The following is a 144,179-nucleotide window of genomic DNA, read 5'->3' as shown; positions in this document are numbered from 1 at the left end:
GGACTCAGAACCAACTGAGACAGGATCTGCAAGAACTCAGCTGCACCAATAGACTTGGTCTGGGGATGGTTGAGCAGCACTGCCCATCTAAATGTTCCTCCCTATTCTTTTCAGTTCCACTATGAAAGTGAAAGAGGAGAGTGAAAAAGTTGCTTAAAGCTCAACATTCAGAAAACGAAGATCATGGCATCTGGTCCCATCACTTCATGGCAAATAGATGGGGAAACAGTGGAAACAGTGACAGACTTTATATTTTTGGGCTCCAAAATCACTGCAGATGGTGACTGCAGCCACGAAATTAAAAGACTCTTACTCCTTGGAAGAAAAGTTATGACCAACTTAGACAGTACATTAAAAAGCAGAGACATTACTTTGTCAAGAAAGGTCCGTCTAATCAAGGCTATGGTTTTTCCAGTAGTCGTGTGGATGTGAGAGTTGGACTATGAAGAAAGCTGAACACCAAAGAACTGATACTTTTGAACTGTGGTGTTGGAGAAGACTCTTGAGAGTCCCTTGGACAGCAAGGAGATCCAACCAGTCCATCCTAAAGGAAATCAGTCCTGAATATTCATTGGAAGGACTGATGCTTATGCTGAAACTCCAATACTTTGGCCACATGATGTGAAGAGCTGACTCTTTGGAAAAGACTCTGATGCTGGGAAAAACTGAAGGTGGGAGGAGAAGGGGACAACAGAGGATGAGATGGTTAGATGGCATCACTGACTCAATGGACATGAGTTTGGGTAAACTCTGGGAGTTGGTGATGGACAGGGAGGCCTGGCATGCTGCAGTCCATGGGGTTGCAAAGAGTCGGATGCAACTGAGTGGCTGACCTGAACTGAACTGAACTTCCTCTTTTTAGTTTCCTTTCTTTCTCTTATTTGGTCTTCCAGCCCTTCTAGCTCCTTCATAATCAATTTCCCATATTAAATTCCCTCTGCTTGAAACCCCAGAGAAAATGATTTTTTTTTTTTAACCAATACAAAGACTCTGCAAGAATCTGTGTTCATGGTTCTGCTGGGGCTGGAAAGGAAATAATTCCTGCTTACAGGTGAAAAGGGCTTCCCAGTTGGTGCTAGTGGTAAAGAATCCGCCTGCTGATGCAGAAGATGCAAGAGATATGGGTTTGATCCCTGGGTTGGGAAGATCCCCTGGAGGAGGAAATGACAACCCACTCCAGTATTCTTGCCTGGAAAATTCCATGGACAGAGGATCCTGGTGGGCTACAGTCCATGAGGCAGCAGAGAGTTGTATGCATCTGAGCATAAATGTGAAAAGCTAAGTTAATGTTGCTCCTTGCTGAAACTGGAAGCAATTCCCTCTACCTCTCTGAGTCTCAGTTTTTACGTTTCTGAAAAGCACATAAAAAGTTCAGGTTGGCATTCCTCATGGGGGTGAATTGTTGCTTACAAACAGACCAGCCTGATGTGACCAGATGCAGTCTCAGTGCTGTGTAGCCAGGGCATCTGGGTGCACTTGGATCTGACATTTTTTCCCATCAATGGATCTTTGTGCATCTGCTCCATCATCCAGCATCCGGCCTTGGATGGGGCTCTTCGCACTCTGAGCTGAAAGCTGCACGCTCCAGACTCACCAGCTCTTAAATATTTTATAGCAGACTGGCTGGAGATTAATATTTTATCACAGACTCCTTGGCACTTAAATATTTAATCACTGATGTGACTGATGAGCAATGAATCAGCATCCGGAAAACTTTTGGCTTCTTGTACCAGTTTTAAAGGATCTTTGGTTCTGGTCTCAGAGGGCAGAGGGACCAGAGGCAAGTCTATTTCTATACCAAGTTTAATATTTTTAAGGGCTCAGAAAATGGCCTCAGTTCCAATCTGAGGCTCTGGATCAGAGAATCTCATCCACAAAGACCATAAGCGAGATGGAAATAACCATAGTTTGAGAAAAATTGTCTAAAGTGATAGCACTTATATCAGTTTAGAAATCCTAAGAAAACACAAGTGCTGTATATGAGGAAGAAATATCTTTAGAGGCACAAGAATGGAGCTGGGGGTAGGAAATTGGAAGCCTTTATCTTTTCAGTGGTGATCTGGAATATTATGTGCAAATTTTCTTTTTCTAAGAAAAATTTTGAATATGAACAGTTGATGCTGAAAGCAGGAAAAAATGAAGTTTGGACGAATTCATGGAACTCCATGTTTAAAAAGTAAAGGTAGTAAAAACTTCTTGAATTGGAACTCAAGGAAACTACTGGTGTCCATATGCTAAAAATGGACACCAGAATGAAAGCTCTTTCTAGAATTTAGCCTTAAGGAATTTTGTTTCTGCCATAGAATTCATCTGGAGGTTCACCCTCTCGTGTGCTTAGAGGAGGGGCACCATTCTATCCCCAGGGGTGACTGTCTAAACTGTCCGTTGAAATTTTATTCCCCTTTCTCGTCACTGCTTCAGTCACGGGTACGAAAAGTAATCCTCGTCAATATGGTATGAGGGGAAATTGGGGCAGCTGGTCAAGGGGCTTCTGCGAAAAATATTGCTCAGTGATTAAAAAAGACACAGAAAGAACAGCAACCTGCCTGCCTTTGCATGCTGTTGTATGATATTGGGGGGCAGAGATCTTGCCATCATGATAAGATAAAGACCAAAGCTAAAGACGAAAGGGAAGAAAAATGAAAGCCCCTGGCCCTAGTACCACTAAGGTGACCAAATCTGGAAGCATTTTATCAACAAGCTTCTTATGATGTGCTTAAGCTGCTTTTATTATTTTACTATATATTGGTGTCTCAAATGGTAAAGAATCTACCTGACCCCGGGTTCAGTCCCTGAGTTAGGAAGATGCCCTGGAGAAGGGAATGCCAACCCACTCCAGTATTCTTGCCTGGAGAATTCCATGGACAGAGGAATCTGGTGGGCTACTCTTGGGGTCCCAGAGTCGAACATAACTGAGCAACTAACACTTCACTTCAGTTCAAGCTGCTTTTAGTTGAGTGTTTTGTTACTCAAAGGCAGAAGCATCCTAATTAATGTACCCTGTGAACAGGGGAGGTAGAGTCAATGTTAGTGAGATAAAGATTAGTGACAAATGAGAGATAATTGAAAAGTAAAGAATAATTAGAAACTTGCCACACTCATTCGACTGGCTAATAATCAAGGCTGATATTACTGACCTTTGATGAAAGTGGAGTCTCAGGATCTCTCCCACATGTCCAGGGTACAAGGAGATCTAACTTGCTCCATCATTCCTGGGAACAAGTTAGCAACATCTGGTAGCATAGAAGATACACATGATCCATCATCTAGCAATTCTCCCCTTTGGTAAATCCTTAGAGGTCCTCTTGTAAAAGTGAAAAGCAAAGGAGAAAAGGAAAGATATTCCCATTTGAATGCAGAGTTCCAAAGAATTGCAAGGAGAGATAAGAAAGCCTTCCTCAGTGATCAATGCAAAGAAATAGAGGAAAACAACAGAATGGGAAAGACTAGAGATCTTTTCAAGAAAATTAGAGATACCAAGGGAACATTTCATGCAAAGATGGGCTCGATAAAGGACAGAAATGGTATGGACCTAACAGAAGCAGAAGATATTAAGAAGAGGTGGCAAGAATACACAGAAGAACTGTACAAAAAAGATCTTCATGACCAAGATAATCACGATAGTGTGATCACTTACCTAGAGCCAGACATCCTAGAATGTGAAGTCAAGTGGGCCTTAGAAAGCATCACTATGAACAAAGCTAGTGGAGGTGATGGAATTCCAGTTGAGCTATTTCAAATCCTGAAAGATGATGCTGTGAAAGTGCTGCACTCAATATGCCAGCAAATTTGGAAAACTCAGCAGTGGCCACAGGACTGGAAAAGGTCAGTTTTCATTCCAATCTCAAAGAAAAGCAATGCTAAAGAATGCTCAAACTACTGCACAATTGCACTCATCTCACACGCTAGTAAAGTAATGTTCAAAATTCTCCAAGCCAGGCTTCAGCAATATGTGAACCGTGATCTTCCTGATGTTCAAGCTGGTTTTAGAAAAGGCAGAGGAGCCAGAGATCAAATTGCCAACATCTGCTAGATCATGGAAAAAGCAAGAGAGTTCCAGAAAAACATCTATTTCTGCCTTATTGACTATGCCAAAGCCTTTGACTGTGTGGATCACAATAAACTGTGGAAAATTCTGAAAGAGATGGGAATACCAGACCATCTGACCTGCCTCTTGAGAAATCTGTATGCAGGTCAGGAAGCAACAGTTAGAACTGGACATGGAACAACAGACTGGTTCCAAATAGGAAAAGGAGTACGTCAAGGCTGTATATTGTCACCCTGCTTATTTAACTTATATGCAGAGTACATCATGAGAAACACTGGGCTGGAAGAAGCATGAGCTGGAATCGAGATTGCCGGGAGAAATATCAGTAAGTTCAGATATGCAGATGACACCACCCTTGTGGAAGAAAGTGAAGAACTAAAGAGCCTCTTGATGAAAGTGCAAGAGGAGAGTGAAAAAGTTGGCTTAAAGCTCAACATTCAGAAAACGAAGATCATGGCATCCGGTCCCATCACTTCATGGGAAACAGATGGGGAAACAGTGGAAACAGTGTCAGACTTTATTTTTGGGGGCTCCAAAATCACTACAGATGGTGACTGCAGCCATGAAATTAAAACACGCTTACTCCTCGGAGGGAAAGTTATGATCAACTTAGACAGCATATTAAAAAGCAGAGATATTACTTTGTCAACAAATGTCCATCTAGTCAAGGCTATGGTTTTTTCAGTAGTCATTTATGGATGTGAGAGTTGGACTATAGAGAAAGCTGAACACAGAAGAATTCATGCTTTTGAACTGTGGTGTTGCAGAAGACTCTTGAGAGTCCCCTGGACTGCAAGGACATCCAACCAGTCCATCCTAAAGGAGATCAGTCCTAGGTGTTCATTGGAAAGACTGATGTTGATGCTGAAACTCCAGTGCTTTGGCCACCTGATGTGAAGAGCTGACTCATTTAAAAAGACCCTGATGCTGGGAAAGATTGAAGGCAGGAAGAGAAGGGGATGACAGAGGATGAGATGGTTGGATGGCATCGCCGACTCAATGGACATGAGTTTGGGTAGGCTCTGGAAGTTGGTGATGGACAGGGAGGCCTGGTGTGCTGTGATTCATGGGGTTGCAAAGAGTTGGACACGACTGAGCGACTAAACTGAACTGAACTAATATTCCATTACCACATCTTCTTTATCCATTCACGTGTTGAAGTCCAGCTCTATGCACTGGCCAGACCTTGCCTAGAGGATGGGTCTGAGAATCGACTTACAAGCTCACTTTCATGGCTGTTGGCAGGAGAATCCAGTCCTTATCATACGAGTCTCTGCTTGCGTCTACTCATCACCTGGCTTTCTTAAGAGCAAGAAATACAGAAACAAGAGAACAACAGAGCCATAGAGCAAGAGGAATGGAAAGCGTAGCATCTTACAACCTAATCTTGGAAGTGAGACCATCACTTTTGCCATAGTCTACTGGCCATGCAGATCAACCTTGACTCAAAGCATAAGATGTGAATATCAGGAGGCAGCACCGGGGGTTGGAACTTTAACTGCAAGCATAAAAATGTAAATTCACTCCAGAAAGATTTGTATCTGGGCATAAGGGACATTAATATTTCTCCCTTCATTCAAGATGCTCTTATTAAGCATGTCATTTGTGCCAGTCACTGTTCTAGGTGCTGAAAATACCATGATGAGCAACACATTCAAGTTCCTGATTTCAGAGATGTTTTACATTTCAGTGAGAAAGATAGAAAATGAACAAATTTTTTAAAAATGGCTTGTTTGCTCCCAATTCAATTCTTTTTACAATAACTCTTGCTGCTGCTACTAAGTTGCTTCAGTTGTGTCTGACTCTGTGCGACCCCATGGATGGCAGCCAGCCAGGCTCCCATCCCTGGGATTCTCCAGGCAAGAACACTGGAGTGGGTTGCCATTTGTTTCTCCAATGCATGAAAGTGAAAAGTGAAAATGAAGTCGCTCAGTCGTGTCTGACCCTCAGCGACTTTCCAGGCAAGAGTACTGGAGTGGGGTGGGACAGTTTTATTACCAGTGTCCCATTTTTGATATGAGGAAGGCAAGTCTCAGGGAGGTGATGCGGTTTTCCTAGAATCACATTTAATAAGACCTGGGGCTGGGGTTTGAACCCAGGTCTTTTTCCTCTTTCTCGAGCCAAAGCAGATCACTTTGGGGTGATCCAGTCTACCATAAGAAGAGGCCCTGGAAGCTGGGCCTGTACTTTAGAACATCTCTTGAAGGCCTACTACAGAACAAGTCCTAATTCCTGCTAGACTGTGAGCTCCTTGAGGACAGGCCTGATGCTGTCTTAGTCCCTGCACCCCCTTGACATCCAGATATTGTAAGAGGAGCTGGCCCCCAGCCCTTAGCACACTCCTTCCTTGGTTCCCTTCTGCCTGTGCCCTCCTCCCCACCATTGGAGTCAATTCCCTTGAGGGAGACTATTCTCTGGAAGCTTTGCTGGGGCTTCCCAGGTGGCGCTAGTGGTAAAGAACCTGCCAGCCAATGCAGGAGACATAAGAGACACAGATTCGATTCCTGGGTTGGGACGATCGCCTGGGGAAGGGCATGGCAACCCACTCCAGTGTTTTTGCCTGGAGAATCCCCATGGACAGAGGAGCCTTGTGGGCTATAGTTCATAGGGTCACACAGAGTTGGACACGACTAAAGCGACTTACCATGCATGTAGCATGCATGCAAGAAACTCTGGACAGAGCCTGGTAGACCCAATGTTGGGCAGCTGTGGAAGCACAGCCTCATTTTCAACAAAGGCACTTAGAGAGAGAAACGTGCTGGTTGATGGTCAGCAAAACTGGGTGCTCAGAACTGATGTGCTTTCACATGTGCTATCTCACTTTTCTCTTTGTGGTCTGAAAGAGAAAAACAAATATTCATGTATAAAAGTGCAGTCTGACAAAACTGCTATAGACAATCTGGTTTACACAGCAAAAGTAGAGACACAGACGTGGAGAGCAAATGTAAGGATACTGAGGGGGAAAGAGGGAAGATGGGATGAATCGGGAGATTGGGACTGACACATACACACTATTGATACTGTGTATAAAACATAGTTAATGAGAGCCTACTGCATAGCACACGGAACTCTACTCAGTGCTCTGTGGTGACATTAATTGGGAAGGAAATTCAAAAAAAGGGGGATATATGCATACATCTAGCTGATGGACTTTGCTGTACAGCAGAAATGAACACAACATTGTAAAGCAACTGTACTCCAATAAAAAATTTTTTTAAATAAATTTAAATCATTCTATCACTTTGAAAACACACAAACAAAAACCAGACTTGAGAAGTAGGCAGGATGTAGCTTACGGACCAGTTTTACAGACGAAGACACTAAGATTCAGAGACGGAAACCACTTTTCCTACTGTCTCACAGCTGCAACTAGAGGGGTGAGGGTTTTTTGACTTTTCCTCTCTGCCCCTCTTCTGTGGCTGTCCCTAGATTATGTTCTGCCAATAAAACTCCACATGGTCTAGAGTAATGCTTTCACATGCAAACCACCTAGGGATCTTACTTGCCAATTCTGATTCTATAGGTCTGGGGTAGTTCCTAAGATTCTGCCATTTCTTTCTTTTCTAAAAATAAATTTTTTTAAACTGAAGTGTAAGTTGATTTGCAATATTTCAGGTATATAGTAAAGTGGCTCAGTTCTGTATGTATATATTATACATATATGTAAAGAAACATATGTAATATATAAATCAATTTTACCTATATTTTCATATTCTTTTCCATTATAGGCTATTACAAGCTATTGAATATAGTTCCCTGTACTATACAATATTTAATATATAGTAGTGTGTATTTGTTGGAGAAGGCAATGGCACCCCACTCCAGTACTCTTGCCTGGAAAATCCCATGGATGGAGGAGCCTGGTAGGCTCCAGTGCATGGGGTCGCTGAGGGTTGGACACGACTGAGCAATTTCACTTTCACTTTTCACTTTCATGCATTGGAGAAGGAAATGGCAACCCACTCCAGTGTTCTTGCCTGGAGAATCCCAGGAACAAGGGAGCCTGGTGGGCTGCCATCTCTGGGGTAGCACAGAGTCAGACACGACTGAAGCGACTTAGCAGCAGCAGCAGCAGCATTGTGTATCTGTTAATCCCAAACTCCTAATTTATCCCTCCCACTCCTTTCCCCTTTGGGAAACAACCATAAACTTGTTTTCTATTTCTATGAGTGTATTTCTCTTTTGTTAATAAGTTCATTTGCATTATTGTTTTAAATTCCACATATAAACAACTATCATATATTTATTTTTCTCCGTCTGCCTTAGTTCATTTAGTATGATAATCTCTACATCCATCCATGTTGCTGCAAATGATATTATTTCATTATTTTTTAAAGTTGAGTAGTATTCCAGTATGTGTGTGTGTATGCATATATATATATACTTATATATACACCATGAGATTCTGCATGTCTAACAGGCTTCTAGGGAATGCCCAGCTGCTCCAGAGAACACACTTTGAGTCATAAGAGCCATTCTGTCCTGTTTCCATATTTCAGAACCCCCAAAGTGAAAGTGAGTGAAAGTGGCTCAATTGCATCCAACTCTTTACGACCCCATGGATTATACAGTCCATGCAATTCTGCAGGCCAGAATACTGGAGTGGGTATCTGTTCCCTTCTCCAGGGGATCTTCCCAACCCAGGAATCGAACTGGGGTCTCCTGCATTGCAGCCGGATTCTTTACCAACTGAGCTATCAGGGAAGCCCTCAGAATCCCAAACACCCTTTAAAACACAGCCTGACGACCCAGGAAGACTCCCTGATGTCTCCTGCTGGAAGTGCTTCTTCTCACTGAACGACTTCTCCGGGGACCTACTCCCTTTGAAGCACCAGTTACAGCTCCTTGCACTAAAGTGACCTGTGCTCTCACAGGCTCCTCTTTGGGCTTGGCTCACATGCAGTTGGACTCACAGTGCCTCTGAATTTATTTATTGCTTTTTCATGGATCTTTTGTCAAGTGTAGGCAGTTATCCGTGGTGAGAAAGTGGGCATTGGGGTGCACTGTTGCCCTGAATATCTTAATTCTCCATTTCTTTTCTGTGGGGACAGTTCATTGGCTGATATAATCTTCCACTAATACTGTTAAGGCCATGATTTTGGTTTTTTGGCTACTCTTAGATTTCAATTGATCAGACAGCTGACAAACAGGTAGTGGGCTGTAAGCGGTCATATAATCTTCATCATTGGCAAATTCTGAGGCAGTTGCAGCTGACTTCTACTTAGGGAAAAATCTCCAAAAATGTAACACTTAGATGTATGTGGAATGACTTCCCTGGCCCAGGCTCTGGTCTGCAGCAGACACAAGCTTCTTGAGGGCAAACACCAGCTGATATTTACATCTAACTCTCCATGATCTAGAACATGTAGACAGATTCAATACATGCTCAAGTACCAGTTGTGCTGGGCCACGTACCTACGTTATAACTAAAAACCCAGGAAAGCATTCTAACACATTCTCAGAGAATCTCAATTTTTTTGAGTCTCACTCTTTTCAAAGTTTAGGATCAGTCGGTCTTCTAGGTAAGGAAGTTGATTTTCCCTTTTTACTGGACAGATGGGCACACAGATGCTCCTGGGAGTTCATTAACCTGCCCTGACATTTGTAGAGTACTGGCTTTGTCATACAGTGGATCTTGGAACACGTCCAAAATATACTTAGACATACTTCTCCAGGAGAAAAGCTTTTACACTTCAGAAACGCACACACACACACACACACACAAGCACACACTCTTAATTTGAGGTTGAATTTTTCTGCCCTAATTAGCTACGTCTTTGAGCTTCAAGAGCTGGTTTTACTGTGGTTATTAACGAGGCCAATCTCTGATCGCTGGCCTTTTTCAAAAGCATTCCAGTCTGCTAAACAGTGGCCTTTCATGATTTACAAGTTTGGACTCTTTGGGGGTTTTCAACAATTAAGGTGCTAACTTTTCGCACTCGCATGGTCTCCAAACTTCTTAATCACAAAACCTTGGACGCGGGTTGCGACTTGGTGCTCCTGTTGGTTGCTATTACATATGGCAGGGTTCGTCATCCAGTCCAACGGGCATCGTTTCCAGAGAGGATGCTGGCAGGAAGACATGGGCACTGCTCATCAGCGTGAAGTCATGGCCCAGAGTGAGTATTATCAGACAGTGGCTCCAAAAGACATAAGAGTAAACAACCCCTGCCTTGAACTTGGCCTGTCACTGTTTTCAAAGTACTTACAAACTTGAAAGCTCACTTGATCGTTACAACAAGGCTGTCTAATGCACGGACCAATGCCATTATTACTGAACAGGCAGAGAGAAGTGAAGTGACATGCCTGAAAACACAGTCAGGGGCAGAACTGGGACTCAAGAGTGCCCTGGTTCCTAGTCTGTAGCTCATTCCAAAAGCTGTGTCAATTCCTTCGGTCTAAAACTGCATCCCTTTCTCGGTGAAAATATAAAACACTGGCTTAGAACATTTTTTTTTTTAAACATAATCAGTGGACTGCATTCTACTTCCACAGGATATTTATAGATGCTTTGGAGAGCCTCTGGTCCCGTTTCATCTACCAATGTCCTGATGCTCAACACCAGTTAAAAAGTTTAAAGACATCTTTTTCTTCACAGAAGAAACTTATTGCTCATTAGTATTAAACAGCAAATGTGTAGACAACATGTTACAGATATATGGAAAATAAAAAGGGGTGACTACATTTCAACAACAGGAATCCCAGACTGTGTAAGGAATGTAGGCTGGGTTATGCTTTATCAAGATAGAGAAACAGCTGGAAGTCCACTCTTATGTGATTTTTATTTATCTGAAATGAAGCAGATGAAGATTACTCTGTTGCTATAAAGTACTGGATTCATTTTAGCTGTATTTATTTATCTATGCTGTTTTTCTACCATGATAATAGTTATCAGTGGCTTTCAAGTTCTCAATACACTTGCATAAGTGTTATTAACTTGCTAAAGAGTGTCATTCCTGGACATGTGAAAGAGGATGTCTGGGCATTTAATGTGAATTCTTCATACCTCCTCAAATTCACCTCCAAAGCATCCTCATATCTACCTGCTTCTCATTGCACTTAGCTGGTCCAAGTCTCCATCATTTCTTGCCCAGGGAATTGAAGACAGCCTGCCCAGGAGTCCACCTGTTCCCACTGTGCTCAGTCCAGCCATTCTCCACATATCAGCCAAAGTCATCTTCCAAGTCACCCTCTTGTTTAACATCTAGCAGTGGCCTCCTGTTACGTTCACAAGAAAACCCAGCCCCTTGCTGGAGCCTGGGAAGTTCCCTGTGATCTAGACTCTGTCCATCTGACATCCTCACCTCCCTCCTCTTGAACCCCTAGCACCGCTCACAGCTCCTGGAGTGTGTCCATCTCATTCCCACTCCAGGCTTGCCCTGGCCTTCCATGAACTGTCCCTAGCTCACTGCTTGGCTGGCTCCTCCTGACCATGCAGACCTCTATGACCTTCTTATAGTGGCCTTCTCTGATCACACTATTGGGAGCAATCCCACATCACACCTTGTTCCAGGCACACTTATCAGATTACCCTGTCTTTTCTTTCTACAGAGCACTTACCCTCTCTTGAAAATACCTTCTTCATTGTCTTTGTCTTCCCACTGGAATGCAGGCACCAAGAAAGCAAGAAAATGGCTTTTTAAATTCACTTTGGGATCACCAGTGCCTAAAAGAGGCTAGCGTAGGGCAGGTATTCAATCAATGTCTGTGACCCAGTGAAACTCGGACAAAGGTAAGAGCAAAGATGGAGCATGTTGTCAAGCCTCTCCTGTCTGTGAGGTCTCTATCCGTGACTTATCTGTGGGGGTCTCTTACACCTTTTTAATCTTTCATCTCCAATAATACTAGGTAATACAGCTCGCTGGGCACAGAGGACTAAACTTAGTCTCAGAGAAACTTACTAACATGTTTAAGGATATGTAGTTATTAACTAACCCATAGGAAGAAATATTGAGGTAAGTGACACTCCAAAGCTCATGGCTCTTCTACTGCACCATACAGCAACATTTGTTTTGTTCTGTTTTTTTTTTTTTCCTTTGTTTTTGGCATGTAGATCTTCTTAGTTGTCCTGGCCAGGTATTGAACCCTAGCCCCCTGTAAAGGAAGCTCAGAGTTTTAACCACTGGACCACTAGGGAAGTCCTCAGCATCATTTCTAATGTACAAGGTAGCCAGGCATCAGGTGCCTCCACCCCTCAGTAGCATGTAGTGGTTCAGATCAGATCAGTTGCTCAGTCGTGTCCGACTCTTTGTGACCCTTGAATTGCAGCACGCCAGGCCTCCCTGTCCATCACCAACTCCCAGAGTTCACTCAGACTCACGTCCATCGAGTCAGTGATGCCATCCAGCCATCTCATCCTCAGTCGTCCCCTTCTCCTCCTGCCCCCAATCCCTCCCAGCATCAGAGTCTTTTCCAATGAGTCAACTCTTTGCATGAGGTGGCCAAAGTACTGGAGTTTCAGCTTTAGCATCATTCCTTCCAAAGAAATCCCAGGGCTGATCTCCTTCAGAATGGAAGAACTGGTTGGATCTCTTTGCAGTCCAAGGGACTCTCAAGAGTCTTCTCCAACACCACAGTTCAAAAGCATCAATTCTTTAGCTCTCAGCCTTCTTCACAGTCCAACTCTCACATCCATACATGACCACAGGAAAAACCATAGCCTTGACTAGACAAACCTTTGTTGGCAAAGTAATGTCTCTGCTTTTGAATATGCTTTCTAGGTTGGTCATAACTTTCCTTCCAAGGAGTAAGTGTCTTTTAATTTCATGGCTGCAATCACCATCTGCAGTGATTTTGGAGCCCAGAAAAATAAAGTCTGATACTGTTTCCACTGTTTCCCCATCTATTTCCCATGAAGTGGTGGGACCGGATGCCATGATCTTCGTTTTCTGAATGTTGAGCTTTAAGCCAACTTTTTCACTCTCCACTTTCACTTTCATCAAGAGGCTTTTGAGTTCCTCTTCACTTTCTGCCATAAGGGTCGTGTCATCTGCATATCTGAGGTTATTGATATTTCTCCCAGCAATCTTGATTCCAGCTTGTGTTTCTTCCAGTCCAGCATTTCTCATGATGTACTCTGCATATAAGTTAAATAAACAGGGTGACAATATACAGCCTTGACTGACGAACTCCTTTTCCTATTTGGAACCAGTCTGTTGTTTTTAGAACTCATTAATAGCGTATGTGTAAAGGGGAAATGTTACTTGTTATTTGTAGGAGGATGGCCAAGGATGCATAATTCATGCAAATAAACCATAAGAATAAGATTTCATAAGAATTCATACCCAGTGTTATAGATTAAATTTTGCTCCTCTCACTGGCCTAGATGTGTTGATGGCCTAGTCCCAGTACCTCGAAATACAACCTTATTTGTAAATAAGGTCATTGCAGATATGATTAGTTAGGATAACACGAGGTCACCCTGGAGTAGGCTAGCTCTATAATCCCATATGACTGGTATCTTTCGAAGAAGAGAGACATTTGGACCTGGAGACACACAGGGAAGACCGCCGTGGGAAGACACAGGCAGAGATGTGAGCGATGCTGCCACAGACCAAGGAACACCTGCGGCTACACCTGGGGCTGGAAGTGGAAACAGCGGATCCTCTCCAAGAGGCTTTGGAGGAAGTTTGGCCCCACCGGGTCATACTTCTAGTCTCCAGAACTCTGAAGCAGTGAGTTTCTGTTGTTTTAAACCATGCAGTTTGCAATAATGTGTTATGGCAGCCCTCAGAAACGAATACACCTGGAAATCAAAGTCCTGGGAGAAATGTCACCACTGGCTGCTCTGATTCTCCTAAGCAACCCAGGTAATTCACATGAAATAAATCAACAAGAGACAAGGGAGACAAGAAAGGAATGGTCCATTGTGTGCCAGTCTTATATCCAGTGTGCTCAAAGAGGAGTCATTCCTGTGCAATATCGCTAGATTTGGAAAACTGTGAAGAATGTAACACGGCTGTCTGTAGCAGCCATACTCACTGGTGCCGGCTCACTGGACTTTGTGCCCAGAATGATTTTACCATCTCCCTTTACTTCCCTGGTGGCTCAGATGGTAAAGCGCCTGCCTACAGTGCGGGAGACCTGGGTTTGATCCCTAGGTCAGGAACATCCTCTGGAGAAGGAAATGGCTACCCACTTCAGTACTCTTGCCTGGAAAATCCCATGGACGGAGGAGCGTAGTAGGCTACAGTCCATGGGGTCGCAAAGAGTCAGATACGACTGAGAGACTTCATTTTTCACTTTTCAGTGTGGCCAAATTGCAGACCTCTATATGTAGTTTTTCTTTCTCTTTAAAAAAAAATGATTTTACTTATTTATTTATCTTTGGCTGTGCTGTGTCTTCACGGTTGCTTGGACTTTTCTCTAGCGGTGAGCGGAGGCTACTCTTGAGTTGCGGTGGCTTTGCCTGGCGGAGAGCAAGAGCTCTTGGGTGTGCGGGCTTCAGGAGTTGCAGTTGCCGGTCTCAAGAGCAGAGGCTCAGCGGTTGAGGAGGGCGGGTGTAGTTGCGGCATGTGAAATCTTCTGGGATCAGGGATCAAATGCATGTCCCCTGCATTGGCAGACTTATTCTTTACCACTGAGCCACCAGGGAAGCCCCCGTAGTTTTCATGTTTGCTATGGTCCACCTCTATACTTGCTTCTCTAGTCGCTCCAGTGTGGCCTTTGCCTCTGTCATGCCTCCAAGTTATCCAAATCACTAAGCCAAAGCCAACACTTTTTCTAATTTTCTTTCAGTCTTTTTTCTATGAATATATACGACCAGGTTTACACAGCATATATACTTTTATATTTATGGAACCATTTCCATATTAATGGACCTATGCAATTTCTATTTTCAATTAATGTATCATTTATCTACTTTTCCCTTATAAGCAGCACTCTGATAAACATCCTTATGCATATAAACATGTCTCTCTTTCAGACTGGGCATATTCTTGGAAAAGGATTTCAAGGAACAAAGGACACGATGAATTTTAAACTTTTTCTGCAAATGTTAGCCATGCTACTGGTGCTTGAATCTAGGCAGCAAAACTGTGGTTTTGGTCAAAATATGGCCGTAACATCTATTTGTTAAATGAAGTGAAACCGACCTTCAGGACAAGACATATATCTTATACTATATCGTGTATAATATATAGAAGACATAACATATGATGTGTATATTTAACCTTTGCCCAACAGTAATAATAGGGCTTCCCAGGTGGCTCAATGATGAAGACTCTATCTGCCAAGCAAGAGATCCAGGTTGGATCCCTGGGTTGGGAAGATCCCCTGGAGAAGGAAATGGCAACCCACTCCAGTATTCTTGCCTGGGAAATCCCATGGACAGAGGAGCCTGGTGGGCTACAGCCTATGGAGTCTCAAAGAGTCAGACACGACTTGGGGACTAAAACCAGCAGTGATAGTGATATTTTGAACACGTTCCCTATAGTTGGAAAGGATCATGTTCATTACCAGATTACATAAACCTGGAATTATTCATTTAGAGACGCACTGGGGTCTTTGGATGATGTAGCTATCCTTTATAATGATGCTAAAATTTTGTTCCTATATCCTTGTCTTTCTTTTCTAATCTTCCTCATCATGCTCATCACTTCCAAACCTCCAAATTCTTTCACTCCACCTCTTTAACTTTTCCTTTTACTCCTTCCTTTTCTTCTGTCTATTGTGATAACAACATGGACTTCTGAGGGCACAGGCTGTATTCTGACTGACACAATGTTTAGGCTATTTTCTCAAAAAAAAAAAAAAAAAAAAAGACAAAAGCAGATCTTTCCTGTAGAACAGATTGGCACTCTGTGGGGCTCTGAATCTGAGACTGAATGAGAACTTTCACTTTTTTGTAGTTTTTCCTTGTTCTCCCCAGCAAGTGGGCCTTGTCATCTTTGTCCCTAGTTCACTCTGATATCGTCCAAGTGGAGCTGAGGGACTGCATGGGTGTGTGCAGAGGAATTATTTTTCTCAGAAAGACTTTTGAAAGCTGTGACCTTCATATTGTACAAAAGTCATCCATTCATCCATTCTTTCAAGAACGTTTTGTATATGTAGGTAATTTGCCAGGATCCAGTCTGGGTGCTGAGACGTGAATAGGAAATACCAGTCATGCCCTCAGGGAGCCTGTAATCTAATGAGAAGCAGAGAGTCTTGTAATGGAGACAAATGGGATAGAAAGCTGCCCAGGGCAGAGGAAATCAGGGTGAGATCTTGGAGGAGGTGGCGTGGGGGTGGAGTCCCAAACGTGAGGGGGATCCCCAGACAAAGAAGAGCAGTTGGGTTCTCTGACATCTGTCATGTGCGCCCCTGGGCTGCGTCAGTTCAAACACAAATTCTCAGCCCCTCATTCAGAAGTCCAGCTCAGGGTCTTTGGAGCATCAGTTCAAACACAAATTCTCAGCCCCTCATTCAGAAATCCAGCTCAGGGTCTTTGGAGCAAAGCTTCAGAGAGTTGCAGAGAAGATTCAAAGGAGCCCTGGACTAGGAGTCCGAGAGCCCTGGGTGACAAGTTCAGCTTTGCTAGCCTCAAACATTTGCTGGAATCTCATAGAGCCTCAGTTTCATCCTCTGTAAAATGGTACCCATAACCATTACCTGGGGGCCTTCCCTGGTGGCTCAGTGGTAAAGAATTCGCCTGCCAATGCAGGAGATGCAGGTTCGATCCCTGGGTCTGGGAGATCCCCTGGAGAAGGAAATGGCAACCCACTCCGGTACTCTTGCCTAGAGAATCCCATAGACAGAGGAGCCTGGTGAGTTACAGTCCATAGGACTGAGAGTCAGACACGATTTGACAACTACACAACAGCGCTTACCTGGAAGTGTGAGGCCTGAGTGGGAGGGCACATACAGGAGGAGCTCAATGTCTCTTTCGTTTTGTGCTCACCCTGGGGCTGATTTTCAAAGCTGCACTTCTGAACACCGCCCAAGGGGTGGGTGGCAACACGTAATCCCGCCCCCTGTGAACTGGTGACCTCCCTGGCTACGGAAGCAGACAGGTCATTTAAAAAATGTAATTTTCGCATTGACATTCTTCATGCTAAGCCCGGGGGCAGGCATGTCCATTCTGCTCGGGGAGAGCTTGGGGGCAGTAACCCAGAAAGAGGCAGGCAGCCCGCACTTTGCCATTCTGCGCCTGGGCTGCTGACAAAAGAATTGTGCAAATGAACCTTTAAATCCGTAAATAGTGCCCCCACAATGCCGGGAAGAATGCAGCGGCGACAAAGGGCAATATTCACAGTTTATCTCAGGGTGATGGATCTGAATGGACGCATGAACACGGGTTTGTTAGAGAAAGCGCGGGCCACAGCCCCCCGCCGGGAACCCAGTGGCCGCAGTCTGCAGTGCAAACAGTCAGTCTAAATCCCGAACAATTAGGGGAAACCAAGCTGCCATTATCTGAACTTCAACTTGTTCTCATGATTGATATGGGAAATGAAAAGTTGTACACGGCTCGGGGAAGGCGCTGTGGGCCCTCACCGCACGCAGGGCCTCGGAGAAGGTGCAGAATGTATATTTCATACCCGCGGCAGGAGTGGCCTGCACGCCGCCCGGGTCAGGGCAGGGACGGGGGCAGCTGAGTGTGGCTGATTGACCTCGTGTGGGATCCAGTCTCTGACTAAATATCCTTCCTTCGTCTGATGTCTCTGAAAATCCCCACTCGGTGACCTCAGGGAGGTGGGTTTGGTACCTGACAGCTGTTTTAAACTTCAAGGGCGGGGCTGTCGCTTCTTTTCCTTTTAGTTTCCAGTTTCTTAGCCTAGAGTGGGAGTTCCACTGTGCTTGTTAAGCCCGAAATGAGCCCAGTACTACGGGAGAGGGACGTGGCCCCAAAGAGGATGAAGCATTTGAACTGGGCCTCCAAGGGTGATGGGATTTGAGAGGCTAATTAGAAGGAGAAAGACCTCATTCCAAGGTGCAGACACAGCTCTAGCAGAGGCTGGGGAGAGGGACTGAGTATGGCTGGTAGCTGGAGAGAGGGATTCTGGGAAAGGGAAGGACGAGGCGAAGCCTGGAAAAGCAGGCCGATCATCAACAGTCTTGAAAGCAAAGGGGGAGTTTGCCTTTTACCCCATAGGCAGTGGGAGTGATGGAATGTTCTGGAGCAAGGGAATGCCACCTGACTGGGAAGAGTCCCTGAGGATGCAGTCCTGCCTGGGGTGCTGCAATGAGGCAGGAGTGGCCTGCAGAAAGCAGATCATCAGGGCTTGCATGCAGGGCGAGAGGTCAAAGGTGACAAAGGTTGTAAGCCTTTGGCTCCTTCTGCTCCAATTCGTTCATTAATGACACCCTTCTTATTGCTTTCCGTCCAAGAGGAGTGTCAAAATTCCACACACTAGCTCAGTGGCCAGGAACTTGTAAAGTCAATCGATCAATTAATTGCACATATGTATATTTTCAGACGGGACACAGAAGTGTCCTTTATTTCATTTTTTAAAATAAAAAGTCAGTTCTTTCCACCCACCCCAAGCTCACGTGGGAACTCTCATCACTTGTATTTCACAGGTAGGAAAACCAAGGCCTAGAGGATTAGATGAACGAGGCGCTCTGGTCTGAGCTGGGATTTGAACCAGGGTCTTTCTGATGAGAAAGCCTTTCCGCTCCCCTTTATGTTAAGCCACCTCTGCTGAGACTGGCCCTGAGGCAGGCATGCAATCACACAGAAAGACCTGCACTCGGGCCACCGGCACAGCGGCTGAAACAGAGGCTTCCAAGAACCGTCTTCAAAGCGGCTAGAGGCATTCAGCAAGGCCTGGCATTCAGGCTGCAAAGATTTCTCCATTGTCTCCACCATCAGAGGTAAGTGACATCTTGAACGCCTCAAGAAGATTAAATAGCCCAGCTCGGTCGGAAAGCTTAAAAAAAAAAAAAAAAAAGAGTGAGAGAGAGGGAGAAGAAAGGGCCCAAGTTGCCTATTATAGAGCTGGTCCTTTTTTGTCGGAGAAAGAGCTTTCAAGGAGCACTATTGGAAGAAGCGGGCCCAGATAGGAAGACAATGACAGGGAACGGGAGAGAACTCCGAGAGGAACCTGGGGCCGGGCGCCTTGAATGCGGATTACTGCGGCTCCGAGCCGGCAAAGAAAAGGGTTCCCCTGGTCAGGATGAAAATGAGGAATTACTTTTTTTCCCCTTCCCCTCTGAGACTCCAGTTCACTGCGCATTGACAATGCATGATGGGGGACACTTGACATGTCCCTCTTCCAGGCCATGTTGGCGCCCCATGTGGGGCCCCCGGGGAACAAGGGCAGTGCAGACCCAAACAAAGCTGATTTTAACCCAATAAACTCACCCCGCATTCTCAGATTGGAACGACCAGCATGGACTGCTGAGTGTCCGTCGCTGGCCCAAACACATGGGATAAATCAGGAGTTTGAGTTTGGGAATGTTTGAACATAGATAACCTTCATCTTTTTACAAGTTTGTTTTTTTTTTTTTTTTTTTAGCTATCCATGGGGAGGAAGACGACGGATGCTAGTGGCACTGTTCGTCACCTGAGAAGAGCCTGTTTCTAAGTAGGTGTTGAAAGTGTGGTCTGTGAAGGAGAAAGAGATCTAATTTTCTCAGTTCCTGGGCACATGATTTGCTTTTGAAATATACACTGTCCTAACCCACCTCCCAATAGCTGCCCTGTATGTTCATTTAGGAAGTGCCATGAGAGAGGTGTAGGGGTGAAAAAAAAGCCAAAAAACACAAACTCGACCGCAAGTTAGGAGATCTGGGTTTGAGTCTGTCACCAACTTGCCAACAGTGTTCTAAGAGTCCCTTGGCTTCACAGAGTTTCAGTTCTCACCTGCAATGGTCTGAGAAGTCTGCTGTTTGGATAAGACAGGTAGTAGTTTTCACAGGGTATCACTCCAGGGCAGGTGGTACCCAGTGGATGCTTTGTAAACACCTGTGTGGGTGGCTAGGGCTGTATCCTGCTTCCTTCTCTGAGAAGAACCAAGTAAGATGGTCATTGCAAGCTTGGTTTTGACTCTGCAAGTACATTTTACAAATGTGAAGCATGATCATTATTTTTCTGTTCTTTCCTTGTGAAAATCAATCATCCAAAAAAACATTTAGTAGTAATAAGCAGTTATAGAGCCAAAGTCCTTGTATGATATTCCGCTTAATTAACCTCAAAATTATTTTCATGTACATAGAGTCACTGATGGCTTTCAAGCCTCAAACTGTGTTAAAAAGAAGCATGTGATGGATGTTGAAGTCAGAAATGTAACAGAAGCCTGAATAATGAACTTGGTGAATCTTCATTCCTTCTAGATCCTACGCCAGTGTCTGGTCATTTGGTACCTCATGTGCGCTGGAGTCATATTAGCCTTTTAAATTTTATTTATTTATTTACTTCTTGGCCACGTTATGCAAGATCTTAGTTCCTTGACTAAGGATTGAACCCAGGCCCCCTGCATTGTAAGGTAGCATCTTAACCACTGGACCACCAGGGGAGTCCCTAGCATTTTATGTCTGGTTGTAAGCTATCTTTACATACTTGGTTTTTGCTTTCTGTGTGTGCATGTGAATTACAAGACTTGGCCTGCCTATCGGAATTTAAGGTCACAATGAAAAGGGAATTTGGTACCTATAGTGGGGAAAGGATGCTTATGTCACCTCGGAATCCTTCCTTCTTGGAATGTGAACACACCAGCATGAAGCATCACACCCTACACCAAGGGCTCCTTGCTAAGAATGTCTTTCCTTCCCAAATGGAGGAGAGGAGCTTCCCTGCTCACTGATGCTTCATTTGGTCTTGCATGCACCTTGGATGAACTCAGGGACAGATATCAGCCTTAAACAGGAAGCCACGACTAGTGGAAAGGGTGGGCTTTGGCATAAGGCACACCTTCCACTGATACCCTGCTACACTCTCTTCAGGCCATGGACCCTCAAATGAGCCATTGAACTGGGGCTGGGGTTTGGTTTCCTAAGAGAATAACACCAATGTACCAGAGTTCCTATGAGGTAAGACGGGTGGGTGTCACTGAAACTCCATGTGGCACTCAGTGTAAGTGAGGGGAGTGTGTGGACCGGGAGAGGCCAGAGGAGGCTGAATCACCTGTTAGGTACAGGGTCTCCTGTGCCATAGATGATGCATCTGTAAAGTGGAAGCTTCTTCACAAACTGCTGTAAGGATTTAGAGGTAATGTGGAAGGATCTCAGCTCACTGAGGGAAGTGGGGAAAAGTGCAATATCCAAGAGAGAGGATTAGCTGGAAGAGTTAGAGCCCTCTCACTTCTGCTCATTTCTCCTGAAGACTTACTCCAGGAAACCATTGTCTGAGAGGTTCTCTCAGTGATGAGGGTGAGGGGAAGCTGAGTATCTGACTTTCTGCCCCAGCTTGCCCTCCCCTGACCTGAACCTTTGCCATCTGGGATCACAGGCAGAATCACTCACTGGAGAAAGATTTTGTGCCCATTCCTGGTAAAGACGTGGTGTGACTGGGCTGTAGGAGTGTTGGGATGTGAACAAGAAGGTCATTACCCTTAACATTTAAAACTGATTCATAAAACAGTACAGAGGTTTCTTTAAACACAGAAAGCAGAGCTTCCATATGATCCAGCAATCCCACTCCTGGGTATCTATCCAGAGAAAAGTCTAATTCAAAAAGATACATGCATTCCAATGTTCATTGCAGCACTGTTCACAATAGCCAAGACATGGAAGCAACCTAAATGTTCATCAACAGATGAATGCATAAAGAAGACGTGGTAGGCATATACAATGCAATATTACTCAACTGTAAAAAAGAATGAATCAATGCCCTTTGCAGCAAGGAGCATGGTCCTAGAGATTATCATACTAAGTGAACTAAGTTAGACGGAGAAAGACAAATATCGTATGATATCGCTCATATGTGGAATCTAAAAAAAAATAAAATGATACAAATGAACTTACTTGCAAAACAGAAACCGACTCACAGACTTAGAAAACAAATTTATAGTTACGAAAGGGGATGTGGGGGGCAATGGATAAATTAGGAATTTGGGATTAACAGATACACACTACTTTATGTGAAATAGATAAATCTTATAATAATCTATAATGAAAAAGAATATATCAGTTCAGTTCAGTCACTCAGTCGTGTCGGACTCTTTGTGACCCCATGAATTGCAGCATGCCATGCCCCCCGTCCATCACCAACTCCCAGAGTTCACTCAGACTCATGTTCATCAGGTCGGTGATGCCATCCAGCCATCTCATCCTCTGTCGTCCCCTTCTCCTCCTGCCCCCAATCCCTCCCAGCATCAGGGTCTTTTCCAATGAGTCAACTCTTCACATGAGGTGGCCAAAGTACTAGAGTTTCAGCTTTAGCATCATTCCTTCCAATGAACACCCAGGACTGATCTCTTTTAGAATGGACTGGTTGGATCTCCTTGTAGTCCAAGGGACTCTCAAGAGTCTTCTCCAACACCACAGTTCAAAAGCATCAATTCTTCGGCACTCAGCGTTTTTCACAGTCCAACTCTCACATTCATACATGACCACTGGAAAACCATAGCCTTGACTAGACGAACCTTTGTTGGCAAAGTAATGTCTCTGCCTTTGAATATGCTATCTAGGTTGGTCATAACTTTCCTTCCAAGGAGTAAGCATCTTTTAATTTCATGGCTGTAATCACCATCAGCAGTGATTTTGGAGCCCCCCAAAATAAAGTCTGACACTGTGTCCACTGTTTCCCCATCTATCTGCCATGAAGTGATGGGCCCAGATGCCATGATCTTAGTTTTCTGAATGTTGAGCTTTAAGCCAACTTTTTCACTCTCCTCTTTCACTTTCATCAAGAGGCTTTTGAGTTCCTCTTCACTTTCTGCCACAAGGGTGGTGTCATCTGCATATCTGAGGTTATTGATATTTCTCCCGGCAATCTTGATTGCAGCTTATGCTTCTTCCAGCTCAGCATTTCTCATGATGTACTCTGCATATAAGTTAAATAAGCAGGGTGACAATATACAGCCTTGACGTACTCCTTTTCCTATTTGGAACCAGTCTGTTGTTCCATGTCCAGTTCTAACTGTTGCTTCCTGACCTGCATATAGGTTTCTCAAGAGGCAGGTCAGGTGGTCTGGTATTCCCATATCTTTCAGAATTTTCCACGTCCGAGGTCAGGGGCGGCGGCCAAGAGGAGCAACCCCACGTCCAAGAAGCGGTGTCTGTGCCGGCACAGGAGGGCCAAGAGGAGCTACTCCACGTTCAAGGTCAGGAGGATCGGCCTTATGGAGATAACCCTCGTCCAAGGTAAGGAGCAGTGGCTGCGCTTTGCTGGAATTGCTGTGAAGAGATACCCCACGACCAAGGTAAGAGAAACCCAAGTAAGACGGTAGGTGTTGCAAAAGGGCATCAGAGGGCAGACACACTGAAACCATAATCACAGAAAACTAGCCAATCTGATCACACAGACCACAGCCTTGTCTAACTCAATGAAACTAAGCCATGCCGTATGGGGGCCACCCAAGACGGACAGGTCATGGTGGAGAGGTCTGACAGAATCAGGTCCACTGGAGAAGGGAATGGCAAACCACTTCAGTATTCTTGCCTTGAGAACCTCATGAACAGTATGAAAAGAATATATATGTATAGCTAAATCACATTTTTGTACACCTGAAACTAACACAGCATTGTAAATCAACTATACTTCAATAAAAAGTAAGTCTCAGCATGGTAGTCATGAGAATTTCCTTCCTTGTGGTGTGGAGCATGCTGCGGCGGTTGCATGTGTGGCTGCTCAGTTGTGTCCAACTCTTTGCCACTGCATGGACTGCAGCCTGCCAGTCTCCTCTCTCCGTGGGATTTTCTCAGCAAGGATACTGGAGTGAGTTGCCCTTTCCTCCTCCGGGGGATCTTCCTGACCCCGGGGTTGAACCCAAGTTCCTGCCTCCTCCTGATCTTCCCTGGTGGCTCAGATGGTAAAGCGTCTGCCTATAATACGGGAGACCTGGGTTCAATCCCTGGGTCGGGAAGATCCCCTGGAGGAGGAAATGGCAAACCACTCTAGTACTCTTGCCTGGAAAATCCCATGGACAGAGGAGCCTGGCGGGCTATAGGCCATGGGGTCACAAAGAGTCGGACATGACTGAGTGACTGACTTCACTCACTCACTCCTGCATCTCCTGCATTGTAGGAGGATGCTTTACTGCTGAGCCACTGGGGAAGCCCAAGTGGTTGTTGGCTTACCCTACACAACACATTGGAGACAAACACTCCCTTCTTCAAATCCCAGTGGCCTGTACTAGCTCAAACTTACTGACTCAATCTGCCCTTGACAACAGGTTTACCAGAGTCCTGCTTTGCTCTATGTCTTTTTTTTTTTTTTAAAGCTTTTTGATTATCTAAAAGTTATGAAAGTGAAAGTCGTTGTCTTGTTGAACTCTTTGGAACCCCGTGGACTGTATATTCCATGGAATTCTCCAGGCCAGAGTACTGGAGTGGGTAGCCAATCCCTTTTCTAGGGGACCTACCCAACCCAGGGATGGAACCCAGGTCTCCCACATCACAAGTAGATGTTTTACCAGCTGAGCCACCAGTAAATTTACAATAGTAAAAAATATTAGTCTTATAATCAGAGGGTATTGAGTACTTGTTATATAGAAATAAATGTTGGGTTTCAAATATTTCCACTGGTGAAACTTCTGTAAAACTTTCATCACAGTTGATATTATGGGAGCACATGTTAAATAGCAAGAAGCAACATTTTGTGTTCAGTTCAATTCAGTTCAGTCGCTTAGTCATGTCTGACTCTTTGCGACCCCATGGACTGCAGCACTCCAACTCCTCCTGTCCATCACCAACTCCCAGAGTTTACTCAAACTTATGTACATTGAGTCGGTGATGCCATCCAACCATCTCATTCTCTGTCGTCTCCTTCTCCTCCCACCTTCAATCTTTCCCAGCATCAGGGTCTTTTCCAATGAGTCAGTTCTTCACAAGAGGTGGCCAAAGGATTGGAGTTTCAGCTTCAGTATCAGTTCTTCCAATGAATATTCAGGACTTATTTCCTTTAGGATGCACTGCTTGGATCTCCTTGCAGTCCAGGGACTCTCAAGAGTCTTCTCCAACACCACAGTTCAAAAGCATCAATTCTTCAGTGCTCAGCTTTCTTTATGTCCAACTCTCACATCCATACATGACCACTGGAAAAACCATAGCTTTGACAAGACAGACTTTTGTTGGCAAAGTAATTTCTGTGCTTTTCAATAGGCTGTCTAGTTTGGTCACAGCTTTTCTTCCAAGGAACAAGTGTCTTTTAATTACATGGCTGCAATCACCATCTGCAGTGATTTTGGAGCCCAAGAAAATAAAGCCCGTCACTGTTTCCATTGTTTCCCCATCTATTTCCCATGAAGTGATGGGACCAGATGCCATGATCTTAGTTTTCTGAATGTTGAGCTTTAAGCCAACTTTTTCACTCTCCTCTTTCACTTTCATCAAGAGGCTCTAGTTCTTCACTTTCTGCCATAAGGGTGGTGTCATCTGTATACCTGAGGTTATCGACATTTCTCCCAGCAATCTTGATTCCAGCTTGTGCTTCATCCAGCCCAGCGTTTCTTATGATGTACTCTGCATATAAGTTAAATAAGCAGGGTGACAATATACAGCCTTAACATACTCCTTTCCCAATTTGGAACCAGTCTGTTGTTCCATGTCTGGTTCTAACTGTTGCTCCTTGACCTGCATACAGATTTCTCAACAGGCAGGTCAGGTGATCTGGTGTTCCCATCTCTTTAAGAATTTCCCACAGTTTGTTATGACTCACACAGTCAAAGGCTTTGGCATAGTCAATAAAGCAGAAGTAGATATTTTTCTGGAACTTTCTTGCTTTTTCGATGATTCAGTGGATGTTGGCAATTTGATTTCTGGTTCCTCTGCCTTTTGTAAATCCCGTTTGAACATCTGGAAGTTCTCAGTTCACGTACTGTTGAAGCCTCACTTGCAGAATTTTGAGCATTACTTTGCTAGTCTGTGAGATGAGTGCAATTGTACGGTAGTTTGAGCATTCGTTGGCATTGCCTTTCTTTGGGATTGGAATGAAAACTGCTCTTTTCCAATCCTGTGACCACTGCTGAGTTTTCTAAATTTGCTGGCATATTGAGTGCAGCACTTTCACTGCATCATCTTTTAGGATTTGAAATAGCTCAACTGGAATTCCATCTGCTCCACTAGCTCTGCTCATAGTGATGCTTCCTAAGGCCCACTTGACTTTTCATTCCAGGATGCCTGGCTCTATCTAGGTGAGTGATCACACCTTTGTGGTTATCTGGGTCATGAAGATCTTTTTTGTATAGTTCTTCTGTGTATTCTTGCCACCTCTTCTTAATATCTTCTGCTTCTGTTAGGTCCAATAAAGGACCATTTCTGTCTTTATTTTGCCCATTTTTGCATGAAATGTTCCCTTGGTATTTCTAATTTTCTTGAAGAGATCTCTTGTCTTTCCCATTCTATTATTTTCCTCTATTTCTTTGCATTGATCACTGAGGAAGGCTTTCTAATCTCTCCTGGCTATTCTTTGCATTCAAATGGGTATATCTTTCCTTTTCTTCTTTGCCTTTAGCTTCTCTTCTTTTCTCAGCTATTTGTAAGGCCTTCTCAGACAACCATTTTGCCTTTTTGCATTTCTTTTTCATGGGGATGGTCTTGATCACTGCCTCTTGTACAATGGCACAAACCTCCATCCATCGTTCTTCAGGCACTCTGTCTATCATATCTAATCCCTTGAATCTATTTGTCACTTCCACCATATAATTGTAAGGGATTTGATTTAGGTCATACCTGAATAGTCTAACAGTTTTCCTTACTTTCTTCAATTTCAGTCTGAATTTGGCAATAAAGAGTTCACGATCTGAGCCTCAGTCAGCTCCTAGTCTTGTTTTTGCTGACTGTATAGAGCATCTCCATCTTTGGCTGCAAAGAATATAATCCATCTGATTTTAGTATCGATCTGGTGATGTCCATGTGCAGAGTCTTCTCTTGTGTTTTTGGAAGAGGGTATTTGCTATGACCAGTGCGTTCTCTTGGCAAAACTCTGTTAGCCTTTGACTTGCTTCATTTTGTACTCCAAGGCCAAGTTTGCCTGTTATTCCAGGTATCTCTTGATTTCCTACTCTTTCATTTCAGTCCCCTTTAATGAAAAAGATATCTTTTTGGGCTGTTAGTCCTAGAAGGTCTTGTAGGTCTTCATAGAACCATTCAACTTCAGCTTCTTCAGCATTAGTGTTTGGGGCATAGACTTGGATTACTGTAATATTGAATGGTTTGCCTTGAAAACGAACAGAGATCATTCTGTTGTTTTTAAGATTGCCTCCAAGTACTGCATTTTGGACTCTTGTTGACTATGATGGTTACTCCATTTCTTCTAAGGGATTCTTGGCCACAGTAATAGATATAATGGTCATCTGAGTTAAAATGAGTTAATTCTGTGTATCTGGATTATTTTATTTAACAGGAACAAAAATATTCTAAATATGCCACTTATGGAATAAAATGGAAATAGATGGAATCATGGAATAAAATGAAAGTAGCTACCTTGTAAGGCTGACATTATAGGCTACACAATCCTCACACATTATACTAACAATTGTAACCTATCATGTTTCCTTTGAGTCATTACATAATCCCTCCATAGAATAATGCTAAAAGAGACATATCAAAAATATTTTGAGACACAAAAATATCTTGCTGCTATTTGAGATCTTCACAGAGATCCAAGTTATGTGGGGAGAAGAACACATCTTGTGGTGGTGGTGAGATGTTCCTTGCTGCCATGGGAGACCAGTACTGGGTCAGGAAGGACCCTTGGTGGGACTCTTGGGGAGCTTCTCTGTGTTGCCAGAATAAGGGGAAGCACAGGGTGTCCTTGTGTGAAGAGCCTCCTCCTGGGACATGACATCAGCATCTGACTTCCGGTGGGAGGATGAAGAGAAGGACCAGAGCCTGGACCAGATGCTTCCCTGTCCTGTGGATCAAAGGGAAGAGAAGACAAGCTCTGTCTTCTCGTGGAGGAGAAGGTATCCCTCTGACTTAGGACAGAGTTGGCCGGACAAGAGGGACCCTGCACATGGAAACAGGTCAATGCTGGGCAAAGGTTTGTGAATGCCTGACTGTCACAGCCGGATGCTTTTCCTTCCTTGGGGATCTGGTTTTTGAGGGGTGGGGTTTCTAGCTGTGTTCTGTGGCCTCTGCCAACTGCCTCATTTGGAACATTAAGGACAGCAGAATGCTTTTCCCCACCTTTACATTCTTCTTCAACCAATTTTTGTGTGGTTTATCCATTTTGTTATGCTATTGAGGTTTCTCTCACTCAGTAGAATTCTCATTCCAATATTGTGAACTTTTCTTTCTTGGGAAATAAGGTGGCTTTGATAATATCCAATTATTCTTCTGAAATTTCTGCAATAATTTTGGCATGAATGTTATAGGCATGTCACTCTTTGCATGCATTGCTGATGTTTCCATCTACACTGCAGAGAGTCTCCTCTATCTTTACAGTGTCGACTCTCTGTGTATCAGACATGGATGAAAAAGTATTTTTATTAACGTGAACCAGGAAGGACTCGCTGTTTCTGTGGTAGCCCTTGTGTGCCTCTTTCTGACTCTGTTGTTTTCTTGTTGCAGTGAAACTTTTTGGTTCAGAGACTTCCCATGTGATCTTTAAGTGTGTCAATTATTCTGACTTCTTTAATTTCTCATTCATTGGGCTACTTCTTCTTGATGAGTTGTTTTTTTTTTAATAACTTTGCTATATAAATCATTTTCTTCCCAGCTCCTTTGATTCATCTTCTTAGAGCACTCCATGAAATACCTCAATTCCAAGTTCTCATCCTCCTCATTAACTGCCACCACCAGCAGTTCCACTGCTCATCTTTAGCAAGTATATCATAATGACCCAGCTAACCACAATGGTGTGATCACTCACCTAGAGCCAGACATCCTGGAGGGCGAAGTCAAGTGGGCCTTAGGAAACATTACTATGAACAAAGCTAATAGAGGTGATGGAATCCCAGCTGAGTTATTTCAAATCATAACTGTGATTTGTTATGATGATGTGTGAAAGTGCTGCACTCAATATGCCAGCAAATTTGGAAAACTCAGCGGTGGTCACAGGATTGGAAAAGGGCAGTTTTCATTCAAATCCCAAAGAAAGGCAGTGCTAAAGAATGCTCAAACTACCACACAATTACACTCATCTCACAGGCTAGCAAAGTAATGCTCAAAATTCTGCAAGCGAGGCTTCAACAGTATGTGAACTGAGAATTTCCGGATGTTCAAGCTGGATTTACAAAAGCCAGAGGAACCAGAGAGCAAAATGCCAACATCCATTGGATCATCAAAAAAGCAAGAGTGTTCCAGAAAAATATCTACTTCTGCTTTATTCACACAGTCAAAAGCCTTTGACTGTGTGAATCACAACAAACTGAGAAATTCTTAAAGAGATGGGAATACCAGACCACCTGACCTGCCTCATGAGAAATCTACATGTAGGTCAAGGAGCAACAGTTAGAACCAGACATGGAACAATAGACTGGTTCCAAATTGGGAAAGGGGTACGTCCCAGCTGTATATTGTTACCCTGCTTGTTTAACTTATATGCAGAGTAATTCCGGAGAAGGCAATGGCACGCCACTCCAGTACTCTTGCCTGGAAAATCCCATGGACGGAGCCTGGTAGGCTGCAGTCCATGGGGTCTGCGAAGAGTCGGACACGACTGAGCGACTTCACTTTCACTTTTCACTTTCATGCATTGGAAAAGGAAATGGCAACACACTCCAGTGTTCTTGCCTGGAGAATCCCAGGGATGGGGGAGCCTGGTGGGCTGCCATCTCTGGGGTCGCACAGAGTTGGACACAACTGAAGTGACTTAGCGGCAGTAGCAGCAGAGTAATTCATGTGAAATGCCAGGCTGGAGAAAGCACAAGCTGGAATCAGAATTGCTGCGAGAAATATCAATAACCTCAGATATGCAGATGATACCACTCTTATGGCAGAAAGTGAAGAAGAACTAAAGAGCCTCTTGATGAAAGTGAAAGAGGAGTGTGAAAAAGCTGGCTCAAAACTCAACATTCAGAAAACTAAGATCATGGCATCTGGTCCCATCACTTCATGGCAAATAGATGGGAAACAATGGAATCAGTGAGAGACTTTTTGGGGGGTGAGCTCCAAAATCACTGCAGATGATGACTTGTCCCTTGGAAGAAAAGCTATGACAAACCTAGACAAATTATTAAAAAGCAGAGACATTCAGTTACGTTCAGTTCAGGAGCTCAGTCATGTCCCACTCTTTGTGACCCCATACACTGCAGCACGGCAGACCTTCATGTCCATCACCAACTCCCAAGTTTACTCAAATTCATGTCCATTGAGTGGGTGATGCTGTCCAACCTCATCCCCTGTCATCCCCTTCTCCTTCCACCTTCAATCTTCCCCAGCATCAGGGTCTTTTCAAATAAGTCAGTTCTTCGCATCAGATGGCCAAAGGATTGGAGTTTCAGCTTCAACATCAGTCCTTCCAATGAATATTCAGGACTGATTTCCCTTAGGATGGACTGGTTGGGTCTCCTTGCAGTCCGAGGGACTCTCAAGAGTCTTTGCCGACACCACACTTCAAAAGCATCAATTCTTCGGCGCTCAGCTTTCTTTATAGTCCAACTCCCACATCCATACATAACTCCTGGAAAAACCATAGCTTTGACTAGATGAACATTTGTTGGCAAAGTAATGTCTCTGCTTCTGAATATGCTGTCTAGGTTGGTCATAATTTTTCTTCCAAGGAGTAAGTGTCTCTTAATTTCATGGCTGCAGTCACCATCGGCAGTGATTTTGGAGCCCCCCAAAGTAAAGTCTACCACTATTTCCAGTGTTTCCCCAGCTACCTGCCATGAAGTGATGGGACTGGATGCCATGATCTTAGTTTTCTAAATGTTGAGCTTTAAGCCAGCTTTTTTCATGCTCCTCTCTCACTTTCATCAAGAAGCTCTTTGGTGGTGTCATATGCATATCTGCAGTTACTGATATTTCTCCCAGCAATCTTGATTCCAGCTTGTGCTTCCTTCAGCCAAGCATTTCTCATGATGTATTCTGCATGTAAGTTAAATAATCAGGGTGACAATATACAGCCTTGACATACTCCTTTTCCTATTTGGAACCAGTCTGTTCCATGTCCAGTTCTAGCTGTTGCTTCCTGACCTGCATACAGGTTTCTCAAGAGGTTTCCCATACAGGTTTCCCATCTCTTTCAAAATTTTCCACAGTTTGTGGTGATCCACACAGTCAAAGGCTTTGGCATAGTCAATAAAGCAGAAATAGGTGTTATTCTGGAACTCTCTTGCTTTTTGGATGATCCAACAGATGTTGGCATTTGATCTTTGGTTCCTCTGCCTTTTTAAAAATCAGCTTGAACATCTGGAAATTCACGGTTCATGTATTGTTCAAGCCTGGCTTGGAGAATTTTGAGCATTACTTTACTAGCCTGTGAGATGAGTGCAACTGTGTGGTAGTTTGAGCATTCTTTGGCATTGCCTTTCTTTGGGATTGGAATGAAAACTGACCTTTTCCAGTCCTGTGGTCACTGCTGTGTTTTCCAAATTTGCTGGCATATTGAATGCAGCACTTTCACAGCATCATCTTTTAGGATTTGAAATAGCTCAACTAGAATTTCATTGTATCCACTAGCTCTGTTCTTAGTGATGCTTCCTAAGGCCCACTTGACTTTGCATTCCAGGATGTCTGGCTCTAGGTGAGTGTTCACACTATTATGATTATCTGGGTCATGAAGATTTTTTTTTTTTTTCTGTGTATTCTTGCCACCTCTTCTTAATGTCTTCTGCTTCTGTTAGGTTCCTACCATTTCTGTCCTTTATCGAGCCCATCTTTGCATGAAATGTTCCCTTGGTATCTCTAATTTTCTTGAAGAGATCTCTAATCTTTCCCATTCTGTTGTTTTCCTCTATTTCTTTGCATTGATCACTGAGGAAGGCTTTCTTATCTCTCTGCCATTCTTTGGAACTCTGCATTTAAATGGGTATATCTTTCTTTTTCTCATTTGCAGAAACATTACTTTGCTAAAAAAGGTCTGTATGGTCAAAGCTTTGGTTTTTCCAGTAGTCATATACAGATGTGAGGGTTCACCATAAAGAAAGCCATGAAAGTGAAAGTAATTCAGTCTTGTCCAACTCTTTGCGACCCCATGGACTGTACAGTCCATGGAATTCTCCAGGGCAGAATACTGGAGTGGGTAGCCTTTCCCTTCTCCAGGGGATCTTCCCAACCCAGGGATCGAACCCAGATCTCATGCAGTACAGGTGGATTGTTTACCAGCTGAGCACCGAAGAATTGATGCTTTTGAACTATGGTGTTGGAGAAGACTCTTGAGAGTACCTTGCACAACAAGGAGATCACATCAGTCAATCCTAAAGGAAATCAGTCCTGAATATTTATTGGAACTATTGATGCTGAAGCTGAAATTCCAATACTTTGGCCACCTGATGGGAAAAATTGACTCACTGGAAAAGACCTTGATGCTGAGAAATATTGAAGGCAGGAGGAGAAGGGGATGACACAGGTGGTTGGATGACAATACCACTCCATGGACTTGAGTTTGAGCAAGCTCTGGGAAATGGTGATGGACAGGGAAGCCTGGTGTGCTGCAGTCCACGGGGTCACAACGAGTCAGACAGGACTGAGTGACTGAACTGAACTGAGCAAGTGTCCACATGGAGGTTCGATCCAATTCTCTTCACAGTTAAGAACTAGCTCCACAGGCAGATGAGGGCTTTCTGAGATTTTATTTCTGTTTAATAAGTGTGTCCATTTTTCCCTTCCATCTTTGAGATCCTTATGGAAGCAACTTTATGTTTCTAGGGAGGTTGAAATTTTCCTGCGAAGCCTGTATCATTGCCCTTGAAGTTATTCTTCATCCTTCTGGTGGGTTTTGAAAGATGTTTTGGTTGCAGCCACTTACTGGATTTGCTTAGTTGGTCTTTTCAGGACTGAGACTTGTTCAGAATGTCGACCATCAGCCAAACTTGCTGTAAACACTGGAATTTATCTTCTTTTCATGCTTTTCTATAAGAATCTATTTTGAGACCAAGTAGTGAATTGTTGTTTGCCAGCTCATTGTTCATGGTGTTCCCATTTGCTATTTCTGACAGTTCATTCTTGGGTCTGACTTCCAAGAGAGTTGATGTAAGGTCTCTGTATTCTCTTCCTATGTGGCTAAACCTCTCAAAAGTAGGGTAGCCAGGAAGGACCTCATGGGGCCAGAGGCCACCAGCCACTGCCTCTGGTTTGCAAAGCCTGATGAATATCCCCAAGATCATGAGATATGATCAGTTACTCTGTGAGTGAAGATGTGCGTTCTCTGTGGACTTCCCTGGTTGTCCAGTGGTTAGGAATCTGCCTGCCAATGCAAGGAAGATGTCTTGCCTCCCCAAAGACAGACACTCCAATTGGTGGTTTGTCTCTCTTTGCAAAATAATTCAAAATTTTAAGCATTAAAATCTTCTCCATGACTTAAAGTTGCCACCACCCCCACCCTCCATTTCAGTGCTAAGCTCCTCTGGCAGTGCTGCCCCTGCCTGGCACAGGGCTCCCAGCATCGGCACCATGCAGAGTATCAAGGCCATTAGGGGACCCTCTGTGGCTCCCATGGTCTCTGCAGTACCGCCTGGGTTGTCAGGACCCTGCTGGCCACCACACATGTCAGACCCCCATAGAAAGCATTTTGCTCAGAACCTCCTCTGTGCCTGGAAACCAGGGCAAACCCCAGTGGAAGCAAGGTGAAACAAAAAACAGTGTCTCTCAGCGAGCTCACATCTTTTTTTTTTTTTTAATTTTTTAAAATTAATTTATTTTTGGCTGCACTGATCCTTCTCTAGTTTCAGCAAGTGGGGGCTATCTTCTTATTGCAGAGCACGGAGTTAGTCATCCCATGGTATATGGGATGGTATGTGGGATCTTCCTGGACCAGGGATTGAACCCGTATCTCCTGCATTGGCAGGCAGATTCCTAACCACTGGACCACCTGGAAAGTCCACAGTGACACCACATCTTGACTCACAAAGAAAATGATCACATTTCTTGACCTTGGGGATATGGACCGGGCTTTGCAGACTAGAAGCAATGACTGATGGGCTCTGGCCACCTGAGGTCCTTCTTGGCTACCCCAAGAGGTTCCACATTGGAAAATTTGCTGGCCCTCAGCACTGGCCACTACTCCTTTTTCTTCCCTTTCTTTTTAAAATGGAAATGACATTCACATAACATAGTGTTTTAACAATTTGAAAGTGAACAATTCAGTGGCATTTCATACACTTACATTGTTGTGCAACTGTTCCCACAGCCTGGGAACCAGCCTTCTTTTGGGGATTAAAATGCAACAAACACCTGTATTTCCAAGGAATCTTTCAAGTACTCCCTGAGTACCTGGTTGTAAGTCAGGTTCGCCCTCCCTGTTATCCACAGCACCTTCCTCAGAACTGCAGAAGCCTTTGAACCTTGAAAATTGCCTTAAAGAACCAAAGTTATTAAAGGGTAAACTTTGGTGGGAGATGAGATAAGAATATGGGCTTCCCTGGGGGCTCAGTGGTAAAGAATCCACCTGCCAATGCAGGAGATACGGGTTTGATCCCTGGGTCAGAAAGTTCCCCTGGAGAAGGAAATGGCAACCCATTTTAGTATTCTTGTCCGGAGAATTCTATAGACAGAGGAGCCTGGCAGACTATAGTCCATGGGGAGGCAAAGAACTGGACACAACTGAGTGACTAAGCGCACAGACAAGATAAGAAAGACAAATCCATCGGTGTTTATGGGGCCTCCGTGAGCACTTGCTATGTACCGGGTCCTGGAGAACATTCGAGGAGCCAAAAGGCATACTCATGGCCTCTGATTTGCTCTCTTCTTGGGAAACAAGATGCTCTAGAAACATTTGTCAAGCCCCAGATGTGGGCTAAGCCCTTTCCTTTGTAATTGGGGTACAAGACCAAAAATAATTGTTAAATGGTTTGGTTTAGCATTTCGGGTACATTTTTTGGAGAATTATTCTTAAGCAATTTCAGACCCAAGAAGTCTGCTGGAAGGAAGATGGTATGGGATCGAGTGATGAGGATGGGTGAAGAGAACTGGCTTCTGCCATGGGGTTGGTGGGTGGTGGAACTGAGCCCCCCTTGGGCTCTTCCACTGTAAGTCTGGGCTCTGATTTTCCACTGGGATTCCAAAGAGGAGGAACCAAGGTATGGAGCATCCTGCTTCCTTTCTTGGGTGTTTCTGGTCCTTCCATACTCTGTTTCTTTTGCTTATAGTCCTCCTCTGCCTTCTTTCCCTAAAGAATTCTTGGAATAAATAACTTCCTTCATGAGTGTTTCTGCAAAGACTTGCAAGCAGCGTAGGGGACCCGTGGGGTCCATAGGGCTGACTGCACAGGAACCTATTTGCTTCCTTCTACTCCTTGTCACTCCTGCTAGCCTTTGAGTTTCCTGGGGCAACTCAGTTACAAGAGCCCAGGGCTGAGTGCAGAGAGGGGCTCTGCAACTGGGGGTGAACCCAGGGTGCCCCCCATTGCTGTAATCATGGTCTGTTAGTGAGAGGTCACTGGACTTGGCTCCCGGGTGTAAGGGTCTGTGATGCCCTTGTTTTCCCACAAGGCTGTCCAGGGCAGGGAAGCCAGGTATGCTTGATCTAGGGGACGGGGTTCATGTTCTGGATGAAGAGGGACCCTTCAGGCTTCACCCCCACACTGCAGCTGGAAAGCAGTGTGAAGAGAGAGTGAAGCCACTGGGTATCTGGGGTGGGATAGAATTCAGGCCAGGGCATACCCACAGGCAGGACGAGCAGGGATGGGAGCTCCCTTTGGGAGGGCTGAGGGAGCAAAGAGAATGATGCTGGGGGCAGTCTCTGGGTGCATTGGGATCTCAAAGCAGAAAGCCCAGTCCAGCTGCAGGAAGCCTTGCGGGGGCTAAGCCACATGGACTGAGTCCTGAGAGTCAGCGGACGTCTGGATGGCTGTCAGCAGGGGAGGTGACGGCAGCTCAGGTGCCCCCAGGAATCACTGTGTACAAGTTGCTCTGCGCCCACCATGGAGGAATCAAGCAGCAAGGCGTGGTGAGGGAGAGTCACATATTAGGGAGTACCTGAAATCCATGAGCTGGCAGGCCGAGAACATGGAGAGGATGCAGGCTGCCATGGTGACCGGGCTGGGCTTCCCCAGGGGTCTTGTGTATTAAGTTCAGATGTCAGTGGGACACCCTAAAGATCATCTTTTTTTTCTGATATGAACTTGTGTATCAAGTACAAATTTCAAAAATAAAACCAAAATTAGGATCTTGCTGGATTTACTTTCCTAGCCTCTTTTCCCTTCAACCTTACATCATGAGCATTTTCACATCAACAAATCCTTCATGAACATTTCTGTGACCATAGGAGAGTCCATCCAACAGACACATCAAAGTATGTGAACCATTTCCTCATTTTTTGATGTTTAGGTTGGTTTCATTTTTAATCCTAAAAATCAAATGGTAATAAATGCCCTATGCATATGTTTACAATTCACATCTCTAATTATTTCCATAGAATTGATCCTTAGTGAAATTCCTGGATGAAAAGTTATGGACATTTTTAAAGCTCTTGAGACTTGTTAAATTGCTTCCCTAAAATGTCCTGTCTCTTAACCCTCATGGACAACGAGAATGATCATTCAAAAAAAAATTGATGTTTTGAGAGAAAAAAAATGGTTAGCTTCATTCCTGGATTTTCTTTGATATCTGAAGAAAAGAAAAATTCAGATGTTCATTTGTCTTTTGTATTTCTGCTGACATTGTTCATTTCCTTTGCCCAGTTCTATGGGATTATTTTCCTTTGTTACTTAAAAAAAACTTCATGTATTAAGCATGCAAAACTCTTTATAGTTGTTTTAAATATTTTTTCAGTTTTATATATGCTTTTTTTTCCTTTCAGGAATGTTGTATTGATGATTTAACATCTAGATGCTGACACTAATAAGACTTAATGGCTGCAGGTTGGAGGAGTAAGGGAGGCTGGGGACAGATGGCTTGTAGGTTTCTCACTTGACCACTGGGGAGATGCTGGAGATCTCAGATGGTCCAGGGAGCTCAGGAAGACGGAGGGTGTGATGGATTTCATGGACGCCACCTGTGGCATGCCCATCTTGAGATATCAGAGAAGGAGTTGGGGATAAGGTCTGAATCTCATACCTAGGAAAGTTTACTGAAAGAATGAACAGATAACTCAGTTTGGAGCCCAACAGAGTTCTGGGAGGAGACACAGGCTCAGAGTTTGTGATAGGATGGGAATTAGAGCCTCAGGCTCCTGACTCCTAGCCCAGTGCTCCTTGCTGAGCATCAGGTGGATCTGGTAGTCATGGGGTGGGGTTGGGGGGCACTGTTTGAGGTGGTCAAATTGATGAAGTATCAGATTTTTCAACCTGACTGTACTTTTTAAATAAACATCTGATCATCTCGCTCTTTTCCAATCTGTAATTGGCCTCTCCTTTCCCCGTGGGAGATGGACTGTGTTTTGGACACCTCGAGCCAAATTAATCTTGGAGGCGGACACAGGAACCCATCAAATGTTTGTCATAACGGATCTGCTCTCCATTTGCATTCATTAATTTAGTCTTCTCTACAAGTGGCATTAATATTGCATAATTGACTTTTCCATTACAGTGGATTAATTAATAGGAATCAATATGGTAGGGACATTAACAAGGTACTGAGCAATTAAAACCCTCCACAATTAGTTCCCATTGCCTTGCTTTTTTATCATGGAAGGAGAAAAACCAGCACCACCACAGCCAACACACCCCCAAACGCTTCCTGTGCGAGCAGAGCTTCTGTATGTTTTTTTCCTTCTTCTTCTGCTTTGTGACTTGACAAAACTGGATAAAACCATAGCCTTTTATTTTACAGCATGCCCATCACTGGGCGTCACCGGCATAGAAGTGCTTCCTCCTCCAGCTCAGTCGTGCCATAATGGTTTTTCCTTGGGGCTGGGTCGTTTTTAAAGGTATTTGTGATGGAGGATTAGCAGCCTTGTGTGGTGGAGCCAGCAATGTGTCTACGCAGGTTGCCAAGTGAATTTGTCTATTTGTCATCCTGCTGTCCCACCATCTCCCCTTCCTCCAGAGGTGGCTGCTTGCGCTGAAACTGCACTTGGGGAACCCAGGGTGGGAACCCCAGGCATCAGTGACCTTGCAAGTGACACTTTGCAGTTGCTGTGTCACATGGAGGTGCAGAGCCCAGCATGGACTTTCATGCAGAGGGGATCAGAACCTGTGATTAGTTGCTTGCCTGTGTCATTTGATAAAGTCCACCTGCTGTTTCTGCTCCTTGTCCCCTCCCCACTGGTGTTGAACCTCCTGGCAGAGGTACAGAGAGGAAAGGGACCAATCCAAGGTATCTGAGCAATTAGGACAGATCCTTGGGAAGAACTCAGCCTTCTATTGTTTGAAAATGTGTCCAGCCTTGGAAATATGTGAATTATTTACAAATAACTTTTGATATTGATTTCTAACATAATTCCACAGTGATATGAGAAAAGACTCTGAATGATTTCAATACCTTTAGACCACAATTTTTGCGCCTTTTTTTATGTGTCTGGATCTATTCCAGTGTCTCCTGGTTTATAGTCTAGGGGAACTTGAGTAGAATTTGTATCCTGCTGTTGTGTGAAAATTGTATAAATCTTAATTATGTTGAATTGTTTCATAGTGCTTTTCAGGTCTACTGTATCCTTCTACTTCTCTGCCTATTTATTCTATAAATTTCTGAGAGTTTGATATTGAAACTCTAACTAAAAATCTGAATTTATCTACTTAAAAAATAATTGTTGTATATAGTGGGACTATAGGTAACTTTGTCCTGTCTTTTCCAAGTCTCTTGTAAATGTGTTATGGTACCATCGTAATTTGAAAAGTAAAATAATATTTAAAAAAGAAAATAAGTGCCCGGAGGTTCCATTGGCAGCAATGTCCACATAATCCCAATTTTTGGTTGAAGATCAACTTCAGAAAGCAAGACTGATCCAGGCTCACCAATAACTATTATTAATTTTTAAATGCAGTGTGTGTGGTTGAATTTCTGACATGTTGATTGCCTCTATTTGATTATTCTCCATTATTCCAAGCTGTGGGACTGTACTTTGAGGCTCCAAGGCACCTAGATGTGACGAAGGGAGGCCTGGAGGAAGACTTCTTGTGCCCTCAGGCCCACGTATCCGGGCCTGGGCGGCCTTGGCAGGGGCTGCTGGGTGAGGCCGGGCCAGCTGGCTGCTTTGGGGCCTGCCAGCCCCGCTGGGGCCTCCCGTCGTTGCCTGGAAACCACACAACAATGCCTTCTGAGCGGCCCCACGATGATCTTTTTCTGAAGTGGCAGCCCCTTCAATTATTTTATTTCCACTATATTATGTTAATTAAATCAGCAAAAAGAACAGAGCACATGCATGTTCCAAGTGGAGTGGCTGTGAAGGGTTAATCGGAATGGCCCTGGCAGCAGCCTCTGGGTGAACAGACTGGACAGAGCCTTCAGATGGACACTATTCCCACCAGTCTGGTCCCTGGGGTCCATCGGAAGCTCACGGGCTCATCTCTGTCCACGTTGGGGTGTCTGCTTTTTTCAGCTCTCCCGAACTGCAGGCTGCCCCATGGCAGGTACAAGTGCAGGTGGGAGCACCAGGCTGTGGGGTGGGGGGATGTATGTGCAGAAGGGACCTTTCAAAGACTCCTTATAACTTGCAGCCAGACTTTGTAGAAGCCGTCACACCTTGGTAAACTGGCAGGGATGAAAGATCTGGTGGATACATCATGTGAATAGTCTCAGGCAAAGGTTTTGAAAACATAAGAATGCCTTGTTGCCATAAAAATCTTAAACCAAATCCCCATAATACAAATTACAGGTTATAGTGGAGCCACTTTGATAAGCGTCCGAGTTGGGCTGGGGCAGCAGTCCCTTTTCCCATCTTTGATTTGGCTAAAGCTGTTTAAAAGTCAGGGCCTTAGAGACCCTCCACGGAGCCCCAGAATCATGGCTGGTACCTGGGCCATCTGGCATTGGATGTCTAAGGACCACCCAGCTTTCCCATCCACATGTTCCCCTGCCTGCAGAAATCAGTGCTGAATTTGTGACGTTGGAAACAGAGAGTATTTCCCTGCCTCAATTTACTTATTCAAGTAATGAACATAAAAATTCTATGTGGTCTTCCAGGTTCATAATCTTTAAGACCCAGGATGCAGGGGCTAGATCCAGGCTTGTGCCATACACCTGGGAGGACCATGGCCTTTCATTAAGGGGTGATTCTTGAGGGATGTCTTCATGTTTTAGTAAATGCTCAAAGATCATCTCCCCATCTCTTCTTTTTCAGTAGGGGTAGTGAGGCTGCTCTTTCAGGCTTTTATTTGACTCTTGTGCTTCTTTGCATTCTGCAAAGGCTTCCAGTGGGCCTGGGGACCTGTGGCCTGATTCTGTGGGCATGAGACAGAACCTCTCCTCTTGGGCCTGTGGTTTCTTCCTCAGCCAAGCGAATGCCCTGCCACCAACGATCCCTTAGATCCCCCGCAGCTGTGGCATCCTCTCATTTGAATACCATCAACAAAAATAGCCGTGCAACGCCTTCTGTTTAAAAGACGATGGAGCAATTACTCTAAAGTTTATTTCCTGCTCCCTTGCATTTCCAATATTGCAAATCTCCTCTGTTTTAAAATTAAGTCGTAAATGAGATTTGAGTTCCACATCACTTACTTTCTTCTCTCTCTAAGAGAAAGAGTTGAATAACTCGTTCAAAGGAAACATACGCATAACTGAAATTCAAAGGGGGTTGGAGAGATTTTCTTTCTCCTGATCTTGGTCTCTGGGCTGGCCATCTGGTGATGCATCCCTGGGCACTGCTGTGATGGTGTGATTCTCTATCCAACAGTCTTATCACTTCCCTCTTGTTTACAGGATGAAGTTCAAGGTCAGCACCTACACCACCATCATAGATATAATAGAAAATGTTTATAGAGTGGGCTTCCTTGGTGACTCAGTGGTAAAGAACCTGCCTTCTAATGCAAGAGACATAGGTTCAATCTCTGGGTGGGGAAGATCCTCTGGAGACCAACCCATTCCAGTACTCTTGCCTGGGAAATTCTATGGACAGAGGAGCCTGGTGGGCTTCATGAGCCTGTGTCCATGAAGTCACAGAATTGGACACAACTTAGTGACCAAACAGCAGCAACAACAAAGTTACAAAGTACTTACTATGGGCCAAACATTTCATATATATTAAAAAAATTCTTTGAAACACACTGGAGCTGATATACCCACTTTACTGACAGGAAACTGAGGCACAGATAGGTTAAGTGACTCACTCAAGGTTCTACAGCTGGTAAATGATGGATCGTGTATTCTAGCCTGAGCTGTCTGAGTCCAAAGTTCTTTTGTTCTTAATCCCTGAATTTGACTTACATACAACCTCTGGGTCACAAAGGAGAGCCTGAAAGTTCTTCTGATCAAACTTCCTTTGTGATGCTCAAATCTTCATCAAGCCTGTCTGACTCGTGATTGTCCAGCTTGGCTAAGACATTCCTGGTGATGGGGAATTCCTACCCTTCGAGGATGATCGATCATCCAGTCATTTGACAAACACAGATATGCCCCATCTGAGTGCCTGGCTTTGCTCAGTGCTGGGCCATAGAGATGGATACATCATAGTTCCTTCTGCTGAAGGCCTGGCAGACTAGAGTCCAAACTGTGAGGTCCCTGAGCAGCTCTAGTTGCTAGAAAACTCAGTCTTAACTGAACTGGAGAAGATATCCTTATAACAAACATGATCATATGATTATTGGCCAAAGCAAGATGCTATTGAGTGAACAGGGTCTCTTGTAACAATTATGTTACAGACAGTTATAAACTGAGCCTGTTTCTGCAAAACAGGGATGCACACCCTCAAACAACAATCTGTATCCTGGGTGCTAGGTGGCCTCAGAGTCCACATCAGCCCTTCTGACGTTTGGAGACTGATATCTGGCCGACTCTGAGCCTCCTCTTCTCCAGCGCGTGTCCATCCTCATAGGCAGCCTCATCCTGGTAGTTCGCAGCCCTACCCCAGCATCCTTGCTCTCCTCTGAGCATGTCTGGGACTCTGAGTTTGGCTTTCCGGTCCCGCCCTGGTCTGGCCTCACTTCCCTCTGGAGGGGGCCGAGCCCGGGTCTGCAGTGGAGGAGGAATGGAGAAAGTTGAACGTTTACCAGACATGCTTTGGAAACTTGGGATTCAGACAAAAAGTGGAGAAGAGAGGTGAGAATTGTGTCAGGGTAGCTCTGTGGTGGACTGGGGGCAGGGCTTAGAAATCCAAACAAAACAGCTTAGGGAAAAGAGGTAAGAAAGGTATGTTTTACCAGTGTTTCTCAGGCTTAGAAAACTTTGGATAAAATGTATTTAATGTCTTTAAACTTGTCAGCCTGGAGACCAAACATCTCTGTTTCTCAATCAGGCAATCAAGAAATATTTATAAACTGGCATCATTTACAGGGTGCACCTACGATGTGGCCCCTGCTCTCCTGGAATCAGAGTTTAGATGGAGCAGAGTGCTGGGTAACACCTGCCACAGGAGAAGCGGACTCACCCCCAGGGTGGGTGGGAACAGCTTCACAGAGCAGAGCTGAGCAGAATAGTTTTGGGTAGAGAAGGGAAGTGTGGAATTCCAGGCAGAGGGAACAGCATGAGCAACAGACAAGAGGCAAGAGGAACAGAGGAGTGCTGTGTGTTCAGTGGCTCTGTGTGGCTGCTGAGGGTGGGACTGAAAGGGGACGGGCAGGACCAATCGGTGGGTCTTGGACGCTGTTGGGAGCATTTGGATCCGCACTGGGAGAGGCCTGGACATCCGGGTCCGCTCTGCAAGATGGAACACTGGTGGGTGGATTCAGATGTCCCTGCGATGAATTCAAGTGAGCCCCAGAATGAAGCCCGAGCAAGAAAACGCTTTTTAATTGAGGGCCGTGTTTTTCAAACGCGGCTTGGCTGCCAGCTGACTGTGTGCTCTGGCAGAAGACGCAAGTGATACTTAGCTTTCTTCAAGCTCCATTAATCTGCCCATTTCTTTCTGCTTCAAACTCCACTTCAAACACGCAAGAGCTCCTCAAATGCGTAATGATATAAATGATTTATAACCCTTTTGGGAGCCGGCGAGCCTCCTGTCTGCTGGTTGGGGTAGGTTGGGTTGATCCTGTTGACCTTCCACGGCTTGTCAGTGAAAGAGAGTGGCTCCTCTCTCCTCCTTACACGTGCACACATGTGCACACACATGCACAGGTATGAACACACGTGAGTGCACATGCATGTGCATTCGTGAACACATACCCAGCTGCACAGCCCTTGTCCTCAGCCCCTCCTTGGGACCATGTCAGGGCTCCTGGAAGAGCCCAGCAATCCCACATGCAGGCCAGTGCTCCTGGTACCTCCCACAGGGGTGCCTAAGCAACTCCCCCGATCATTGTCATCTCTTCTATCTGATGACATCAACACTGCTATGCCCTGAGCATGACTGTGTGCCTAGTACTTCACCTGCATCATCATTTAAGTTCATAATATATGCAGATCAGAGTGTGTTATCTCCTTTTTTGGCGAGGAGAGACAGACGTATGGTGACATTCAGTGACAGGCACTGATTTACCTTGAGCCAGCAAGTGGTGGGACAAGGATTTGAACCCATTACCATGGGACCTTTTCATTCTACCTCAGGAGCTAGTGGGTGGGTGCTGTCTGTCCACCTCCTCTTGTCCAGACTTGGAGTTGGGATGACGAGGCTGAATCACTGCCCTTGCTTGTAAGAAGAGCTTCTCTGGTGGCTCAGCTGGTAAAGAATCCGCCTGCCATGTGAGACACCTGGGTTCAATCCCCAGGTTGGGAAGATCCCCTGGAGAAGGGAAAGGCTACCCACTCCAGTATTCTGGCCTGGAGAAGTCCATGGACTGTATAGTCCATACAGTCGCAAAGAGTCGGACACGACTGAGCAGCCTGTGAGAAAGGTTGTGGGGTGGATGGATCAAATGTAGAATTTGCTAAGTCCCTTGTTGATCAGCCTTTTTGGGGGGCTTGCTAGAGTGTTGGATTCAGGGGAGGGGGTGGGAGGGAGGATGCAGAGACAAATGATGTGGCCTCAGCTCTCAGAATGTTAATCCAGAGAGAGAATTACAGAGATGACCCAGGCAATGTGGTGAGCTAAGTGAGGATGGCTGTGGGGCTCGGGGTCAAGGCAAAGGGGCTTCCTGGAAGAGGCAGTGACCTTGGAGCAGAGCAGAGAGCTGGGTTCCCTGGCTGGACAAGAAGGGAAAGCGTTTAGTGGAGAGAACATCTGCTCAGAGGCAGAGAGCTCATACAGAGTAGGGGGCCTGGGGATGGAGGGGGCCCTACGAGATTAGGGAGATTAGGGAGGATGTCTTTTCCTCCCTAATTTTTTATTTTTAAAAATTTCATACCACATAACAGTGGCAAGAATATACAATGAAAATTGCATATCTTATAGCTAAATTCAGCAGCTGTTAACATTTTCCCATGTTTATTTCTCAATCTCTCTCTATATACATATATGTATAGTTTTATATGTGAAAGTTGCTCAGTCGTGTCTCTTTGCAACCCCATGGACTGGGGCCTGCCAGGATGCTCTGTCCATAGAATTCTGCAGGCAAGAATATTGGAATGGGTAGCCATTTCCTTCTCCAGGGGATCTTCCCAACCCAGGGATCAAACCCGGGTCTCCCGCATTGCAGATGTTTCTTTACTGTCTGAGCTACCAGAGAAGCTATGTATGTATATGTATATATATATGTATAGATGATGTGTGTGCATGATTTTATATATATACATTTTCTCTTTGCTAACTATTTGAAGATAAGTTGGGAACATAGCACTTTGCCCCTACAACTTATCATCTCTCTATAAAATGACAATAGTCATTTCAATATTGTTAAAAAGATTAATTCAATGCAGTATGTGCAAAGAGCCTGTGATGATGCCTTAAATATAGCAGGTACTCTAACTTAGCTCTTCCATTCCCTTATTGAGAGTATGGGCCTCATGTAAATGGGAAGGGAAATGCTCCCAGGGATGCTGCCGCATGGGAACGTGAGGAACCTCCTCTCCCTGGAGGAGGTGAGAGAAGGAAGAACCTGAGGTCAGAGCTTCCTGGTCACACGATTTGGGAGTCCAGATGTCTGACACGCCTTCCTCTCAGCTCTGTATCCAGTAGACCTCCAAGTTCCCGTGATTCTCCCTTGAAACGTTTTCTGAACCCACCTTGTCTTATCTGGTCCAGCATCGGCAGTAATTGCATCCATCTCTGGTCTCCATGTCCCTCCCCTTAGCTCCTCTGCTGACAAGTAAGTATCAAAACTGCTCACAGGACCATCTGGTGAACAGGTGAGCAGTGTCCCCCTTCATCTCCTTGTTTCCGTCTCCTCATCTTGACTGTGCTCCTCATCTGCATCAGATAGGCTCAGCCAACCGAGGGATGGGAGGTTTCTTGACTGCCCTGATGTTGTTGTTATTTAGTCACTCAGTTGTGTCCTACTCTTGGTGACCCCATGGACTGTAGCCTGCCAGGCTCCTCTGTCCATGGGATTCTCCAGGCAAGAATACTGGAGTGGGTAGCCATTTCCTACTCTACAGGGTCTTCTTGACCCAAGGACCTAACCTTCATCTCCTGCTAGGCAGGAGGATTCTTCACCACTGAGCCACCAGGGAACCCTGGGGGTATACAGTAGGTGTTCAATAAATGCACGGGTGGTTGAGAGAAGTCATGGCTATCTCTTCCTCTGGGACAGAGGCTCTGGTTGCCATGTTGCAGGGCATTCCCTCCCTTCCCAGACCTAAATTTGGGAAGAAGGACCCTGATGAGTGCAGCCCAAGTGAGCCAACTCCGAAGGAGACAGCAAGGGCAGCAAAGCAGCCATGATGGGAGCCACCCTGTGCTCAGCAGGGTTTCCTGCTGCAGTTCTGGGCACGTAGGGACCCAGCACCACCCCACAGGATGGAGTGAGAAGCCGTCAGAAGGACCCAGAGCAGACATCACACACAGCAGGTCCGACAAAGTCCAGACCTCTTTCTCTGGGTAGCTGCAGAGCCTCCATTTCCCCATCCAAGTGCTAAAGCATGGTCAGGACCACAAGGAGCACAGAGCTCGAAAGAGACTCTGCCCCTCGTTAGTCCTGTGACTCTGAGAGAAGTGTCCCTTTCTTGAAACTTCAGTTTCTCTCCTGTGAAATGGGTTTCCTTTGCAGGGTTGTGAGGCTCCACCGAGACTGCCAAAATGGAACATGTGGTGTGGAGCCCAGCTTGCAGGTCCTACTTGATAAATGACAGCTGTGGTTGGTTCCGTCTGTTTTGACTTGAGGTTTTGTTTTTCTGAAATACTGACTATAGGTCAGAATGTAGGAAGTCACATGTGTGGTTCCTGAATCCATGAAGTTGCCCCAGGGACTAGAAAAGACACCTTTAAGCATTATCTTCTTTAAGGGAAGAGAACATCAAGCTTGCCTGTAAGAAAATGCCCACCGTTGATCCTTCAACTTTTAGGAGGAGGTTACCCTGGAGGTTGGAGGATCCACTGGGCGATTCTATGCCAGCCACTCTGAATTCCAGGTGGTCCTTGAATGCTAGCTTTGTGGGCTGTTCACTCTTAAGGCAGAAAGGGTGGAAGGTAATTGGACTCATGCATAGGTGCATACCTGCATGTGTGTGTGTGTATGCGTGTGCTAAAGACAGCCCTCCTTCCCCTCCCCTCTCACTGAAATGAGAAGTACGGGTATTTCTTGGACTTCCGGCTACAAAAAACATCTTTTGATCCTTGGCAAAGAGATTGTTGGAAATGAATGCTTTGGAGTGGTAGGACCAGACTGAGGATATGGGGTCTTCAGGAGAGGCATGGATGACCCCCCAGCTGGCGGTGGTAGATAGTCTCCACATCTGAACCTTGACAGGCATGGTCTCTTGCGTACTGTTCGGTTTTCCACTGAGCAGCTCGCCTGGGTTTGCAGTGGGCCAGCACTTCCCTTGTAACATCTCACTTCATTCCCACACCCCTTGCAGGGTGCGTGCGTGCTCTGTTGCTCAGTCGTGTCCAACTCTACAACCCCATAGGATATAGCTCACTAGGTTCCTCTGTCGGTGGGATTCTCCAGGCAAGAATACTGGAGTGGGTTGCCATTTCCTCCTCCAGAGACCCCTTGTAGGGTAGGTGTTGTCATTCTTCTCACAGAGGGGGAGAGTTTGAGGCTCAGACAGGGAAAGCAACTTGTCCAAGGTCTGAGAGCTCTGAAGCCATGAAGCTACTGTTGCACTCTGTTGGTCTTATGCCAAGTGAAGTTGAAAGTGAAGGTTGCTCAGTCGTGTCTGACTCTCTGTGACCCCATGAACTATACAGTCCATGGAATTCTCCAAGCCAGAATACTGGAGTGGGTCGCCTTTCCCTGCTCCAGGGGATCTTCCCAACACAGGTCTCCCACATTGCAGGCGGATTCTTTACCAGCTGAGCCACCAGGGAAATCCAAGAATACTGGGGTGTGTAGCCTCTCTTTTCTCCAGGAGATCTACCCAACCCAGGAACCGAACTGGGGTCTCCCACATTGCAGGTAGATTCTTTACCAGCTGAGCTACCAGGGGAGCCCTTACTCCAAAATCTGTGCCCATGATAGTACTTCCAGTGGATGTGAATTCTCTCACTCTGAGCTGAGGATACAGTTTCCACAAGCGGGAAACAGACATGCGCTGCCTTTGGCTTGATTGGAGGTTTACACTTCATTTGAGGTTGATCTTCACATTGCAGCCACTGAGAGGATTGAAAATGGCATAGGAAAAAGAAACACAAATTGCTCCAGGACTCCCTCTGAAATCCTTTATGTGTCAGTGAAAACTGTTCATAAACACGTATCATAGTCTCATGAAAATATCTGTGCAGTCAAGAGAAGAGAGGAGAAAGGGCACTGGACTGAGAAATCAGGACACCAGCCTGGGCTCTGGTCAAGAGAACCTGAGCTTATCACGTTTTCTCTCTGAGCCTCAGTTTCGTATTCTGTAAAACAGAGATGATAAATCCTACCTGCTCTGCCTGGAGATGGTGTTGAGAGAATCGAAACAAGTGATGAAAACCAAAGCAATGAGCAAACTCTGAAACTCTGTGAATGTGGAAAGCGTAATTCAGGGACTCTGTGAATTGTGTGTGGGGTTCCCTTTAGCAGGTGGGCAGCTGTCATCTTAGTCTGAAATAATGTTGGCAACATTTAAGACGGGTTTCCTGTAAGACAGGCTTCCCAGGTGGTGCTAGTGGTAAAGAATCTGCCTGGAAATGCAGGAGCTGCAAGAGACTCGAGTGGATCAGGAGGGTCAGGAGGGTCAGGAGGATCCCCTGGAGGAGGAAATGGCAACCCACTCCAGTATTCTTGCTTGGGAAGTCCCACATACGGAGGAGCCTGGTGGGCTACAGTCCATGGAGTCGCAAAGAGTCAGACACGACTGAGAACCACAGTGGCATGTTTAAGGTATTCCGACTTACTTCCTTTAGGGAGGTGAGGGGAACATGACTTTTGTCTGCTGCTTCCTGGGTCCTAACCCTCACCCTCACCCTCACCCCAGCAGGACCCGCAGCCTCAGAGTCCCTGAACCTCACTCCCGACCTCTCAGTTCAGAGACTCTTTTCCTGCAGCCTCAGGACGCTCTGGAGCTCATTCATCTGAATAAAGAAGGTCAGTCTTTGTCCCTTCCAGTCCTCTTTTCCACCAAGCCTGGAGCCCACCTTCCCAGCAGCTGCCGTGGGGGTTGTGATGTGGATGGACTTCCTCCTTCCTGCCTGCTCACCCAAGGCGCCAGGAGCAGCAACCTCGTCCAGAGAGCATTGGTACCCAGTGGATCTGCCAGGGGACCCCTGGTCACTTCTGGGAGGCCTGGATAGAACGAGCCTCCCTATTCTGTCCGCCTTTCTTCCTGGGCTATAAAGAGGAGACAGAGAAGTCACTAGGCGTGGGAATGCTTTATCCTTTTTAAAGGCCAGTGCAAAAATGAACACCATTATTTGTTACCAGCCACTTTATCCTCTTTTAGAAGAACCACCAAAATAACAGCTCAGATTATTAGCAAAATGTCCAATGACAAGTTCTAAACTACAAATGCCCTTGCCAACATATACTACCCTATTGCGTGTGGCAGAAGGGGAGTGGGCTGACTGTCAGAGAAGATCATAAAACTCTTATTAAAGTTCTTTAAGAACCTAAAGCTTGAGTATTTCCTGACATTTCTGTGGCAATGGGTCTCAAAGGCCTAGAAGAGCTCTTTTCGACCTTCTACCTGCCCAGGATTGATATCAATTGTGGGTGAAAAAAGCAGACCCATTTTTCATTAAGAATAATAATTTTGTAGGGCAGTTTCCCTTTACAAGCAGTATTATCAACAATGTTTTCAAAATATTATGATCTTTATCTTGGCGGCACTGAGGGGTAAAAAAATCAGCCTGTCACATGTTCATTGTCTATGCTGGCCAGTCCCCTCTCTGAGACGTGAATTAAATTTGAGCGATGTTCGCTGTATGCCAGGCCTCTGCTCGGCTCAGAGGAAGATATGGAAATAAATCATGACAGTTCCTGCCTGTGGGGAGTTGGCTGTCTAGTAAGGGACACAGGCTGTATCCGGAAACGGTTCTAACAGAATTAAAAAGCACTTTGGGAGCAGTGGCTGGGGTAATAGGGGAGGCGTGGGTGGTTGATTATTTTTAATTAGAAGGTTTGGAAAAGTCTTCCTAGGGGAAGAAACATTTGTGATAGGCCTTACGGAAGGCTAGGATTTCAGTAGGTGGACAGGGGCAGGGTGGGTGTGAAGGACATTTCAGAAGGAGGACAGTGTCCACAAGACAAAGGTTGGGAAAGGCTGGAGCATGTGGGGGGGTCATGGGCCTTCCGTGTGGACTGGAAGGGGTGATGGAACCAGAAGCACTTGCTGGGTCCTGCTTCTTGAAGGGCTTGTGGGTGTGGAATTAACCCACTCACTCATGCCACCTTTATGAGCCAGGTTCTGTCTCATGTGTTAGGGATGCCAAAGCAAAAGAATTCACGGTCCTGTCCTTGGCCTACAGATTGGTTGTGTGAAATTAAAAAAAAGAAAGAATTTTACTAGTTTAACAGGATAAATCTTATGATAGAGATAAGAGCAAAGGAGGAAACAGCTTTTCTGATCTTAGAATAAGGGAAGGCTTTACAAAAAAAAAAGGCTACCTTTACATTAAGTCTTCTTTTTTTCTAAATTTTATGAATAGTAACATTTAACTGGCCATCTAGGTTGCACTCTTTTTCACTGCATCTAATTTTTTAAATAGCATCTTTTCTTAAACTAAATTGTTTAATTTATTTTTTCTGATTTATTATTTTTTAAATTTATTTATCTTAATTAGAGGATAATTACTTTACAATATTGTGATTTTTTTTGTCATACATCAGCATGCATCAACCTCAGGCATACATTAAGTCTTGTAGAAGAATATACGTTCAGCTTCATTTTGCTTGAATTTTTTTTCATCTATGAGTTCTTAACAGAGGGCAATTTTGCCTCTCTAGGGACGTCTGACAACCTCAGAAGACATATTTGGTTGTCATGATCCCAAAAGTGGGTAGCAATTGTCATGATAACATTGTGTAACAAACAGCTCTGAACTCAGTGACTGGCAAACGATGATACAAGTAAGTGTTTGTTCTTTTGTAGGGATGTCTGGGTCAGCCAGTGCCATTCTGCTTCAGGCTAAGGCAAGGCTGGGCTTGGTTCTGAGGCTTCAAGTCAGGTTCAGGTTTATTTCACAAGCATGCTCGTTTTCTTGTACCTAGCAGCCACCCTGCCATAATCATCTCACAGCAAATCACAGGGGTGCAAGAGGTAAACCCAACTGTATGAACACTGAAAGTCTCTGCCTCATGTCTGTTCACATCACATTGGCAAACACAAGGAATCCGATGAAGTCTGGACCAGCGATGCTGGCATGTAAGCCCTGCCCTAAGGTGGAGGGTGGAGAAGGCAATGGCAGCCCACTCTAGTACTTTTGCCTGGAAAATCCCATAGATGGAGGAGCCTGGTGGGCTACAGTCCATGGGGTCGCTAAGAGTCGGACACGACTGAGCGACTTCACTTTCACTTTTCAGTTTCATGCATTGGAGAAGGAAATGGCAACCCACTCCAGTGTTCTTGCCTCAAGAATCCCAGGGACGGGGGAGCCTGGTAGGCTGCTGTCTATGGGGTCGCACAGAGTTGGACACGACTGAAGTGGCTTAGCAGCAGCAGCAGCAAGATGGAGGGAGACAGGAGAATGAAGCAAGGTGGAGGGAGACAGGAGAATGAACCCTTTCTGAACAAGGGGACAGCTGTCTTACTCCTTTTACATTACACCAAGGAAGCAACCCTCCTGCAGAATTCTCAGGTGATCCCCTGTATGTCACATGGGCCAAAGCTGAGTCCGATGTCCAGCCTGGAACAATCCCTGGGAAAGGAGAATAAAGTCACTGTGATAGACTAGACCAATGGTGATTCAGCCCCTGGATCAGGACCCTCTTTCCCTGAACCCTGAATGGAGCTGGACTCCTGGCAGAGTGGTACTGGGGGTGATGATTATTTAGAAGGTAACGTACACTGTTTGCCCCAGCCACTGACTCTGAGCACAGCTAATCACTTTCCTTCTCTGGGCCTTGATCTGGGCCCGAAGGTCTCTATGGGCCTTACATTTTGTGGGAGTATGGACTGCAAGGAGATCAAACCAGTCCATCCTAAAGGAAATCAGTCCTAAATATTCATTGGAAGAACTGATGCTGAAGCTGAAATTCCAATACTTTGGCCACCTCATGTGAAGAACTGACTCGTTGGAAAAGACCCTGATGCTGGTAGAGATTGAAGGTGGGAGAAGAAGGGGACAGCAAAGATGGTTGGATGGCATCACCAACTCAATGAACATGAGTTTGAGTAAACTCCGGGAGTTGGCAATGGACAGGGATGCCTTGCGTGCTGCAGTCCATGGGGTCGCAAAGAGTCGGACACAACTGAGCGACCTGAACTGAACTGAACTGTGCCAGCACTGACTTTCCAGGTATGACTTTCTGAAATACTTTCACCTGCTTGTCCTCATCACACCAGCCAGCCAAGAGCTCTCTGGCTTCAGACACTGGCTGCATAAGGCAACCCCCAGCTCCCCTGCCTGTGAGAGTGTCTTGTGCAAGGAGCCGAGCCCTTGTGCATGTTTTTCCTTCCAGATCTGCCCAGTGGAGGCTGCCCCTTGCAGCCTTGCAGCCTTGCGACCAGCCCTGCAGCCGTCACAGCACGGGTGCCCTCTCAGAGCGCTTTGCCCTGCTGGGGATTTCAGTTCCCAGAAGCAGATGTCCCAGCTTCCCTGAGGCAGAGACTAGGAAAACCAAAGAGCCTTGGATTACTCTACCCTAAACCTGCCTCTTTGGGCTTCAGACTTTTCACTTAGAAATATTCTGGGTGAGGACAGGGACTCTAACACACTTTCCTTTGTAGGAAACTGGATGAGAGGCATCAACCTCCCTGATCAGCCAAGGCTTTCTTTGGGCATCTCTTTACCCTGGGAGGTTGGGGCTTCTCCCATGAATTCCTAGACAGGGTCCGCGTCGGGAGGCAGGAGCCTAGATTCAACGCTTTCTACATTGCTGCGTGACTAGGTGTTGTGGGACCTGAAGCTTTTATAATTTGGGGAGTTTTTTCTTTAAAAGGATAAAAATGATAAATGCTTCATTAGGTAACAGGGCAGTAATGGTTCATTTTCTATATCAACTTGGTTGGGTCCTGGTGCCCACGTATTTGGTCAAGCATGACTCTAGATGTTCCTATGAAGGTTTTTTTTTTTAAATGAGATTAATATTTTAATCATGGATTTTCAATAAAGCAGATTGCCCACCATACAGTGAGTGGGCCTCACTCAAGCAATAGAGGGTCTGAATAGAAAAAAGACTGGCCTCTCTGGAGGAAGAAAGAATTCTGCTGGCAGATGGCCTTCAGTCTCAAATTGCAACCCTCTTCTGGGTCTCCAGCCTGCTGGTCTACCCTGCTGGTTTTGTATTTACCAAGCCTCCACAATCATGTGATTCAATTTCTTGAAATGCATATCTCTGCCCCCACCCTACACACACACACACACACACCCACACACCCACACACATACAGTTGTTTTTCTTTCTCCAGAGAACCTTGCTCCTTTCTGAGTGCTATCTCCTCTACTTTGAGGGCCACAGAAAGGATGTGTGGCTTCAGTGATTTTGAGCTCTAATGAACACCCTGGCCAAGGCCCGAGGGTTGCCTGCCTGTTACTACAATGAGAACATCCCTTCCTCAGAGGCTTGCTGGAGTGGAGTCCTGGAATGGAGTCTGGAGAGCTGGGCCCTACTCTAGGGCTGTTGTTGCCCACCCCTGGCCAGGGGACCCCAGGGCCTCAACAAGGTGCTTGGGCTTTGCAAGGTGGATGGTTTGAGGTTGTTCCAGTAGTAACATCCAGGGCTGGGCTTTGCGGCTGGCTCTGCTGTCCCCATGTTCTTGGTCACTTGACCTTTTGAACTTGGAACTCTTCTTTTTGCAGGGGGGAGTGTAGTGTTGTGCTTAGTTGTTCAGTTGTATCCAACTCTTTGTGACTCCACGGATTGTAGCCCAACAGGCTCCTCTGTCCATGGAGATTCTCCAAGTAAGAATAATGGAATGGGTTGCCAAGCCTTCCTCCAGGGGAATCTTCCCAACCCAGGGATCAAACCCAGGCCTCCTGCATTGCAGGTGGATTTTTTTTACCACCTGAGCTACCAGGGAAGCCCAAGAATACCGGAATGAGTAACCTTTCCCTTCTCCAGGGCAACTTCCTGACCCAGGAATCAAACCAGGGTCTCCTGTATTGTAGGCAGACTCCTTACCAGATGAGCTGGAGTATGGCTTCACCCCCAAATGTCAAACACAGGAAAATGGACACACAAGCAAGGAAGCAAGCAAATTAACAAATGCCCAGTTTAAAGTTTTGTGCAAGGAGAAGGGCTCCCGTGATTTGGTGTATGTGCGTGTGCGAGTGCAGGAGTGGAGTTGGGGAGGAAATGACCTTCGCCTGGCTGGGGTGCCTTATGCAGGGACTCCCGCCTTTGGTCGACCCTCCAGCCAAGCAGCTAGCTCATGGGATCCAGGAGAGGGTCATCGGGCCTTTATCATCAGAGGAAGAATTCCTCCGTCTGGCTGGAGGAGACAGTGCATGAAAAATGGTGGCAAGGGGTCAGGAGGCGAAGGCAAGTGAGAAAACACTTTCATCTATTATCCTGGGGTCAATGGGCTCCCATCAGGGAACCTTGAGGCCGCCATGAATGGCCCATGGCAGGACGTGCCGCATTGTGTAGCTGCCGCCCCGTGGACCTGACAGGGCAGCTCACAGACTCGAGCCCACATCACAGTCCCCTCTCTGGGACAATAGGGCCTCAGAAAGTAGTGGGTGGCTCGCCTCCCAGGAGCCTGCTTCTTCTTATCAAAGGGCTTTCACGGGGAACGCCCGGCCGGCTTGGGAAGGAGGGAGAGCTGTTTGTCCAACCCTGGGGAGGCATTTCAGACTCATTCCAAAGTCCGCGTCATGGCGATTAGGTTGGCCCGGATTGAATTTCATCCGGGCCTGGTGTGGGTTTCTCAGCTGTTGCCGCCTCTTAGAAGGCGCATATTCTTTGAATGGAATAATTTTTGTTTGAAACGCAACACATTCCTGTTTAAATAAGGCCCACCGCTTATGCTGCAAAAGAGACACACATTTCCTTCGAAAGAAGGTGTCATCAGGAGAGCCACCTCAGTCTATCCATCTAGTCTCAGCAGGAGCCGGGCCCGGGAGCTCACTCCTGGTTGGGGGCGAACCCACAGCCTTGCCTTCTTCCTGGCAACTTCGTGTCAAGAACCCATGGCTGGGTGTTTGAAAATATCCACAAATTCGTTGTGAGTCTGCCACTGTGATGCCCTTGATTGAGTTGGGGCTGCTTGCTTTCCATTTTGGTTGACTGGATGGCTTGAACCTGTATATTTGTGGTAACCCCCATTCTCCCTACCACCCAGGCTTGATGATCAGGCCTGGGAAAGAAGTGCCAGTGGCCAGACATAGGACTTTGTGGCCCTGTCATCACATCTGTCATGGAACCCAGGCCCAGGGTCTTCTGAGCCTGTCCAAGACATTCCTCATTGTGTAAGTACAAGGCCCCACTGAAGGCTTCTTCTTCCCTGTACCAGTTTTGCACTGGTGGCTGGATTATTGCTCTTGAGATTCATCTATACACATGTGCCTGATCAGTCGCTAAGTCATATCCAACTCTTTGTGACTCCGTGGACTGTAGCCCACCAGGCTCCTCTGTCCATGAGATTTCCTAGGCAGGAATATTGGAGTGGGTAGCCATTCCCTTCTCCAGGGTATCTTCCTGACCCAGGGATCGAATCTGGATCTCTTGCATTGCAGGCGGATTCTTTATCACTGAGCCCACCTATATGCAGCTACTCTCCAATTTGCTCCCCTGGTGTCTCAGATGGTAAAGAATCTGCCTGCAACACAGGAAATGCGGGTTTGATCCCTAGGTAGGGGAGATCCCTTGGAGAAGGGCATGGCAACCCACTCCGCTCTTGCCTGGAGAATCCCATGGATAGAGGAGCCTGGCTGGCTACAGTCCATGGGGTCACAAAGAGTCAGACACCACTGAGCGACTAACATACATATGCTCCAATTTGGCTAGAAGTACCAAGAAATTGCCTATAGAGGTCATGAACTCAAATGCAGTCAGGGAAGGCAGGCAGCACAAAGATGTGAAGTGGCCCCTAGGACAACAGTGAGGGGAGGAGTCTACTAAAAATGCCCTAAAGGCATTCACATTCACTTTTTTTTTTTTAGCACTTGGATACCAGATAGTTGCTGTGGATGCAATTCAGCAGGAGACAGTGAGTTTGTGAACTTAACCTAAATGGAAAAAGTCAAACAGTTCACCTTCATGTTCAGGATTCTGACCTCTTGCCCGCAATCACCGAGTCCGCATTCTACGAGTTATGCATACCTGCCTGACAGCAGTTGCTTCCTTCCACCTTGATCCTGGTTCTACTTCCTTTTTGCTGGACCATTTCATCACCTGGCTCACCCAATTCAGATCTTATGATGTTCCCTGAGGGCAGGGGATTAATTTTATTAAATCTCCACCTCCCCCTCACCCTGCTCTTCTAAGGATCTACCAGACAGCCTGGCTCATAATGGATGCTCAATGAGCCTCACAATGTGATTGATTTTATTTGGTTGTGTGATTTATGTTTCTCTTCCAGCTGTGTTGTGAACATGATCAGAAGGTTGGACTTGAAAATTTTAGAATAGTTTATCAGGGGATATAGCTCAGGGGTAGAACATTTGACTATAGGATAGTTTCATCAGTTGTTGTTTGAATTGGGCTGTGAATGTGAATTTATCTTGCTTATATCATGACCTTGATACTGTCCTGGTGGCCTGACACTGTTGGTCTGCACAGTTCTTGGCTGACTTCACTGCTTCTCTCATCTGCTGTATCCTTCTGCTGCCACCCAGCTCTAAGCTCCCGGGACAGGCCCTGGGTCTCCTCTCCTGCTCTTTTCCTCACTGTTTCTTACCTAGAGCAGAGTGCCTTTTAGATGCCCAGTGTTTTCTGATTTGTTGATTTGTTATAAGCAGGGAAGTTTGGGTCCATGACAAATTGTAATGGAATATTAATTAGTTTTCGGAAGAAATTCAGATTGTCCTGGGCCTACCAGTTCCTGGGAAGCATCTGAGCCTGGAAGGGGGACTCCTGGGGCACCTCCTTCTGGGGCCTATGTGGGTAGAGACAGCTCAGGGAAAAGTTCTGAGCCTTGCTGGTCTTCTGATCAAATGGATCTAAGGGACTCTCTGGGATTACTCTTTGATGCTTAGAAGGTGGTGCTAGTGGTAAAGAACCCACCTGCCAATGAAGAAGATGTAAGAGATGTGGGTTTGATTCCTGGGTTGGGAAGATCCTCTGGAGGAGGAAATGGTAACCCACTCTAGTATACTTGCCTAGAGAATTCCCATGGACAGAGGAGCCTGGTAGCCTACTGTTCATAGGGTTGCAAACAGTCGGACATGACAGAAGCAACTTAGCACACACAGGGCTTGGAGGACCCTGAGCCTCTGCCCATCAGGGAAAACTCAGTCTTAGAAAGGAGACATGGCTTAATGGTCTACTCATTTATTCAAGAAACAGCTCAGTTCAGTTCAATCAGTCATGTCCAACTCTTTGCAACCCCATGAATTGCAGCACGCCAGGCCTCCCTGTCCATCACCAACTCCCGGAGTTCACTCAGACTCATGTTCATCAGGTTGGTGATGCCATCCAGCCATCTCATCCTCTGTCGTCCCCTCTCCTCCTGCCCCCAATCCCTCCCAGCATCAGAGTCTTTTCCAATGAGTCAACTCTTCGTATGAGGTGGCCAAAGTACTGGAGTTTCAGCTTTAGCATCATTCCTTCCAATGAACACCCAGGGCTGATCTCCTTCAGAATGGACTGGTTGGATCTCCTTGCAGTCCAAGGGACTCTCAAGAGTCTTCTCCAACACCACAGTTCAAAGCATCAATTACTCAGTGCTCAGCTTTCTTCACAGTCCAACTCTCACATCCATACATGACCGCTGGAAAAACCATAGCCTTGACTAGACGAACCTTTGTTGGCAAAGTAATGTCTTTGCTTTTGAATATGCTATCTAGGTTGGTCATAACTTTCCTTCCAAGGAGTAAGCGTCTTTTAATTTCATGGCTGCAGTCACCATCTGTAGTGATTTTGGAGCCCAGAAAAATAAAGTCTGATATTGTTTCCACTGTTTCCCCATCTATTTCCCATGAAGTGATGGGACCGGATGCCATGATCTTCGTTTTCTGAATGTTGAGCTTTAAGCCAACTTTTTCACTCTCCACTTTCACTTTCATCAGGAGGCTTTTGAGTTCCTCTTCACTTTCTGCCATAAGGGTGGTGTCATCTGCATATCTGAGGTTATTGATATTTCTCCCAGCAATCTTGATTCCAGCTTGTGCTTCTTCCAGTCCAGCGTTTCTCATGATGTACTCTGCATATAAGTTAAATAAACAGGGTGACAATATACAGCCTTGACAAACTCCTTTTCCTATTTGGAACCAGTCTGTTGTTCCATGTCCAGTTCTAACTGTTACTTCCTGACCTGCATAAAAATTTCTCAAGAGGCACATCAGGTGGTCTGGTATTCCCATCTCTTTCAGAATTTTCCACATTAAACATGTTAAATAAACGTGTGTGCTTTTCTCCTGTTGGTCTGTCTTTGTCAGTTTAATTTTCAGACCCAGCTAATGACCCTAAGAGTGTCAAAGAAAATTTTCTCTTCCCCTTCAGGGGACAGGGGTGTGTTGATTACAATGGGAGAGATTGGAATAAGAGCAGATTTGGTGATGGAAGAAGAAGCCATAAATACTTTTGGTTTAGGAGCATGTTTCATTTGAGATGCCTACTGGCTATCCAAGGGGAGACGTCAGGTAGGCAGTTAAATATGTATGCTAAAAGCTTAAGAACAGAGCCTGAGCTGGAGAAAGGAAAGAAGACCCTGTAGCAGCGAAGGCAATTTGCTGTTCAATATTCATTTCTCTTATTTCACAGTAATAAGGACTCCACTCAGATTAGAGCTGGCATCCCTCAGGTTCCCTTGTACCTAGGCATGGCTGTTTTGGTCATTGAAACACAATCGCAGAGGATGATCCTTAAAGAGAAGATGGTTCATTGTCTTTACCCTTCCTCTAGCCTCATATTTGAAATCTATCTGTGATGGTTGGGGCTCTAGCAGCCATTTTGGTTTAGGAAGACATGAGGTATATATTTTAGAGGGTAAAGGAGGAAGATGGAGAAAGCCTACATCTTTCATAATTGTTTCATTGTATACCAGCCCTGAGCGCCTATATGTGGATTTTCTTTATATGGGAGAAAAATAAATTATCTTTTTTATTTTTAATTTTATTTTTGAATTAACATACAGTAAATTTGATCTTTGAGGGAGTGTAAAGTTTAAAGAATTTTAACATGTGTTTAGATTTATGTAGCCACCAGCAAATGGGTCCAACATGGTTCCTTCACCCCAAAGAACTCCCTTGTGCTGTCTCATTATAGCCACACCCTCCCTACAGCCTCATCTACTTGGCCATCACCAATCTTTTCTCTGTCACAAAAGTTTTGTCTTTTGAAAATGTCATATGAATGGAATCATATGGTATATAATTTTTTGGAGACTGACTTCTTTTACTCAGGAAAATGCATTTAACATTCATCCATGTGATTGTGTGAATCAATAGTTCATTCCTTTTCATTCCCCAGTAATATTTCATTGCATGACGGCATCACAGTTGAGTTTTCCATTCAAATGCTGAAGGCCATTTGAGTTGTTTTCAGATTTGGTGATTACGAATAGAGGTACCAAAATGCTTATGCAAAGATTTTAATGTCAATTTTTTTTTTCCCTAAAGTGAATATCTAAGAATAGATTTCTGGTTTTACTATATAAAAATAAAGTATACATTTGACTATAAGAAACTGTAAAACTTTCTGGAATATCTGCATTATTTTACATCCTTATTAGCAATGGATGAGAGAGTAATTTGTACCACATCCTTATTGACACTTAATATAGTCAGAATTTTGTATTTTTGCCTTATCAGTATGTGATGATACCTCTTCATGGTTTGAATTTGCGTTTCTTTAATGGCTGATGATATGGATTATCTTTTCAAGTGCCTATTTGCATGAACTCAGAAGGGTCCTGTGCTTTTTGCTTAGTGCTCTCTTGTTGCCATCTTGAAATTCTTCCTATTTGAACAAAGGTCTCACAATTTCGTTAAGCAGTGGGTCCTGAAAAGGATGTGGCCAGCCTTGGCTGTGGTGTGTTTAGACAACAAGCAGCAAAGATAGCAACAGCACGTGACCATCTTTGTATACTACTGGGTTATTTATTTTGATTTGTTGTTGTTTAGTTGCCAAGTCGTTTCCAACTCTTTGCCACTCCATGGACTGCAGCCCTTGATTACATAAAAACAAATACTTACAATGCAGTCAACTCCAGAAATTCACTAGACAAACAGCCCATCCAGAGTTGTGGGCAGCACTCTTATCTTTTATTATCCCTCTCTATTTCTCTGTGTTAGTTACTCAGTTGGGTCTGACTCTTTGTGACACCATGGACAGTAGTAGCCCACTAGTCTCCTCTGTCCGTGGAATTCTCCAGGCAAGAATACTGGAGTGCGTAGCCATTCCCTTCTCTAGATTTCCCGACCCAGGGACTGAACCTGGGTCTCCTGCTTTGCAGGCAAATTCTTTACCATATAAGCCGCCAGGGAAGATCTCTTTGGTTCAATTTTACCTGTTTTACCAACAGAATTGTAACCCCCACCCCCACCCCCTTATTCATAAACACAGCAAATTTTTGTTGGTGGTGGTGGTGGTGAAGCTGAATTCTGTTACTAGAAGCACTTTAAGAAAACGCCATATCATAGAGAATGCTGTTCATTTTACTTATTTATTTTATCGAATAATAATTTTTTATTAGATAATTTATTTTATCAACTAAAGTGTTTTATCAAATAATAAATGATAAAATGAGCTCTATGAATACCTAGAGCTCATTTTCAATATGCAAGAACTGTGGCCCAGAGAAGCTAATGATTTTTTACAAAATCATACTGCTAGTGAGTGAGGCAGATTCTTGTCTGGCTTTAGCATCGTCTTTCTGATGTTGCCTCTTTGGACTTCCGTTTTTCTCTGTTGGATAGCCATGGGTATTTTGGACTCCTTTAATCGTCTTTTGGATATCTCAGAAGGCTCTTATTCCCATTCCTATTGATACTCTGAACATCTCCGCTGCATTGGTTGGCATGACTGTTGCATCAGGAGTTTCAACCCTCTTGGAGGGAAATCTGAAGGAGCCAATATCCCTTCAAGTGATGAGATGCATAATGAAGAAAGTTATTCATGAAAGCGGGAGTCTCTTTTTCCACTTGGAAAAGGAAGCTTTGTACATTCTTCTATTTTGGTTCTTAACTGCCCTCAGAGAGGGAGGACTTGGGCAGAAGAAACAGGGCTGTAGGTATTCTGGGAAACGGAAGCAGGCAGCACTGAGCCATGGATCGGCGCTCCGCCCTGCCCTTCACCCAGATTTCTTCCCTGCTGCCCGGGCTTTTTGGGAAACTGGCTTCCGGAGCCTGACACATGTTTCTTTGTCTGGCCCCAGCTGTTAGAATCTGTCTTCATTCATTAAGCAGGAAGGGAGGTCCCCGAACTGCTTCTGTGGCCTGATGTCGAGGAGCAGACAGTCAGACCTTGGCAACTCCAGATTAGAGATGTCAAAACAAGCCGGGGGGCCTGCCTGAGCTCCTCAAGCCTCAGGCTGAAGCTAGATGCTTCTCCAGTGCGATCTTTAGTCCCTGTGATAGTCTGCACTGTAGATGTCTTTATCCTCATTTTACAGAAAAGGAAACTGAGGCTCAAAAGGTGGTGGGGTGTATCAGAGCTGCATACTCAGGAAAGACAGGATCTAAGCCCTGATTGGGTTCAAGTCAAATTTCTCAGAACCCTTGATGACCGCCATTCATACCGCCAGAAAGCTGCAACCATTTTTCCTGCTCTTGAAAAGTGAAGGGCTAGTCACTAGGAAGAAACTGAGCCATCTTTGGGGAGAACACTGGTTCTCTGAGGCCAGGCTCCCGCCTCTCTGCTGGGAGGAGCCTGCCCACTCAGCCCGGTGTGGAGGGGCTGCCCCGCATTGTCATCGATAATTGTACAGGCCCATTCATCAGCGGGAATCCTATTTCAAACAACCCTCCGACTCTAATGGCACGAAAAGCATGAACTAAGCACAGTTTAATGAATTCTGATCTCACAGGCAGAGGCTGTCTGATCAGGGACAACTGTGCTCACACACGAGGCAGGAAGAATCGCTGCAGCCCGAGAATCAGGGATGCATTCCAATGATGCCTTCGCTGCTTCAAGATGGATCATTTGTTTTTTTCTTTTTCTTTTAGCAAATTCATTGGAGACATCTGTTTCATCTGTGACTCACCCTTGTCTTTCTGGCAAAGACAAGCTTTTTACCTGGAGAGCAGTGAAGCCCTCTGGTCCCATTCAGGACAGAAGGAAATAAGCCATTTTACTTTTTGCCAGATGACAGTATCTCAAATGCTTGTAGGTTTTTATGTGAAATCTTACACATCTTAGCAAATCCACATATGCAGCCCAATCACCCAGTCGTCTCTAAGAAAAAACCAAGAGGAAGATCATTATTTGAATTTCAAGGAAAGAAGGATGAACTGGAAGAACAGCATGCATCTTCATCCTTCAGTTAGAGATCCCACAGTTCTCCATCCTGGGACCGTGTCATTGTCTTGGTGCTGCTGTGCAGGAGAAGTGAGGTTACCACCCAGAAAGGGAGTCAGTGGGATTCAGGGGGTGGAGTCTGCCCAGAACCAGGGTCTTACCAGGAAATGAACAAGGTTTAGGACTTCCCTCCTGGTGCAGAGGCTAAGGCTCCACACTCCCGATGGAGGGGGGCCCAGGTTCCATCACATCTGCCTCAACTAAGACCCAGTCTGCAAAAAAAAAAAAAAAAAAAAAAGAAAAACAACAACAAGGGTCTGCCCATAAATCACCTCCTTTATACCTTGCAACTGCTCTGGAGGCAGATAGTTTGCCCTCAAGCTACCAGGGGCAGTAGGCAGCAGGCACAGGGTCACACAGTGACTGAGAGGCACGGTCAGAGGATGTCCCTACACTCCAAGTGGACTGCTGACGCTGAAGACAAACCTCTTCGTCTCTCCCAGCGCCAGGTACCCCATATGGAAAATGAGAAGGCAGGGATGTGTGAACACTCAATACTGCTTATTAACATATCATACAAGCACAGTGTCTGTTCGTTTGTTTCTGGGAGTGAAAACTGCATGCTTTATTCCCCACAGAAGGGCAGGGAGGAGGGCAGTTGAGAAGGGAGGACCATAGCACCATTCTCCCTCCATCCTTCCATTGCTCATCCACTGCTTCTAGCACTGAGTCTAGAGCTCGGGATTTAGAGATGAGAGTTGTGAGGGGCTCTCAGTCTTCTAGAGAAAACTGACACATCACAGAAACTTCCCCGGTGGTCCAGTTGTTAAGAATCTTGCCAATGCAGGGGACACGGGTTCGATCCCTGGTCTGGGAAGATTCCACTTGCCGAGGGTCAACTAAGCACATGCAGCACAACTACTGAAACTTCTGTCTGGAGCCCACGCTCTTCAACAAGAGAAAGTACTGCAAGGAGAAGCCCACGCACCGCAACTAGAGAGTAGCCCCCTCTCGCCGCAACTAGAGAAAGCCAGGGCAGCAATGAAGACTCATTGCAACCATTAAAAAAAAATTAAAGCCAATAAAAATGGGAGATAAATGATCTGGCAGAAATGTCTACAGGGAGCTATGGGAACAGAGGAGACAAAGCAACTAAGTGAGGCAAAGTCATTTAAATAATTGGGGTCCTCAGTGTCCTTGTCTTTAAAGCTGAGAAATAATACCTTGCACTTGGGCTTCACAAAGTTGCAGGGGGTGAGGAATCTAGTCTTCTAAACCCCTGGCATTGTGTTAGGAACTCAGTGAGTATTTCATGGATCTGAGGATGGCCATAGGGCTTAGTTGCTGGGTTCTTTAAGCCTATTTTTGTCTAAATCTTTCCCCATTCTTTCTCCAACAGTCCAGCCAGCAGGGAGCCTCTGGGAGGCCCTGTGACCTCTACAAAGTGTCCTGCACCAGCCGTTTTCCCTGCTTGGCTCCCCTGGGATACCCGCTAGATTTGGCAGGTGTACTTGGCCTTTTGCCCCAGCAGATGAGAGCTAGGAATGGATAAAAGCTGGAATTTTGGTGTCAGGCAGATTACTGGCTCAAAATCCAGCTCTGTTACTTAGTTAGAAGTTAAACTGGGGAAACTTGCTTAACCTCCCTGAACCTCAGTTTCCTTGTCTGTAAAGAAGAGGTGATGAGAATCCTTCCTGGATGGGGCTGTGGTGAGGACTGAATGAATGGATGCAGGCAAACGGCTGAGCAGGTGCTACCAGGTGAGCTAGCTGAGCAGGTGACATGAGTAGGTGCTGAGGAGGAGCCCCTGCTCCCTGGCCCTCCTCCTCCCTGCTCCTCCCCTTCCCTCTTCTCCCACTGCGCCCTCCTCTCCATTTCCCCCCCTCCTCCTCACTGTTATTATTAAGTGCAAGGCCAAGTGTGTCAGGGTTCTCAGCCTGTACTCACCATGTTCAGTTTTGCATATGCAAAGTGGGGTCCCCCGGGACCATGTTCATAGTCTGGAACTCACATTTGTTCTATCTCTTCAGAGCCCTGAAGAGGTCTTGCAGGAGTCCCAGAGGCATGGTAAAGTGGAAGTTTCAATTCACGCTAGCTGTGTGATCCTGGACAAATTATTTATCCTTTCTGAGCCTAAGTTTCCCCAACAGTAAGATGGGTTGATGACACCTCTCTCACAGATTTGCTGTGAGGAGTAAAGTCGATCATCTGAGTGCGGGGGCTTGGCACATAACGGATAGTCCCTTCATTCTGCCCAGAGGCTTGACGCCTGCTCTGCAGAACACACAGGGTTGTAAGTACAGTTGGTTCTTCATATCTGTGGATTTCACATCCTCAGAGTCAACCAACAGAGGATCAAAATATTCAGGAAAAAAAAAATCTAGAAAGTTCCAAAATCAAAACTTGAAATTGCCCTGAGCTGGCAACAAGTTATATAGCATTGACTGTAGACAGCAGCCAACCAGGCTTCCAAGTCCCTGGGATTCTCCAGGCAAGAACACTGGAGTGGGTTGCCATTTCCTGCTCCAATGCGTGAAAGTGAAAAGTGAAAGTCAAGTCGCTTGATCGTGTCCAACTGTTTGCGACCCCATGGACTGCAGCCCATCAGGCTCCTCCGCCCATGGGATTTTCCAGGCAAGAGTACTGGAGTGGGGTGCCATTGCCTTCTCCGTATATGGTACTTAGGAGAAGGCAATGGCACCCCACTCCAGTACTCTTGCTTGGAAAATCCCATGGGTGGAGGAGCCTGGTAGGCTACAGTCCATGGGGTCGCTAAGAGTTGGATATGACTAAGCGATTTCACTTTGACTTTTCACTTTCATGCATTGGAGAAGGAAATAGCAACCCACTCCAGTGTTCTTGCCTGGAGAATCCCAGGGACAGGGGAGCCTGGTGGGCTGTCGCCTATGGGGTTGCACAGAGTCGGACACAACTGAAGCGACTTAGCAGCAGCAGTAGCAGCATATAGTACTTGCAAATGAGAAAAGAAAAGATATTTTCTGAATGCAGAGTTCCAAAGAATAGCAAGAAGAGATCAGAAAGCCTTCCTCAACGATCAATGCAAAGAAATATAGGAAAACAACAGAATGGGAAAGACTAGAGATCTCTTCAAGAAAATTAGAGATACCAAGGGAACATTTCATGCAAAGATGGGCTTGATAAAGGACAGAAATGGTATGGACCTAACAGAGGCAGAAGATATTAAGAACAGGTGGCAAGAATATGCAGAAGAACTGTACAGAAAAGATCTTCATGACCCAGATAATCACAATGGTGTGATCACTCACCTAGAGCCAGACATCCTGGAATGTGAAGTCAAGTGGGCCTTAGAAAGCATCACTATGAACAAAGCTAGTGGAGGGGATGGAATTCCAGTTGAGCTATTCCAAATCCTGAAAGCTGATGCTGTGAAAGTGCTGCACTCAATATGCCAGCAAATTTGGAAAACTCAGCAGTGGCCACAGGACTGGAAAAGGTCAGTTTTCATTCCAGTCCCAAAGAAAGGCAATGCCAAAGAATGCTCAAACTACCGCACAATTGCATTCATCTCACACGCTAGTAAATAATGCTCAAAATTCTCCAAGCCAGGCTTCAGCAATATGTGAACCATGAACTTCCAGATGTTCAAGCTGGTTTTAGAAAAGGCAGAGGAACCAGAGATCAAATTGCCAACATCTGTTGGATCATAGAAAAAGCAAGAGAGTTCCAGAAAAACATCTATTTCTGCTTTATTGACTATGCCAAAGCCTTTGACTGTGTGGATCACAATCAACTGTGGAAAATTCTGAGAGAGATGGGAATACCAGACCACCTGATCTGCCTCTTGAGAAACCTAAATGTAGTTCAGGAAGCAACAGTTAGAACTGGACATGGAACAATAGACTAGTTCCAAATAGGAAAAGGAGTATGTCAAGGCTGTATATTGTCACCCTGCTTATTTAACTTCTATGCAGAGTACATCATGAGAAACGCTGGGCTGGATGAAGCACAAGCTGGAATCAGATGGTGGGGAGAAATCTCAATAACCTCAGATGTGCAGATGACACCACCCTTATGGCAGGAAATGAAGAGGAACTAAAAAGCCTCTTGATGAAATTGAAAGAGGAGAGTGAAAAAGTTGGCTTAAAACTTAACATTCAGAAAATGAAGATCATGGCATCTGGTCCCATCACTTCATGGGAAATAGATGGGGAAACAGTGGAAACAGTGTCAGACTTTATTTTTTGGGGCTCCAAAATCACTGTAGATGGTGACTGAAGCCATGAAATTAAAAGACGCTTACTCCTTGGAAGGAAAGTTATGACCAACCTAGATTGCATATTAAAAAGCAGACACATTACATTGCCAACAAAGGTCCATCTACTCAAGGCTATGGTTTTTCCAGTAGTCATGTATGGATGTGAGAGTTGGACTGTGAAGAAGGCTGAGCACTGAAGAATTGATGCTTTGAACTGTGGTGTTGGAGAAGACTCTTGAGAGTCCCTTGGACTGCAAGGAGATCCAACCAGTCCATTCTGAAGGAGATCAGCCCTGGGTGTTCACTGGAAGGACTGATGCTGAAGGTGAAACTCCAATACTTTGGCCACCTCATGCGAAGAGTTGACTCACTGGAAAAGACCCTAATGCTGGGAAGGATTGGGGGCAGGAGGAGAAGGGGATGACAGAGGATGAGATGGCTGGATAGCATCACTGACTCAGTGGACATGAGTTTGGGTAAGCTCCCGGAGTTGGTGATGGACAGGGAAGCCTGGTGTGCTGCGATTCGTGGGGTGCACATGTCGGACATGACTGAGCGACTGAACTGAATTGATCTGACTGATATGGTACTTGCATTGTATTAGGTTTTATAAGTAATCTAGAGATGATGTATGGAGAAGGCAATGGCACCCCACTCCAGTACTCTTGCCTGGAAAATCCCATGGGCGGAGGAGCCTGGTAGGCTGTAGTCCATGGCGTCGCTAAGAGTGGGACACGACTGAACGACTTCCCTTTCAGTTTTCACTTTCATGCATTGGAGAAGGAAATGGCAACCCACTCCAGTGTTCTTGCCTGGAGAATCCTAGGGATGGGGGAGCCTGGTGGGCTGCCGTCTATGGGGTCACACAGAGTTGGACACGACTGAAGTGACTTAGCAGCAGCAGCAGCAGAGATGATGTAAAATGCCTGGGAGGATATGTGTAGGTTATATGCAAACACTACACGTTTTATGTAAAAGACTTGAGCATCTTGACACCTTTGGGTGTCTATGTGTGTAGGGCAGTGGTGGTCCTAGAACCACTCTCCCTTGGATACAGAAGGCTGACTGTTTCCTACCGACCAGTGCTCCTGTGTCCTGGGAAGGTCCTCAAGCTTCCAGGGAGAACCTTCTTCCAGGGCAGCTTCCTCTCTGCAGCCCCTCAGATCTTCTGTCTCACCCAGGAGGACCCTGTGGTCTGAAGAACTCAGCTTGTCAAGGGTGATGTAGCTAAACATAGCCGCTAGTTTGCTGGTAGAGGTGGTCTATGGTGTAAGACTGCATCTTTAGAGAATGTCTTCTGAACAAGTCCTTTTATTCTGTAGAGAGCCTGTCTGTTCTATGAGTTGGGTATTTGCTAGTCACAGAGATAAAGTGATAATGTGTGTGTGTTAGTCACGCAGTTGTGTCCGACTCTTTGTGACCCCATGGATTGTAGCCCGCCAGGCTCCTCTGTCCATGGAATTCTTCTGGCAAGAGTACTGGAGTGATAGTAATGGCTAACAAATACTGAAGCTTACCATGTGCCAGGCATGGTATGAAGCATGTCACTGTCTTCAAGAATGGAGAGAATGGGTTCAAGGAGCTTGCAGTCAACTTCAGAGGAGATCTTATTAACTCCATTTTGCAGATGAAGACTTGGAGCTTCCACCATGAAGGGTGAGGGACTAACCAGAAGCCCAGCTGCTCATGTCAGGTGAGGTGGAAACTTGGTCTAGTCTGGCTTTCCTCCAGACTCTGCTCTCTGGTGACATCAAACTGGCTTTCTTAGGTAAAAGAGGGGAAGGGACAGAAGACTCAAACAGTGATGGGTTGAAAAGCTTTACTCCCTGATCTAAGGCACACCTCATGATTTACTTATCATTTGTCATCCTGGATGAAGGCCTTGGATCCATGTTAGAAAGATCTCAGTTTCCTGGGGCCAATGCCAACTCAGTCTGCCATGGTCATGTCTTGTAGGTTTTCACCCTATTTCACACCCTCCCCTGAGATCCACATTCTCCCCATGAGCCAACAACTTCTGGACGTGACCCTCTTCTTCCCTGTGCTGCAGTCGCAGACCAAGTTCTGCTGCTGCTGCTGCTAAGTCGCTTCAGTTGTGTCCGACTCCGTGCAACCCCATAGACGGCAGCCCACCAGGCTTCCCCGTCCCTGGGATTCTCCAGGCAAGAACACTGGAGTGGGTTGCCATTTCCTTCTCCAATGCATGAACGTGAAATTTGAAAGTGAAGTTGCTCAGTCGTGTCCAACCCTTAGTGACCCCATGGACTGCAGCCTACCTCAGGCCCATCCGGCCATGGGATTTTCCAAGCAAGAGTACGCCGCAGTTGCTGACCAAGTTCTAGCTCTGCACAAAAGCCTGCTCCAGTCCCAGCAGACATGTAGCCACTCTTCTCCTAGACAGAAGCCTTGTGGGCACTTGTGGATGGATTTGACCTGGTCACATGAGAGAGAGATGAAGTCCAGCCTTGAGCAGAGGGCAGTTCTCTTGTGAGGTCGGCATGGCTCCTTTCCTGGCCTCTCCTGCCCTGTTCTTCATCAGAAATTTCTTTCACACCTACTCCACCAGCCATGTCCTGCTCCATCCTCTAGGTCACTTCACATGCCCCCTCTCCCTTGGCACACTGAGTCTGGTACAAGACGCTTTTCTCTGTATTGTTACAGGCATGGCCTTGTGCAACCCCTGGGATGGTGTCCTGTGACTGTCTCCTTCATCATATCATGAGGTCTCTGAGGGCAACGTGTCCAGTCTATTCTCTGACCAACGGTGTGGCTAGGACCAGTGATGCTGCAGGAACAAATAAACCCTGCAATCTTAGTGTGTTAGCATAGCCTGGGGGCTACCTCGCTCACAGTAACGTTTAGTGCTGGATGCACAGCTCTCTCTGCTGCCTTCCTTTCAGCATTGCCTGGGGGACTGAGGCTCCTTGCCCGTGGCTGTGCCATCAGGGGCACACGGCTTCCTTCCTTCTCCGTGATCATATGGAATAATGTTAAGGATCAGCCTTGGAGTGGTGAGCGTCCTTCCATCCACTGTGGTCCAAACCCAGCCACGAGTCCCAGCCCTGCTGCAAGGGAGTCTGGGAAATACCTCGGAGCACATCTGACCTCAAGGGGCAGGAAACTCCTCTGATGTGGGCTTAGAGAGGTGGACTTCAGCTCAGTTTCAGGGAGAACTTCCTAACAATCAGACAGTTTGAGATGAAACAAGAAGGCTCCCTGGCTTGAGAGGCTTAGAACTGGTTAGCTGACGGAAATCAACTTGCTTCCCTCACATCTGCCAGAGACTTGAGTTCAGACAAAAATCAGCTTTTTGAAAACAAGGGGCCGGGCCCTGGAAACTCCGTTTAGCCTGTCAGCCCCGGAGAAGCTTGGTGTTCCCAGCTCGCAGCGTCCTTTGTCCTCTGTGAGCTCCCGAAGCCTGGAGAGGTGACTTCTTTATTCTTGGGAACTGCTATTTATAACTTCCAAAGGACCCCTACTTCTTTGGTTCTGTACCGAGGCTCAGAAAAGCAAGTGCACCCTCCCCCAGCAGCCCTCCCCCTACCCCAGGCCTCTCTCCCCCCAGAGCGATCCCGTAAATAAAGGATGAAAGGACCCGTAATTATTACCATTCGACAACACAGGGACTGTCAAAACCAGGAGCCCCACAAAAGCTTTTACATAAATCACAGCTGATACAATGGCTCTTGGCTGAGGGGAGAGAAGCTTAGAGCCTCCGTGCTGCTGAAAGAAGGTTTGTGTTTGGGGGCGGGCTTGCCAGAGTCAGCCGCCCCTTAGGGAAGAGATGGGGGCCCGGGGTCTGAACAGAGGACTCGCCAGTCATCCCTCTTGCCCGCCCGATGGCAGAGGCCACAGAACAAGAGTGAAAAGCTGGAGGCAGACCCCAGATGCGACTGCTCCAGGAGGCTGGATGGTCTAGATATTTGAATGGTGCAGGTCACAACTCCGTTGTCGGCAGCTCACTCTCTGGTCCAGCAGAGCCGTCCGCCCAGGGGACACGCTGGCCTGCAGTGGTGCATTCTAGGGAAGTCTATACTCTGAGAGTCAAGGAGATACCAGCGCTCCAGGGGCCAGAGAGGGCCTGGGAGTGGACTACAATGCTCAGGGAGGGCTTTCTGGTAGGAAAGGTCATTTTCTTTCTTTCTTTCTTTTTTTGATATGGGCCATTGTCAAAGTCTTTACTGAACATGTTACGATATTGCTTCTGCTTTTTGTTTTGTTTTGTTTTGATTTTTGACTCCAAGGCATGTGAGATCTTAGCTCCCTGACCAGGGATTGAACCTGCACCCCCTACATTGGAAGGTTAAGTCTTCACCACTGGATTACCAGGGATGTTCAAAGGAAGTCATTTTCTGATAGGTGAAGGGTGCAGTGATGTAGCTGAATCAGGTGCCCACACAGCAAGGACTGTCCTTCTTGAGGAAGCTCAGAGCTGGAAACCATAGCCACCGGTGAAGCTGTCTGTTCCTGAAACCCAGAGACCTCTTCAGAGGGTGGCGGTTCCAGGGCACTGGGTAAGAGATGCACATCTCTGGACGTAACAATGATTCCTTTTGCATGAGCCATTTGGTGGCACATGAAGAATTTGGGGTCCTTTAACACAGGCTGTTGGCCTTTCTTGTGCCCCATGCCCTGCACTACTCCCAGTGCTTCTTCTTTTGAAGATGAATGACTCTGTCCTTGGGATTTTTAATGTCCAGGGCAGGAAGGAGATGCAGAACATGGGCTCTGACACAGACAGACATTTCCCAAGAGGCCGTATGGCTGAGCCGGGGAGGCTGAGGCTCTAGAACTAAACGTCCTGGGTTCAAATCCCTGCCCTGCTACTCACAGGCTTGGTGATCTTGGGTGACTCATTTAACCTGGGCCTCTAAATCCTGGAGTGGGTTGTCATGTCCATGGCAACGCACTCCAGTGTTCTTGCCTGGAAAATCCGATGAACAGAAAAGTCTGGAGGTCTACAGTCTGTAGGGTCTCAAAGAGCTGGACACTACTGAAGGGAGCATGCATGCATCAGTTACATCAGAATATTAATGGGGAACATGAGAATAAAAAAAGAATCGGAATAAGCCTGGTATCTTGTCCCTGCTGCCCCACCCCAACTCCAGAGGATGGCAGCTTGCTGGGCCCAGGGGGCTGCATAGATTGTGTAGTTCAGGGTGAGTGCTCTGCTGCTCTGGGATCCTTGTGGCCCTGGGGAAGAAGTGAACTTTTGGGACTCTTGTGGTTGCCCCCAACCCTGCCCTGACCTCTCTGGGAGCCCAGGAATCTCACCATTCCTTACTGAGGGTGACTGCTTGCCCACTACAGTTCCCCACAGCATTCTACCTCAGTTGTCCCCCAGGGGATCCTATGTGAAGGGTCCCCTTTAAATGTGTTAAGCCCAGTGGCTTTACCGGGGAGCCATAGCCTGGGATTCAGAGTGAAAGAGCCAAGCGGGGCATATGATGGAGCCCCAGACAACACATCCCTAGACCCCACTAATGATCTGGACAGACAGGAACCCTGGAGGGTCGTGTGTGCGTGCGCGCTCATGTGTGTGTGTGTGTGTGTGTGTGTGCAGTCAGGACTGCAAATTCCTTGTGAAATCAGAGTTGATGGGAGAGGGGTAATGGAGACAGCTGGAGACCACCACGTGGACTTGAGAGGCCTCGGGAAGGAGGGAGAAAAGATTTGTAGGTGCTATCGAGGGCCTGGAAACAAACGCTGCAAGTTGTCACCCCAGTGACATTGCAAATGGTGCTTTCCTTCTGCCTGTGAGGAGGAAACCAGGTTGGAGTTCTGGGAGCTGAGTGGGTCCTGGGGGCTCTTGCCAGAAGGAAGACCTCCACCCCCAGCAGAGGATGTATCCAGGGCAGGGGGCACAGTAATTGTCAAACAGTACTGGTGACTCATTAGTGGATCCTGGTGTCAATTTGGTAGGTCATTTGGTAGATCTGCCTTTCAAAATTCTAGAATAGTGTCCATAGACTAGAAAATAGAGTGCATGTCACATAGTAAGGGCCATATAATTGCCATAAACTGGTATGAATCTAGATCTATAGTGGGATCTGATGTAACATGTACATTTTTTATTGTCTGGTTTTGAAAATGTTTTAAATTTCTGCTGTGGTGTTTCAGTCCCTGAATTAGACTCACCCTTGGCTCAGGCAGAACTGGGTTCAGATAGCTGCTCCCAGCCCCTGGGTGAGTGAGGGTTATGTGAGATAAAACACTTGCAGTGTGACTGGTGTGCAGAGAAGGCTTACTAAGTGCTCATTCCTTGGCCCCTTCCCCCACCCAGACTACTGGGGGAGGAGGGGGTGTCATGGTGGAGCAGAGCAGGCTCCAGTCTCTCTCTTTGCTCTCCTAGTAGTGTGGCCTGCCTCCACCCACATGGCAGCTTCTCGGGGTTCCAGGCTCTGGACTCTATCAGAGGACCTTGTACCCTGATCCCCTGTGGTTAAAATTCTCACCATTGCCACAAGGGGACTGGGGACACAGAGGACTGGGGTGCTATCCATCCTTCCTCCCTCGAGCATCAGACAGCGCCTGGTGCTGAGGCTTGGGGGGGGATAGCAGTAGGGGGGCCTGCGCTTGCAGCACTAGAACAGGACATCTGTCCGTCTGCCTGTGTGGCTGCACTGGTGCGGGGACCACCCTCTGGCTCGCCTGTTCTCTGCTCTTCACGCCACCTGACAGACTCACACAGAAAGCCAGCCTGGCCAGACCTGCCCCCTGAGTTGGTGGCACGGGGGAAGATGAGGGAATTAACTTCTGGCCTGCTGACAGCGGCGCCGCCTGCCAAAGCCGCCCGGGGAATTTGGTTGCTTTCCTCTGCTGACCTGGTAGCAGCCACAAGAGCGGATTAAGCAGGGAAACGTGGGGTGGAGAGCTCTCCTGCTTGGCGCTTGGACCCGATTGTCTCCTTAGAGTGACAGCGGCTGGTGGTGCCAACGCGCACCACTCCCCTGGCATGTCCCCAAAACAGCTCAGCTTCCCGTTCCTGAAAAGAGGGATTTGTTAAAGAACGGCAGCTAAAGAAAGAAGGAGAGGCAGGAGAGGGCGAGGCCGTGGAGTAAAAGTTACGCCGGTTGTGTTAATTACAGGAGCGAGGCTGATGCTGGCTAGGATTGCTGGAGCTTCTCGAACATCCCTGCGGATAATTTCAATTCTGTCCACACTCCTTGAACACACACTGGGTGCAAGGCACTGGGCTTGAGGTTGGTTGGTGGGGTGGAGGGAACAATCATACATGAAAGAGGCCCTCCCTACTTGCTCTCAAGGACAGACAGACAAAAAAACTGAGAGAATAATATCTAATATTCATTGAGCACTTACTAGATGCCAGGTGCTGTTGTAATCTCGTTATACACATCAGCTCATTTAATCACCATAAGATTCCCTTGGGATCAGTAGTATTGTTATGATTTTATCTCCACTTTGAAGGTGGGAACACACAGAACACAGACAGTGGTAGGTCTTAGGTTGTTAACAACTGAGCTCTGGAAAACAAATAAAAATAAAAACTAACACCCATGCGCAGCATTTACCAATTTCCAAGATGCTGGGAAAGATTGAAGGCAGGAAGAGAAGGGGACGACAGGGGATGAGACGGTTGGATGGCCTCACTGACTCAATGGACTTGAGTTTGGGCAAGCTCCAGGAGATGGTGAAGGACAGGGAAACCTGGCATGCTGCAGTCCATGCGGTCACAAAGAACCAGACCTGACCAAGCGACTGAACAATAGTAATGTCCATATGCCTGCCGTGCTCAATTTCAAGCTACCCATGTGACATCATTGTATGCAGAGCTAGGAAGAGCCATGCAGTTGGCCAAGGAGCTGGCTCCCATACACCAGTGGATGTCAAGGAGCTTGTCCAGACTCATGCCATGAGTGGCAGTCGAGATGTGTGCCCAGGTCATCTGGTAATCTGGTGAGCCTCCCCTGTAAATAAATCCCTGCTCAACGCAGCCTGTGATGCCCTAGAGAAGGGGCCCAAAGGGACCCAGTGATCAGAGAGTTGTCCTGGGGGCTGGATGGGAAGAGGTGTGTGATGCGCCTCAGCTACTCTCAATTCCTGCCTCATCAGCTGGCCTCCTGCTCCTCCTCCTGATTCATCCTCCTCCCTTATGAGCAATTGCCCCCAGTCACTTGTGGTTCAAGACACCTTGGGTCAACCACAACAAATTTCGTGATGCAGAACATAAAATTGGAGACATCTTTGGTATTCCAGGCAAAAAAATTTATAACCACTAATGAAGTCCTTAAATTCTCTTCATACATCATTTTCAGTTCATTATCGCAGCACGCTTGTGAGAAATACAATGAAGATTTGCCTCACAGGAGTCAAAAAATTGTTTCCGACTGCCAGTTTCCCTCTTTGGTATTATCTTCCATGCTGGCTGATTTGCCTTCTCGAATCTAGTTATCATCTGCACAGTCTTCTGTTAGAAATCTTCAGGAGATCTCTTTACCAACAGATTGACTCTAGGCTTTCTAGTATGGCATCTAAGATCTGCCAAAATCTTATGCTTGCATCCTTCCAGCCACCATCTATCCATCCATCATCCATCTATCCATTCATCTATCCATCATCCACCCATCCATTTGTTCCATATGTACTCAATAAATATTGAGCACCTACTGTATGTCAAGCAGGCACTCTACCAAGTGAAATATGACCATCTCAAATTCATCTTCTCTTACTATCTATTTATTCATTCATACAGTTAGTTAGCATTGAACATTTATTATATCCTAGATTTTGGAGACACAAAAATATATAAGACACAGACACTACTTTTGAGCTCTGTATGTCTCAGGCAAATCTGATCGCTTGTTCTTGCCAAAATATTTTCCTACCTCTGTGCTTTTGTGCACATTATGGTCCCCATGTGGAAGGCCCTCTCTACATTTCTCAACATTCAACTTTTATTCCATGTACAAGGTCACACTGATGCCTCCTCCGTGAAGCCACCCCTGATCCCTTGTCCCACTCTGCCATGCTGGAATTGATAGAACTTCCTCTGAACTTCCACTGGGATCTTTTGACCTCTCATGAGCCTATTAGTCCTGTCTTAATTTAATACTATTTGTGTGCTTAGTCACTCAGTTGCGTCCGACTCTTTGAGACACCATGGACTGTAGCCCACCAGGCTCATCTGTCCATGGGGATTCTCCAGCCAAGAATGCTGGAGTGGGTTGTCATGCGCTCTTCCAGGGGATCTTCCCAACCCAGGGATCAAGACCAGGTCTTCTGTATTGCAGGCAGATTCTTTACCATTTGCGCCACCAGGAAAACCCAAAAGCTGTTTGTATCCATATCCATTTTCTGTTGCTAGAACGACCTCCTGGAGCCCTGAGACTCAGTGAGTCACACTTCTTTCTCCTCAGGGAGCAGGTGAGCAGAAGTGCCCTGCTGGATGAATGATGGAGGAAAGAATCCAAAAAGGTGAGAAAGGCTGTCTATCTTTGTTGTTAAGTCACTACTTAAGGTATAATGGAACAGCAAAGGCCCTGCCAAGTAGAAAACTACAGAGGCCATTTGGGTTCCTTATAAATTGCAAGATTTTTCTTTTTTTTTCTCTTGAATTTTTTTTTAACAGGTAGCTTTATTAAAATGGAAATCACTCCTGGGAGCGAATTAATAAATTTATACACAGAGCAAGTATTAGAACTTGAAGAGATCTAAAAAATCCTTTAGTTTTAGACCCTAATTTAGGTCTAAATAAATAAGACCCAGAGAGACAAAATAACTTACACAGATTACCCCATGGCTGATCACAGTTAATTCTACAACATATTATAGTAATTGCTTATAAAGTTTTCAACTACTCTGCAAGGTGACTATGGATCAGGCGAAAAGATGATTCTAAACCATTAAAGGAAAGAGAAATTGTGTGGATTGGTAGTCTACTTCTTTAGAAATGTTTTCATTAAGAATAGCAAAAACAAAAGCAAAAAAACAGCTTATATAAGGTAAATTTCAGTTATCTGGAAATTCACCTTTACAGAGGGCCCCATTTTATGACATGGCCATGTAAAATGATGACCATATTTTCTTTTTTTTAATTTTAAAAATATTTCAAACAATTTGACATATAGTTGTTCTGCAATGTTGTGTTAGCTTCTGCTATACAGAGAAGTGATTCAGTTATGCATATGTAATTCTTTCTTTTTTAAAAATATTCTCTTCCATTATGGCTTGTCACAGGATATTGAATAGCGATCCCTGTGCTACACAGCAGGACCTGTATAGGTCCTACTTTACTCATTCCTTGTATTGATATAATAGTTTGCATCTGCTAATCCCAGACTTGGAGAAGGCAATGGCACCCCACTCCAGTACTCTTGCCTGGAAAATCCCATGGATGGAGGAGCCTGATGGGCTGCAGTCCATGGGGTCGCTGGGAGTCTGGCACGACTGAACGACTTCACTTTCACTTTTCACTTTCATGCACTGGAGAAGGAAATGGCAACCCACTCCAGTGTCCTTGCCTGGAGAATCCCAGGGACGGTGGAGCCTAGTGGGCTGCCGTCTCTGGGGTCGCACAGAGTCGGACACGACTGAAGCGACTTAGCAGCAGCAGCAGCAGCAGCAATCCCAAACTGCCAATCTGTCCTCCCCCTCCTTTCTCCCCGGAAGTCTGTTTTCTATGTCTTTGAATCTGTTTGTTTTGCAGATACATTCATTTGTGATGATCATATTTCCTTGTTTGTAGGGCACAGTTCAAGTTTACTCCTTTTGTCCCAACAAAATGATTATTTGTGCTTTCTTTCTCAATGTTGTTCTGGTTTGGACAATAAATGATTCGGTCTTCCTATGCATATATAGCTGAGTAGGTTTTGAGTTGTACCTCTACTACTACAAAAGCCATTTTTAATAAATATTGGGTCCTGAGCAACATGTCACTGACCTGTTAGTGTGAAATCATGGGTATTTCAAGACTGCTTGTGAGAGAAACCTTGAGAAACCCTCAGTGGTGCTGAAACGATGCCTTCTTTCCTCTCAGTGTCTCTCCACTGGGAAGATTTTCTGTTCACAAATTCAATGGCACATTCTTTCAATTCTCAGGAAAATAAAATAAACCTGTAGAAGCAGATTGATTGGTTTTGCCAAAAATAAATCTACAAGTAGTCTTTGGGGTGCGGAGGTAGAGGATGTTACTGGGGTGTCATAGGTCAAATGCAAATCTTCCCAGGTATTTTTGCATAAAAATCCATGTCCAATCTTCCTACCTGAACTTGCCATTAGGTGAATTGCTCTAAAGTATTAAATGAACTGTAGCATTGCCTTTTGGGGAATTGCTAAACTTGCAAAACCTGGACTTTGCCAATTTTGAAAACTCTAATGGTTTGAATTCTCTTTTGCTGTCCTACACCCATCCTTTGGGGTTGATGGAAATAAAATGACTTGAAGGGAGGTGTATGTGAGTAAGTCCTCTCAGGGCTCCTGAGAATGTTCATCAGAGGTACTAAAGACAACAGTGCATCCGTACTTGATCACATCTTTGTAGAGAGTGGTAGTGTGGATTGTGAACGAGGTGTCCTGGAGTGTCAGAGAGATATTGGGGCCCGATTTCATCCATGCCTTGCTCCATGACAGTTGTTTCTGACCTGGGCTCCTGTCTCTAGTCTGTCTCCTGACACTCCACCCTTTTTGCTGCAGCCTGGGAGATCTTTCTGAAACAGAGGCACAGACAGGGCAGAACCTTGCTTCCAATGCCCTGGGGTCTCACTGCCTGCAGAAATTATCTCCAGGTACAATGGTATCTAACCCTCGAAAAGCAGACACTGATGTTTATTTCTTGCTTCACTTTCAAGGATGAGATTTCTATTTGCACTCTGAAATTAAAAAAGAAGCAAAAGCAGGCATCAGAATCCAAGGCCTCAACTCTTCCTACCACCACCAGAGAGTGTTATCAGGCACTTGTAAAACATCACATTGAGCTTCAGAACAAATGCACTTAAGACTCTTGGAACTAACTTTTCTATAAGCAGTTGTTACTTAGTTGCTAAGTCATGTCTGGTTCTTTGCAATCCCACAGACTGCAGCTTGTCAGGCTTCCCTGTCCTTCAGCATCTCCTAGGAGAAGGCAATGGCAACCCACTCCAGTACTCTTGCCTGGAAAATCCCATAGATGGAGGAGCCTGGTAGGCTGCAGTCCATGGGGTCCCACAGAGTCGGACACGACTGAAACAACTTAGCAGCAGCCAGCAGAGTTTGCTCAAATTCGTGTCCATTGAGTCGGTGATGCCATCCAACCATCTCATCCTCTGTCACCACCTTCTTTTCCTGCCCTCAATTTTTCCCAGAGTTTGTAAGTAGAAAGGAAGTGAAGTGAAGTGAAGTCACTCAGTTGTGTCCGACTCTTTGCGACCACATGGACTGTAGCCTACCAGGCTCTTTCGTCCATGGGATTTTCCAGGCAAGAATACTAGAGTGTTGCCATTTCCTTCTCCAGGAGATCTTCCCGACCCAGGGATTGAAGCTGGGTCTCCTGCATTGTGGGCAGACGCTTTACCATCTGAGCCACCAGGGAAGTCTAGAGGAACCTCTTTTTCCTCTAGTTTTCCATTGTCCATCCAGCTACCCATCTATCCATCCATTTACACCTTCTTTCCATGGTTAATTGCTTGCTTGCTTGGTGCCACACACTTGAGCTCTGTGGTAGGACTACTCTGGTGAACAGCACAGCCCCTGACTCTGGGGAACTTATAATCTGGTAAAAAACTGCTCTCATTCTCCCAACATGCTGCCCATTGCCTCTGACCAGGCAGAGTCTTCCACCTAGAATGTCATTCTTCTTGTTCTCTATGAGAAAATTCTTCACCTTTCTTCAGACCTTGCTGAAGCACTTCTTTCTGAAATCATCTACATCTCCCATGAGCAAGGAGGTGGAGTCATACAGATCCACAAAAGATCTTGTGGAGTCAGACAGATGGACAGAGATCTTTTTTTTCTCTTCACTGCCTGTGGGACCTTGAACAAATCACTCAATCTCTCTAGGCCTCAGTTTCCAAAACTATAAAAGGAGACTAATAAAAATGGCTCATTTCATCTCACAGAGTAGCTTATCGTTGTTGTTGTTTAGTTGCTAAGTCATGTTCAACTCTTTGTGACCCCATGGACTGTAGCCCACCTGGTTCTGTGGGATTTCCCAGGCAAGAACACTGGAGTGGGTTGCCATTTCCTCCTCTGGGGGATCTTCTGGACCCAGGGGTCGAATCCACCTCTCATGCATTGGCAGGCAGATTCTTTCCAGCTGAGCCACCAGGGAAGCTTAAGGTTCGAATAAATGTTTAAACACCTTAAGCTACTGATGTTCTGTTGATTCATCCATTTCCTAAGAGCCTACTTTGTGAGCTAGGCTCTGTGTTCTTGCCAGGCACCCAAGTTTAAAGTCAATCCTTCCCACAGGGAGTCATGGAGTGGGTAACAGTCATGGAGCTATTACCAGACATGTGAGACACACAACGGGAGAAGCAGCACAACGTGCCATGAGAACATGGGGAGAGTGGGTTCAAATATGAATACCGTGAGACTCAGGGTAACTAGAGCAGGAATTAACATAGACTCGCTACTCCATAGAAAATAGATAACCATGAAGGACCTACTGCATAACACAGGGACTGCTGCTACAGCTGCTGCTAAGTTCCTTCAGTCGTGTCCGACTCTGTGCGACCCCATAGACGGCAGCCCACCAGGCTCCTCCATCCCTGGGATTCTCCAGGCAAGAACACTGGAGTGGGTTGCCATTTCCTTCTCCAATGCATGAAAGTGAAAAGTCAAAGTGAAGTTGTTCAGTCGTGTCCGACTCTTAGTGACCCCATGGACTGCAGCCCACCAGGCTCCTCCATCCATGGGATTTTCCAGGCAAGAGTATTGGAGTGGGGTGCCATTGCTTTCTCCAACACAGGGACTGTACTCAGTATTTTTAATAGCCTAGAAGGGAAAAGAATTTGAAAAAGAATATCTATCTATCTGAATCACTGTGCTATACACCTGAAACTAACATGACATTGTAGATCAGCTGCACTTCAATAAAATCAAGTAACCGGAGCTATCACGCCTATCATGCTGTGTACTCACCACTTTTCTCAGAGCTTTAAAGGCATTAATTCATTTAGCTCTCACATTTATTGTCTTACTTTGAAGTAGGTGTCTTTATGAGTCCTATTACACAAATAGGGAAAATTTCAGTCCAAGCTGATAGAGTTAATAAACGATAGAGGTAGAATTTAAACCGCTCAGGCCCTTTATAAACAAGGGCCACTGGTGGGAGCAGGAGGGCATGGCATGAGACCAGGGCAGTGAGCCAGAGGCTTGGGGTGACCAGAACAGAGGAAGGTGAAGGAGGGGAGAGATACAGTCCTCAAAGTGAGGGAGTGCAATTTGTGGTGGAGGCTATAGCCCCTAGGAACAACATGGGACAACGACGGGCCTTCTAGGAACTTGAATTTTGCCTCCTTTCTTGTCGGGACACAGCCACGGTCCTGGAAACTGGCCTTGAACAAAGGCTGTCTTCAAACAATGATCGGCGACCAGACTGTGTTTTGGTTTGGCAGATCATCACAGTCCCCGGCGAGGCTTGCCTGTTCTGACCCCACACCTCTGAAGAGTGGGCAGAAAGAAAGCAGCCATTCTTCTAGATGTTTCCTTATCTATTGGACTCTTACATCTACACACAGGATTGCTAAGTGGCTAAGTGACATCTTTGCTTTTCCTTTTTGTTTAGATGACCCTAAAAATTTGAGTATTTGGCTTCATTCAGTCAACAATCAATTCGATTTGCCCTGAGCTGCTCTTTGCAGAAATTCCAAGCTGGGCTAAATCAATGATCTCTTTTCTTGTCTCTCAAATTGACTTGCTTTGGGGAATTTTCCTTTGAAAAGCTTTTATTGACTTTTTCTCCAAGAAGAAGTGACACGTTGGATTCTAAATGAAATGCTCCTTTGGAAGAGCTATAAGGTCCCCACTCTGGGTCCTCAATGACCAAGATCTTGAAAGAGTTTCGAGAAACCTTCCAGCCCAGCAGCTCTGAGATCTGATCTTCCAGCAGAATCTTGCGGGGGCTTCAGAGATGGATAGAACAACAGACAAATAGAACCAATGGACCAGAATCTCTGAAGGAGGGCCTAGGACTCCGTTCATGAAGAACATTCCCAGATGTTTCTGCAGCAGCTTATCTGGGCACCTCTGGAGCTGCTGGTCTACCTGACAGAACAGCCACCAATTGCTGTGTCATTCCAGCTCTGCACACATCTAAGGAAGTACATGGGGCATGAAATCCAGCCTGAGCTCTAGAGCAAGGAGAGCTTTTTCTTTGCATGATTGTCAGCTGGCAAGAGCTTGCTGATGGGCTGTGATCACGCAGAGGGAGTACCTTTTTCTATTTGCATGAAAGCCCCCTGTAGACCAGTGAGGGCACTGCCAATGGACCCCTGATGCCGTAGTTACATTAAGGACCCTCCTGATGGATGGTCATATCAGACTGCTCCTGGGGCAGCCCATTCTACCCCGGGAACCATGTGGTCATCACTTCTGTCCTTTCCTCTGCCTCCCTGTTATCTGCAACTAGGAGTCCTGCTCTGGGCCCCGGGAGCCCCACAGGATATGTCCAGGTCCTCTTCCTCAAGGGAGACTTCAAGGATTTGAAAATAGTCAACATGTTCCCTCCATTCTTGGTTTCTTGTTAAACTAACCTCACATCCTTCAACTATTTCTTGAATAAGCTGGCTTTGTTTTCCCTTCTCTCATTACTGGTAACTTCCATGTGGATGGACACCTCATTTGTTCACTCATCCATCTATTCATTAGTGCACACACAGGGCAGTACCCAATGGTCACTCGATAAATGTTTATTAATTGCCTTCTACACGACCACCTTGTCTCTGGCTTTTGGGGTTGTAGCGGCAAGCAAAATAGGACATCTCTTATGTCATAGGCTTTAAAGTCTAGTAGGGAAGACAAGAAATAGACAAGGAAACCATTGAGTGAGAAAGATCATTTCTATTCCTTGTCAAGGTTTAGGTACCATGCAAGATAACAAGGGGTTCAGAGACCAAAAAAGGTAACTTTCTTCACATTGTTTACAGTCTAGTGGGGAGATTCATTCAATCCCAGAGTTCCCATCTGCCAAGGTCAAGGCTGAAATCGAGGCTTGGAGGAGACTCTGAGGTCATGGGGGTGACAAAGGCCTACAGGAAAGGAGGGGTCCCCTGGGAGATCAGTTCAGATAGAGACGTTTCCTCTTCATTTTAAATACCTCTGGTTCACTATTTTGCTTGTAACGTCATGTTGGATAGATTTGATTTTTTAGAGAAGGCGTTCTTTTAGGACTGGATGAAGTTTTCTATGAGGGGGGAGAAAAAAAGAAAACATGTTGCAATTTGCCTTTAAGTCTGATGTGCCTTGGATCCAAAATGTTTGTGCACTAACTAGTGAGTTACACAGAGATGCAGGCTACTCGGCTCCTTCAGTCTGGTCGGCTTGGCAGGGCCAGCTCTTGGTAACAATGACTTCCTATATACCATCCACAGTATAAAAACTGTAGCCTGTGTTTTGTCTTGCTCTGTGCCCTCTGGGGCCAATTCCAGCGCCAAGCTCCCTTTGAAGTCTCCGTGCCTGGATCAGCTTCACAGGCTCTGAAGTCAGATGAGAAATGGGCCCGTTATTAATGGGGGCAAAGCATTTGCACCCTCTTCATACAGTGTGGGTGGCATTGGGCTTCCATGGGATACCCTGGGGCAGAGAGTCCATGCTCGGGGGCTCTAGCCCTCAGCTTGGCACTGGTTTCTTTTGTGACTGGCTGGCACTGAGTGTCCCTGGACAGGGACTGCCTTCCCTGTGCTTAGCTGCTGAGCGATGAGAAGATACTATGGACTGAGATCAGCTTTGGGAATTGTACATAGGGGAGCACATCATTCATTGTTTAATTGATTCACTCATTCAAACACTGACTCAGCATCCATTCTGTTCCAGATTCTCTGTCCCTTCTCTTCTCAGGGAATGAAGATCAATAAGATGCTAGTGGAGAAGATGGTATGCAAGCCAATCAGTGCAAAGCAGAGTTACGAGCACCCTGGAAAAAATCCGTGTGGGGGAATGGTTGGGAGTGGTGTGAGGGTGGGGCACAATGGAGGAAGCATCAAGTTCCCTGGCTGGGGATGGTTAGAAAGGGTTTCCTAGTGGGGAGGGGGGTACTTCCCTGGTGGTCCAGTGCTTTTTCTTGGGGCTTCCATGTGGCACAAGGGTAAAGAATCCACCTGCCAAGGCAGGAGATGCAAGAGACACAGGTTCGATCCCTGGGTCAAGATCCCCTGGAGTGGGAAATGGCAAACCACTCCAATATTCTCGCTTGAAAAATCTCATGGACAGAGGTGGCTGGTGGGCTACAGTCCATGGGGCCACAAAGAGTCAGACATGACTGAATACACACACACACTTTTTGTTATTTAAGCTGTATCTCCTCTCATCATGAGACAATATTTACTGCTCCAAAATCTGACTGCAAGGGTGGTTCTGACTGGATCTACAGTCTCTGTTTCCTCAACCTGAGACACCATCCTCCGTCCCTCATGTGAGGACCTGGAAGCTTTTCTGACTCAGAGTCCTCAGCCTCCAGAGCCTTGAGGGTGTCCAACTGCCCCCATCCTCCCAGGGCCTTGAGGGAGTCAGAGGCCCTGAGGTTGTGCTGGAGGGACCAGGTCAGGCAAGTCTGAGGGTGTCTTTGGGCTGCCTGTCTGCCTGCTGGGGTGGCCCCACGTCCTTGGGGCTCAGAGATTTGGAAGGTCTATTCCCTCTGGTTGGAGGGAACACTTTCATTCTATGGAGTGCCCCCAGAAAGGTGGCTATGGGGGAAGGACAGTGACCCTTCTTCACACCACTGGGGTGCCTGTGAAGGGGAGGAAACTGATGTCAACCTGCTGCTGCATTGAGGTGTCCGGGGCCCTAATGTTGCTAATCTGATGGGATGCAGACACCACGCAGTGAGGTGGGAACTAGGACCTCTACATTCCAGGTGTGAACAATGACCTCAGTGTTCAGTTCAGTCACTCAGTCGTGTCCGACTCTTTGCGACCCCATGGACTGCAGCACGCCAGGCTTCCCTATCCGTCACCAACTCCCGGAGTTGACCCAAACTCATGTCCATTAAGTTGGTGATGTCATCCAACCATCTTATCCTCTGTTGTCCCCTTCTCCCTCCTTCAATCTTTCCCAGCATCAGGGTCTTTTCAAATGACTCAGTTCTTTGCATCAGGTGGCCAAAGTATTGGAGTTTCAGCTTCAACATCAGTCCTTCCAGTGAATATTCAGGACTGATTTCCTTTAGGATGGACTGGTTGGATCTCCTTGCAGTTCAAGGGACTCTCAACAGTCCTCTCCAACACCACACTTCAAAAGCATCAATTCTTCGATGCGCAGCTTTCTTTATAGTCTAACTCTCACATCCATACATGACCACTGGAAAAACCATAGCCTTTAATAGACAGACCTGTGTTGGCAAAGTAATGTCTCTGCTTTTGAATATGCTATCTAGGTTGGTCATAACTTTCCTTCCAAGGAGTAAGCATCTTTTAATTTCATGGCCGCAGTCACCATCTGCAGTGATTTTGGAGCCTAAGAAAATAAAGTCTACCACTGTTTCCACTGTTCTTAATGTCCTAGGTGTGAACTATGATCTTAATGTTCTAGGTGGGAACCATGGCCTGAGGTGGGAACCAGTTGCTCACAGGTCACAGTTCAAATAGGCAAACTGAGCATCACATCAGCCCCCTCTGAGTTGGGGTGCTGCCCCTCCAGTCCTGCCCCTCCATCCTCACATCTGTGTCTCTGAGTCTCCTTTACTCTCTTCCACCTCAGCCTTCTGGAACCTTCTGTGGCTTATTGGTCATCGCAGCCAAGTGCACTCCTTCCTTCCTCACCACCTTCCCAGCTGGAGGAGTCCCAAAAAAGGCAACAGACTCCCTCAACTCTGTCACCTCTGCCAGAGACACTTTCGTTCCTTCCCTCTCCATCTCTCACCACCCGTGCCCCCATCCCGGAAACCCCCAGTCTGCAGTGTTTGACTCCTGAACGGGGCAGTGTCTTTGGGGCAGAAAAGCAGATTTCTTTTTAAAATTTCTATGTTCTTAATGATCACAGTGAAGACACTGTGTCTGTTCACTCTCTGACACTTCCCCACTGGGGAGAGAAAGGTCAGAAAGTGAACTAAATCCTTATGTTCAGGAATCCCAGAGTCTTTGGAAGGAGGTAAAGAGCTCGGACTGCAGGCCAGGCACTGTTCTCGTGTCAAGCCGGTCTTACACCCTCTCGTTCTTACAGTACTCTTAGTAGGTGAGTACCTTTGTTACTGTCACTTAGCACTCCACTCTCCTGCTTTCTGAGGACACGTGTGATCCTCCTGATGGGTGCCTTGCAGATACACCGGAGCTCAGAGATGGGAGACGTTGATTAGGCTGAAGAGGCTGGGAGAAGTTTGGAGACGGTAACATGCGCTGGCTCTGGAAGCTGGAGAGTTTGGGAAGGTGGCTCTATGGGAGGAGTAGGGAGCCACGAGAAGGTCAGCATCTGGCACCCCAGGCTGGCACACTGGGTGAATGGTAGCATGGACCATGGACTAGGTCAGCAGAGTCCCGCCTGCCTGCCTGGGGGTTTGCACCTTATGAGGAGTGAGGTGTTGGGTAAGTGCAGCTGGTTATCATTATTCATGGCAGCTGTCTTCTCTGAAGTTATTGCAAATGTGGAATTATTATAATATCTTTGAGACCATCGTTTCTTGTAGAAACACAGGAATGGGTCCCTTTGAGCCTCTGGTCACAATATGTTCTTCAGCCAATCAATACAGAATCTTGTTCTTTGCATGTTTCTGTTTAAAGACATCTTGTTTAATAGATGCTACTGTTTCATTAACATAGAACTCACAGCCACCAGTGCTTTACGTAACTCATGCAGGAAGGAGCTCATCTAACACGGGTACTCTCTGGGTAAGACCTATCACAGCTTTCCCTCATCTAGGAACACCAGACAGCGCTCAGGGCTAAGTCTGAGGACTGTTTTAAACAGTGCCATCACCAAGAAAAGCACAAAAACATGAAAAACCTGCCACTAAATAAACTGCGGGCCTTCCCTCGTGGTTCAGTGGTAAAAAAATCTGCCTTCAATGCAGGAGACATCGGTTGGATCACTGGGTCAGAAAGATTCCCTGGAGGAGCGCACGACAACCCACTCCAGTGTTCTTGTCTAGAGAATCTCATGGACAGAGGAGCCTGGTGGGATCCAGTCCATAGGGTCCCAGAATTGGACACAACTGAAGCTACTGGGCCCGTAAATAGATCAAAAAAAGGACCCTTGTTGACAGCATCAGAATACAGCATCGGGTGAACCAAATGTTTTGTTTTGCTGCTCTGTGCGTGTCCACAAGTGACCAGGAAAGTGGTGTAGTGTAAATTTAGTGAGTAAGCAAGTTCACCTTTATGGAATCTGCAAGTGGTGAGGATTGACTATAATCAGCCGGGTTTTAGGACTTCTCCCACAGGAAAACAGAGGTTGCTTCACAGGGGTTCCTTGTGCCCCTACTCTCCAGAGGTACTGGGAGGGAGAGCCTCTGGGAGCCCCCCAGATGCGTGCAGAAGCCACCCCTAATCAGTGCATGGGATTTACAAGCAGCTCACCCTGTGCTCTATCTTTGGATTTCTTCAGCAGCCACAAGAGACAGCCTGGGAAAGGGTTACCCTCACTTGAAAGAATGGACACTGAGGCTCAAGGGGAAGTGAGTGGCCCAAGACCACCCTGCCCCATAGAGGTAAAGTTGGGAAAAAAGAGGCCACACTTCTGACAGCCACGTCAGTCTTCCTTGCGACTCATCTCCATGTCTCAAAGCCTTGGCTAAAGCAATGCCTTAAATGTGAAATGGTTTCTGTTTGCACAGAAAGGGGGACTCAGTCAGAATGAACTTGCAGAAAAGAAAAAGAAAATAGGAGCCCAGCTCTGTGTTCCAAATTCTGATTCGCCACTGCCATGTGTTCCCTCCACGAATGGGCTAAAAGGCACGAGCAGCTCTATTATTGTTCTTGGAGACGGAATTTATTTGTGTCCCATAAATATTCTAACATCGGAGCTGTGGTTACCACTCACTGCTGCTGTTTTAAATCAACGCTGGGTCTGTAGACTTTCACAAGCATTGAATGAAAGTGCTCCTGCGTGTCTTTGTAGAACCCCTTCTTGATGCTCTTACGTTGTGGGAAATATTTCCAAGAATCCCTGACCTCAGCTTCTTGTACTTAAGCACAGGAGTATCAGTCAATGTTTTGCCTGATTCTCATTCAGTTTATAGCCAACCCTTCATGGGTGGGAATGCGGATGGGAGTGGTGAAGTAACGGTGCTTACAGCCTCGTTTTTCTTTCTGGGCAGGAAGGCTGTGGGATTCTGGGTCATCTTGAGGAAATTTCACTGTTCAACTCTCTGGCTTTGTTCCCTCTTCTACAAAAGGGAGTTGGGATAGGATGAAACACCACCCTGCCTTCCTTCCACCACTGTCTTGAGGGTTACAGCTTTGAACCAGGTGTGTGAATACGTTCTATAAGATGCCACGCACAGCACCTCTTTGTTAAACAAAAGTCTAGTTCCTGGGTCTAGCAAAACCAAGGTTATCCTTTTGGAAAATCACAAAAAGAACAACATCACGGCTTAGCCAAAGTAGATTCTATTCTTTGATTAACAAATAAAATTGTGAGCCTGAGTAGATGGCATTGGTTTAGCTTTTCAAGTGTTACCTAGAATTTACTTTTAATTGTGGTCAGTGTGATGTAGGGATGTACATGTGTGGTAGATATGGCTTTATACATAAAATATACACACTGTGCATTTATGTGTGTTCTTTTTGTATGTTGAGGACCAACATGGAATATATACTTTTTTTTTAAATGGCACTTATTTTTAGCCCTGTGTGAATTCTTGATCCAAACTTCCCAATAGGTAGGCATCTCCTGGGAACACACATGGAGTTTTTAGACAAATGTTCCTCCCCATGTATGACTTGGCATGCTCCAAAGAAAAGGCCCATTGTCTCCGAGACGCATAGTGGGGAACCCAAAGGCAGGAAGGTCTTGCCCTAGCTTTTCCAAGGACTCAAACTCTGACCTTATGGAAGGTACTTAATTTCTCCACCCCCAATTCCTCCCTCAGGACTTGTCCGGTGACAGAGGTGTCCATTCATACAGAGGCTTTCACCCTCTCCCAGGAGGGAGGCTAGGCAGTCATACCCAGTATTCGTCCAAGACAATCCATGTACACCATTTAAAGATGCCCATTATCTGCAGAGCTTTGCTGCAGAGATGTTGGAAGGACATACATCAGAGAAAACACACTCCCGCCTGTTTCCAATAACCCGAGGAGGAGGCTTGGTGCCGAAATGCAGGCATTTCCTCCAACGTCCCTCTGCTGCGAATGCTCCCTTTTACAAACCTGGCTAAGAAAACACGGGCAGAGGACTCTGGGAGCTTCATGCCCTCCTGGCCCTGCCATTTATCCAATTTACACTGATCAGACCCACATTGGCAAATGAAAGCCTCCTCTTTCCTTCTGTTTGTATGAGTTACTCACGGGGGCAATTTGAACGGATTGGATTTCCCCTTGGAAATGCTGGTATTTCCATGATTTGAAAAGTCTGGCTCAATTAGAATAATCTTCAGGCACTTCCTCTCCTTTTATGCAGGTAAATCATGGATAATTTAAAAGCAAAAGAACCTTTCGGACCATTGGGCCTGCCTCTTTCATCTCCTCGCCCTGGTAATTGCCCTTCCATTGTGAGACCTCCGTGGTTAGTTGGGAGCCTGATTAAGAGGTGAAGGGTTGGGTTGTGGGGAAGGAGGGTCGAGGGCCACCACACATGGCCTCTCCTTCAAAGACACTTCCTCTGCAGCAGGTATGTTAAACACCAAACCTGAGTCGGGTTACGCTTTCAATTGGTGCCATATGATCCCAAGTGCCCAAACAAAGGCAGGCCATGATTAGAAAGTTCAAGACTGAATGCTTCTGGGGGCAGGGGGTAATCAAGTGCCTGGAGATGGAGAGGGAGACGGCCGGGCAGGCTGACAGTGGTATGTGGCACCCCCAAAAAACGTGTTTGGAACAAGAGAAAATTGTTCTGTTGCCTCGGCTGCCCACGCTTCCATCTGGCACGCGATGAAAGCTTGACTTTGCCCCACTTTCGGCAGTGTTGTGGGGATTGGCTGAATCACAGAGGGGGAAATGCTGTTTTGACTTCCAGCTTTAATTAGGCATGTTTGAATATCCCCTGCCCCATCCACCTTGGAGGAGGGATGTCTTGTTGTGACGGGTGGGGGGCTGTTGAGGGAAGGGAGGGATTCCAGCTGTGCCCAGCTGGGCAGTACTCAGAGCAGCTAGGCGAGACTGCTTATTTTTTGTGGACAGAGAAACCGAGGCATCGGGATCACTCAGTCTGTTGTCTTCCAGCGGTGCCAGCCCTCGGGGTCTTGACCAGCCCTCCTGGGCACCCCAGCTGTCGGCTGTTGTGGAGGTGGCAGAGGTCATCTCCTCCAGCCACAGCTCCAGCTTGGCCCTACCCTTGCCTGCTCAAGGCTCCCCAGCCCGTAGTCACAGGCAAGGGGAGCATCTGACACTCACTGCTGAACTGGAGCTGGGGGTGGGGGTTGTGGGGGAGTCCCGAGGAGCAGGCCACCAGGTGGGAGCGGGCAAGAGTCAGTGCGACAGGCCCCGTGATCTCAGGGCAGCCATGAGGGCCAGCCCGGGGCAGAGATGGGAGTAGCAGATGGCGTCAGGAGCCCCTGTGCTTAGGTTCCAGCTCTGCTGTACCCCCGTTCAGATCCGCTTTGGAGAAGTTTCTCTTTCCCACTCAGATCCCATTTGTTCCCTCTATAATATTTCAGAGGTGGAGCTAGTGATCTCGAGGGATTCCCATAAGCGCTTGAATTCAATCACCTTTGGGTCTGTGCAATTCAATGGAAGGCTTTAGCACGAGTTTCTACGGCGACTCCCCATCAAAAGCCTGCAGGACATCAAGGAGCCTCCCTGGGAAGCTTGGCACAGACATGCTGAGATAGGGATGCTGGGAGCGGGCAGGGAGGGACAGGTAGAGAGCAGAGCCACAGTCAGGCTGGTCCAGACCTCAGGGTCTCCCAAGACTGCCCCTCACTGGTTGGGATGCTGAGGGGGAGGCCTTACAGGGGATGAGCGCATGGCTAGAGAATGGCAGCCATGGGAAATGGAACGCAGTGGAAATAAACTCAATACCTATGTATTGGACAACCTGCTTTTTTTTTTTAAAGCTCCACCACACGGCATGCAGGATCTTAGTCCCCCAGTCAGGGACCGAACTCGTGCCCTCTGCGTTGGGAGCACACAGTCTTAACCCCTGTGCCATCAGGGAAGTTCCGGACAACCTACTAAGTAGCAGTTCCTATTCATAAACGGAGGAAAAGATGTGCTTTCTAATCCTTCTGCTTCATCTCCAAAAAGGCTGAGAATCAGGGGTGATGAGCTGCTCAGGGTTTTCTCTGGGTTCCTTTGCTACCTCATAGCATATCAGCTGCTTCCCTTGTTGTCACCATGGACACATCCGTCTGGAGGACAGGGATTGTGTCTGGTCCCAGCCCCTCCCGTCTGCACCTGTCTGCACAGGCTGAGGAGTTTCTCGTGTAACGTTTATTGAATGGAATGGAAGCTTGCTTCCCCGGCAGGTCCAAGGGGTCCTGTTTTACAGCAGAGCCTGAGAGTGTCGAACACGTGCATCATTGGCTATTTCCAGTGCGACTGTGGACCCGTTTCTTCAGCATCCTGCCTCTTGGGTTCCTCCCTTATGAAGACTGTGTCATCATACTTACCAGAGCCAAGGCAAGTGTTCCTAATGATGGTTCACCTTCTCCGGGCATTTTCTGTTAGGTGCTTTTCTAAGCACTTTAGATGCAGCATTTGATTTACTTATCATCTCAATTCTACCCATTGATTTCTGTGAACTCTCTCTATTCTACGAGTGAGGGATCTGAGACCTGGAGGGGCTACTTGACCTGTCCAAGGCCACACAGCTAGGAAGTAGCAGAGCCAGGAGGCAGCCTCATTGAGCAGTCTTGCATCAGAGCTTGTGCTCACAGCCTCTCTGTGCCCTCACCACCTTGCTGGGGCCTGGCACCTGGTTGATGCTGAAGAGCAAATGCTAGTTCCCCAGCTCTTTATTTCTTTCTGTGGGCCGTGAGGGTCCTGGCCCTGCTGTGAACCTCTGCTGTGAGCCTCCCAGTGGGGAATGTCTGGAGAGGACCATGAGACCACCCACTAGGGAAGGAGACGCCACTTCCTTGTCATCTGTGTCAGGACCCTGGAAAAATCCGCCGGGTCTTGGGAAACAAACATGCTGCCTAGAATGTAGCTCCTTTAGCGTGGGGATGGTCAGAGCCCTGGGCCTCCGGAGACCATCGTCAGCATCCACTCGGTTCCTGCACGTCCCTAATTAGGTAAGAAGAAGATGCAAGCCCCTGGGTGCTCCTTTCTCCAGGAAGCCCTTGAAAAATGCAGGGAGGCAAAAAAGTTCAAGGTTTGAGTATCTGCTGCCCTTGGTTCTGCTCAGGAATTCTTTAGCTGATTACACGGCTCTCGTTTCAACAACACCAGCTTTGTGTCCTGGGCCCTGGGAAGGCTGCTTGCCGGCATATCCAGCACCGCCACGGAGGGTCACCCCACCAGGAAAACACATCTGGAGAGAACTATTTCCACCAGATTGAAAAATACTCCGGGGGCAACTTCTTCTTAAGGAGGTCTTTTCTTTATTCTTTTTCCTTTTTCATACGGGCTAATTGTCACGGCAGGGCCCCTGTATTCCTAGAAATCCCAGGAATGAGTCTGGATTGCAAGCCATTGGGATTGAAACGTGGTGCCTCTCTTCTCTGAGCCCTCATGGCCAGTGGCATCCAAGTTGTGCTCAGATCAGGGGACAAGGTCTCTCAGAGACCCAGATGGCTCTGGTCCGAGGCCCCGGGAGCCCACCAGGGCCCCATCTTGCTGCTGGAAAAACCCCACCATGCACTGAGCCTACCTGTGTTCCTTTGAGCCCTTTCTTCTGGGGGATTTCTTGAGTCCTGAATACTTTTGTGAAACAGATTTAGACCGTTTTTCTGCCCAGATCCAGTCTGTGCAAAATTTTCTCATTTCTCTGATTACTCCCCGTCTCTCTCAGTCTCTGAAAAACCGCATGCTAATGTGGTAAGGAGTCTGGAGCTGAATGTGTGACTTGGTCTGTGGGAGATGCAATCTGATTGGGGAGAGCCAAGACCTAGATGAAAGGAACATGAAATTCAATGTGCTCGGCTTGGGTGCGGTGCACAGGGAGGGCAGATCCAGAGAAGAAGAATGAGGATACACGTTTATCCAGCATTTACTTTTCAACCAGCCACTATGCTCAGCTGGCTTTGCCTGAGTCAGTCCTCACAAGAACCCCAAATAGGCTATCTTTAAGCAGATGAGGACCTGGAAGCTGAGGGTGACAACCAGTCCCTGGTCTCATAATGGTGAGTGATCAACCTGGAATTCCAAGCCAAGCCAATAGGACTTCCTCATGCTCAGTTGCTCAATCATGTCTGACTCTGTGACCCCGTGGACTGTAGCCCACCAGGCTCCCCTGGCCATGGAATTTTCCAGGCAAGAATACCCGAGTAGGTTGCCATTTCCTTCTCTAGGGGAATTTTCCTGACCCAGGGACCGAACCCACATCTCCTTTATCTCCTGCATTGCAGGTGGATTCTTTATGACTTGAGCCATGTAGGTTGTGCCAATCACACACCATCTCTGCTGAGTGCCCCCCAGGGGAGCATGCCACACCAGAACAGGCCACAGGTGCCCGGCTATAGCAGCACAAGATGGAGTGGGGTCACCATGTCAATAGGGGCCCAGGCCACCGTCACTGCAGTGGTCAGGAGGTGAAGTGATTCCTCTGGGGCTTGTTGGAGTTGGGAGGAAAGAGTGTTGGTGAAGGTGTTAGGACTTTTTTGTTTGTTTTTTTTTCTTCTGAAATAGCTCTCCTCTTGTGTCTTCATAGCCAAATTCTCTGTGAGCTTCAGGACCCATGCTACCTCTTCTAGGATGCCTTCTCCAGTTGCTCTCATCTTCAGGGATGTCTCCTTGCCCTGGTTTCCTTTAGTAGGTAGAGTCAGGGCTGAAACTGACATGGGCTTGGGAAGTGCACTTTCTGCCACTAGGGTCTTGAATTTTCAGCCAGATTGCAAATTCCTCGTCAGTAGATGGAGCCTGGAGCTCTCAACCTTTCCTTTTCTAGGGCCTAGAGGACAGCACCAGGTAAAGAGAAATTCTGTGAAAAGAGGAGCAAACCCTAATGCCCAAGGGTGATGTATGGGTGACATACTGGGGCATTTTGGTGACAGAGGAAATGATCAGCATAAAGGAGAAGTACAAAACTACTGTCCTCAGAGTCAAGGAAATAGCTTCAAGGTGGTGCTCTGACCAGTCAGCTCAAATGCAAGGGCACAATCAGGGAAGACAAGGGCTGGCAGCCCTGGTGGATATGATTGTTCAAGGTCATTGATGAGAGCTGCGCCAGGGGGTTGGTGAAGGCACAGGCTTGGCTGCAGCAGAGTCAGGAGTAACTACTCATGAATTATATCTTATTTTGATGCAGTTTGTAGGAGAAGAACAGGAAAATCTGGATGTTTGGGAGAGGAGGATGTATCCTTCAGTACTTATTAGCTGTGTGACCTTGGACCAATTACTTAAAGTCCTTGCACTTTAGCTTCCTTATCTGTAATGTGGAGATAACACCTCCCTTATAGAGTTGGTCTGAGGGGTCAAGGAAATCATGCACGTAAAGCTTGAAAGTTCAGTGTCGCAGGAGAGAACACAGTCAATAGGAGTTGGTCAGGACTGTATTTTTCACGATAGGAGAAACTTCAAAGTATGTGTTTCTGTTTAGTGGCCAAGTTGAGTCTGACTCTCTTGTGACCCCGTAGACTGTATGTAGCCTGTCAGGCTCCTCTGTCCATGGGATTTCCCAGGCAAGAATACTGGAGTGGATTGCTATCTACTCCTCCAGGGGATCTTCACAACCTGGGGACTGGACCCGCATTTCCTGCATTGCAAGTAGCTTCTTTAGCACTGAGCCACCTGGGAAGCCCTCAAAGTGAGTGTAGAGTGATGAAAACAGTCAGGGGAAAGAGAAATCAAAGATACAGAGCCCAGGAACTAAGTGATGGTACCAGGGCCCCAAGGAAGGGATAGAGCAGGGAACACAGGGGCGAGGATGGCCCTGAGCCATGGCACCAGAGGAAACGATGTGACAATGATTAAAGGCGATTCTTATTATTTGTGGTAAACGTGTTCTATAACATCACTGCAGACTGCATCCATGACCAGAAGCACTGCTCCTGGGGGAATACTAGGTTCCTGTGTGCCTCTTCTCACATCTTTGTCCACCGATTAAGACATAACTTTGTTTTCTGTGCTTTTTCTTTAAAGACACCGCATGTAATGCATCTTGTTGATTCACTCATGTTGCGCTCACGGCCATTGGCTCTGTAACGTGAATGAACCTTGCCTAACGCACACCTCCAGGGGGCCCATCACAGCCCCTGCACACTTAGGGACATGAGACAGCACTTCAACACTACAGTTGGGGCCATTTTAAATGGAGAAATCACCAGTGAGAAGCATGAAAATGTGAAAAATGGGACGAAATAGCAAAAACAAACTTATTTATGGTCTGAGAGCTGGAACAAGAAATGAGTGTCAGTGACTTTTGCTGGGAATGTGAGTGTCAGCAGGGGGATTGAGAAGAGGGCTTGGCTTTTCCCCACATTGGGCATGTCCAGGAGTGATCACAAGAGGCCCTGAGAATATTGATTTGGGGGTGCATTTGTGGGTTGCAAATAAATTTCAGTGAGTAGGAAAATCGGCAAATACAGAGCCCTTAAATAGTAAAGGCGGTAATTAAGTTTGTAGCAAAGGGCCTCAAGGAGAAGAAGCTAGGTGTTCTTCTTGAAATAGAAGTTGAAGTCTTATTCTGAGAAGAAGCAGGAGACCCGAGGAGAGCAACCTAGTTGGAAAAATTGCTGAGAAGGATGTGTGTTTGTGTGTGTGTGTGTGTGTGGCTGGGAGGGCAGAGAGACAGGATTGGCGGGTCTAGCTGAGAGTCCAGGGGCGGTGGGAGACCGCCCAGATTTCACTGATTCCTCCAGCACTTCCCTCAGGCACCATTCCTTGAAACTGATTACCTAGAGAAATTCACCAAAAATTGCAAGGCTGAATTTCCTTTTAAAGATTCAGAAGCTTATTTTGGGGGGCTTCCCAGGTACCTTAGTGGTTAAAAAAAAAAAAATCTGCCTGCCAATGCACAGAGATGCAAGAGACACAGTTTCAATCCTTGGGTCAGGAAGATGCCCTGGAGGAGGAAATGGCAACCCACTCCAGTATTCTCACCTGGAAAATTCCATGGACAGAGGAGCCTGGTGATCTCTTTGCCTGCTGCAAAGAATCGAACACAACTGAGCGCACACACTCAAGCAGGCCAAACCTTACCAGTGAATCAGAATTTGTATCTTAACAAGGTCTCCAGGTGGCTTCTGTGTACTTTAAACTTTGAGAAGGGCTGTCCTAAAGGCCGAACCAACTTCTTAAAACATCAAAGTTATGGGAATAGGTTTTCCTTCCTAAAATAAAGGAAATAACTGATCTTGTGAACAGACCTATGAGAGTGAAAGTGAAAGTTGCTCAGTCGTGTCCAACTGTTTGCAACCCCATGGACTATACAGTTCATGGAATTCTCCAGGTCAGAATACTGGAGTGGGTAGTCCTTCCCTTCTCCAGGGGATCTTCCCAACCCAAGGATCAAACCTGGGTCTCCCACATTGCAGGTGGATTCTTTACCAGCTGAGCCACAGCGAAGCCCAAGAATACTGGAGTGGGTAGCCTCTTCCTTCTCCAGGGGATCTTTCCAACCCAGGAATCAAACTGGGGTCTCCTGTATTGCAGGCAGATTCTTTACCAACTGAGCTATCAGGGAAGCTTGAACAGACTTATAGGTAGTAAGTCTAACACAAAATTGCTCATTGCATTAACTCTTAATTGAAAAGTATCTGGACACATTGAAAGGTCAGAAATATGAAGAAGAATCCAACATCCAGTCTATGCACAGATATGGCAAAGAAAAAGGAGGAAAGGAACACCAGAAAAAGCAGAAGGAAAACATACGTTACCTAAGGAAACAAGACTTCAAGTAGGTCTCTAAAGTTTCAAAAACATTATAGAGAACGTTAACTTTATTATCACTTAAAAAGAAAAAAAAAAAAAACCAAAAAGTTCAAAGAAGAAACTTAAAGTTTCAAAGATTGGACGGAAATCAATGCAAGGAGATTAAAAACAAGCTGGCAGAGCTCAAGAAAGAAAACAGAGAGAAAGTTAAACTATTGCAGTGACAAAAGAACATTGGGAGGAATAAAAGTACTGGAGTGAAAAAGACAGTAAGGTGGGATGATCTTTCCCAAATGAGGAGAGAGCTGGCATTTTCAAGATCTGCTTTGATGACCCCAAGTGCTCTGTGATGAAGGATATCATTCCCCAAATCTAGCTCCTAACCAGACGCTTGAGCTAACACTCAAGTGACTTAGGCTTTCAGAAAACTGACCACTGAAAGTGTTGGGGATAATTTATAAACAGAAAGACAAATGGAATGTTTGGGACATTTATTATATACCAGACATTTTTCTTATTTTATCTTCAAAACACAGTGCTGGTGTTTTTAATAAATTAATGAGTGACAAAAAAATTAAAAAGAAAAATATTTATGTTAGTGGAGAAAAAGTTGTAATATAGAGAAAGGAAGGAGGTTTAAATAATCATTTCTCATCACCCAGCAATCACCACTTTGAAAATCTGTTGCATGATTCCAAAATGTCATGAAAAAATGAATATTTTTCCTCAAATGGGATTATATTACACATTCTGTTTTTAACATGCTTTTTTTTCCCCAGTTAATGATATGATGACTCTTCTGTCATTAAAGATTCTATCTCATTTTAATGCTGCAGAGTATTGCATTACATTGCACTGCCTTGATTTACTTGGTCTACTGTGTCCAAGGCCCAAGCTTACTAAGTGCTTAGTAAATATTTGTTGAATGACTTACTTGAAAGAATGCTGAATAGTTAGGTTGTGTTTCTAAATATTTGCTGTTACAAACAGCACTGGAGCAAACATCCTCTTAGTTAAATGATTAACACATCTGTGACTATTTCCTTAAGATCAATCTTCAAGAGTGGAATTGTTTGGTTAAAGAGTATGACCATCGTTCAAAGTTTTGGATCATCTCTAAAAAGGTTATACGAGTTTGCATTCCCACCTGCAATATTGAACAACACACATTTTCTTTTATCTCATCCAATCTTTGGTGTTTTTAAAAAGTCTACTCTAATTTGATAGATACAGAATTTCATTTTGGAATAATTTATAATCCTTTGATACTTAGTGAAGTTGATTTTTTTTCATATGTTTATTGATCATTTATGTATCTTTTTTATGTCTGTTGCCCATTTAAAATTTTGTGGTTGATCATTACTGTTGACTTACAACTATTCTTTATTAAGAATATTAATCTGTGTGCACATAAAAAGTGCAAATTTGATATTTTCTCTTAATTTCTTTATCATTTTTAAAGACTAGACAGTCACTTTGCTCTTCCATTTATGTCTCTATGCTTTGACTTTGTGTTTAGAAAGACTTTCTCCATTTTCAGGGTTATATAGCTCTTTAGTTATGGAGGTTTTACCCAACTTTACAGGTAAGGAAAATGAGATTCATAGAGTCAGACAACTCATGAGTAAGATTTTGTATTTGACTTCAAAACTCCATGTTCTTTCTGCTAAATCAGGCTGCCTCCTTTATCCAACAGTATTCTGAATTACTTGAGTCAGCTTTATTGAGCCGTTGGTCTACATACACGTAGAGGCTGAGAGGTCACACTTTTGGGGGTAGATTCCCAATCAGAGAGACTAAAAGCTAATCCTGGAAAATCACAGCTAATCTCCTCTACTCATCTCTGCCATGTCAGCAGCTCCCCTGTGTAGATCCTGAGTTCTCAGAAGTCAGTACACTTTCCTGTAAGCATGTCCTTGAAAGAACGTGGCTAGCCTCTGATGAGAGTCAGAAATTTCACCTGCTAGTAAATTACTCTGATAACATGGAACCTGCAGAGTGGAAGGACAGCTGCAGCCTTGACCTTCAGATGCTTTGTGTAACGCTGACATGTTCTCCCACTGCCCTCCCAGCCTGCATACCCAAGTACCATGTCAACCTCCAGGTTTGGGGGAGAAGGAGCCACAGTGGTAGGCAATGATTTTCTGCAATGCCTGAGTTCCATAAAGGACATCATTTGGTCTTCATGCTCGTTTGGGCTTGGGCACTAGAGAGGAAATTGAGTAGGGAAGAGAGCAAGGATTTCCCAGGTCTCCCACATTGCAGGCAGATTCTTTACCAGCTGAGCCGCAAGGGAAGTGCAAGAGTACTGGAGTGGGTAGCCTATCCCTTTGCCAGGGGATCTTCCCAACCCACGAATCGAACTGGGGTCTCCCAAATTGCAGGCAGATTCTTTACCAACTGAGCTATCAGGGAAGTCCTGATACAACTTAAAGTCTTTGATATTCGTTTTCCTCTAAAGGTCTCCCAATCATCTGTATGAAATTATATAATAAACTAACAACATGGGCAGCCTTGGAATTTGTTTCTTCCTCTTTTCATAATCTTCTTTTTGAAAAAGTCTGTAACAGCTGTTGTACCTTCAGTATACACTAAATGAATAATAGTCTTCATGTTATTCTGATATATTTTCACCATTTCCCTGAGAAAGTAAAGGGAGGTAACATAGAGAAACCAACAACAGCCTCTCTGAAATATTTCTTGAAACAGAAAATATAACATTTTTTTGCTGGTTTTCTTTTAAAATATAAACCACTATGGTGCCTTTAGCAGAGATTCGGAGAATAAAACCAGATATTTTTGATTGATAAAAATGTAGATTTTTGAGTATTTACTCAACCCCCTGACTTTTGGGGAACAGTGTTAAACTAGGATTCACTGTGTGATTCTTGACTCAGTTACCAGCAGTTGTGGAGGTTTTCTACAGTTAGGAACTACATAAGCTTCTCCCCAAGGCATAGGGACCTCAGTCATATGGGTAGAGGGACAGGCAGGGCCTCAGCTGGGGGAGCTGGTGGAACTGGAGGTCTGAGCAGATGATTCTGATATTTCTAAAAAACCAGTAAAATAAACATCCAGACAACTCAGTGAATCTCCAAACTCCCTTCCTCTCCACCATCTACACCTTGCGCTAAAAAGCAGCACTGCTCTGGGAAACGAAACATGGACTCTCCCCTTTGTCTGTTTCGTGTCTGTGACACCACGTGTCTGGGTTTCTTCCAGTAAGTTTCCACTCATCGGGGGTGTGTACATTATTTTATTTTTAAGCTGGCATTTGTGGAAAGTGACAGAGGTGCCAAGACTCTGGGAAACTCATGGAAAAAACTGTTCAGAACGAGGTGATGTTCTGCTGTGATGGAACAAAAGAAAGAAATCAAAGGATGGTGGGATTCCTGGGGGCCCGGGATTGCCCCTTGCCCTGCCTCAGTCGTAAAGACCACATTTTTGACGTCCAAGCTGCCTCCACTAATAATGTCACTGACTTTCCAGCTAGAATCTTCTCGACTAGGCATTCCCAACTCTGGAGCTGACTTTCCACCAGTATCTGGGCAACCTGGCATGCCTGTCTCTGAAATGGGGACCTTTGCCAACTCTATGTTTGGTTGGGATCTTGCATATGGTGTGCACAGCAAGACCCCGGCAGAGCCTCTGAAGGCCAAGCTGGGCACTCTTGCCTGCTCCAGGCAGAGTTTGGTTTGGAGCAGAGCTGGTTTTCCTCCAAGATGTCTCAATCAGCAGGGCCTCTACGATTTCTTTAAAAAAAAAAAAAAAAAAAAAACAACACGGTCCTCTCACACTGCCTGTATTCGATGGACCAGACATGTGAGTGATTCTTTCATCCTTTCCAGGGAATTTGTGGGGAGCTGAACCAGGACGAGAGGATTTGGAACCTGGGAGGGGTTTCCATTGTCTGGAGTGGCCTATCACCAGTCAAATCCAGTGTGTAGGTTAATAAGGCTTAAACTTTAAAGGAAGGTTGAACATCTGATTGACAAGCTAGTGAATAAGAGTCCAGGGGGAGGTTCTATGCTTGGAAAGTTACCCATGCGGTTGAATTTCAAAGAGCATGAGTTATCAGTTAGGCGAGAACAGACACCTCTGAGAGTTTAACTTACACTGAAATACATACCAAATTATTCTGCTGGATCCCAGTTTCCAGTTGGTCCAATGACTGGCAAATCAATTGCCTCAATTAATTGCTATTTATTGTTCTTGGGTCAAAGAGTAGTCAGAGCTCCATCCTCAAGTCTGAATCATCTGCAGTGATGGCTGACATCATGCTCTGAGGTGGCCCAAATCAGTTTTGCTGGCGCCAAAATGTTGAATGAGTGTGTTGTCTTCCAGAGGACATGTAATGTATCAGTGCCTTCCACCTCGAGTACTGTGGCAATCTAACGTAAGATTATTTGGGACTTTTTTAATTTTAAGAAGTCCAAAATAACACTTACCTTGTAGCTTGACCTGCTGCAATCTTTGGGATTTGCTTTAAAAATGATCAGAAAGTTACCTAGGGGTGGTCCAGCGAGATGGGTGGTCCAGTGAGGCATACTGGGCTCATGTGTATGAAACCCTGGTCCTTGGCTTCTTGGACAGCAACTCCTGGAGGGAAGTTTGGAATCCTCCTGGAGACCCAGGAAAGAGTCCATAGCAACATCATATAGCGATAACTGACCTTTGGGTTAAATAAGTTAAAAATATAAAAGACATGTTTTTAAATTGAAAGAAACTTATCTCATTCTCTAGCACAATTTTAAAAGCGATTTTTCTGTGAAAGTGTTCATCTCTTGGATGCTGACATATATACCTTTACAGAATTCTGCAGCTACTGCTAAGTCGCTTCAGTCGTGTCCGACTCTGTGCGACCCCATAGACGGCAGCCCACTAGGCTCCTTCGTCCCTGGGATTCTCCAGGCAAGAATACTGCAGTGGGTTGCTATTTCCTTCTCCAATGCATGAAAGTGAAAAGTAAAAGTGAAGTCGCTCAGTCGTGCCCGACTCTTAGCAACCCCATGGACTGGAGCCTACCAGGCTCCTCCGTCCATGGGATTTTCCAGGCAAGAGTACTGGAGTGGGGTGCCATTGCAGAACTCTAGCCATGGTAAAAGATGAATTTAGTGTCTTGATTATTTTTGTTAATGTCATACAAGAAATATTTTAAGGTTGTCATAATTACTATTTTTGATGACTGCACAATATTCAAATATATGGATGGCCATCTTCTGTTTGGGCTTCCCTGGTGGCTCAGATGGCAAAAGAATCTGCCAACGATGCAGGAGACCCATGTTCAATCCCTGGGTTGGGAAGATCCCCTGGAGAAGGGAATATATACCCATTTCACTGTTCTTGTCTGGAGAATCTCTTGGACAGAGGAAGCTGGTGGGCTACAGTCCATGAAGTCAAAAAGAGTCGGACATGACTAAGCAGCATCTTTTGTTTGGAGAGCATTTAAATGTAAATAAAGTTTTTACTAAATTCTATCTTTAATAAACCTTTTTAGAAAAGAAAAAGTGACATAAGGACATGATTACTTTGGTGACTTTTGCAACATGCTGTAATATAACTTTCTAAAATGTATAATGTTATCAGAATATGAGTGTGAATAGTCACACTTAATCTTGCCAATATTGAGGATTATCAAATTTTTACAATTATACTGGAAATTCACTAAGAGAGTGAAATCAGGTGCTCTTAACCACACACACCCAAATGGTAAGTATGCCATTTGGAAATAACTAGCTTGACTCTAGTAATCACGTTACAGTGTAATTGTTACACTATTATATTACATATATATATATATATATACACACACACATAAATCACTACATATGTGTGTAAATGTGTAGCTGCATCCGGTTCGGTTCAGTTGCTCAGTCGTGTCTGACTCTTTGCGACCCCATGAATCGCAGCACGCCAGGCCTCCCTGTCCATCACCAACTCCTGGAGTTCACTGAGATTCACATCCATCGAGTCAGTGATGCCATCCAGCCATCTCATCCTCTGTTGTCCCCTTCTCCTCCTGCCCCCAATTCCTCCCAGCATCAGAGTCTTTTCCAATGAGTCAACTCTTAGCATGAGGTGGCCAAAGTACTGCAGTTTCAGCTTTAGCATCATTCCAAAGAAATCCCCGGGCTGATCTCCTTCAGAATGGACTGGTTGGATCTCCTTGCAGTCCAAGGGACTCTTCAAGAGTCTCCTCCAACACCACAGTTCAAAACCATCAATTCTTCGGCGCTCAGCTCTCTTCACAGTCCAACTCTCACATCCATACATGACCACTGGAAAAACCATAGCCTTGACTAGACGGACCTTTGTTGGCAAAGTAATGTCTCTGCTTTTTAATATGCTATCTAGGTTGGTCATAACTTTCCTTCCAAGGAGTAAGTGTCTTTTAATTTCATGGCTGCAGTCACCATCTGCAGTGATTTTGGAGCCCCCAAAAATAAAGTCTGACACTGTTTACCCATCTATTTCCCATGAAGTGATGGGACCGGATACCATGATCTTCGTTTTCTGAATGTTGAGCTTTAAGCCAACTTTTTCACTCTCCAATTTCACTTTCATCAAGAGACTTTTGAGTTCCTCTTCACTTTCTGCCATAAGGGTGGTGTCATCTGCATATCTGAGGTTATTGATATTTCTTCCGGCAATCTGGATTCCAGCTTGTGTTTCTTCCAGTCTAGCGTTTCTCATGATGTACTCTGCATATAAGTTAAATAAGCAGGGTGACAATATACAGCCTTGCCATACTCCTTTTCCTATTTGGAATCAGTCTGTTGTTCCATGTCCGGTTCTAACTGTTGCTTCCTGAGCTGCATACAGACTTCTCAAGAGGCAGGTCAGGTGGTCTGGTATTCCCATCTCTTGAAGAATTTTCCACAGTTGATTGTGATCCACACAGTCAAAGGCTTTGGCATAGTCAATAAAGCAGAAATAGATTTTTTTTGGAACTCTCTTGCTTTTTCCATGATCCAGCGGATGTTGGCAATTTGATCTCTGGTTCCTCTGCCTTTTCTAAAACCAGCTGGAACATCTGGAAGTTCACGGTTCACATATTGCTGAAGCCTGGTTTGGAGAACTTTGAGCATTACTTTACTAGCATGTGAGATGCGTGCAATTGTGTGGTAGTTTGAGCATTCTTTGGCATTGCTTTTCTTTGGGATTGGAATGAAAACTGATCTTTTCCAGTCCTGTGGCCACTGCTGAGTTTTCCAAATTTGCTGGCATATTGAGTGCAGCACTTTCACAGCATCATCTTTCAGGATGTGAAATAGCTCAACTGGAATTCCATCACCTCCACTAGCTTTGTTCGTAGTGATGCTTTCCAAGGCCCACCTGACTTCACACTCCAGGATGTCCAGCTGTAGATGAGTGATCACACCATCGTGATTATCTGGGTTGTGAAGATCTTTTTTGTACAGTTCTTCTGTGTATTCTTGCCACCTCTTCTTAATATCTTCTGCTTCTGTTAGGTCCCTACCATTTCTGTCCTTTATCGAGCCCATCTTTGCATGAAATGTTCCCTTGGTATCTCCAGTTTTCTTGACGAGATCTCTAGTCTTTCCTATTCTGTTGTTTTCCTCTATTTCTTTGCATTGATCATTGAGGAAGGCTTTCTTATCTCTTCTTGCTTGCTGTTCTTTGGAACTCTGCATTCAGATGCTTATCTTTCCTTTTCTCCTTTGCTTTTCGCTTCTTTTCTTTTCTCTTGCTTTAAAAGTGCGTAATTTTATTACAAAGTAAATAAAAATGTTTAAAAAGAAAAAAATTCAGGTAAAAACTCTGGTTATCATTTGCTTTAAAAGATTCTAGCATTAAGACAGAATACGAGAAGTAGAGGCTTAACAGAAGTCAGCAAACCCACCAATGACCTGAACACAGGCATTTGAAGAAACAGATGTTCAGGGATTAAAGAGTAAAGTCAGAAAATTAATAGCTGTTGAATTAAACAGGAAACAATAGTTTCAGATTGAACTGAACTATTGCTGCTCCGGTGGCATTGGGCAAAGTCAACAAGTCACCCCTGGAGAAAAGCAGTACCAGTGTTTGGCTTGATGAGAGGAATTATCAATGCAAGGTACTAGAAGATAGTACATTGACCTGTCATTTATCTATTATCTTTAGGGAACCAGATATGTCATAGAAATGGATCCAGATAACAAAAGTGGAAAAATTTTTGCTGTTCTAAAAATTTTGATGGAAGTCAGCCTAACAATCGACACACATCCTCTCTGCTCCATCACTTCTCAGCTCTGTTACCATGGTGAGTGAAGCTGAGTGCCGGAGAATTGATGCTTTTGAACTGTGGTATTGGAGAGACTCTTGAGAGTCCCTTGGGCAAGGACATCCAACCAGTCCATCCTAAAGGAAATCAGTCCTGAATATTCATTGGAAGGACTCATGCTGAAGCTGAAACTCCAACATTTTGGCCACCTGATGTGAAGAACTGACTCATTTGAAAAGACCCTGATGCTGGGAGAGATTGAAGGTGGGAGGAGAAGGGGACGACAGACAATGAGATGATTGGATGGCATTACCAACGCGATGGACATGAGTTTGAGAAAGCTCTGGGAGTTGGAGATGGACAGGGAAGTCTGGCATGCTGCAGTCCATGGGGTCACAGAGTCGGACACGACCAAGTGACTGAACTGACTGACTACAATACTTTTCTTCTCAGGAAAATAGGACTGAATTGTCTCTACCTCCAAGAGAGGTTTTTTTTTTTTTTTAAATTTTATTTTATTTTTAAACTTTACATAATTGTATTAGTTTTGCCAAATATCAAAATGAATCCGCCGCAGGTATACAAGAGAGGTTTTGAATTGTAAATGAGTTAAGACTTGTAGAACAGAGCCTGGCCATTCACAAGCACTTAATATGTGTTAGATAGCTCACCGCCATCTTCATTATACGCAGCTAGCAGATGGTATTGAACCGAATTTGCCCAGTTCTAAGAGATTTTACTTTGGAGGGAGGAAAAGAGCTTGTGGACCTTCTTGTGTCTTATTTTGTTCATCTGAACTGTGAGAGTTTGGACTTAAGAAACTCAAAGGACCCTTGTAACCTGAACACACCATGTGTGGTATCTGCCTGGCAGTGGTCACACCACCCATTGTTTCACTGGGCCGCTGTGTATTTTCATCTTGGTCGGAATAGGAAAGGAGGTGGGTGGTGTGTGCAGGGCAGTTGTGAGATCTGCCTACCTCCTGCCCTGGCACTTAGGATCCCACAATGTTGTCTCTTTTGCTGGTGTTTCCTCTGCCTCCTTTTTGAATGTTGTCCACCACTTCTTGGTGGTTATGTAGATTTCCTTTTGCCTTGTCTATAAATGGGCTTCCCTGGTGGCTCAGATGGTAAAGAGTCTGCCTGCAGTGCAGAGAACCTGGATTTGATCCCTGGGTTGGGAAGATCCCCTGGAGAAGGAAATGGCAATCCACTCCAGTATTCTTGCCTGGAAAATCCCATGGATGGAAGAGCCTGGCAGGCTACAGTCCATGGGGTCAAAAACAGTTGGACATGACTGAGCGAAACATTATGCAGCATTTAACCTCTGGTCCATCAAAACTTATTACAGACCTGGATATTATTGAGAAATCACATGTAAGCTTGTTAAATGAGATGTATGTGTATACATATATATTGCTTTAGTGGTTTTAGGTTTATGTGCTAGAAAGGGGCAGCTCTCTGGATAACTAGGGTTTGCATCCCTGTAGAATGGTGAGGGATTGAGGATGGGGTGACTTGGTGAGACTCAAGGGTCAGCATCTACAAAGATAGGGCCAACTAGAGATTCATTCATAGCCATGTACAGAGTCAGCATCATATCTATGATCAGCAATCACAAGGAGACTCTCAGATTCTTAAATCTTTGCAAGTCTTCTTATTTGTTACTTTTGTCAGTTAATGTTTGTCCAAAGGATGTTATGAAAACTCTTGCCCTCCTATGTAACATGGAAGGAAGCTGACTCTTAGAGCCACTGAGTTATTTGTCCAATAACTGCTGGAGCTGGAATGCAGACCCAGGTCTGACTGATATTGTGTTAATAATGGGCTTCCCTTGTGGCTCAGCTGGTAAAGAATCTGCCTGCAATGTGGGAGAACTGGGTTCAATCCTTGGGTTGGGAAGATACCCTGGAGTAGGGAAAGGCTAGCCACTCCAGTATTCTGGCCTAGAGAATTCCATGGACTGTATAGTCAGTGGGGTTGCAAAGAGTCAGACACGACTGAGGCACTTTTACTTTCACTATACCAGGCAGCCTTTATCATTCTCCACATGACAAGGATTCCAAACATTTGTTCTAGAGATAGTGAGAAACACAAAGTTGGTGAGATGGCTAAGCTATAGTCATTCTTGGGGATAAATGGTTGTAAATGCAAAGGATTAGAGTGGGAGAGAGTAGCGACTACTCTTATTGAAACAAACAAGTATAAGGCTAGCATCTCAGGGAAGTCACAGTAGAGCCTGATCAACAAGAGTGTTCTGGGGTACCTGCACACTTTAAAGCCCTGAATTGTGAGAACCCCCACTGCTCACGAAATGTTGGGTATAGGAGTCTTGTGACCACTGCACGTCAGGATGCTGAGGGTCCCCTTCTGAACTGGTGGTCTTGCTTCACCTGGGCAACTGGCCAGGAATTTGGATGCTTGATAAGTGATGCTGGTTGTTTACCAGTGGCTTCGTTTCAAAAGGCAGAAAGCTCTATGTTGCTAAGTCGCTTCAGTTGTGTCCGACTCTGTGCGACCCCATAGACGGCAGCCCACCATGCTCCCCCGTCCCTGGGATTCTTCAGGCAAGAACACTGGAGTGGGTTGCCATTTCCTTCTCCAATGCATGAAAGGGAAAAAATAAAGTGAAGTCGCTCAGTCGTGTTCGACTCCTAGCTACCCCATGGACTGCAGCCCACCAGGCCCCTCCATCCATGGGATTTTCCAGGCAAGAGTATTGGAGTGGGGTGCCATTGCCTTCTCCGAGAAAGCTCTATATGCACAAGTAAAATAACAGAATCCAGATTGAGCAGGTTCAGTTGGAAACCCTCACCTGGCATATAGTGCCAAACACCTGATGCCAGGAGGGGCCAAGAAGCTGAGGGGCTTTGCAAGCCCACCAGCTTTCCTTCTCTCCTTCTTTGAGTAACACAGGGTGTCTGCTTTTGTGGGTCTTAAACTAGAGCTGTGGACCAAGAACTTGAGCCCAGTATGTCAGGTTGAAAACAGTAGACCTTCCTCTTCATAACCTGCTTATCTGGAGAGGCAGAAACACAATGGAGTGAAGAGTCTGGGTTTGGGAGTTAGATTTTCCTGTACTGAATTCTGGTTTTGCCCAAGGGCTCATAGGTTAAAGAATAAATAATGAAATGGAATGATGTATGAGATGGTAAAGAATCTGCCTGCAATGCAGAAGACCCAGATTCAATCCCTGGGATGGGAAGATCCCCAGGAGAAGGGAATGGCTACCTACTGCAGTATTCTTGCCTGGAAATTCCATGGACAGAGGAGCCTGACGGGCTAGGAATTCCTGACAGAGGAGTCCCTGGGGTCACAAAGAGTCAGACACGACTGAATGACTAACATTTTCACTTATTTTCACTTCAAAGTACTTAGCACAGGGCCTGGCCCAGGTGAGTGGGCCAGGTGGAATTGCTATTAGTGGAATTGCTAGAATTCCCACACTTTTCCCAATGATCATAATATTTCAGGTGAGTGCGCCAGGGTCTTTGGAATCTTAGGATAATTTCTTATTGATACATAGACTTAGACAGAAAGCCTTTGTCATGGGCCAGATACTGTTCCAGGGTATTAATTCATTGACTCCTCAGCTAGGATGAATCCAAGTCAAGATTCTGTTTCAGGCAGTTGGCTCCAGAGCCAACGCTCTTTACCCAACATGCTTTGCTACCTGACCTTGCTATTGTACTTTTGGGTAAGTTTGGAACAAGAATAACTTAGTGATTGGAAATCTCACTTGGGCAGAGAAAACGTGTGTCTCTAATTTAAAGTTAGCACTGAAAGTGCTGGCCTTTTAAGAGATCGCTTTGCCTGTAAGACTTCAAGTGACACCCATTTGTTCTGAACAATTAACTTTGCAGAGCATGGATAACACAGATTATTTGTAGTAATATAAACAAAAGCAAGAGTTAATTAAATAGCTACTTTAAAGAGCTGTAGTCTTTTAATGGCTTTTAAAAAAGTGACTGCCTTCATTATTTTATTACCACTAATTCAAAAATTTCTAAAGAAAAACATTGAAAGGGAATGATTGCCCTGAGTGTCTGGATATCTATAAACTCACCACTGAACTAACTGTTTAATATCCTTATGCCATATAAACCTCACCACAAACTCATGATTTTGTTATTATTATTCCCATAAGTGAGGACAGGGAGGCTCAGAAATGTTCTATAATTTGACCAAATTCCCAGAGTCAGGGGAAACATGGATCCAGAATTCCATGACTGGAGGTATCCTTTCTACTATACCATGTTCTAATTTGAGCAGATACTGGACTGTTGAGGGGCTTCCCTGGTATCTCAGATAGCAGAGAATCTGCCTGCAATGCAAGAGACCTGTGTTCAAACCCTGGATTGGGAAGGTCCCCTGGGGAAGGGAATGGCTACCAACTCCAGCATTCTAACCTGGAGAATTCCATGGACAGAGGAGACTGGCAGGCAACAGTCCCTGGGTCACAGAGTCTGATAATGACTCAACAACTAACACTTTCACTTTTTAGGGCTGTTGAGAGAAAAACTAATGGATGCTCATAGCCTGAATCCCAACTTTCCCATGTGACACTGAGTCCATGACCAGTCATAAGCCAAAGGCACCAAGAGTATGCCCAAAGGTGGAGTCATTTTCAATCAATTGCAGCTTGGAGTTATCTGAGGTCAGAGCTGACAGGATGATGGACATTCAGGTAAGGGACAGGAATGTATCTGAGCACAAAAGAGATTTGACTTCCACAACCATTAATGGGATCAGACACCAATAATTAGACTGTTGGAATTTGAGACTGGTTCTGAATTATTAATTACCTTGAGTAGGAATCTATTCTTTATTTTCTGCCAGGATGAAGGCCTGTTCTCAGGGCTGGATAGGCCAGAGTCTATGAGCCCACGTGGAATGTAGCTGCATTTGCTGAGCAGAGGATGAGAAAATGTAATGAAGGTTGATTCTGAGAGCAGGATTGGAGGATGAGAGAGGTCAGGGTCATGAATAAACCTTTACAATAAAGGCTTCAGGAGAAGTTAAACTTCTAAAATAAGGCTGCAGAATAGAGCTTTCTATGAAAATAGAAAGTTTCTGTATTCATTAATCCAATATGGTAGCCACTACCTGTGTATGACTATGAAATATTTAATATGTGGTTTGTGTGAATTAACCACCTATTTTACTGAAATTTTGGACTGCATTCAACTCGACTTAATTTTAGTAATTCTAAATTTAAGCTTAAATTGTTATGTGTGGCTAGTCACTACCACGGGCTTCCCCAGGGACTCAGTGGTTAAGAATCCACCTGTGATATAGAAAACACAGGAGACACAGGTTTGATCCCTGGGTCAGGAAGATGCCCTGGAAGAAGGCATGGCAACCCACTTCAGTATTCTTGCCTGGAGAATCCCATGGACTGAGGAGCCTAGCGGGCCACCGTCCATGGGGTCTCAAAGAATCGGATATGATTGAGGCCACTGAGCACACCCTCAGACAGTCACTACCATATTGAATGGCACCTCTCTAAACAGAGATTATCATGTTCCCAGAGAATTTGAAATACTATAAATACCTTTGCTCAGGACCTACTCAAAGCTACAACATGGCAGAAATACCTCTCACAGATCAGCAAAGCACCAATTCAGTCAAGTGGGTTCACTTTATGCTAGATGAGACAATATAAGAAAATATGACAGTGGAAAAGATAGATATTTATCCCAAATAAATTCCATCAAACAGTTTTATTTCAAAGGCCTATCAAATGATTCCATCGGCTCAGTGGGGACCTTTGTTGTTGCTGTTGTTTTGGGTGTGAGGAGGAAACAATTCCTAAGACAGATAAAGATCATGTTTACTCAATTTGGGGGGGTGGGGGGTGGAATTCATCTAAAAAGAATGGTTTGAGTACTATCATCACATTACATGAGAATACTTTGTTACATGCTTAACTCTGAATTGTCAAATTGTCTTGATCTTGAGTTCTGAAAGAAACAGGCAAATGTATGCACATCCACCAGATATTGAAAGTAAATTCTAGCTAGTTCTCTGGTGCTATTCAAGGTGAGTAACTCTGTGTCCAGGTGGCAGGGGGAGGGCTGCCCCAGCCACACTCCTTGTGTGGGATTCAAGGTCACAGCCACTGTCTTGTCAAATGAGCTTCCTGGATGTGGCAGCTGGAGATGACCCAGTGAGAGATGCTGATAGGAGAGGGGGTGGGGAATTTGTTGTCATATAGTCACTAAGCTGTGTCCAACTCTGCAACTCCATGGACGGTAGCCCACCAGGCTTCTGTGTCCCTGGGATTTTCCAGGCAAGGATACTGGCGTGTGTTGCCATTTCCTTTTCTAGATGGGGGGTTAGGGCTTCCCTTTTCCTTCCAAGGAAGTGGGAGCAGGCCTGTTTCCATCATCAGCAACCCAGAACTCCAAAGGCGGGAGACATGGAGGCTGCTATATGGCTTGTAAGCAGGATGTTCCCAATCCTGCCTCTTGCGAAGCTCCCTCTATTCTTGAGGCACTTGTGAGTCCTCCTTGGAAGACAAGGTTTTTCCAACTCTGTAAATGGTGCTTCTCTCCCCTCTTGAGAGACAGAGAGTCAATGACTTAATAGGCCCTATCACATCTTAATTTCTTTTTATGATTTTATATCCTGGGGTAACAGTGGGGAAGGCATGATTTTATTATTATTAATTATTATTGCATTATTACAGTTTTCCAGCCTGGCTCTTTGATGTTTACAAGTTCAGACAACATGTGATTTCCAAGCCAGATTTCATAACCTTAAACTACCTTTCCATTTGGCTCATGTCCATCCTATTCTGCTTTAGATCTTGTTTATGTTTGGCTTAAATGATGATTTGGCTGCACTGTTTATTTTGCCACATGGCTTAAAGGCATCAGGAGGAGACAGCATTTGGGATGCATCAACGCCGAAGCACAGCTACAAAGCTTGGGTGTCAATGCTTGTCAGCACCTGCCGGGTGGCTGAGCCTTTGGTTCTCCATTGAATTCTGCCTCATTTCTACCACTTGCTTTGTAAGGGTGTGAGCTTCCGACCTACAGCCTGGATTGTCTGCTCAAACTAGAGGGTCTCTGTCTGAAGAGGGTATCTGGCCTTGGTGGTCCCAAATATAAGGTCTATGTGTGTGCATGAAATCTCTTGAAATAATACGAAAGAACCATACAGTGTACAGACTGGAGACTCTTGAGAGCCTGGGTAAGGGGTTTACACCTTAGAGTGTAGGTTGTACATGTGTGCATGCTCGGCAGCTCAGTTGTGTCCGACTCTTTGCAACCCCATGGACTGTAACCTACCAGACTCCTCTGTCCATGGAATTTTCCAGGCAAGAAAACGGGAGTGGTTTCCTACTCCAGGGGATCTTCCCGGCTCAGGAATTGAAGCCACATCTCCTACATCTCTTGCCTTGGCAGGTGGATTCTTTACCACTGTGCCACCTCAGAAGCCCCAGTGGTACTTAAAACGTGGTTCCTAGAATAGCAGCATAGAATTACCTGGAAATTGCTATCAATGCAAGTTCCCAGACTCCATCCTAGATCTCAGTTCAGTTCAGTTCAGTCACTCAGTCATGTCCAGCTCTTTGCAACACCATGGACTGCAGCACTCCAGGCCTCCCTGTCCATCACCAACTCCCAGAGCTTACTCAAACTCATGTCCACTGAGTCAGTGATGCCATCCAACCATCTCATCCTCTGTCACCCCTTCTCCTCCCTCCTTCAATCTTTCCCAGCATTAGGGTCTTTTCAAATGAGTCAGTTCTTTGCATCAGGTGGCCAAAGTATTAGAGTTTCAGCTTCAGCATCAGTCCTTCCAATGAATATTCAAGACTGATTTCCTTTAGGATGGACTGGTTGGATCCTAGATCTATTGTATCAGAAACTGGGCACAGGCTCATCAATGTGTGTTTTGAAACTCTTCCAGATGACTCAGATGCATGGTCAAGTTTGAGAACCACTGGTATGGGAATGGAGAACTAACTGAAAAGTGTCAGGCTGTAGAAACACATATTCATAGCTGTGTTTTTAGAACAGGCTAGCCTGGCACGACTGAGCGACTTCACTTTCACTTTTCACTTTCATGCATTGGACAAGGAAATGGCAACCCACTCCAGTGTTCTTGCCTGGAGAATCCCAGGGACGGAGGAGCCTAGTGGGCTGCTGTCTATGGGGTCGCACAGAGTCGGACACGACTGAAGCGACTTAGCAGCAGCAGCAGCAGCAGCCTGAAACAGGAGAGATGTTGGAGCCACTGGAGGACAGTAAACCAAGTTGATTGCAAAATTCCGAGCAGGGGCCTGGTAAGTGAAGGAGCCAGGATGTGGCAATGGAGCTAAAGCGCACTGGACTCATCTGAAAAATGTCAAGGAGGTAGAATTTATAGTGCGTGGTCACCAATTAATCACTGGACATGAGGACAAGAAGTCTGGGATGGCTCCCAGCTTCTGTCTTAGGTGGGTGTTAATGCTACTTCACAAGACAGAAAACAAGGTAAAAGCCTTTTTCCTGGAGCCAAAAAGGAGCCAGAGGACAAACATTCAACATGTAGTTGAATTTGTATGGTTTCAGCCACTTGGCCAGACCTTGAGAGAAAGGATTCTGTTGTTGAAAGGCAGACAATAAAGTATCAACCACAATGTCATGAGCACAACGGGGCATATTGAAACCACATGCCTCCTGGATCTGAATGCATGTTATGATGGCTCTGTCATCACTTCTGTTGGGCACCTGTGTGTTTAGTGGGGAATGAACTGGTTGTGAAAATTCAGCCCGAGACCGAACACAGACAGGAGTGTTCAGTAGCACACCCACATGGGGTACTAGTTTATGTGGATTACAGCACCCTCCCGACATGGTTTCAGATCTCTAACATGGACAACTTTGCTGTTACTAAGGATATGGTTTGGCTATAGTCTGCATGAATGTAGGAAGTGAGCAGCCATGTAAGAGGGATCGTTTGTGTGGTCATGGACTTCAAAGGGCCAGCGCTCATCCCAGTATAGCATTTGATTGCAGAAAGAGACCTCAAGTATCAGTAACAAACCCACTTATTTCATAGATGGGAAAATGAGGATCGGGGGAAAGAAATGACTTGCCCGAGACCAGAGGTCCCACTCAGAGTTGGGGATGCCTTTCTGCATAATCACTTGATGGCAATGCTTTATGTCATCTTGCATCTTACTCAATAATTGTGATAAAGATGACCACATTGAGTGGTTTTATATACCAGCAGGCACAGACCCATCTGTTTCCCATGAACCATCTCATTTAGTTCCCTGGATCAACATTCTACATCAAGGACTGATATTGTGTCCATTTTGTTGCTGTTCAGTTGCTGAGTCACGTCGGACCCTGCAACCCCATGGACTGTAGCCCGCCAGGCTCCTCTGTCCATGGGGATTTCCAGGCAAGACTACTGGAGTGTGTTGTCATTTCCTTCTCCAGGGTATCTTCCAGGACCAGGGATCAAACCTGCAGATTCTTTACCACTGAGCCACCTAGGATGCCCTGTGCCCATTTCAGCAGATGGGAAAACAGAGGCTTAAGAAGACTGAGTTCTCATCCAAGTTAACTATGTCAGAGCTGGATTTTGAAGCCAGATGCATGACTCTAGAACCTGTGGTTTCCACACTGATGCTCTGTTGTTCCTCTTATCTGTGAACCTTTCCTGAGCCCCACCCCCAGAAGAGCTGGCCTCTTCCTGTGTGTTCAAGCGGCTTCCTCTCTTCCCTTTCTAACCTTTGTCTACCTTAGTTGTTATTATCTGTCGTCTCATCTGCTTTCCCATGAAGCTTGGCACTCTCTCCTTGTTGCAACCGTCATGCCTTGCTTACTTACTGTCTCCCAGCTGACTGTAAGCTCCGAGGGGAAAGCCACATCAGCCATCTTGATCACATCCCAGCACCTAGTAAATGCTCAATAAATACATTGTGAGAGAATAAATGTAGAGAGGGGTGAGGGCTTTTCAAGAGCAGGGATAATGTGTCCATCGTCATCTCTATTCCTCCTCCAATGTCTGCCATGCTACTGTCATGCCTCAGGAATCCTGTCAAAGACGTTTGGAAGCACAGATCAAAAGGAGGATTCTCTCAGAACAAAGAACCAGGATGGGTCTCAAGTGGCTTCAGGAGGAGTCTGTACCTCCAGGAACGGAAGAGATAGTGGGCATAGAGAGGAGGGTTTGGAGAATCCCAGGGACAAACTACGCAGACCTCACAAAACTTCCCCGCCTGTGGAGACCGCAGGTCTGAGGAACATTCTAGACGCGGACGAGGGATGAGAGACCGCGGGCTGCTTTTGCTTAGCTTCTAGAGGCCAGCCTCCCATCATGCTCAATCTTCCAGCCCATGGGGGCCACAGCTCCACTCCTCAGGCTGAAGAACCTCCACAGCACCTGCACACAGTAGGCACGCCATACATGTCAAGGGAGCGCGCGCCAGAAACACCGCTAATCTTCCTTAGCTCCTAAGAAGCGCTCACAGCCAACCAGTCACTACAAGCACTTAGTACAGGTAGTGTGTCTACAAGACAGCAGTTGATGTATCTTTACCCTCAGTTTGCTGCGGAGAAAACCAAAGTCCCAGGGGGTAGAATCGCCTGCCTGTGTTGACACAGCATACAGTTGGTAAAACCGGACTCGAATCCGGATTTGTCCACCTCGCCACCACCCTGTGGAACACTCAGGAGTACAGATCCACAGTGCACACAGGCTCATCCCCAGGGAGCCCGTGTTTCTCTGACGACATAACTGGGGCAAGGCTGGGAGTGTCAGGAGCTGGGTGCTGTTTATCGGCTGATTATCACAGCGGGCGCATGGAGCTCGGGTCCACTCATGGTGGTGTGGCAGAAGCAAGGAGTCCATGGATGCTGGTGGGGAGGGACAGGACGCAGTTTCCTCCCTCTCGTGTAGGTGACCTTGTCTCTCCCTCACCTGGTGTCGCTAAAAGGTGGCCTGGAAAGTCCTGCCTCTCTGAAAACGTGTGATCTAGATTAGACAGGCCCTTTGGCGACGTGGAGGGTGTCTCCTTGGGAGACGCGAGAGGCTGGTGGGACTGGGGACCCCAGGTCAGAGGATCTTAGGGCTGGGAGTGACCTCAGCGGGATCCCCCTCCCGCCCTCTCACCTCTCCACAGGGAACTGAGGCTCAGATGCTGTCGGGGGAGCCTTTCTGGAACCAGGAGGAGAAGCCGGGCGGGGCCTGGGCGCCGTCCCCTGGCGGTGGGCTTCACCTACGCCTTGCTGTGTGGTCCCAAGGAAGCCCTTTCAAGGCCTGGGCCTTTTGTCTGTGAAGAGGACATGGATAATGCAGCCTGGCTCCTGGGGGCCCTGAATGTGAGTCAGGGATTGAAAAGAGGCAGGCAGCCCTCCGGTGGGAAGGCGGTGGCGACGTGGCTCCCTGCTGGATCGGAGCTGCAGTGCAAGCCTGGCTGTGCTGACCCTGCCCTCGGGCCACCACACCGTGTTCTCCTTTGCAACTGCGGACTCTTGTGTGTGTGCACGTGCGCGCAGGTATCTGTAGACAGGGAATCATTTCTCTACAAATGGCCTTTGAACAGAGACAGGGAGGCTTGACAATTTTGCCCGTTTCTGTCTGCCCCTCCCCCTCCTCTTTCCGCCGTCCATCTTGTGACCCCACCCTTCCTTGTCTGGAGTCCTCAGGGATGAGCCCATCGTAAGAGCAAGGTCTTCCATCACAGTACTTCGGGCGTTTTCGATCCAAGTTTTGGATACCTACAGGAGAAGACTGCTAGAGGTGCCGTCACAAAGAGAAGAAAGATTTCCATGAGGAGAACGTAGTCCGCACTCTGGACTAGGTGCTGCCCTGGTCACTTGACATTACAACCTTTAATTCTCAGATGTGATTTTGAATGGGCGATTTTTTAAAATTTATTTTTAATTGGAGGATAATTGCTTTATCATGTTGTGTTGGTTTCTGCTGTACAACAGTGTGAATCAGCCATAGGTATATATACCTCCCCTCTCTCTTGAACCTCCCTCCCACCTCCCACTCTGCCCCACGCCTCTAGATTGTCACAGAGCACTGGGTTTGAGCTCCCTGTGTCATACAGCAAATTCTTGAGTGGGAGATATTTTTATGCCTTCTTGTTGATGAAGCTATTAAGGCTCAGAGAGGTTGAGTGAAACATCCACAGTGCACAGCTAGTGAGTGGTGGAGCCCACTTCTTTTGTGATCCTGTCAAGACTCAAACAGGGATGCTGTGAGCGCCACTGAGACAAGCTCCCCCCACCACCCCCGCCGACCCCCTGTCGTCTGCTCTGGGAGGGTGCCATGGTCGTTCCCATGGGGACTGTGTGGTCCTTTCCCCTTGTCGGAGCCTCAGTTCCAAAAGCCTGGCTCCCCTATGGCCAGCCAATCCTTGTGTTTTATTCTCTGATTTCAGATTTGCCAAAGAGCAGGCAGCACATAGTGATAGACTTGTGATTTCCACCTCCTGGTGTGTACGACTGGGCCATCTCAGGGGGCCTCAGTTTCCCCATCGGTGACATGGGATTATTCCAGAATGACCTTTTAGGGTCTTTCCAGCTCTGACTTTATTTCACTTCATTGCATTTCCTCTCTGGACACCCTCCCACCTCTGAAATCCTACCATCTCCGGAGGCGTCATCCCTTCTGGCTGGCCTGTCTTAAGGTGTAGCGCCACCTTCTGGCAATGTGTTAACTCCATTTTTTTTGTTTTCCCTTCCCCTTTGGCCAATGTGGATTCTTGGCTTGGTTCCTCTCTTCTCCCGAAACTAGACTAAACAGCTGATGACTTGTCCAAGTCCCCCTGGGTGTGGGCATCACTCTGCAAAGCTGCAGGCAGAGTCAGGGGTGGATGTGGCTGGACTCAGCCTCCTTGCCTCAGAATGGTGCTGGTCCTTTTCCCAGAGCCGAGATCACATCGGGAGGCTGGGGACCGGCCACTGTGGCTCAGAGACTGGAGGGCTGTGGGTGGCAGCCTCTGAAAGTACCTAATTCCTGAGGGACCTTCAGAAAGCATGGGCATGAACAGATGAGGTCCAGGCCACATTTTACTCTTTTCTCTCCTTCTTTTTGTTATTGTTTTTATTTTTGAGGAAAAGAAGCAGGCTTCAGAAAAATAAACAGGTGGTCAAGTTTCAGAGGCTCTAAGAGTTTTAGCTACTCTGGGGGGCTTTATTAGGGTTGAAAAAAGCAAAAAAAAAAAAAAAAAAAAAAAGAGGACGTGAGAAGGAGTATGTGTTTAGGGTTTTTTTTTCCTCCCTGAGGGAAATACAGGTTTCTCAACATGGCCTTTGTCTCTCTGAGGCCAGTCCCCTGAGTGGATCTCAGGAGCCACCTTCACTCACCTCACCCCCATCGGCGGGGGCGGGGGGGGGTCATACCCAGGACCTCTGGGTCACTTGCAATGAGGACAGGGTTTGGGCTCATTTCTAGCTGTGAGAAATCCACCTGCCTCTAAACCTGCCAGCCTAGGGGTGGCTTTAAATTCCTGGAAGTGCACTTGCATTTAGTATTTATTTGGGGATATTTGCTGAACAAATTCTGGACTGGCAGGGAGGTGACCAGATTCCAGAGTCACCAGGAACTAACTGCTTTATGGGTTCTTAAGCAAGCACTTCCTGTTTGCTGAGTACAGTTTCTTCTGTAAGGAGAGAGTAGGGAGTGAAGATTTTCCAGGGTCCCAAGCTCCATCCCATCCCATTTAGGATCCTTGAATGAATCCTAGGAGTTAAGTGATAGGAGTTTTTTCTAACCCTGCTCTTCCCTATAAGCTAGGTGACTTTCTTACGGTTTATGAGTTCTTTATGAGTTTAGAGAGTGCCATCACAGAGCCTTTGTGCTCAGGTGTGGGGCAGGGAGCAGGGGTGAGTGGGAACCTTAATTCACTCCCTCCAAATAGACTCCCTGCTTTCGGGGCTGGGGGTCATGCGATGCTGGACAGAGCATCCTTGGTGTGGATGAAGTGGGTGCCTGGGCCTCCACCCTTCTGGGGAAACACAGGGCAGGCAGACACGCCCAACAGGATGGATATGATCAGGAGCTGAGTCACTAATGGCCATAATGAAGGCTCAGATCTCAATTAAAATAAAGGAATCATCAACAATTTAAAGAGACATCTAAACAGGATTCCAAATAGCAGGTTATCTTCTTCCAGGCTGGTGGTCTCTGTTTGTTTTGCGCCATGAGGCATGCGTGTGTACCTGCCCAGGCACACATGTGTGCTTCTGTGCTCCATGGGAAGGGCTGCCCTGAACTAGGCCAAAAAGGTGATGCCCAGCTGCCAGGTCCTGGCCCTGTGGGAACTGGCAAGAGACTGTTGGTAAATCACTTGGGATTCTGCGGTGCTCATTGAAAATATCATTAACGCCTTTTGTCAGGAGCCAGAAGCCCATGGTGGAGTCCACAGATGCCTGACTTAGCTTGTCCAGTAGTGAAATTAACATCGTAAAACTCAGTTAACAGAGATGCTACAGGTTTAATTAGTTCCTTAACAATTAGAGAAGAATTATGAGATCTTGGGCATTCCATCTTCAAAAGCAATTTATGTGGATTGATGTCACCGTCTGACTTCTCTCCCGGAATTCTGGGCTTCCAAGGTCGATTCGGGAAATTGCTCCCATTATGCTGCTTCCAGGCAAGTGCATACACCTTCCAAAGGCCTGAAAGGAAGACACTTCCGGGTAGCCTCCTGTTGGACTCCTCCAGACCCTGGGGCTAGATGGACGGGCGTGTAAATTCTGTCTTCAGGGTTCTGAGTCCTCCACTTTGTAGAGTTTGGTCCCTCCTGCTCCTGCTGTCACGATCCAGCGTGACCCCCACCCCCCAATCACCCCTTTACATCTGCAGGCATTGAGAAGATAGGGGTATTGTTGCATCTTATCATTCTATTAACTTCCTGTAGTTTATGTGCCTCTTCTGAGCTGGTATTTGATGCTATCAAAGACAATATAGCCATTAGGCTCTTTGTTTTCAGCTGTTTGATTTAGCAGTGTTTCTACTCCACATTAGGGACAATTCGAGGAGTCTGGGCAATCTCACTCAGGAGGCCCTTTGTGAGCTTGGCCTCTTGGTCTCCTGGTTATCCCCCTCATTATGGAATCTCATTCACAAAGCATCCTCTTGGCAGGACACTATCTAGAGGACTCAGGACTGCTGACTCTGAATCAGGTGTACTTTGTAACATTGCCCCTGTGGTCCTCGGACCAGCAGCTTCAGCATCACCTAGGAGCTTATTCTGGGTGCAGAAACTCAAGCCCCAGCCCAGACCCACTGAATCGGAATCTGCATTTTAATGGGATCTCCAAGCAATTTGGAAGTTCGCATGTGACCAAAAAACACCACTTTATAACACTTGGTGATAATCTCTTCTGTTCAAGAGGGCTCCATCTAGGGACGGACCTAGCTGAGGAGGCCAGGTTCCTCTTTTAAGAACAAGGTTCTTGTACCTGCAGGGGAGGGTTGGGCAGCCTGAGCCCTGGCTATCTCAGATTCTGAGGACCCCGCCCCCAAACCCAACCCTCTCTGATGACGGCACTGTCCTTGAACCTTCCTTGGTGGTCTGATTTCAGCATCTTGCCAGTCCAGCGAAGGCACCATGCCACGCTGACAGATGGCCCAAAGTAGGACAGACAGAAGAAATGTATGTTTATCAAATTTGGGTTGAAAAGACTGTGTTCTCCCAGCATAAGTGATCAAACAGCTGTCGTTCAAGAGCATATGGCCCAGCGGTGAGAGGGCACAGGCGCAGCTAATCCCACTCTTCCAGAGATTAGCTCTGACGAGTAATAAGTGAAGAAAGTGGCAGCTGTTGCCAGAATGCTGCCTGGGAGGAGATGGCAGAGGGACCTGCCTTGTAGTTAATTCCTGAAGCTTCAGAATTCTAGCTTCCAAAGTCATACTGGAATAAAATGATGCTGATAGGAATGATATCAGTGACAGTGATAATAATAAAATCTACCACTTATCAACCACCTGCTATGTCTTAAGTGATATGCAAGGTTGTTTATTTCTGCTATTTTATTTATCCTGTGCCCTGGTCCTTTCAAGGCCTTATTGTCTCCATTTTGCAGTTTAGGCAAATAAGTGTCTGAGATGCAATTGTGGGTCCCCAGATGGTGATGGTCTGTCCAGTCTCTAGGCAGGTCAGATAACACTCTGGCATTCATATGCCCTGTTCTGGCTCCTATGGAGGAGTGTCGTGTGTGTGCTTAGCTGAGTCCGACTCTGTGACACCATGGAATGTAGCCCGCCAGGCTCCTCTATCCATGGGGATTCTCCAGGCAAGAATACTGGAGTGGGTTGCCATTCCCTCCTCCAGGGGATCTTCCCAACCCAGGGATCGAACCCAGGTCTCCCACATTGCAGGTGGATTCTTTACTGTCTGAGCACCAGAAAAGCCTAAGAATACTGGAGTGGGTGGCCTATCCCTTCTCCAGGGGATCTTCCTGACCCAGGACTTGAACCGGGGTCTCCTACATTTCAGGAGGATTCTTTACCAGCTGAGCTACCAGGGAAGACCCCCTCCCCACCCACCGACCACCACCATGGAGGAGAGATGCTGAGAAATAAAGCAGCAGAGGGGCTAATGCCTACAAAGCAGACACAAAGGAGGTGATGCCTGGATACACTGGCCTAAATGAGAAAGGGTCCAGGACTGTGGAGAGAAGGCAGGCGTAGCACAGTGCACATCCCCCCTGGGGCCACAGGAGTCTGTGGGAGATGAGGGGCTAACTAAACTGAGAGTTCAGGAGCACAGTGGCAGACTTGCTGAGCATCTCCTCAAACCAGGTGGCCCTTTAGACACCCAACAGCGAGCCTAGCCAGGGTGTGTGGCCCAGTTCCCCTTGTGAAATAAAATATTTTCTGCTCTCTACTCTACCAGTAAGCAAGTCTTTTCCAAATGCAATTTTCTGAGCCCAGGTGAGGCAAAGCCAGCTATTTGGAAACCAACAGCTACTTCCTCCCTGGAAAGTGGAAAGGAGCTGATGTGAGAGGCGGCCATCCGCCACATTTGCCAGCTCTTATAGTTAATAAATGTGAACAATAAAGAAAGCAGGATTGGCCTCACATCACTAGATGCATATGAAAGAAATGATTTTAGCAAGTCCAGACACTTGCATCCTGCCATACATAGAAGATCGCTAAATCTCTTCATGTGACAGATTTAGTTTTCTCTTAATTAACAGTAATCTTTTCATATTCAGATTATCTGCCCCTTGCTGCAAACTTGTGTTATAGCCTGGCCTCTCCTCTGCCTCCCCCAAGTCAGCTCTCTTGGGGTCACCTGAGACTGTCTCCCAGGCTCGAGTCCTAACATGCCAAGTGAATAAAGGCTAACTCTCAACTTTTAGGTTGCATGTATTTTTCAAGTTGACACTGCAGGTAAAGGGCCCTGGGGCTGAAGGCACTGAGGAGAGATGGGCTGGTTCTGACCAAACCACAGTGTGGCAGCCTTCATTCCAAGTCCAAGACAACTCCAGGTGGCAGGCATTTCAGGGTGGTTCCAAGTCCTTGACTGAGGTTGTTATTTTTAATGACCATGTGAATCTCTTGCTCTGTCCAGGAACAAAGCTGAAGGCTTGAAACATGGTCCTCTTGAGCAACTGGAATAGAGATTCTGGTCTGATCAGAATGAAAGAGAGAGTGCTTAATATGGTATGAGAAATTAAAGTATCTTTAATAGTGTCATGTGTTTAGAAAAAGATCATACAGGTCATTTCTTAGCCCAACTTTTGCAGGGTTTCCCTGCTCTTTGTTCTCAGTAAAAGCCAGCACTTTAGTTCAGTGAATGTCCATGGAGCAGACAACCACGTGCCAGGAATGGGCCTTGCCCCCAGGGAGCTCATAATTGAGAAGGAGAAATATCAATAACCTCAGATATGCAGATGACACCACCCTTATGGCAGAAAGTGAAGAGGAATTCAAAAGCCTCTTGAGGAAAGTGAAAGAAGAGAGTGAAAAAGTTGGCTTAAAGCTCAACATTCAGAAAACGAAGATCATGGCATCTGGTCCCACCACTTCATGGGAAATAGATGGGGAAACAGTGGAAACAGTGTCAGACTTTATTTTTCTGGGCTCCAAAATCACTACAGATGGTGACTATGACCAACCTAGATAGCAATATTCAAAAGCAGAGATATTACTTTGCCAACAAAGGTCCGTCTAGTCAAGGCTATGGTTTTTCCAGTGGTCATGTATGGATGTGAGAGTTGGACTGTGAAGAAGGCTGAGTGCCGAAGAATTGATGCTTTTGAACTGTGGTGTTGGAGAAGACTCTTGAGAGTCCCTTGGACTGCAAGGAGATCCAACCAGTCCATTCTGAAGGAGATCAGCCCTGGGATTTCTTTGGAAGGCATGATGCTAAAGCTGAAACTCCAGTACTTTGGCCACCTCATGCGAACAGTTGACTCATTGGAAAAGACTCTGATGCTGGGAGGGATTGGGGGCAGGAGGAGAAGGGGGTGACAGAGGATGAGATGGCTGGATGGCATCACTGACTCGATGGATGGGAGTCTGAGTGAACTCCGGGAGTTGGTGATGGACAGGGAGGCCTGGCGTGCTGCGATTCATGGGGTCGCAAAGAGTCAGACATGACTGAGCGACTGATCTGATCTGATCTGATCTGAACAGGCAAGAGGTGACCCTTCCTAAGTTTTAAAATTACTGTATGAAAATCCAAAGTTTCATGATATATACTTTCTTGTAACTTTTGGGACCTGTGCTAGGCAGAATAAAGGCTCTCTAAAGATTTACACCTACTAATACCAAATCCTGTGAATATGTTAACTTATACTACCAAAGGGACTTTGCATATGTACTTAAGCTAAAGATCTTCCAATGGAGAGATTATTCTGGATTATCTGAGTTGGCTCAGTGTTACCACAAGGGTCCTTACAAGAAAAACAGGAAGGGAAGATGGTCAAAGTCAGAAAAGGAGATGTAATGGTAGAACAGGAGTCAGAGTGATGTAGGGCCATGAACCACATCATGGAGGAAGCTTCTAGAAGCTGGAAAAGACAAGAAAATAGATTTTTCTCCTGGAGCCTGCACAGGGAACATGGACCTGCCAATACCTTGATTTTTAGTCCAGTGAGACTCATTTCAGACTTCTGACTGCCAAAACCTAAAGTTAATAAATTTCTGTCATGTTAAGCCACAGAGTTTGTATTAATTTGTTACAGCAGCTCAAAGAACCTACTCCAGGGCTCAGTCTGAATCCTGAATATGAGAATGGTGAGAAAATATGTCACCAAGCTAGCTAGGGACCATATCAGCTCCAAACATCATGTGTCACTAAGTGGTACAGCCCCACATGTCATCAAACATGTGGTAACAACTGCAGAGTCACGTCACTGCATTTTGGGGGGAAACTCATATGCTGCAATGATAGTTACAGATTTGGGAGGTTGTGGTGGTCTCAGATCTAGTCCTTGGGAATGTCTGGCTCTGCTGTCCAGGTGAGCACAGGTGCCCTGAGGAACCAAGATGGGTGAGGCAAAGAAGACCACTCCCGCTGGTGGAAAGACCCACCTGTTCAGTTTTGAAATATCACAGCCAGATAACTGTCGGCAAGGACCAAGGCAATCATAGAAACAAGCACACAGAGGCGTGTGTGGTTCTGCATTAGAGAACACGAAGCATGAGGCTTGAACTCTGGAGAGGAAAGCTGCTGTCCAACCGTGGAGGATGTTTTATGCCAGGTGAGGGCCTTCCCAGGTGGTGCTAATAATAAAGAACACACCTGCCAATGCAGGAGACATAAGAGATGCAGGTTTGATCCCTGGGTTGGGAAGATCCCCTGGAGGAGGGCATGGCAACCCAGTTCAGAATTCTTGCCTGGAGAATCCCATGGACGGAGGAACCTAGAGGACCATTGTGATAGGTAAGGACCCTTGTGATAGGTCCATAAGGTCACAAAGAGTCATATACTAAAGAAGCGACTTAGCCTCCATGCACAACAAGCCATCAAAACACTTTAAATAAGGATTAAAATGATCAGTCTGTGCTTTCTAAAGTCATGTGGACTTATCAAAGTTGAATGCGAGGGAACAGAACTGAAGTCTAATTAGAATTCCAGATGAGACAATGAGGGTTTCCCTAGGCAAATGTTATCACTAAGATAGATTCTCCTTTCCCTCGAGACTAGCACATTTCATAGTGTTCCTCCGGTGAACACCTAGTCTGGTGAATGGGCTTCTCCCTCAGACCCTGGCATCTCCAGAATAATGAGGCCCATGCCTTATTCTAGCTCAGGTTCCCGGGGTGGGCCCTGAGATAAACATTCACAAACACTGCTAATGATTTAAAGAATCTGAGACCAAGTTCCTTCTTTACTAGAGGTTTAAAAGATGCTAGAGACTTTATTCGGGAGAAGACAATAGCACCTCACTCCAGTACTGTTGCCTGGAAAATCCCATGGATGGAGGAGCCTGGTAGGCTGCAGTCCATGGGGTGGCTAAGAGTCAGACACGACTGAGCGACTTCACTTTCACTTTCCACTTTCATGCATTGGAGAAGGAAATGGCAACCCACTCCAGTGTTCTTGCCTGGAGAATCCTATGGACGGGGAAGCCTGGTAGGCTGCAGTCCATGGGGTCGCACAGAGTCAGACACAACTGAAGCGACTTAGCAGCAGCAGCAGAGACTTTATTCTGGAGCCCATGTTGTAATCTGTCCAAATTTCCACACACTGTAGGTCTAGCTAAATACTGGGAAATGGTCGATTTTTCATTTCATTTCAAATCAAGAATTCTGTGAGCTATAGATGGAAGAGACTGGTGTTGATTTGCTGAATTCTAGAGTAGGTCACAAAGCAGGTTGTGACTATTTTGAGAAGAGTTCAATAATTTCAAGTATCCATTCACCAATTCCTCAAGAATAAGATTGGCCTTTCTATCCCCAAAACTCAGCAGAGATTAGATCTAGGGATAAAAATTCAAAGACTCCATCTCCTTAACTTGCAATAGCAAGAACAAACAAAGGAATATCTATTGTGAGCCTGTCATTTTTAGGCATGGAATAAATGCCAGTTCTGAGAGATGTCGGGAGTGCTCCTGAGAAGCCACCAACTAGCAGGAAGTTTCTCCAGTTGCGGAAGGGGCGAGGAATTCTTTGCTTGTCCCTCTTAGGTACCTGAAAGATACTGGATAATCTTGCTTTGGAAGTGAGCCTAGGAAGTCAGAGAGAAGGGAGGGCAGCAGAGAGATTTTTAATAGGACCTGGCCACTAGAAGTAAAGATGGAGAGTATTTTATTTTGTGATCCTGTTATCACAGAATATTAGAGCTGATCTTCTGGCTGGTCCGTTCGCTTGTGTATTTAATGATGTGTTTCTGAGTGACTATTGTATACCAAGCACTCAGTGGAGCGTAGAGGCTACAGAACAGCCTTCGCTAACAGGTGTTTCCCTGGCAACTGGTCTCAAGGTAGAACAAGAAACAATGATAAACAGTAATTTTGTACCTGGTTCCTTTTCATACCAGTTAGATCGATGTTTCTGGTAGGCTCAGTGTTGAAACTTGCAGAAAGATTTCTCAATAACTCTTTGATAGTATTTGGCTTTGAAAGGTATTCATTCCACTGAATTGTGTTAAGATATAGTTTTACTTTTTTCATTTTGTTGAAGTATAGTTGATTTACAATGTTGTGTTAGTTTTGGGTGTACAGCAAATTGATTCGGTTATTTATACCTATATAATCTATTTTTTTCAGATTTTTTTTTCCTTATAGGTTATTCCAAGATATTGAGAATAGTTCCCTGTGCTTTATGGCAAGTGCTTGTTGTTTAAGATATAGTTTTAATATATCACAGCATTGATTTCTTTTTTCAGACAAATAAAGAAAATCATTAGGAAATCATCCAAAGCTACACCAAAATTCAGCTTTATGAGAAATCTTGGTATCTTATTCTCAATATGAACGCATACACATACACACACACACGTGATATTCTGCCCCTGAAGTTACAGATTAAGGATTGTAAAATATTTTCAAGATATAATTCAATTGAGTGAGCTATTTGAAATAATGGAAATGGTCTTAATTGTACTATCTGTATTTTGAAGAACCATTTTAATCAAATCACTTATTCAAAGCTTGAATGAGTACCTCTTCCCTACACAACCAGATTCTTATCACATGAAAAAGCAGAATGACCAGTTTTCACTGTTTCCTTAAATCCTGAACCCAGGTCAGCAGACAACTGACCTCCAGCTGTGGACAAACAATGGCAGGGTGGACAGGTGTAAACTTTCATGCCCTTTCTTGTGGCACCCAGGGTCAGTCCTTTGCCAGCTTGATATTTACATCACAGCAACAGGAAAAGACTCAAGAGGGAAAAAAAATCCTTTGTCTGTAGCATAGTTTTCAGAAAAAAACACAAGAAATCACAGGGCACTTTGTTGCTGCTGCTGCTGCTGCTGCTAAGTCGCTTCAGTCGCGTCCTATATGTATGCTAAGAGCTCATTCGTTACCTTCTTCTCTATGGTGATAAGAATTGTTCTTTCCTATTGTAAGCTACTGATACTATCTATCGTCCATCAGTATTAGCTCCTAAAGTAGGTTTGCTGCTTTCTCTCTCCCTCTCTCAACACAGTATTTGTCATTAACTTTGTGGGTGGTTTTACAAGCTCCTTGGCAACTGTGTAACTGTACCTGTTTTTATCCCCTGAATATTTAACTTTGAATAATGCTCCTTTGGTTTTCATATTTAAAAGAAAATATTCTGCATTTAGTGATACAATTCATTAATTGCCTATAGGAAAGTATTTTATTCAATTTGTTCTGAAATGTTCAGATTGGCTTAGTAGAAATCAACAAACTTTGATGAAAACTGACTCTATGACTCTCTATGATTCTGGTGCTCCAGGTGTTGAAGGCCACCGGACTTCCTCACAGTTTTCTCGCCAAGGCTAATTTTAGACCAGAGGTCTGGACCAGAAGAAACACTAAATGTAAGAATTTTGTGATGTACTTAACAGTCCTTCCTTCTAATCCTAAGTGTTTTCTCCGTCTGAGTTATGTGTCTGCAGCCTCTGCCACGAGGGACGGCTCCTTCTCCAGCCCCATCCACTGCTACGGGACTAGCTCGGGTGGTCTTTGCTCTCAGGGTCACAGCTCAGGGGTCAGCCACCAAGAGTTTCATTGTCATTCAGGGTCTTTATTCCTGTCTGCAAATAAGCCCTTCTGAGTCTACTCCATCTGCTGCCCAGGTATCTCTGGACACAACCCACTTTGCAACAAGGACCTAACTGAGTCCTGGACTCAGATTCACTCCAGTGGGTCCCCAGGGCTCACAGAATAGGGTCCAGAATCTTCAGTGTTGCATTCCAGGCATCTATCATGAGTGGAATCTAGTCCCCTGGCTTCGTGCCACTGGGCCCGTGTCCAGCACCCCCAGCCTTGATTCTCCATCGAGCGTTCTGTAGCTTCAGATGTCCAGACCTTACCTCCCAAATCATCTGGCTCCTCCTTCTGGAACAAATGTGCCTTTGCTGACTCTGCCAGCTCAAAGGCATCTTCTGCAGAAGCTCTCTTCTCACCAGCCTGGGTTTTGAAGTCAGAGAAACCTGAGTTCAGATCCCAGATCTACCTCTTCCTTTCCATGTGACCTTGTGTTTCTCACTTCACCCTTTTGTGGTTTAACTTCCCCATCTGCAATAGAGGGCAATGATTCCTACCTTGGAACGAAGTTGTCAAAAATCAAGGCCACGGTATCATCTTCAGGTCAAGTTCTTTGCACAGATAAGCTGCCTAATGCATCCCCCTACCCCTTCCACTTCATTTCTCTGATTCCTCAATTGTGTTTTTATTTCTGTATTGGCTCCAACTTAATTTTCTTATACTCAAATCGGTCTTCTGCATTAAGCTGTGAAGTATAGAAGATCAGGAAACATTTTCCTCATCTCCTGATTCCTTTCCATTCTTGGTTTAGAGTATGTGCTCAGTAAATACCTAGTTAGTGGAACTGGAATTTCTGTGATGCGTTTTATATATGATTTATATGTGCATCATTTATGATTCACAATGGAAAGCAATGGACATGAATGCAGAAAAAGAAGTTGCTATTTCAGTTAGAGGCATGCTATATCATGCTATATCTGGCATCACAGGCTCAAACTTTTAAAATATGTGTGTCACCCTGCAGAGAAAGAGGAGGAAGTGAAACAGCTTCCTGCCCCACAAAAGACCCAAAATGAGGTGAGAAGATGGACAGGCATGCTGGAGGAGAAAAAGTGTGTCATTAAGAAACCTCTCATTCCAAACCATCTCTGCAAAATATCAGCGCTTTTCTGGGCAAAGAAAAGGCAAGGGTGCCAAGTGGAAACACCATGCTTGGGAGCTTATCTCAGATATTAGGGAGTATCAAGGGAAACACACACACACACACACACACACACACACACACACACCCGTACTCTTCTGTTTTGCAAGATTAGCACTACTTAACCCAGTGCCTGATTTCCCTTGCCACGGTCCTATGTGATGATCCTCGGCCACACACAAGACTGTCATTGTATGTTCATTCATTAGAGATAATGATTTTGAGTTTCTGTCCCCACTGACCTGTGGACAGATGGCTAGCATCAATGCCACGTTTATCTGGACACCAGCTCAGTGACGGCAGCCCTCCGACCGGTTTGATCACCCAGTGGCCGCTGTGTTACCGACCTCCTCTTTTCTCCTCTCCTCCGGGCTGGGGAGACAACAGGGGTGCCAAAAGGGGTGCACTGAGTGGTAAACTCCTACAGAAACCAGCCTTTTAGTCATGACCGATTTTGCTTTCTTTTCATAACCACCCGATAGATGTCAGAATCGCTTAGAGCTAATCATTTCAGACTTGAATAAAAACAGCTTGAAGTTCTAGACTGTTGGAAGCATCATTCAGTTCTGAATAGCAATCACTGGCCCCAACTCTGTCTGCCTTAATGTATAAGTATTTGTACGAAGCCTAGAAGTTAAATGAAAGAGTTGCATTTGTGGATAATGCCTGTTGAACTTTTAGATTCATTTAAAGATCCAGTTGCAATGATGTCAGGAGGTGTGCAGTCTTGGCTGGAATAACTATGGTGGACCTGTGTGGTGAAAAAACAAGCAAACCACTAATTTGATTATAGTATTCACATTGTTTTCTATGGTAATTGCTAGCTTTTAACAAAAATTATTTCTCTTAGCAAAAAGACATAATAGCATCATTTTAATGAAATAGTTTCTTTACTGCCTTTAATAAGATAGTTCAATGTGCCAAGCTTTTGGAACCAGATTTTTATAAGTGAAGAAAGTAGATCAGTTTTGAGGTTTGCTTGCAAAGCCTCTGTAATGGACAGTCGTACTTAAGACTTCTGACAATTGCTATCATTTCATTAATTCATTCAACGAACAGTTTCTACTTTTAAAATTCTAGAGTGATACTTGACCTCTATATGTCAAGACGGTTTTTCCTCTTCCAGGGATGATTGACTATCTCTCAAACTTCACCAGTATGGGAAAAAAAAAAAGATAATCTGAGTTCAGAAATATCTGTGAGAGAGTTTAGAATTCATTTCCTCCCATTAATATGCTCTTAGTAATTACCTCCTCCACAATATTAGTATTTTAAAACTAGGTCCTGAGTGTGTTGAAAACTTTTGTGGAATGATATCTCCTCCTTCTGCTATTCCATCTCCTGCTCATTTTTGTATCTTTGTGCCCCAAAATGTTTTCTCCCAGCTCAATTCAGCATAAGACAGCCCCCATAGAATATAGGAAAGGTAGGAATCCTTCCGGTCAAATGGAACACTCCTTTAACACTTTATATCATCACTATTTTTCAAAGTTTCTAGAAAGACTGCCTCCACCTTTAACTACCCAAATTCTTTCCATGCTTTAAGGAAAGTACCACTTCTTCCTGCTCACAGCATCAGTACTTTGGGATTTTGTGATAGCTCAGTCAGTAAAGAATTTGCCTGCAATGCAGGAGACCACAGTTTAATTCCTGGGTTGGGAAGATTCCCTGGAGAAGGGATAGGCTACCCACTCCAGTATTCTTGGGTTTCCCTTGTGGCTCAGCTAGTAAAGAATCCACCCACAATGTGGGAGACCTGGGTTCTATCCTTGGGTTGGGAAGATCCTCTGGAGAAGGGAAAGGCTACCCACTCTAGTATTCTGGTCTGGAGAATTCCATGGACTGTACAGTCCATTGGGTCGCAGAGTTGGACACGACTGAGCAACTTTCACTACTCCTTCCATCCCTAATGCCCTTCAGCCTACCCTTGACTCTGGACCCTCCTCTCTTCAGAGGTTCTGAATCTGTGCCTCTTCCATTCTGGCAAACTCTTGTCTCCAGGCAGCAAACTCACACCATGTCTTTCCATTATCTTGCTGCTCCTGTCTGTAAGCCCACACAGGATCAAGTTCATGGATTGACCTCGCTATGTCTTCTGACTTTCTTTTTTTAATTAACATATGTAACTTTTAAAAACAGTCTGAAAGGTCCTAAAGAATTTCAGGAATTTCCACATACCTGCACACAGTTTCCTCTTACCATTAACATCTTGTAATAACTGGTGATGGAAGCAAGGTCCGATGCTATGAAGAGCAATATTGCAGAGGAACCTGGAATGTCAGGTCCATGAATCAAGGCAAGTTGGAAGTGGTCAAACAGGAGATGGCAAGAGTGAACGTTAACATTCTAGGAATCAGTGAACTAAAATGGACTGGAATGGGTGACATTAACTCAGATGACCATTTTATCTACTACTGCGGGTAGGAATCCCTTAGAAAAAATGGAGTAGCCATCATGGTCAACAAAAGAGTCCGAAATGCAGTACTTGGATGCAATCTCAAAAACAACAGAATGATCTCTGTTCGTTTCCAAGGCAAACCATTCAATATCACAGTAATCCAAGTCTATGCCCCAACCAGTAATGCTGAAGAAGCTGAAGTTGAAGGGTTCTCTGAAGACTTACAAGATCTTTTGGAACTAACATCCAAAAAAGATGTCCTTTTCATTATAGGGGACTGGAATGCAAAAGTAGGAAGTCAAGAAATACCTGGAGTAACAGGCAAATTTGGCCTTGGAATATGGAAGGAAGCAGGGCAAAGGCTAATAGAGTTTTGCCAAGAGAACACACACCCTCTTCCAACAACACAAGAGAAGACTCTACACATGGACATCACCAGATGGTCAACACTGAAATCAGATTGATTATGTTCTTTGCAGCCAAAGATGGAGAAGCTCTATACAGTCAGCAAAAACAAGACCAGGAGCTGACTGTGGCTCAGATCATGAACTCCTTATTGATAAATGCAGACTTAAATTGAAGAAAGTAGGGAAAACCACTAGACCATTCAGGTATGACCTAAATCAAATCACTTATGATTATACAGTGGAAGTGAGAAATAGATTTAAGGGACTAGATCTGACAGATAGAGTGCCTGATGAACTATGGAATGAGGTTCGCGACATTGTACAGGAGACAGGGATCAAGACCATCCCCATGGAAAAGAAATGCAAAAAAGCAAAATGGCTGTCTGGGGAGACCTTACAAATAGCTGTGAAAAGAAGAGAAGCGAAAAGCAAAGGAGAAAAGGAAAGATATAAGCATCTGAATGCAGAGTTCCAAAGAATAGCAAGGAGAGATAAGAAAGTCTTCCTCAGCAATCAATGCAAAGAAATAGAGGAAAACAACAGAATGGGAAAGACTAGAGATCTCTTCAAGAAAATTAGAGATACCAAGGGAACATTTCATGCAAAGATGGGCTTGATAAAGGACAGAAATGGTATGGACCTAACAGAAGCAGAAGATATTAAGAAGAGATGGCAAGAACACACAGAAGAACTGTACAAAAAAGATCTTCATGACCAAGATAATCACGATCGTGTGATCACTTACCTAGAGCCAGACATCCTGGAATGTGAAGTCAAGTGGGCCTTAGAAAGCATCACTACGAACAAAGCTAGTGGAGGTGATGGAATTCCAGTTGAGCTATTCCAAATCCTGAAAGATGATGCTGTGAAAGTGCTGCACTCAATATGCCAGCAAATTTGGAAAACTCAGCAGTGGCCACAGGACTGGAAAAGGTCAGTTTTCATCCCAATCCCAAAGAAAGGCAATGCCAAAGAATGCTCAAATGACTGCACAATTGCACTCATCTCACACGCTAGTAAAGTAATGCTCAAAATTCTCCAAGCCAGGCTTCAGCAATACCTCCACAGGAGACACTCAAACACAGTTCTGGCTCAGTCTCTGTGGAGTCTCTGGGTCCTGGTGCACACAAGGTTTGTTTGAACCCTCCGAGCATCTCTGGCAGGTATGGGATTTGATTCTAAACACGATTTTGCCCCTCCTACCACCTTGCTCGGGCTTTTCCTTTGCCCTTGGACATGGGGTATCTTTCCTTGGTAGGACCCAACATTCTCCTGTCAATGACTGTTCAGCAATGAGTTGTAATTTTGGAGTTCTCACAAGAGAAGATGAGCATACATGCAGAATACATCATGCAAAATACTGGGCACATTTTTATTGGTACATTATTGTTAACTAAAGTCTATAATTTATTCAGACTTCCTTTGTTGTTACCTAATGACTTTTCTTATCCACGAATGCCATCCTGGATGCCACACTGCATTTAGTTGTCTCATCTCCTCAGACTCTTCTTGACTGTGATAGTTTCTGACTCCCTTGTTTTTGATGATCTTGGCAGTTTTGGAAACATTGGTCAGCTGTTTTGTAGAAGGTCCCTGTAGTGGAATTTGTTTGATTTTTTTTTTTTTTCTTCTCATGCTGAAACTACCACTAGTCATGAGCTCACGGGAGGAAGACCACAGAGGAAAAGTCCCATTTTCATCACATCATATCAGGGGTTACATGCTATTGACCTGACTCATCCCTGTTGATGTTGACCTTGATCACTTTGAGTTAGTGTTTGTCATGTTTCTCAATTTTAAGGTTACATTTTCACCACTCCCTCTTCCATACTGTACTCTTTGGAGTATAGCAGGATGGAGGGGCTACATCAGTGATTTGTATCAATTAATTCTTCTGTACAGATCTGTGCCTCACCTCCTGGTTTGCCGTGTTCCAGGATAATTCTCACTTTGACATCCCTCCCCGATTCAATCAAGATACTTTGTTCCATTCCATCGGCCGACCCTGGGCATCTCTGCCCTTCCATTATGCCCAGTTATCTAGCTCTACAACACCTCTCACGATGATTTTGTATCACTTGTTCAACTAAGCTCATACCTCTGCATGCAGACAAGACCCTCTATTAGCTGCCATCTCCACCTCCCCACTCTCATTTTCACCCAGTTCCCTACCCATGCACTATCTTTGATCCAAACCAAATGAATTAACCTTGCAGTCAAACCTCTATACTCTTTCAAGTCTCTATCTCTTTCCAAATACTCTTCTTTCTGCTTGGAAGTCCCTCCCCTCCTTGTTTACCTTTTAAACCTTAAAGCAGCCCAGTCTTATCCTCCAGGTTGTATCCTTGAACTAGTCAGAGTTCACCTCTCCTTTGTGCAATAAATTGTCATGATAGATTTCTCTAACACTACATTCCCCAAGTGGTATTTTAATTTTTTGCTCATATGCCTCCCTTTAGGATTCTAATTTATTCATCTCTCTACCACTGAGTGTCTAGCAGAATATCTGACATTTAGCATCTGGAGAATGAATGAGTGGCTCAATCATGATATTGTGACTTTTCACTCATATACGTGTAACTGTCCCACTAGCATGGTGATGTCCTAGAGGGTAGATATCACCACTCACTCTTCTTGATGTCCCTGCACAGTGGCTGAGGGGTCACCTACATATGACAGGTTATGGATACCAGCTATGTGTTGGCTGACTATTGGTCAGGCAGAAGTCCTGGGGAGGGCTCCTCCTTGAAGGGGTGTTTCACATGCCCAAGAGCCACTGCTTATAAACAAGACATTGAAATAAGTGGCTGATTCATCTGAAAGTTGGTTTTGGTTGCAGAAAAGCACTGACCATCCTCTTAATATTGAGACAGGAAAGAGGCACTGCAATCATACATGATTGGAAGATTATAGGAGCTCAAAATTACCCTACAGCAGAACACTCTCTTTCATGCTAGACAGGAAAGCCTAGGCATTGATTTTTCTTTTCTTCATCTTAATGTGAAGAAGGCTCTTGAAGGTAACCAGATTTCATTGAGAAGAAATAATTGCAGATTTTCCCATTAAACAAATATCTCAATGGACATTCCAAGAGATCTTCCGCAATACTGTCAGGAATAGCAAAAGCTCCCCATTAGCAGAATGTGGATTTGTTTACATCTGAGTTTGCGAGACTGTCATGCTGAACTTGACTGACTCCTTGATTTTTTTTCCCCTGATGTTCAGGTATAAGTGCTTGGGCTATGTGGTCCTGGCTGGGCTAAAATATCCCATAATAGGCCATTAGCCTTTCTAAATACATGGCAAATGAGAAATACATGTTCCTGCATTTATCTAAACAATGATATAGTCTCTGAAAAATATAATATCCTCAGCACTCTCATGTGGGGCCATAAATTACTACAGCTTTTGTGGAAAGCAATTTGACAATACATTTAAAATGCCTTGGAAACACTCATACTCGGCAATTTTATTTCTGGGAGCATACTGTTTATTTCTTTAAAAAAAAACTTGTCATTATGGGAAATTTCTAACCAATACAAGAATGGAAGAAAATAATGAACTCCCATGGAGTTTCAATAATTCTCAATTCATGGCCAACCTTGTTTTAACTATTCTTTGCAATCCCTCCCCCACTGGATTCTGTAGAAGCAAATTCAAAACATCATATTATTCATCTCATTTCTTCCATAATTATGTCAGTGTACATCTTTAAAGGAGACCAAATTTATATAATAGTCACAAGGCTATTACCATATTAAAAAATCATAATTCTTTAATATTATGAAGTGTTTTGTCAGTGTTCAAAACTCTGCTTATCTCATAACTAGTCTTTATGTTCGATTTGTTCAATATGAATTCAAACAAGATCCACACATTTCATTAGGTCCACAGGCCTCTTAAGTCTTCATTTTTCAGTCCCCTTTCCTTCTGTTGTTTTTCCTTGCAATCTCTTTGTTGAAGAAACTGAGTGGTTTGTACCACATGCTGTATTTTGCTGTTTTATGTCTTTATGCTATTGTTTGACCTGTTTCTATGCTCCTGACTCCATATTGAAAATGAAAGCGTGAGTTAGTGGCTCAGTTGTGTCCGACTCTTTGTGACCTCCTGGACTGTGGCCTGCCTGGCTCCTCTGTCCATGGAATTTCCCAGGCAAGAATACTGGAGCGGGTAGCCATTCCCTTCTCAGGGGATCTTCCTGACCCAGGGATCGAACCTGGGTCTCCTGCATTGCAGGCAGATTCTTTACCATCTGAGCCACCAGGGAAGCCATATTACATGTACACTGATGGTTACGTCTGGGGACCTTATCAGATCAAGGCCTGTTTTCTTTTGTTTTCCATAGCATGATCAGTTTGTGTATGGAGATGAACAAACTCATATTATTACTCTTTTGTTTATGTTTTTGAATACTCTCTCCCTTACTAAAATGTTATTTCCATGAGGTCAAGTTCCAGGCTTATCATAATTGATGTTGTATTCCAGAGACTAAAGCCGAACCTGGAGCAGAATTGGTTCTCAATAATTATTTTATAAAAAGTAAATTAGTATTTGCTGTTTTAGTGTGATGAGAAATTCTTTCAGCTCAAGGATTTGAGCTTGTGCATCTCTGTATTCACATTGTCTAGACAATAACAAGTGTTCAGTACATGTTAACTAGATAGAGGATCAATGGACGGAAGCGAGTAGCAACTAACGTGAGAAACAGAGATGAATTAGAGCATGGGTGAAAGAATGGATGAAGATAAGTTTCATGTGCTGTTTCCTTAGTTTATTTAAATTGGTCTGAGCTCTGAAAACTTGGCAGCATCACAGCAGAGCTGTTGAAATCTTCTCTGGTATATAGAACAGCAGCAGAAAGAGGGAGGTTTGGTATGTATGATTCTCACGGGCGCAAAACCATCCATGACTTCTCCCTGACCCTTGACCCTGCTTTGAATCCTGCCCTGTTTGACTCAGAGTCCTTGAGGCAGTCTATGTGGACTGGGGTGTGCATTCGGGAACTTGACAACAGATGCTATCAGGTCTTTTTTTAAGCTAAAAAAAGCTTCACTCCAGTCTCCTTACAGAACTGTTGACTGGTTGGGTCTTTGAACCAAGACAACCAAGCAAACCAAGAGTACTCTTTCATTGAAATCAGAGTTCAAATTCCCACTTGCAGTCTCAGGACCTTTGCCTCTTTTGTCACATCCATGGAGGTGCACACTGTTTTTTGTCTTCTTATAATGTTGATGAACAGCAACTAGTTTTTTGACCACCTGCATTGTGTTAAGTAGTTATATACTAAAAAAGACAAATAAAACAACGCACATGAAACCCTCATATCTTATACAGTGTTGGAGAACCTCCCTACTTTTGTAGTCAGCTATTTGCTCTATTCATTTCCAGATGCACTTTATATTTACTATTATATTGTGATCTTGATATTATCCTATGATACACATGTTTTTATCTCCATTATCCAGGAGAAGAAATTGAGGTTCAAGGACATAGTCCAAGGTCATGCAGCTAAGAAGTGTGACACTGAGATTTAAGTTCAGGTCTGTCAGCTTTCAGATCTGATGTCATCAGTAGTGGGATAGAGAGGGATTCTTACCTTCTTTAAAAAAATTTTTTTTGAAACATAGTAATTTACAATGTTGTGTTACTTTCAGGTATACAGCAAATTGATTCAATTATACATACACACACACACACACATACACACATATACATTATTTTATATTCTTTTCCATTATAGATATTGAGTATATTTCTCTGTTCTATACAGTAAGTCCTTGTTGATTATCTATATGTAGGAGATGTATATTTTAATCCTCAGTTTCTAATTCATCTCTCCCATCTTTCCTCTTTGGTAACTATAGTTTTTTTTTTCTATGTCTGTGAGTCTGTTTCTGTTTTGTAAATAAGTTCATTTGTATCATTGTTTTTTAGATTCCACTTAAAGGCAATATGATTTGTCTTTCTCTGTCTGACTTACTTCAGTTTAGTTCAGTTCAGTTCACTCGCTCAGTCATGTCCAACTCTTTGCGACCCCATGAACCACAGCACGCCAGGCCTCCCTGTCCATCACCAACTCCTGGAGTCCACCCAAACCCATGTCCATCGAGTCAGTGATGCCATCCAACCATCTCATCCTCTGTCGTCCCCTTCTCCTCCTGCCCTCAATCTTTACCAGCATCAGGGTCTTTTCAAAAGAGTCAGCTATTCTCATCAGGTGGCCAAAGTATTGGAGTTTCAGCTTCAACATCAGTCCTTCCAATGAACACCTAGGACTGATCTTCTTTAGGATGGACTGGTTGGATCTCCTTGCAGTCCAAGGGACTCTCGAGAGTCTTCTCCAACACCACAGTTCAAAAGCATCAATTCTTCGGCACTCAGCTTTCTTTATAGTCCAAATCTCACATCCATACATGACCACTGGAAAAACCATAGCCTTGACTAGACAGACCTTCGTTGGCAAGGTAATATCTCTGCTTTTTAATATGCTGTCTAGGTTGGTCATAACTTTCCTTCCAAGGAGTAAGCATATTTTAATTTCATGGCTGCAATCACCATCTGCAGTGATTTTGGAGCCCCCCAAAAATAAAGTCAGCCACTGTTTCCACTGTTCCCCCATCTATTTGCCATGAAGTGATGGGATCAGATGCCATGATCTTAGTTTCTTGAATGTTGAACTTTAAGCCAATGTTTTCACTCTCCTCTTTCACTTTCATCAAGAGGCTCTTTAGTTCTTTTTCACTTTCTGCTATAAGGGTGGTGTCATCTGCATATCTGAGGTTATTGATATTTCTCCCGGCAATCTTGATTCCAGCTTATGCCTCCTCCAGCTCAGCGTTTCTCATGATATACTCTGCATATAAGTTAAATAAGCAGGGTGACAATATACAGCCTTGGCGTACTCCTTTTCCTATTTGGAATCAGTCTGTTGTTCCATGTCCAGTTCTAACTGTTGCTTCCTGACCTGCACACAGATTTCTCGAGAGGCAGGTCAGGTGATCTGATATTCCCATCTCTTTCAGAATTTTCCATAGTTTATTGTGATCCACACAGTCAAAGGCTTTGGCATAGTCAATAAAGCAGAAATAGATGTTTTTCTGGAACTGTCTTTCTTTTTCGCTGATCCAGCAGATGTTGGCAATTTGATCTCTGGTTCCTCTGCTTTTTCTAAAACCAGCTTGAACATCTGGAAGTTCACAGTTCACGTATTGCTGAAGCCTGGCTTGGAGAATTTTGAGCATTATTTTACTAGTGTGTGAGATGAGTGCAATTGTGCGGTAGTTTGAGCATTCTACTTCACTAAGGTATGAAAACCTTTAGATCCATCTATGTTCCTGCAAATGGCATTATATAACTTTTTATGGCTGAGTATAATAGTCCATTGCACATATATATGCATATCACCACCATTGCATATATATATACACACATACACACACACACACACACACACATATCTTCTTTATCCAGTCATCTGTCAGTGGACACTTAGGTTGTTTCCATGTTTTGGTTATTGTAAATAGTGCTGCTATGAATACTGGACAATGAAAAGGATTCACATTGATCTTAGACAGCATCATCTGGATTTCTCACCCCATTCAGTACATTTTATTGAGCACCTTCTATGAACTAGGAACTGTTCAAAATCTAGAATGGTAAGTTAAAATTTAAGCCACAGCTTGGGAAAAAGTTTGCAAACCTGTATTTGACAAAGGACTTGAATCCAGAAGATGTAACAAACTCTTATAATTAAAAATGAAGAGGGTGAACAACTCATAGACAAAAGGCTTAAAAAGCCACTTCACAAAAGAAGAAAAGAAACTTCACAAAAAACAAATGCCAAGGTGTTCTACATCACTGGGCATAAGGAAATTGCAAAGTAAAAATAGTAGGGTACCAGTACACACATTCTTGGAGAAGGAAATGGCAACTGACTCCAATATTCTTGCCTGGAAAATCCTATGGGCTACAGTCCATGGGGTTGCAAGAATCGGATGTGACTTAGTGACTAAACGACCACCACCATACACACTCTATATTGGCTAAAATGAGCAAGACTGACAATAACAGCTGTTGATGAGGGTGAAGAGTAACTGGAATACTCTGACATCGCTGATGGGAATGTGAAATTTATCCACATTGTGGAAAACAGATTAGCAGGTTTTTTTTTTTTAAAGTTAAGTGTATGTCATAACATCCATTTCTAGTTATTTCCCTCAGAGAAATAAAAACATGTTTACAAAAGACTTATATTCCAATGTTCAAAGCAGCTTTGTTTGTAATAGTTTAAAACTGGAAATAACCCAAATGTTCACTGATGAGTGAGTGAGAAACAAGCTGTGCACATCCTTACAATAGAATGCTTCTTCCACAATGACAAGGAATAAACTACTGATACACAAAACTGTTTAGATGAATCTCAAAATAATATGCTGAGTAAAAACTGTCAGGCAAAAAAAGAAAACATATTTTGGATAATGCCATTTATACAGTGTTCTAGAAAATGTAAATTAATCTGCATGATTAAAACTGACAAAAAGTCCATCAGTGGTTTTTTCGGGCCTCAGGACAAGGAAAGGATGGATCACTAAGACCCAGGAGGAAATTTTGAGGGTTAATGGAGATGTTCTTCACAGGTGCAAAGCCAAAGTTATCCAACAGCCAGAGTAATTGAACTGTACCCATTGCCTATTAGAGGCTTATTGTCCATAACTGTACCTCAGTACAGGAGATTAAAATGAAGAGATGAGCAGGTGCAGGCAAGGAAGTGTCTACACTGGACCACAGTTCTGAATAGGTTCTGAGAACTCAGCAGAGGGAAGGTTCAAACCCAAGTCCCATCTGTGAGTCTTCTCAGCCTAAAGTCCAAGCACTTAGGTGACTTTTAAGAAGGGCCCTCCTATCCTAGCTCTGGGAACGATCATCAGCAGACAATTCTGCTTGCCTTTCTTGTGTTGGATATTTCTTGCTTTTTAGAGGCTCTCTCCTAGAACAAGAAGGAATCTTGCAGCAGGAATCAGCAGATAGCACCTCGTTCAGAAGGTTTCTGCTTGATTTTGCATAACAATCCTTTTCTCTTGGGGCTTGAAAATTCAGACCTGAAAACTGAGAAAGTTGACCTGGAGCCCGAGATAATCAGAAGGGTTCTCTATAACCTTGACATTTTGAAGAAATATTTAGCTCCCTTGCTTTTTTTAAAAAATAAATAAAGTGATTTTTTTCCCCTGGAAAATGTTTTTCAAAGATAATGAGGGAATTCAAAGTCCTTGACATGAATCATGACATACTCAGAACCTGCCTAAGCTTCCTCTCTGGCCTGCCTCCTGCCAATCCTTTCTGCTCATCTCTGCCCCTTTGTTCACAGTTTGTACTCTGTGCTCCAGGTACAGGGGGCTCTGTGCCGTTTCCAAGACACTGCAGGGTCTTATGGAGTTGTGCTTTGCTATATGCTTTTATTATTTTTTTTTTTCTGCCGGGTTCTGTTACTGTCACCAAGGCTTGAGAAAGGGTGAGTGAATTACATGGTGAGAGGTGTCCATTTCAGCAGATGTTTGCTCAGCGCCTTGTATATACCAGATACTTGCTTGCATTGTGGACACAAACGAAGAAAAACAAATCCCTTATTGTCGTGCCTCTTTCTTTCTAGTGGGAAGAGATAGATAGCCAACCAGACTGACAAGTATTGTATTAAATGGTGCCTTGTGCTATGAAGGGCACAAGGTGGATAAAGCAAGTGATGAGGAATGAGCCAGCGGGTGATGGGAGAAGGCAACTCTAAGAGACAGCAGAGGAAAGTGACATAGTGAGCCATGGACATCTGAGAAAAGCTATTCAAGGGAGAGAAAACAAGAAGCACAGTGTCTCTGAGGTGGGCCCCTATATGGAGCCATCAAAATACACCAAGGAGTCCGTGTTGCTGCGGTAGGTGGACAAAAGGAAGTGCGGCAGGAGATGCAGTCAGAAGATCAGTGGAGTTCAGCTCGTACAGAGAACCTGATTTTACTCAAAATGAAATGGAATAATGTTGGAGAATTCTGATCAGACGTTGAATGTGGCCCGACTTATGCAATGTATGACATTCTGAGAGTTGCCAAACTTGGTGGCTTAAAGCAGCAGAAATGTATTCTCTCCCATTTCTAGAGTCCCAAAATCCAAAACGAAGGCATGCATCTGTCGGGCCTTGTGCCCTCCAGTGGCTCTAGGGGAGAATCTTTCCTTGCCTCTCTCAGCTTCCAGGGGCTCCAGGTGTTCCTCGGCTTGTAGCCTTACCATTCTCATCTCTGCCTCTGTCTCTATTATCACCTCTTCTCTATGCGTCTGTGTCTTCAATTATTTGTCTTCTAAGGATACTTGTCACTGGATGTAGGACCACTTGGGTTAATCCAGAGTGATCTCATTTTAAGATCTTTAACTTAATTTCATCTGCAAATATCCCTTTCCCAAATAACATTATATTAATAAAATCTTGGTCATATTAAGACATAGACATATCTTTTGGAGGGTGACCATGAAGTCACTACACATGATAAACAAATTGCACTCTCTGTTTCTGAGAATAGTTTGTGGGAAGACAAGGATGGAGGTGGGAAGACCATATAGGATGTGGAATTATCCAGGTGAGAGATGCTATGGCTTGAGCCAGGATGGCAAAGTAGAGGTAACAAAAGTAGATGCTCATATTTCAAACACAGAGCCAAGTTTGAACTAGACTTGTGAAAAAAGGAGAGGAGACAAGGATTTCTACAAAGATAGAAGGAATTTGACATTAACAGAGATGAGAATAACTATGGGAGGTGTTTGTATGGGGAAGTGGGGAACAGTGAAGATTTTGGTTTTGGATATAGACAAAAATTTTTTCCCTATTGAACATCGAGTTGGTGATGTTAAGGAATTCTTGGATATATCGGTCTGGAGTTCACACAAGAGGTTGTTGCTTTCAATATAAATTGGTTGATCATCAGTGGGGACAGGATGAGGTCATCTGTGAAGTGAGTGCAGATGGAAAAGAAGACACCAGAGAATGGAGCCCTGGAGCCCTTCAGCGTCCAGCAATCAGAAGAAAGTATGATAAACTGGCAAAAGAGACAGAAGGAGCAGCTACTGGCTCGAAGACCAAGTGTCAGGGATCTGATCGAAATCTTTGAAAATGAACTTCCTTTCTAGCACCATATTGAGGGGGAAGCACTGGGGATTATAAATCTTTGGCTCTCCAGTGGTGACACCCAAAGTGGAACAGGGTGAAAAAGGGGCAGCAAATAAGGCTGGAACTTGATTTTCTTTCATTAGTTGAAGAGGTTCTATGCCTCAGGTTGTCATTTTAGGAAGCCCTCAGTCATCCCGGACAGTCCCAGACAAAAAGGTTAAAAAGAAAGCCAGTTAGGCAGAGGAGATGGTTGTCTCATATGTGGGGTGGAAGGAAATGAAAGGCAGAGAAGATGGGACAAGAAAGGAGAGAAGGCATGACCATGATGAAGAGAAGGGCGGGTCTTGGGTGTGTGCAGGAGGACAGGAACCAAGAGCTGCCTGGGTGACCTGGAATGGGCTGGCATGGCATAGCCAGGAGACGAGCTCTTCCTCTAGCTTAGCTCCACACCTTTCTTCACTTCAGTTTTCCTGTCTGTAAGTGGGGATGGACATTGCTCTCCTCACAACTTTGTGAAAAAGATTAGGCAAGATCATACTAGTGAAACATTTGGCAAATGACAAGCACTGAGACCTGGAAAAGGGTTTGTTTGGAAGGAGAGGTCAGCAGCAGTAGCCAGGAAAATGACAATATGCCATTCTGAGAATGCTAGCTCTTACTGTGTCTGTCTAATTTTGTACAACAGACATATACAGAGTTCCTAACCAGTGCTAAGCTCTGTGTCCAGCTTTGGGGGAAATATAAAAGGACTGGCCAAGATCCTAATTCTCAAGAACTTCCTGACCAAGATGGCAGTATGTAGGGGAAGCCAGCTCAGCTTATGCATGGTGAATGTCTTAAGTCTTTCTGATACTTTTTGAGAGTTTCCTATGCCAGTGG

Source organism: Bubalus bubalis, chromosome 12 (genome assembly GCF_019923935.1).
Source record: "Bubalus bubalis isolate 160015118507 breed Murrah chromosome 12, NDDB_SH_1, whole genome shotgun sequence".
NCBI lineage: Eukaryota > Metazoa > Chordata > Mammalia > Artiodactyla > Bovidae > Bubalus > Bubalus bubalis.
The sequence above is the reverse complement of the archived record's forward strand: the minus strand, read 5'-3'. Positions refer to the sequence as shown.